The following is a 144179-nucleotide window of genomic DNA, read 5'->3' as shown; positions in this document are numbered from 1 at the left end:
GATTTTGAGGAACAGCTAGCCAAAAACTCAAAAAGAAATAACAGGATGTTTTTTAAGTACATTAGAAGCAGGAAACCTGCTAAAAAGCCTGTGGGTCCCCTAGATGATCGAGCTATAAAAGGAGCAATCAAGGACGATAAAGCCATTGCGGAGAAACTAAATGATTTCTTTGCTTCAGTCTTCACGGCTGAGGACGTTGGGGAGATTCCTGAATCTGCACTGTCCTTTGCAGGTGATGAATCTGAGGAACTGTCCCGGATTGAAGTGTCATTAGAGGAGGTTTTGGAACAAATAGAAAAACTTAATGTTAACAAATCTCCGGGACCGGATGGCATTCATCCAAGGGTTCTAAAAGAACTTAAATGGGAAATTGCTGAGCTATTATCTGTGGTTTGTAACCTATCCTTTAAATCGGCTTCCGTACCTAATGACTGGAAGGTAGCCAATGTGACACCAATATTTAAAAAGGGCTCTAGAGGCGATCCTGGCAATTACAGACCGGTAAGTCTAACTTCAGTACTGGGCAAATTAGTTGAAACAATAGTAAAGAATAAAATTGTGAAGCATGTAGAAGAACATAATTTGTTGGACAAAAGTCAACATGGTTTCTGTAAAGGGAAATCCTATCTTACTAATCTATTAGAGTTCTTTGAAGGGGTTAACAAACATGCAGACAAGGGGGATCCAGTAGATATAGTATACTTGGATTTTCAGAAAGCCTTTGACAAGGTCCCTCACCAAAGGCTCTTGTGTAAATTACATGGCCATGGGATAAGAGGGAAGGTCCTTTCTTGGATTGAGAACTGGTTAAAAGACAGGAAACAAAGGGTAGGAATAAATGGTAAATTTTCAGATTGGAGAGGGGTAACTAGTGGTGTACCCCAAGGGTCAGTCCTGGGACCAAGCCTTTTCAACTTATTCATAAATGATCTGGAGAAAGGGGTAAGCAGTGTGGTAGTAAAGTTTGCAGATGATACCAAACTGTTTAGGATAGTCAAGACAGAAGCAGACTGTGAGGGACTCCAAGAAGATCTCACCAAACTGAGTGATTGGGCAACAAAATAGCAAATGAAATTTAATGTGGATAAGTGTAAAGTAATGCACATTGGGAAAAATAACCCCAACTATACGTACAGTATGATGGGGGCTAATCTGGCTACGACAAATCAGGAAAGAGATCTTGGCATTATCGTGGACAGTTCTCTGAAAACTTCCACACAGAGTGCAGCGGCGGTCAAAAAGGCAAATAGGATGCTAGGAATTATTAGGAAAGGGATAGAAAATAAGACCCAGAATATCTTACTGCCCCTGTATAAAACTATGGTACGCCCACATCTTGAATACTGTGTACAGATGTGGTCTCCTCACCTCAAAAAAGATATTTTGGCCTTGGAAAGGGTTCAGAAAAGGGAAACTAAAATGATTAGGGGTTTGGAACAGGTCCCATATGAGGAGAGGCTAAAGAGACTGGGACTACTCAGTTTAGAAAAGAGGAGACTGAGGAGGGATATGGTAGAGGTCTACAAAATCATGAGTGGTGTGGAGAGGGCTGATAAAGAAAAGTTATTTATTAGTTCCCAATATAGAAGAACTAGAGGACACCAAATGAAATTAATGGGTAGCAGGTTTAAAACTAATAAAAGGAAGTTCTTCTTCACACAGCGTGTTGTCAACCTGTGGAACTCCTTGCCAGAGGAGGCTGTGAAGGCTAGGACTATAACAGAGTTTAAAGAGAAGCTGGATAAATTCATGGAGGTTAGGTCCATAAAAGGCTATTAGCCAGGGGATAAAATGGTGTCTTTGGCCTCTGTCAGAGGCTGGAGAGGGATGGCAGGAGACAAATCGCTTGATCATTGTCTTCGGTCCACCCTCTCTGGGGCACCTGGTGCTGGCCACTGTCGGTAGACAGGATACTGGGCTAGATGGACCTTTGGTCTGACCCAGTATGGCCGTTCTTATGTTCTTATGTTCTTAATAAATTTTGCTACATTGACCAAGGCATGTGTGGATGTGCGACACCAGTAGAAACACATGCTGCCAGCTGTGGTGCTCTGCTAATCAGTTAGGAGGCACCTGAATCTCTCCTGCACTCAGCTTACAGGGAAGACTTAATGGCACACCTCCGTGTGGCTCACGTGGAGCTTGGTTCAACACTGGTTAGATGCCCATTCCTGCATCGCTCACCCCATTGGCTAAATCTCACCATTTTGGACTCCAGGCAGCCTTCTTCGGGACTTCCCTGCTCCCTCCTCATGACCTAGCTCTCTCACCAGATCACAATAGCCCTCTCCTTCTAGGGCAGGAGTGGGCAATAATTTTTGACCAGGGGCCACTTTAGATATTTTTGAAGTGGCTCTGGGTCACCCTGGAAGGGGCGGGGCCTCAGGCACAAGGGGCTGGGCCAGGACACTTCCCTGATTCCCCACCTACAGACCCTGATTAGTCTGGGGTGGGAGAGCACGTGAAGTCTTTGCCTCCGCCCTCCTCCAGAGGGAACCACCAGCTGTTGTGAACAGCTGGTGGTTCCCTATAGGTGCCCATGCCCCTGGCGGTGGGAGGAGACTCCATGCATTGTCCACCTGCCCTCAGGTCGGTCATGGCCTGGGAGAGGGGGAGCACATGAAATATCTTGCTCCTTGCCCCCACCCTGCAAGGGAGCACCACGCTTAGAGTCAACCACCAGCTGAGTATGCAAAGTATGCTCCCTGCTCTCCAGCACACAGTGCTTAGAGTCAACTGCCAGGGTTGACGCTAAGCCCCACACGCTCCCCTGTCCGTAGGCCCTGATTGGCCTTGGAGAGAAGGAGCAGCAGGACCTCCACAGGCCGGATCAACCCGCTTGGTGGGCTGGATCCAGCCCATGAAGGCCCTTTTGGCCACCCTTGTTCTAGGCTCTATTAAAGGATCTCGGGATGAGTTGTCCTCTGTCCATGGGCTGTGCTACTAGCCTAGTGGCTTGTAGGGAAACTCAGGCCCACCCTCTGCTCCAGGTTCCAGCCCAGGGACCCCAAGCACCATAATCACAGTCTGCTTACTCTCGGAGCTGGTTGCTATTTTCCTGAGTGCTAGCTTACTCCCTCTTTCTTTCCCCTAGGTCCGTGGTCACCAATCAGTTGATCGTGATCAATTGGTTGATCATGGAGGCATGGCCAGTCAATCGTGAGGCAGTTTTCCCAGTCCCCCGTTGGCCCACTCCCACCCCCAATAAGGAGCTGGTGCTACAGCCTCCTGCAAAAATAGAGCTAGTCCCGGCTTCCTGCAGTGTGAGGGGGAAGTCCCATGGCTCTGCGCCAAATCTGGCTCCAGATCTGGCGCGGAGCCTCAGGACTCCCCCCCCCCCCCCCCCCCCCCCCCCCCCCACCTCCGCCACGCCATAGGAAGGAAGGCAGGCAGCACAGGGAAAGCACATGTACATCCCCTGCCGACAACAGCACGCATGCTTTCTTGTCTTCCCTTCCTTTCCCATGCTCCGGGAGGTGGAGATAGTTAAGATGGAGATGCAGGATCCAGAGTGGCTGGATTTCCTAAAGGAGCCACGCGTGCACGTCTTCCAGCGCTGCCTGTAGATCCTGCCCCAGAGATCCTCACCCCTGGAGAGCTCCAGATAGTGGCTGATCTATTCCTGCCCACTCTCCCCCTGGCCAGACCCCCACTAGCACCCGGGCCACAAGCCAGATACCCACCAGCACCTTGCTCCTGCCCCCTCCCTCCTGACCAGACACCTACCCCTATCTTGCTTCTGTACCCTACTTTCCACCATGATTCTGCAGCCCCAACCATATCCCATTCACTAGCTGCCCTGTCCCGCATACTGAATTCCTCATTTTTGGCCCCACCTCAGAGCATACAGGGGCCCAAAAATCCACTAACCCTGGAACCCCAGAAGAGTTCATCTAAACAGAGGCCTTGAACCTCAGTCCTACCTATCCTTCCCCCACCGTGGGGCTGGAGTGCCAGGGGAGTGAGGTGTCTCTCATGGGGCCACATCAGTGAGGGTTGGGGGTTTTTGGATGGGTTGTTTTTTTGTAGCTCACTTGTGTGGTCCCCGATTGATTTTTTTTTTTTTGTGGATCAGTGGCCCCTGACCCAAAACAGGTTCCCGCACCTCCCATAAATAAAGACAATTCTGCAATGTTTTGTGTTGGACATAATATTTTATTTAAAAATGAAGCCTGGACAACAAGCCCCCAATCGGGGCCAAGCCCACATCTGGCCACAGCATCATAACACTCCTGCACACCGCACACACCCAAAACCTGAGCCTATCATATACCTGAACCCCCTGCCCTGAGTCCCTCACATCCCCAAACTCCTGCACCACCCACATCTGCACCCTTGTGCCACAACACTCCTGCACCATCCACACACTGCAAACTGGTGCCCTGAACCCATCATACACCCAAACCTCCTGCCCCGAGCCCCTCATATACCCAACCCAAACTCCTGTACCCACACATCCACAAGCCTGCAGATTGCTCCAGCACCCCAACCCTCCACCTGACCCCAACATTGTCCATCTTGGAGCCCTCTCCCTGATCCTGCATCCCCTTCTCCACCTCCTCCTGCACATAAATTCCTTCCCAGAGCTTGCACCTCTCACCCCTTCCCACACCCAAATCCCTCATTCCCACCCCAGAGCCTGCACCTCCTGTCTCAACCCAGTGAGAGTGAGAAAGAGCTGGGGAGAGAGGAAGGGAAGGGGGAGTGCTGGGCATCAAGGAAAAGGTGGGAACTTGGGGAAGGGATGGGGTAGATCTTGGCTTGCCCTGACATTTAAAAGGTGATCTTGAGTATAAAAAGGTTGGAGACCACTAGTCTAGCTGGACTGGGAGCCTATATATTTGTACTCCAACATTGCTTAGCAATTGGACTCCTGCTGACGTTAATGCAAATTTCAGGGGTTTATTGCAAAACAGATTGGCCCTTTACCATGAATTACAATATGTCACCACCACTGAAAAGCAGCCACATTTGGGGGAGAATGCAGCAGGTGTATAACAGTATAGTGACCACAAAACATATTTCTCTAGGAAGTGATGAATTCCTTAGCCAGTTGAAAATACAGGAAGAAGCTGGAGACAAGGCAAAATAGAATTAACCAAATTATATCATTTACACAAAGCAAGTTAGTTCCCACTACCGCTTTGGTCTTCGAGGCTAGGACAGATGCCACACTGACCCAGGGAGTAAGAGACTAGAACCAGACATCAACTCCAGTTATCCTGCTCTCCTGTACAGATGTCTCTGAGGGGTAGCCGTGATGGTCTGTATCTGTAAATACGAGGAATCCTGTGCCACCTTACAAACTAACTGATTTATTAGGGAATTCGTGGGTAAAACCACATCATCAGATGAATTGGGAGTGGAGTTTACAGAGGCATAGAGGGTTATTTCAGTAGGAGCTTGGTTGCTTTCAGGTTGGTTTAGCGTTGTGATTCATAATTTTGTTCACTAGATGTCTCATTTCCCAACTTAATAAAGGTGCATTTGATCGTTGCCAAACTATCAGGCAGGCTATGGGTGTCTGTGACGGGGTGGAGCAACCCCGCCACTCGAGCGAGGCAGACGGGGCCGCCGCGGAGCCGGCAATCAGTGCGGCAGGCCCAAGCGGGGGCGGAGGGACACGTCATCACGCGGCGCCGGGGCGCGCCAGTGATGACGTCGGGAGAGCGACGCCAGGGACGGCAAGGGGAGGGGGGATAAAAGGAGCCGGGGAGGCCAGGGGAAGGGGGGTGGCACCGGTGGGACGGGCGGAACCGGCAGGGCCAGCGGACCCGACTGGGCCAGGAGAACCGGAGCCAGCGGCGGTGGGGCAGGAGCCAGCGGCGGCGGGGCAGGAGCCAGCGGCGGCGGAGCAGGAGCCAGCGGCGGCGGGGCTAGGAGCGCCAGCGGCAGCGGGGGTGAGACCTGCGGCAGCCGAGCCAGCCGGAGCAGGGGCCCAGGCGAGGGAGGAGCGAGCCACGGGAGCCGGGCGAGGAGGCAGCCAAGGCAGCGGGGAGCCCGCAGAGACCAGCGGGTATCCAAAACAGTGAGGGTCGGCGGAGTGGAGCAAGACCCAGGGCGGGCTGTGTAACTCGAGAGCAGGGGCGTTTTGGGGTACCGACCCCCCCTGCTACCACTGAGAGGGCACCCCTCAGTGTCAGGGCCCTGGGTCGGGGTCCGGAGAGAGGGCGGGCCCGGACCCCCCACTCCGCCCGGTGATCCAGAGTCAAGGGGTATCTTGAGCGCGGCCTAGGGGCCAACAGGAGAGGCGGCGGCCCGGACGGGCGGCCTCGTGACAGTGTCATAGAATCATAGAACACTAGAACTGGAAGGGACCTCGAGAAGACATCAAGTCCAGTCCTCTGCCCTCACGGCAGGACCAGTATTGTCAATTCGCTTGCACGTTTCAGGAAGGGGAGAAGCTAAGATCCACCTAACCACCAGGATTTGGGGAGATGTCTCAGGGCTGCCTCAAATCACTGGATATTTGCTGCCGTATTTAGTGGATGTGGCTAGTGCTGTAACCCTGAAAACGGCATTGGACACCAGGCGACAGTGGGCCAGATCCTCAGCTGATGTAGATCAGCTTAGCACCTTTGAAGAAATGGTCCAGAGAGTCTGTTCAGGCTGCAAGAGGGTAGGTGCTCAGTTCTGAAGCCCCGCCACAGCCTGTATTTGTTTCACTTCAGGGATAGACTATTCCTCATTAAAAAAAATAATTCTGGGGAGGTTTTGCCAAGAGGCGACTTTCAGTCGTGATGGCTGTAGACAGAGTTCATCCAAGTGATGGGTGTTTTGTGCCGCATTCACTGGCAGGTATTCCACCCCCCTCACTCTGTCCCCAATTTATAGTGAAGAGGAGAGTGCACAGGGAGAGGACACCAAACAGTTGGTGAGTAGGAGGGCTCAGTTGGCACCAGCCACAGAGAGAATTTGCAGGTAGGGAGCTAATGTTCAGCAGCAGCAACTCGTTCCAACACAAAGGATGGGTAGGGCGAGATTATGAGCAGACGCCATCCATGTCTGTTTTGAGCCACCATCTGAATGTTGCTCGTGTGAATGCACTGTTATCTCACCGTCTCCTTGGCCATTTAGAGCCTCTCCCTCCATGCACTCTTCCGCAGAGAACAGCGTTAGGCAGTCAGTATTCTAGTGACATGGCCAAAACACTGTAATTGGCATGTTCTGATGATAGTAGGTTCTTTCAGTCATCTATCAATGTTGTCCTTTCCTAATCTGTGCAGCCTTGTTGCCCCTAGGATACAAGTGCAGGCACCTCCGTTCAAATGTTTGCAGCTTTTGCTCCTGATGTTGTGTCGGTACCCACATTTCCCGACCGTCAAGTAATGTGGGGGCAATGAGCGTTGTATAGAATCTGGTTTTAGCTGTCATTGATGCTGCTTTAAGGCTTCAAATGCTTCTGTTCAGGTACTCAAACTTTCTGCTGGCCGAAGCTATCTGCCTGTCAGTGGCATCTTCGTGGCAGTTGTTGTATGTTATGGTGGAACCTAAGTAGCAGAACCGGACTACTTGTTTGGGGTCTGCATCACTAGTTATTGGTTATTATTGGTCTGGGCTTGTGGTCATTCATTTTTGTCTGTTGTGCTCAGGTTGTATCCCCCCATAGTGGATGATATCATAACAATAACCTAAGTCAAGGTAATTGGTAATTTGTCCCAATATCCTGCAGCCTCCACCAATGTGATTAAGGGAGTTGAAAAAGATCTTGCTAAAGATAAATCAAGACATATTGGAGTGAGTACACATCCTTGATGACTCCACTTTGCACTTCAAACCTCTCTCAGATCACAACTGACTCATACCACACATCAAGCTATGCTATCTGCTCTGCAATATTGGAATCAACTTGCTGCTAAAATAGTACCACTTGAGCATCTTCCACAAAGTCTCTCTGTTAATGGAGCCAAATGCCATCTTAAAATCAACACAGACACAACACAGAATTGTGGAGGTCTGTCTCTAGGATTTGATGAGAAACACATGTCAAGGCTGTTCCCCACTCTGGCACAATGAATGCAGAAGTGGGGGCCCACGAGAGCACTCCAAAATCTTACCTCTGTAGGCTCTAGTATAAAAACTTCCCCCCAAAATCCTAATACCCAGATTTTGGGGAATCCGCTGCCACCCCCAATTCCAAGAAAACCAGGGAAGAGATCACTTGAGAAATCTCCCTAAGGTAAAACTCTTCCCCTGCCCCAACCTCCGTTTTGCTTTGAGTTGGAAAAAACAGGGGGTATTCACAGAGAACAATGGACTCTGCCTTTGTAACTAGGCGCTGAGTCCTAAGGACACAACAATTAACCAATCCTGGTTAATTAGAAAAGAAAACAATCCTTTATTATAAAAAAAAAAAAAAAAAAACAACTACAGCTGCAAGCATAGTAAAGTGGCTAGATAGGAAGAGCCACCAATAGATATAGATACTCAGGGAAACCCCCAGGGCTAAAACTTAGGGTACATATACACAGCAAAGTTATTTCGAAATAACAGCCATTATTTTGAAATAGCAGTTGGCTTGTGTAGATGCTAGGAAAGTTATTTCGAAATTAATTTGAAATAGTGCAGGGCTTATTTCGAAATTGGTAAACCTCATTCCACTAGGAATAGCACCAATTTCAAAACTGCTATTTCAAAATAAGCGCTGTGTAGACAATTATTTCTAAATAGGGGGCCTCCAGCCCTTCCCAGGGTGCCCTGCTGGCCACCCTTGCCACAAGGTAACTTCTGACCTGATGCCCTGCTGGAACCAGTTCCAGCTGGCCTAAAATGTGATTCAGCGTCCAATCAGTGTGGATGCGCTATTTCAAAATAGCAAAAACCTATTTCAAAATGCATTTTGTGTGTAGACGTGTTATTTCAAAATAAGATATTTTGAAATTACTATTTTGAAATTAGATATTTCGAAATAACGCTGTAGTGTAGACATACCCTTAGTTACAAAGATAAAAACCACAGTTAACACTCAGACATTATTTCCAAATCCCCAAACAAGGAAAACAACAAATCCTGATGAACTATCTAAACTTTTCCCTACTTACAACTTGTAAGAAGTCTGTTCTTGGAGAGAGAAATGTCTCTCATCTCACTCAGTCTTGGAAGAAACTGCTCTGCCTCTCAAACAAAGAAGAGAGAGATAAAACCCCTCTTTTCCAGTTTGAAATTCCTACCTGCAATGTTATTGGCTCACCACCCGATAGCTGGCTAACTACAGGGTTAATTCCTTAGTCACCAGGTGCTGGTCAGCACTCCTGATTCTGACACCATATATCTGATTTATGGTGGAATATCCAGGTCTAAAGCCAGCTTGTGACCAGAAAGATTCCTCTGCTCTACTTTGAATTCAGCCAAGAACCAGTCTACAAAATAGGCAGCTAGGAATGTTCATCAGATTTATCAGGTAGTCCTCAAGAGTTGCCATGATCTGCCAGGTCACCTTGCTTGAAGAGTGGTATAATAACAGAGGGTATGTCTACACTACCCTCCTAGTTCGAACTAGGAGGGTAATGTAGGCATACCGCACTTGCAAATGAAGCCCGGGATTTGAATTTCCTGGGCTTCATTTGCATAGGCCGGGCGCCGCCATTTTTAAATCCCGGCTTGTTCGAACCCCGTGCCGCGCGGCTACACGCAGCACAGACTAGGTAGTTCGGACTAGGCTTCCTAGTCCGAACTACCATTACTCCTCGTGGAATTCAAATCCTGGGCTTCATTTGCAAGTGCGGTATGCCTACATTACCCTCCTAGTTCGAACTAGGAGGGTAGTGTAGACATACCCTGAGTTCTGGCAGATTTCAGGAACTTTGTCCTTTGTCCAAATGAGGTTAAATAGTTTGAGACATTTCAGCTGGCGTGTCATCTGGGCCAACCACCCTGTTGTTTTTCAAGGATTTCTGGTTTCAATTACTTTGTTGCCTTTGCAGATAATAGGCTCAAAGACAACTGGGTCCACTTGATGATTCAGATCTAATAGCTGATACGAATATTCTTTCCATCTTTCAGTCTTTCTCCTGGAGAGTTCCCCAGAGTGCTGTGTCGCTGGCTGGTGACAGGGGTTAGGTTCTAAGCTAGTACAGGCAGTACCCAACTTACGTGGATCCGACTTACGTTGGATTCCTACATACGAACAGGGCTTTTCTCGCCGCGAGGACGCGGGCGGTGGGACTGCCCACATGCGCAGCTGTCACGCTGCCCGCATCCTCCGCGGTGAGAAAAGCTGCTCCGCGTCTCCCTGGTCTAGTGCGCCCCGCCCCCCCAGCAGACGAGGCTTTTCTCGCAGTGGAGGACACAGGCAGTCCCACCGCCCGCATCCTCCACGGTGAGAAAACCCGCTCCGCGTCTCCCTGGTCTACCACACCGAGACCGACCGACACACCCACCCCGCGCGCCTCCTCCAGCCTCCCCTCCCTCGCAGCAGAGAGGCCCGGGTGGTGGTGGGGCGCCAGGGGCCCTCTGGGCAGCACCCCGCTCGCCTCCCTCCCTCCTTCCTCCCTTCCCAGCAGCCTCCGCCAGCCCCTGAGCTCATCTGCATGCGGGCTCCGCCCCCTCTCTCCCTCGCTTACCCGGGCTGCTGGCTGGCTGGCTCACCCGCTCGCTCCAACCAGCCTCGCCTCGCCTGCAGAAGCGGCTAGTCTAGTGTTCAACGGGGCTCGTCAACTGCTCCCTGACAGCCCCACTCGCAGGTCCGACGCCCCGCCCTGCAGGCAGGAGTGGCAGGTGTGAATGGGGCTCCTCAACAGCTCTCTGGCAAGGCCGACGCCCCGCAGACTGCTTGCCCGCAGTCTTTCTGCCTCTGCCTCTGCTTTTCCATGCACTCACTCCCTTTCTTGATTTAAAAAAAAATAAACATAACATTAAAATGAAAAAAAAAGCGGTGGCTTGCCAACGCTGCCTTTGAAAAAACCTCCCCCAGGAGACACAAACCTAGAGCCACCTCCTTTCTGGGCCTTCTCTGTATCCAGATCCAAATCTGGGACAACAGCACTGCTCTCTGCGAACACAGGCTGTGGGACTCCTTCCTCAGACAAAGGAAGAAACTCTTCCCCACACACCGACAGACAACCAGAGACAGTTTCTCCCTCGTCCCAATACCCCTGGCTAATTTCAGGCACACAGGTAGACACTGAGACAGCTTCCTTTACTGACCCACTGCTACTTCCACCAGCCAAATTGCCAGCTTGCACACACTGTACTTCTTCACACAACTCACTTTCAGCTTGTGCAGGTTCAATTTCACAAACCTCACCAGCCAACAACTCCTCAACTAAAACTTCACTCTGGCCAGCCACTCCAGACTGCCCCAGAGAAACATTTCCCTGACTTCTGGGCCCTTCCTGCCCTGTTTCCGATTCCAGCCTCACCTTTGAGGCATCAGACGGGCCCTTGGGCCCCACACTCACAGGCTCACTGCCCCCCTGCACAGACACAGAGCTATCTGCCACAGGCACCCATTTAGAGACACTTTCCCCTTGGTTACAGTAAGACTGACCAGCCTCAGAGATCTTCTCAGAGTCACCTGCACCCCCTTCACAGCCCCCATACATGCTTTGGGGCTGGGTTACAACCTTAGCTGGATTAAAACCATTTGCCATGTTATAGTCACACCACATACCCACAGGGTTATACATTGAACTTTCAGGAGGGTACAGTCTCTGTTGTTCCATTAGTCTCTTAAGCTGAAGTTCAAGTCTAGCATTTTCCTCCTTGGCTAGGGCCATCTTCTCTGCATGCTCTGCCATTTCCTTCAACTTATGTCTGGCCGTCTCTGCCCGTCTCTCAGCATACTCTGCTTTTCTCTTTTCAAGTTCCCAATCCATCTCCTGCTTTCTCTTAGCAATTTCTTCATCTGCCTTCCGCCTTCTTTCAGCAGCTTCCTTGGCTCTCTTCTGCTCCCTTTCAGACACATCTCTGGCTAGTAACAACACATGCAGATTTAGTTTAGAGGCCCTCTTCCTAAAGGCAATGCCTCTCCCCAAGCACAAATCCTTCAGAGCCTCTCTACTTAGGCTCTCATACTGGTGCTGACTCATTTCAGCTGCCCTTTACCCAACCGCACTCTCAGTACCACAAATCAAATTTAGACAGCGTGGGGTCCTGATCCCAAAGCTCAATTGACCAAGATCTGTGGATCCTGCTGACTACGCCACTGTGACGGACTGGGCCGTGTCTGGGCACAGCTGAGGGCATCCGCTCAGGGCAAATTACTCAAATCCGGGGCTCCTTACAGCCCCCAGACTGGTGACCTCTCCAAACAGGCCACAAACCAGTCTCACAGAGCGGTTCAGCTGCCTAACTGAAGCCTCACGAGCAAAACCCCTCTGACACCCCAGCAATATCCGTGCCCCAGATGGCCCCGGGCCTCATACACAGGTGGGGGGGTCCTAGCACCCAATCCCACCTACCCCGAACAAGTTCTGTCCGGTTCCAAAAAACCAGCCACAGATCCCTGGTCAATTTACCCTTTGGACGGTACCCACAAATCACGCTGGGCCAATCCTTTAGCATTTAACATCTAAAGGTTTATTATTATAATAAAGAAAAGCATGAGAGTAAGGTTGTTAAAGAATAGTACATTACATGCATCGAATCTCCCAGTCCTCGATGCAGGCTCTAGCAGAGATGTTACAGCTGCTGGTTTAAAAGTCTTTGTTGCACACCCTAGAATCAGGATGGGTTCACAGGTCTTTCCAGCTCTTCGATCCCTGCATTGCTGCCTCTGGGATGAAATGCTGAGCTGAGAACAAGATGGAGACCACTGCATGGCCTATTTATCCCTCCTTCCTCGTCTCTTCTTGGCTATCGCAGGTCACCTGGTCCCCGGCTTATTCCTATGTTCACTGCTGGTAGTGTTTAGGTATGAGTCACCACTCATTCTTTAGGTGTGTCCTTGGCCCATTGAGTGCCATTGTCCAACAGGGCCTTGATGATTAGCATGTCCATAGGCCGGGCTCTGCCCACTGCTCAACCACATGCAGGGAAATACTCACTATCCATACAAGTACATGCTTATAATTGCACACACAGACATTATATAAACAGCGTAAATAGGATTAGCAGACAGTGAGCTTCTATTCAACACCCCGCATGGGCCCCCTTTATACCATTTTCTGGGGCCAACACCCCCACCTATGGGTGCAGCAGCAATCTGGCTGCTCCCCTCAAAATCCAGTAACGTGACACCCGGCCTGCTGGCTAGCCCGCCCACCCACCTGCTCGCTCAGAAGGAGCTAGTCTAGTGTTCAATGGGGCTCGTCAACTGCTCCCTGACAGCCCCGCTCGCAGGTCCGACGCCCCGCCATGCCACGCCCCACCCCGCAGGCAGGAGCGGCAGGTGTGAATGGGGCTCGTCAACAGCTCGCTGGCAAGGCCGACGCCCCGCAGATTGCTTGCCCGCACTCTTTCTGCCTCTGCCTCTGCCCTTCCGAGCACTCACTCCCTTTCTTGATTTAAAAAAGAAAACATAAAATTAAAATTAAAAAAGCGGTGGCTTGCCAACGCTGCCTTTGAAAAAACCTCCCCCAGCAGACCAGGGAGACACGGAGCAAAGCCGCAGCGAGAAAAGCCGCTCCGCTTCTGCCTGGTCTGCTGAGCCCCCGCCCACGGAGCCCCCTTCGCGGTCTGGTGGTGGCGGGGAGACAACAGACCAGGGAGATGCGGAGCAATGCCGCGGCAACGGCGATGGTAACGGAGAAGGAAAGAAGCCTACCCTGAAGCCGGGACAGACCGACTATATACTACACTCCATCCCAGCCAAAAGGCTGAGAAACGGGGCCGGGCCGGGGCCGGGGCCTCCCTCCCCTCCCCTGGAAAAAGGCCTACCTTGCCTCACCTCACGGTGCACACAGACGTCCCCTCCCCCTCCCAAGACGTCCCACAGCGCGGGGGAATAGAAATTTTCTAAGTCCCGCCCGCTCGCTCACCGCCCGCCGCCCTCTCCTCGCTCACGGCGACCGCACCGAGACCAACCGACTCACCCACCCCACGCACCTCCTCCGGCTTCCCCTCCCTCGCAGCAGGCGCCAGCCCCCGGGCTCATCTGCATGCGGGCTCCGCCCCCTCGCCCTCTCGCTTACCCGGCCTTCTGGTTGGCTGGATCGCCCACCCACCTGCCCACTCCGACCAGCTCCGCCTCGCCTCGCCTCGCCTGCATAAGCAGTTAGGCTAGTGTTCAATGGGGCTGGTCAACTGTTCCCTGACAGCCCCGCTTGCAGGTCCGACTCCGCGCCCCAACCCGCAGGCAGAAGCGGCAGGTGTGAATGGGGCTCTTCAACATCTCGGTGGCAAGGCCGACGCCCCGCAGACTGCTTGCCCGCAGTCTTTCTGCCTCTGCCTCTGCCTCTGCCTCTGCCTCTGCCTCTGCTCTTCCGTGCACTCACTCCCTTTCTTGATTTAAAAAAAATAAACATAAAATTAAAACGAAAAAAAGCGGCGGCTTGCCAATGCTGCCTTTGAAAAAACCTCCCCCAGCAGACCAGGGAGAAGAGGAGCAGCTTTTCTACACTCCATGCCAGCCAAAAGTCTAAGAAACGGGAACGGGAAAAGGGCCGGGACCGGTGCCGGTGCCGGGGCCGGGACCGGGGCCTCCCTACCCTCCCCTGGAAAAAGGCCTACCTTGCCTCACCTCACGGCGCACACAGACGTACTCTCCCCCTCCCAAGATGTCCCCCAGCGCGGGGGAATAGAAATTTTCTTAAATCAACAGCTGCTCTCTCCTTTTTGCTACACTGGATCCTCCACTATCGGCTGTGCATCTGCTCCACTGGACATGGACCTGGACCTGGACCTGGACCTGGACCTTCCTGCTGCCTTTGGACCTGCCCCTGCCTCCTGTTCCTGGGACCTGCTCTGGACCTGCTCCTGCCCCCTGCTTCTGGGTCCTGCTCCTTCCTCCTGAGACCTGCTCCGGACCTGCTCCTGCAACCTGCTCCAGCCTCCTGGAACCCGCCCCTACCTCCTACCTTTTCTCCGCGTCTGCCTGGTCTTCTGGCCCTCTGCCCCCCCCCCCCCGGTCCACTGCCCCCCCAGCAGACCAGAGAGACGCGGAGCAAAGCCACGGGGAGCAAAGCCACTCCGCGTCTCCCTGGTCCGCTGGGGAGAACCCCCATTGGACCAGGGAGACGCGGAGCGGCTTTTCTCGCCGCGGCCTTGCTCCGCCTCTCCCTGGTCCCCTGGGGGAGGTTTTTTCAAAGGCAGTGTTGGCAAGCCGCCACTTTTTTCATTTTAATTTTCTGTTTATTTTTTTTTTTAATCAAGAAATTGAGTCAGGGCTCGGAAGAGCAGAGGCAGAGGCAGAAAGACTGCAGGGAGAGGGGGCGGAGCCCGCATACAGATGAGCCCGGGGGCTGGCGGAGGCTGTCGGGAAGGGAGGAAGGAAGGCGGCCCACCACCACCCAGAGGGCCCCCGGCGCCCCACCACCACCCGGGCCTCCCTGCTGCGAGGGAGGGGAAGCCAGAGGAGGCTTTGGGGGGAACTGGCCCAGTCAGCCGGCCGAGCCTGTGTGGGCGCCGTGTTCCTCTTGGCAGGCAGCGGGGCCCACGCTCAGCCCTGGGGGCCCGTGCGGAGTCCTGCCTGCAGGTGTGCTTCCTGGAGATGGAGCTTTCCCCGCACAGCCCTCCCGTGGTGGAGACAGGCTGCTATCCCCATTTGATAGGAAATGAGTCCTGGAGAAACAAAGGGGCTGGAAAGTCAGGGCGTTGCGTCCTGGGCGGTCCTCCACCTGTGAAATGGAAATGTCTTGCTTACCAAAGATAGTCCCTCAGTAACAGCTGGCAATGGGGTGGGGGATGGGACAGTCTGATCAAATTAGATCAAAATTCAGTGTCTCCACAATGAAAGGATAGATGCTCTGTTTCCCATTCTGGAAATACGTGGTCACTAAGGGTACGTCTACACAGCAGCGTTATTCCGGAATAACGGCTACGCTCCAAGTCTTTATTTCGAAATACTGTCGAGCCGGAGGATTTCTTACTCCGACTCCTGCAATCCTCATTTTACGAGGAGGAAGGGAAGTCGAAGGAAGAGTGTCCTTCCTTTGACCACTTGCTGTGTAGACAATTCCAAAAGCCAAATTAAGCTATTTCGACTGAAGTTGTGTAGCTTAATTCGACTTCAGCCCTGCTGTGTAGACGTACCCCAAACCGCTTTTCTCTCCATTGCAGGCTCCCCTTCTTGAACCATTAATCAGTGACATGCTCCGTGCTGTGTATGTGCCACACAGCCTCCCATATGTGTTTCCGAGTGCTTTCGTCTTTCCTCACTCGGTACCTGCACAAGAATCAGCACAGGGCTGTTCATTTCTAATACACTGATAGTTTCTCCTTCTTTGTTTCAGCTGCGTTGGAGATGGGGATTCCTTTGCCTGATCTTCTCAACCTGAAGTGGGAGAATGGTCTCGTTGGGACCACTCAAGTAAGGGTTTGCTCATTCCCACATTGTTTTCCGGGAGAGTTTCAGGGTGCTCTCTTTTCTGGATTCTCACTTGCTCAGACTTTGCAGTCACATGTTGCTAGACCCTGCCAGCCTCTGCCTGAATTTTCCAGAGGAGCCTCAAATCAGCCTCTGAATTTGTGCCTACATTTTTCTTCTATGTGTGTTTTGTAGCCCTTTGTTAACTCAACTGCTGCAATGTAGACAATTGAGTGATAGATTTTGTGTATTCACAATTAGTGCGGGTGCAAAATATGGTAGGAAATTAGAGGCCACTTCTGAAAGTGTTGGCCTGGTAAAACTTTACAGATACCACTGCTTTATTGAAAAAAAAATGCCTTCTCGCCACAGCCTGGCTGGAGCATAGAGCTAAGTGTTCACAGTGGAATCAATTTCACACTTGCCAAATCTTCACATCTAAGAGATGGTTTGTAACTTCCCCTCCTGTTCCAGCCATGCTGTTGCCTGAAAGGAGACCGCCAGTCATATGATCCAGGCAGTAGCTTTGTGAAGTGGAAACGTTAAACGTTTGCTATAGATTGGATTTGAACCTCCGATTTCCACTTGGGATCAAAGCTAAGGTCATTAACCCCATGTTCTATGGACAGGTAATGTAGCTCCTATTAACTATTGCTCTTTCTTTACATGGCCTCTCTAGTGTAACTGAGAGACGTTGGTGAAAATTCCAGTGAGAAAACGGAATTCTCTTGCCCGTGTGTCTTTTTCTTTCTGGTAGAATTCATTCGTGGTTAAGGTGCAGGCGTAAAGCCTCCTGCGATGGGCGAGCGTTTGGGACCGCCCGCCCCGTGCCGGGAGGAAGGGGAGACTTCACGACCGAAGACACCGGCCCTTTCTTACTTTTGCTCTCTGTGACTTTTTGAGTCAAGGCTCTGGTGATAGACCCAAAACGTTGTGCTGCTTCTGATCACTGAATCCAGTTGTAGGAGAGACTCCGCTGGATTGAAATTGCTGCTCAAGTGGTTGCGAAGACTTGGGATTTTCTAAGCGTCAAGCGTGTTTGGAGCCGAGAGCCCTGCATGGTGCGCGCGGGTGCTTTCTGCGTTTCTTGTGCCGTTGTCATTAAACGCTTCGTTGCCTCAGCATTCCTGGCATGGTGTGGCTCCCCCTTTGCTGTAAGACACGGGGTGTCAGAAAACGCTTCTGCTCCCCTCACAGCAAATCCAGAAATGTGCCTCTGACAATACACTTCAGGCGTCGGATGGGAAATGGCAGCCATCACTGAGAGTCCCCTACGTGGCTGGCTACAAAAGGTCGCATTTCTGAAGCTCCGCACAATACACAAGCCACCCCAGAGGCAGGCCTATGATGGGTCGTTCCCCCCACCTCCATCCACGAACTCAGCCAGCTCTGTGCCTTCGCGCTTGTTAACGCGACCGGGGAGTTTATTTCCAGTGTTTTAATCCCTCCCCAAATGCGGCAGTGCCTGCGCTCCCTCCAGACAGCCCGAACCCCTTCTCCAAAAGGGGGTGTGGGGCAGGGCTGTAACAAGGGTGAGGCGAGTGAGGCACTTGCCTCAGGCGTAGAGCTGAGGGGGCGCAGAACAGACCGTGACTGCGCTGCCTTCGCTCATGCCTCATCAGCACCCTTGTCCGCACCGAGGACGGTCTTGCCTCAGCTGCCAAATTAGCTAGTTAGGACTCTGGTATGGGGTGAGGGAGGGTTTAAAATTCACCTCAGAGGCCTGCCTTTCCCAGCCTTCGGTGTATCCCCTACCCCTGAGCCAGCCTTCCTGTGCCCTGGGGTACTAGCCCCAATTTGGCCTGGTGATCAGGTACAGCTCTGTACAGTGGGGGTCTCTCAGTGGGGGGAAGGGGGTCCAATTAGTGCAATGACCAGCCCCCACAGCCCTGTCACAACACCTTTGCCCACCCAGCAGGCAACGCCCTACGTGTCCATGCATCAGTCACACATGCCACGGCATCCTTGGGAAGGTTTCAGTCCCCACCCCACCGGCTCTAGGTAATGCTCCGTCTTTCCAATGCTTGTCCCCTTTCAGCTCCTATGGTGCAGGGGCTACCCCCATGCCCCTGGAGTGGAGCCTTTCCACTCATGTGGCCCTCTTGTTGTCAGGTCTATGCACCTCAGTGAGCCTTATCCCCATTTTACAGACAGGGAGCTTAGGCAGAGAGTGCATCCTGTGATTTACTCAAGGACACAGGGAGTCTGGGGTGAATCAGGAATCGAACACGGGTCTCTTGAGCGTTCATCAAGTGCTATTGCCAACTAGACCAGCCTTCCTCGCTGGGGCCTCTCTCCTGCATTGGAACAGCTGAGCAAGGGAATGGGGGGGGGGTTCCTTGCTCACCCCATGCCCGGCTGAGCAGGCCCCCTTTGCTGCATCCTCCCCACCCACCCCTGGGGAGCGGGGCCCAACGTGCCAGAAACGGCTGAGGAGTTCCACCGCCAACGGCCAGATTTTCGAGGTCCCCGTTGACTTCCAGGGGGAACCGCACATGCCTCGCACCTCCGAAACGTCAGCCATTGACCAATTAGGAACGGTCCCTTGAATCACTCCCTGGTGACCTGGACGCTTTGTTCCTTGGGCCTCAGGTCGCTGCGTTGCTATGGTGATCTCTCCGTGGCTGTTCACACGGGCCAGGTTCAGATCAGCATCTGGGTTGGTGGAGTCGCTCCACATATACGGGGGGTGCCCCCGTCCCTCGGGCATGTCCTGCCCAGTACATTGAGCCAAGCCCTATTCAAACATCCCTCTCACACGCCGGGTGCCACGGGCCCTGCTGAATGTGCAAACTGTCCACGCTCTTACAGGGAGCTGCTGGGGAGATACCAGGCTGGCCCCTCAGCTGCCGCACATCAACACAGAGCCACTGAAATCAATGGCGACACCCTGACGTCCACCAGGCAATGCTTCGGCGAGCACAACTACTTTGCAAAGTCCAGCCGTGGTACCTCGCGTGTGGCTTCTGCCCAACCCAGGCCATGGCCGTGGCAAGCTACACTAGGTACCCAAGGAAGGGCTCTTTGGAGATGTGCAGAAGTAGGCCGGCGCCTCAGCTAGGGCGTATGGCCTAGTGCTGCTGGTGTGTCTCACGCGCAGGCCAATTTACGCCAGCAGAGGAGTCGGCCCGAAATCATTCCTGTCTGTGTTGCCATGGAGACCACTAAAACGGGGAGGGAGGGGTGTCAGTGCAAAGTGCGGTCAGGCCGATGTTCTGTCGGGTTTCGGAGGAGAACGGCCCATTTACTAACCCTGAGGGGATGGATGAAGCATCTCTGAAAGCAGCAGGGCTGCAGTATCTCCCCCCCCCCACCCGAATGGTTGGGTCTCTGGACCATATGTTGGACTAGCGGCCACTGCCACCATGTTTCCTTCCACAGCGAGTCAGGCATGTGCACAACCATCCTTCTGTGTCATCCCTGAACCTGTCTGGCTCCCTTCCCGCCTGTGCCGGGCAAAACCCAGTCACACCAACGGGTATGGGGAAGCCACACCAGCAAAAGGAGCCCTAGCAACTCTGAAGTGAATTAGGAACAACCATTCTGGCAAGTCATTTTCTCTCTGCTTGCCCAGTGCTGGCTGGCAATTTGCACGTACTATCGCCTGCTTTGCACACGCAACGGTGGCAGTCGTGTGCGTAAATTCAGAGCCCCCGGTGAACCTCAATTTGGAAAATCTGCCTGGGATTCACACACATAGTCTGAAAGCGGCCCGGAGTGGAGCAGTGAAGAGACGGGTGCCCTAGGGGAAGATGGCACATTTTAAAAAATGTTTGCTCTTGTAACCACATTTCCCAGAGCTGCACGTACTGGCAGCCCATGAAAACAGTTATTAGAGGCAAAAGCCTCAGCTATGGGCCTGGCTATGCTGATCTGACGGCCGGATAGCTTTGTTTGGAAACGTGTTTCCCCGTGTTGCGCGATGCACCTGCACGCTAACAAAAGGCTTCATCTCAGCAGGTAGCAACTGTTCAGGTGGATGAGGACAAAAGCACCATTCTGAGTGGATGGCAGCGTAAGCTGGGAGCTGAGACTCGGTGCCAGTTTCTGAGTGGGTAGGAGCTGCCTGTAGAAAAGGCTTTGGTTCTATCAGTGACCCGATGGAGGCTGCGGAAACTGCAGATAAGCTTCAGGAAACACGTCTCAGGTTGAAAGTTTAAGAACATAAACCTCCCTCAGAGCTTTCCCTGAGCCCATCCTGCCCCCCCACCCCCCGGCCGCGGGAGGGCCCCGGGCAGCCTGCAGACGCTGTGGTTCTGCACATCAGAGCTGGCTTTCAGCCGTGTGCTGCTGGGCTCGTCATGGGCAGGTTACCGGGGGACTTAGCGTCTTGTGTGGGGGCCATTTCGTTTGGTTCTCTGACATGGCCTGTGCAGAACAGACAAGACAGGAGCGAAAAGCAGCTGCCGGAGCCGTTTGCATGAGGGGACGGTTTGCATGAGCTGCTTTGGGCGCTCAGGGTGTGTCTACATGGCAATTGGGCTTCCGCATCGGGCCCATGCCAGCTGCCTCAGGCTCGCGGGGCTTGGGCTGAGTTGTCGAACTGCAGGATGGCTATTCTGGGACCCTCACACCTTGTAATGTGCGAGGTCCTGGGGTCTAGCCCATGCCCAGTGTCTACAGCACAGGGAAACAGCCCCTCAGCCCGACTGCACCTACAACTACAGTGTAGACACACCTTGAGAGCACGTTAGCTCTGATCTGGCTCTGCCGTTCTCGCTGAGCCCCTGAAATCCACATGGGAAAAATCGAATGTGCAGTTGCTGCTGCAATTCACGGAGGGGTTACGAGTGCGGTTTGGGATGACGGGATGTTTCATTCAACTTGGTGTCTTAGCAGCCAGCCCACAGGCCAGGCGCGGATCGTCAGAGAGGGGAATAAATGTAAAGACATAAACAATTGCCGCAGCTGCACCCAAGCGTGGGGTATGCGCACACATGGCGCCGTCTATGGGGCAGTCACAAAAGCAAGGCGCCGAAATCTACATTTTGGGTCCGATTGTTCCAAGGAGCTGCCAACACGCAGCATCTATGAGAGTCAGGCCGCGCCTCTATGGCTGCAAATACGGCATGAGCCAGGGTCTTGCTCTCCGCCGTCACAGCGGAACGATTTGGCCCCTCGGGAGCACTAAGCTGAGCCAGGTGAGTCGCCTGCAGCACAGATCACAGTGACAAGCGTGCGTTTGCATGCCCAAGGGCTGGCCGGCCGAGCGGTCCGTAACCCTTTTCTGGGCTATGCACATGAGCAAGAGGATGGGGCTGGCGGGAACAGGAAACCAGTCCTATTCGGAACTGACCCTGTGTGCTTGGAGAAGCCCTTGGAATGCTGCGTAGCCACACTGGCTGATTAATCCGGGGTGTATCCGATACCTCTTGCTCAACAGCTCTCCCTGATTTACAAACAATTATTTATATTGGAATATGTCAAAACCACAAACATCCTATTTAGACTCAAGCCCTGATCCCAGCGTTTACCGTGTAGGCCCCGTTCCCACAGCAGCGTTTTGCTATATAAGACCTGCCTTTGCTTTATTTTCAAACACATTGGACTGGGTGCACAAGCTGCTTTGGGCAGCGACTGACCCTCGGGCGGACCACGAGCTGAGCAAATCAAGAACAGCGCCTTTCCCACTCAGGATAAAGTCAGGTAAAGAAAGAAGTGAGCCCGGCGCAGGGTGCTTTTCGTGTGTGGCTAGCGCGGTTGTGACGATTTCATTGTTCTCGTGGTCCCTGCAACACGGCGGTGAAGAACGACTGTTATTGAGCTTCCAATGTCTTGGGTAATCCTGGTATGTGTGCCTTATTTGGGTAAAAAAACAAACATCAGAAAACGACGGTTACGGCTATCGTCCCATTGAGGTGAATGAGATTTGGATCAGGTCCAATCAGATGAGACATCAGCCCCTTTATTCCTTTCTCTTTTCCAGCTCACGGGGAGGATGTATTTATTTCTCACTTTCCTGTCCTCAGTTTCCTTGGGACTCCTTGTTCTCGTCACAGCGCAGCTCCCCAGAAGCCTCCCCAGGAATTGAAATTGGGGGGATGTCCGACTATACAAGGGGGGTGTCAGGGCCAATGAGGGGTGAGACTGTGAGGGTGAAGGTGGGTTGTATGGAACCATAGTTCACAAAACTGGGGGGGTGTTGGAGAAATTCAGGGGGGTATACACCCCCATGCGGGGTGGAGGGTAGGGAAATCCTTGCAGCTCTCCCTCTTCCCCTTTTACAGTGTGGCATGGTGCTAACCAGAAATGTTCTCAGCAGGGAGCAGACGCCAAGATGCTGAGGGGTCAGGCCGTCGGCCTCGTCTGTGACCTGCTCACGCTCGTGCTCAGCCAGCTCCCCCACAATGCTGTCCTCAGGGTTCGTGGAACCCGGGTGACCGATGGTAAGTCAGCTCCCCGTTATCAGCGGGGTACAGATGGAAATGGCCATTGCCAGGGCGCTGAAGCCACTGTGCGGACGAGTAGCACGTGGCCTGTTAGAGTGGGGAAAATGCCTGGCCAGGGAAAACCACGAGGCTAGCGGGGCAGGGAATCCGTGCAAAAACGAGACGTGAGTTCAGCAGACAGATATGTCAGAAAAGCTTCGTGCCTGCACCCTGACTCATGTGCTGTTGGCAGGACAGCACCAGTCAGGCATTTTATTCCGCTTCCCCAAGCAGTAGGCAAATCGCCTGCTCTGCTTCCCCAGAGGGGCCTGGCTGCCCCTCCCCGGAGCGTGGAAAGGTCCCAAATTCCCTTTGCTGGCAGGGCGAAGACAGCGGCTAGGAATTCAAATGTGTCAGAGCCATGGCTAGCACGACGCTTCTGGGATCTACTCACAAGTTAGGGCGAAGTTTCCCTCCTGGGATTCTCCCCGGGCTTGAGCGCAGGGGAGTTTCGGTGGCCTGACGTCCCCCTTGTCAGAATGAAGTCGCCGGAAGGAACAAGGGGAAGCCAGCGTGCCCCCTGCGGAATGCTCACCACGTGCCGTGTTTCCAGCTGTCACAGGCTCACTGACACGAGGCAATGCCTTCCGGCACGAACTCGGAGGCGCACCGCCCAGCGATGGAGGAGGAGACCTGCCCAGTGCAGGTCTCCTTGGTGGCGGTGACGGTGGCGGTGGCGGTGGTGGTCTCCTTCGGGGTGGAAGTGGTGACACGCATGGCGGAGGCCCGATACGTGGTGCTGGTGGAGACATCCCGGTGGCTCAAAGGCGTCTCCCCAGAGACACTGCTGGAGGATTGCTTGGGAATGGGGGCCTGCTTGGGGGCATTACCGGGGGGTTACTTGGTGGAGGTGATGGAGGTGGGCTGCTCAATGGGATCACCGGTGGTTTGCTCGGTGGGGGTGGACTGCTTGGCGGGATTACAGGGGGCTTGCGTGGTGGCGGTGGAGGTAGCGCACATGCCGGAGGCCTGATAAACGGTGCTGCTGGAGGCCTACCCGTGGCTGCTGGAGGGACACTCCCCGGTGGTGCTGCGGGAGGATTGCTCAGGGATGGAGGCCTGCTCGGTGTCCTTGGAGGAGGAGGCCTGCTCGGTGTCCTTGGGGAAGGAGGTCTGCTCAGCACAGTCCAGGGGCTCACAGGGTAAGGACCACATCGCTGCACAGTCACGGGCGGGAAAGGAGTCGGCTCCGGAGCAGGAGGGAAAATCCGGGAGGTCCGTAGTTAAAACCTCATTGGCTTAGAAACCTGCCTGTCCGGGTGGTGAAACACTGGAATAAATTGCCCAGGGGGGTTATGGAATCCCCATCCCTGGAGATATTTCAGAGCTGGCTGGAGAGACGCCTGTCAGAGAGGATCTGGACTGTGCTTGGCCCTGCCGTGAGGGCAGGGGTCTGGACTCGAGGGCCCTTCCGGTTCTAATGTGCTATGATTCTGCTGCTTCTGGAAGCTCCCAAAATCCAGCAGGAACGTCATGTGCCCAGGGTAGCGTCTGGAATGGCATTTCATGGCTTCGGTGATCCTGCCCTGCCGAAAGCAGGCAGCAGAGAAATACGCCCAGAAATACGCTGCAGTGAACTAGGGGGGATAATATTCATCCCCTTGTCTGCCAGGTTCCTGCGGTAGGGGCGTGCCTGTTGGGAACCAGGGGTGCAGAGAATTTGGTCCCTTAAAGCTCTGTCTCTGTCTCTGTCGGGAGTCACATTCCCTCGGGAGAGGCATGTTTAACTGATCGGGGTTACCTGGTTTTGCTCTGCCCTGGAGGCATCACTGACAACCGAGTGTAAGCATTTGAAGAGCCTGGTTTTAGAGGGTGCACCAGCGGAACCCGGAGCCACGTGTCTTGAAATGGTGTTGCCTCCGGTGCCAGGCTCTGAGCAGAAGGGCCGCGGGTTCCGTGTGCCTGCGCCGGTGCTCAGCCGTGTCTCCAGACTCACCCCGCCCCGGGAGTCACTCGTTCACGGTCACTCTTTGCACCCCGCAGGTTGAGGATTGTGGAGCTAACCCTCCCCAAAGTATCCGTGCGGCTCCTGCCCGGGGTTGGACTCCGCCTGGACTAGTACACCCGCGTGGTGCTCAACGGGAAGAGGTGAGTCGGATGCGCGTGGGACCACCAGTAAAACCGTCCCTCCCGCTGGGCGTGGCCGGGGGGCAAGGCTCCTGGGGAAAGCCTCGGCTTCCAGGGAAGCAAAATGTGAGTCCCTGAATAACACGAGGAGCTCGGAGTCTCACTCGGTAATGGGCAACCTGCGGCTCACTGGGGTTCCCTCTGCACCCCCCTGTCTGCTCCCTTCCCCATGTGTCTCTTACGCACGGGGCACCCAAGCCCCACACTTCCTGCGCCTCCCCTCCCTCCCAGAGTATGAACAGCCACAAGCACAGCTCTGGAAGCGGGTGAGGAGCAGGGACGGAGCACAACTCAGGGGATTTGTGGCTCCACCGAACAGGTGATTGCTAACAGGGAGTTTTGAGAGGGAGTTCTCCAGGTGAAGGAGAAGCAGATACAGGACTCTTGAGGGAAGTGTGTGTTGTTATTGGGGCTTTCTTACTGTGTGCAGAGCTTGTGTTGGTTTGGTGTGTGGTGGTGTTGGGTGTTTTTTTTTTTTTTTTTCCTTTCCCTGTTTGAGTGAGGCTTTAGAGGGGGAGTTCTCCAGGTAGAGGAGAAGTAGATACAGGAGTCTTGAGGGAAGTGGGTGTTGTGCTTGGGGCTTTCTTGCTGTATGCTGAGCTTGTGTTTGTGAGTGAGGGTTGGTGTTTGTTTGTTTGTTTGTTTGTTTGTTTGTTTGTTTATTTTCCCCTGTGTTTGAGAGTGAGGCTTTTTTTTTCTGCTCCCCCCTCCCCTTGATTGGCTGTGATTGGCAGGTGGAAACTGTTGGCTTCTAATTAAAGTTTGAATTCTAGAAGCCTCTGCTGATTGGCTGAGCCTTGGTAGGGGGATGGGGCTTTATAAGGCAGTGGGCAAGCTTGCGAACAGGTGATTGCTAACAGGGAGTTTTGAGAGGGAGTTTGGAAGGGGAGAGGGAAGGGCGGGAGGTTCTTTTGCCTTTCTTTTTAAATCCCTTTTCCAGGACAGCAGTGATGGTTGGTGATGGGTCTGCTGTTGTTACCTGCACAGCGTGTGCCATGTTTGTCTTCCTCCCGGAAGAAAGAACGGATTTCATCTGCACCAAGTGCAAGCTGGTCGACATTTTGGAAGAGAAAATTAGAGGACTGGAGGCCCAAGTGTCGACCCTACGCTTGATCAGAGAGGATGAAGACTTCCTCTATAGAAGGCAGCATTTAATCCTTCAAGCACGGCAGGCAGAAGAGCCAGAGAGGGCAGTACGCGACCAAGAAGAGAACTGGCAGCATGTAACTTCTAGAAGGGGGAAAAGGCCAGCACAGGAATCCCCCGATGCTATAGAGGTAAGCAATCGCTTTCAAGCTCTCTCCACAGGCTCTGCAGTGCTGAAAGCTCTGGAAGGAACCTCACAAGGAAGAAACCAGAAGGGAACACCATCTACTGGAAGGCATCGGATGCGTAGTCCTACGGATGGGGGTTCCACGGCCACCACGCCCAGAAGGAAACAACGGATGGTGGTGGTCGGGGACTCCCTTCTAAGAGGGACTGAGCCATCCCTCTGTTGTCCGGACTTGGAATCTCGAGAGGTGTGCTGCTTACTGGGAGCTCGCCTTCGGGATGTCACTGAGAGGCTTACCAAGCTGATCAAACCTTCGGATCACTACCCCTTCCTGCTTCTCCACGTGGGAACTAATGATATGGCCAAGAATGATCTTGAGCGTGTTACTGCAGATTATGTAGCGCTAGGAAGAAGGATCCAAGACTTTGGAGCGCAAGTGGTATTCTCCCCATCCTCCCTGTTGAAGGGAAAGGACTGGGCAGGGATCGTCGAATTGAGGACGTAAATGTGTGGTTGCGCAGATGGTGTCGCAGAGAGGGCTTTGGTTTCTTCGACCACGGGACTCTGTTCCGGGCGCAAGGATTGTTAGGAAGAGATGGGATCCACCTAACGAAGAGAGGAAGGAGCATCTTCGCAGGCAGGCTTGTAAATCTAGTGAGGAGGGCTTTAAACTAGGTTCGTCGGGGGACAGTGACCAAAACCCTGAGGGGAGTGGGAAAGTCCGATACCAGGAAGAAATGCAGAGAGGAAGGGGCAAGAAAGGAGGACCCATGTTTTGAATGGAGAAGATAGGACGATCAACTGGTTACCTGAAGTGTTTGTACACTAATGCGAGAAGCCTGGGCAACAAACAGGAAGAACTTGAGACCCTGGCCCAGACCAAGAAATATGATTTAATTGGGATAACAGACTTGGTGGGATGACTCGCATGACTGGAACGCTGTCATGGAAGGGTATAGACTGTTCAGGAAGAACAGGCAGGGGAGAAAAGGAGAAGGAGTTGCACTATATGTAAGAGAGCACTACGATTGCTCTGAACTCCAGTATAAAGAGGGAGAAAAACCTGTTGAGAGTCTATGGGTTAAGTTTAAAGGAGCAAACAACAGCAGTGATGTTGTGGTTGGTGTTTGCTACAGGCCACCGAATCAGGTGGATGAGTTAGATGAGGCTTTCTTCAGACAATTAAGCGAAGCTTCCAGATTGCAGGCCCTGGTTCTCGTGGGGGACTTTAATCACCCTGACATCTGCTGGGAAACCAATACGGCTGTACACAGGCAATCAAGGAAGTTTTTGGAGAATGTTGGGGATAACTTCTTGGCACAGGTGCTGAAGGATCCGACCAGGGGCCGTGCTCAGCTTGACCTTCTGCTCACAAACAGGGAGGAACTAATAGGGGAAGTGGAGGTGGGTGACAACCTGGAAAGCAGTGATCATGAAACGGTAGATTTCAGGATCCTGACCAAAGGAAGAGAAAAGAGTAGTATAATACACACCTTGGACTTCAAAAAAGCAGATTTTGACTCCCTCCGAGATCTGATGGGCAGAATCCCCTGGGATGTTAACATGAAAGGAAAAGGAGTCCAGGACAGCTGGCAGTATTTTAAAGAAGCCTTATTGAAGGTACAGAAAAAAACCATCCTGACGCGTAGCAAGAGAGGCAAACATGGTAGGAGACCGGACTGGCTTACAGGGGAAATCCATGGTGAACTTAAGCACAAAAAGGAAGCTTACAAAGAGTGGAAACTTGGACAAATGACCTGGGAGGAGTTTAAAGGTATAGCTCGACAATGCCGGGGGGTTATCAGGAAGGCGAAAGCGCAAATGGAATTGTGACTGGCTAAGGATGTGAAGGATAACAAGAGACGTTTCTACAGGCATGTTAACAAGAAGGTGATCAGAGAGGGTGTGCGGCCCCTAATGGATGAAGGAGGTAATCTAGTGACAGATGATGTGGGGAAAGCTGAAGTACTCAATGCTTTCTTTGCCTCTGTATTCACGGACAAGGTCGGCTCCTGGACTTCTGCGCCAAGTGACGCAAGATGGGATGAAGATGGACAGCCCATGGTGGGGAAAGAACAGGTTAGGAACTATTTAGAAAAGCATAAATCCATGGGTCCGGTGTATCCGAGGGTACTGAGGGAGTTGGCAAATGTCATTGTGGAGCCTTTGGCTATTATCTTTGAAAAGTCGTGGAGATCGGGAGAAATCCTGGATGACTGGGAAAAGGCAAATGTAGTGCCCATCTTCAAAAAAGGGAAGAAGGACGATCCAGGGAACAATAGGTCGGTCAGTCTTACCTCGGTTCCTGGAAAAATCATGGAAGGGATCCTTAAGGAATCCATATTGAGGCACTTGGATGAGAGGAAAGTGATTAGGAATAGTCAGCATGGATTCACAAAGGGCAAGTCATGCCTGACCAATCTGATTAGCTTCTATAATGAGGTAACTGGCTCAGTGGACATGGGAAAGTCAGTGGATGTGATATACCTTGACTTTAGCAAGGCTTTTGATACGGTCTCCCACAATATTCTTGCCAGCAAGTTAAGGTATTGTGGATTAGACGGTAAGACGGTAAGATGGATAGAAAGATGGCTAGAAGGCTGGGCTTAGCGGGTAGTGATCAATGGCTCGATGTCAGGAAGGCGGTCGGTTTCTAGCGGAGTGCCCCAAGGTTCGGTTCTAGGACCGGTTTTGTTCAATATCTTTATTAATGATCTGCATGAGGGGATGGATTGCACCCTCAGCAAGTTTGCGGATGACACTAAGCTGGGGGGGGAGGTAGATATGCTTAAGGGCGCAGAGAGGGTACAGAATGACTTAGACAAATTGGAGGATTGGGCCACAAGAAATCTGATGAGGTTCAACAAGGACAAGTGTAAAGTCCTGCACTTGGGACGGAAGAATCCCAAGCATTGTTACAAGCTGGGGACCAACCGGTTAAGTAGTAGTTCTGCAGAAAAGGACCTGGGGGTTACAGTGGATGAGAAGTTAGATATGAGTCAACAGTGTGCCCTTGTAGCCAGGAAGGCTAATGGCATATTAGGTTGCATTAAGAGGAGCATTGCCAGCAGATCCAGAGATGTCATTATTCCCCTTTATTCAGCTTTGGTGAGGCCGCATCTGGAGTATTGTGTCCAGTTCTGGGCCCCCCACTACAAAAAGGATGTGGACGCATTGGAGAGGGTCCAGTGGAGGGCAACCAAAATGATTAGGGGGCTGGAGCATATGACATATGAGGAGAGGCTGAGGGACTTGGGTCTGTTTAGTCTGCAGAAGCGAAGAGTGAGGGGGGATTTGATAGCAGCCTTCAACTTCCTGCAGGGAGGATCCAAAGAGGATGGAGAGAGGCTGTTCTCAGTAGTGACAGATGGCAGAACAAGGAGCAATGGTCTCAAGTTGTGGTGGGAGAGGTCCAGGTTGGATATTAGGAACAACTATTTCACTAGGAGGGTAGTGAAACACTGGAATGGGTTCCCTAGGGAGGTGGTGGAGTCTCCATCCCTAGAGGTGTTTAAGTCTCGGCTTGACAAAGCCCTGGCCGGGTTGATTTAGTTGGAATTGGTCCTGCCTAGAGCAGGGGGCTGGACTTGATGACCTTCTGAGGTCTCTTCCAGTTCTATGATTCTATGATTCTATGCTGGGAGGAGGGGGAGGCGTAGAAAATGCAGGGCCCTGGTGCCCCTGTGCACGAGAGGCATGGGGGAAAGGGAGGCACATAGGGCAGCTGTGGGGGGGAACAAGCTGCTGCACCCCACTGAGACCAAGGAGGGTCACTCCTGCGTCCCATTCGCTGTTCTTGGTCACCCATCGCGGGTCTCACTCCGGGGAAGTGACGCAGAAGCCAAGGGACGATATACTGGCATTAGAAAAGGTTCGGAGAGGGGCAACTAAGATGAGGGGTTTGGAACAGGTCCCATATGAGGAGAGATTAAAGAGACGGGGACTGTTCAGCTTGGAAAAGAGGAGACTGAGGGGGGATAGGATAGAGGTCTATAAAATCATGAGTGGTGTGGAAAAAGTGACTAAGAAAAAGTTATTGACTTGTTCCCGTAATATAAGAACTAGGGGCCACCAAATGAAATTAATGGGTAGCAGTTTTAAAACAAATAAAAGGAAGTTCTTCTTCACACAGCGCACAGTCAACCTGTGGAACTCCTTGCCTGAGGAGATTGTGAAGGCTAGGACTATAAGGGTATGTCTACACTACAAAGTTAATTCGAACTAACGGATGTTAGTTCGAATTAACTTTCATAGGCGCTACACTAGCGCTCCGCTAGTTCGAACTTAATTCGAACTAGCGGAGTGCTTAGTTTGAACTAGGTAAACCCCATTCTACGAGGACTAAGCCTAGTTTGAACTTACTAGTTCGAATTAAGGGGTGTGTAGCCCCTTAATTCGAACTAGTGGGAGGCTAGCCCTCCCCAGGTTTCCCTGGTGGCCACTCTGGCCAACACCAGGGAAACTCTATTACCCCCCTCCCAGCCCTGGACGCCTTAAAGGGGCACGGGCTGGCTACGATGCCCGTTCCAGGTGCAAGCCTGCCAGCACCCAGCTAGCAGACCCTGCCCCTGGCACGGCTCGAGCCAGCCACCCAATGCCCCCCAGCCCTCCCCTCTTCCTGGGACCAGGCTGGCGGCTCCCGGGAGGTTGCCCGGGACCGCAAGAGGCGGGCACCCGCCTAGGTTAGTGCGGACATAGTGGACCTCGTCCACGACCTCCGCACTAGACACAGGAAAGCGGAAGTCTAGGGCAGTTGGCCACCCAGGAGCAGGTGTGCATGAAAATCAAGGTGGTCCACTGAGACCCCCGACCCTGAGTCCTGAGCTTACAATGGCCGTACTGGATCAGACCAAAGGTCCATCTAGCCCAGTAGCCTGTCTGCCGACAGCGGCCAACCCTAGGAACCCTGGAGGGGATGGACCGGAGACAGTGACCAAGCCATTTGTCTCGTGCCATCCCTCTCCAGCCTTCCACAAACTTTGGGCAGGGACACCACTCCTACCCCCTGGCTAATACCACTCCATGGACCCAGCCTCCATCACTTTATCTCACTTCTCTTTAAACTCTGTTCTAGTTCTAGCCTTCACAGCCTCCTGCAGCAAGGAGTTCCACAGGTTGACTCTGCTTTGTGAAGAACAACTTTCTGTTACTAGTTTGAAGCCTGCTACCCATTCCTTTCCTTTGGTGTCCTCTAGTCCTTCCATTATGGGAACTAATGAAGAACTTTTCTTTATGCACCCTCTCCACCCCACTCATGCTTTCATAGACTTCTATCCTATCCCCCCTCAGTCTCCTCTTTTCTAAGCTGAGAAGTCCCAGTCTCTTTAGCCTCTCTTCATATGGGACCTGTTCCAAACCTCTGATCATTTTAGTTGCCCTCCCCTCTCCTACCCTCTCTCTTCCCCTCTCCTACCTCCTTTTCCCAGTCTTCCCGAGTTTTGTTCAGTAAAGAGAGATTCTATTTTTGAGCACACGTTTTCTTTATTTTGTACATCAGGAAGGGGGGCTAGGGAAGGGTAAGTGGAAGGAGGTGAGGGAGGAATGGGGTACGAGCCCCCGATGGGGAGGACTGGGCTGGCTCTGTGGGCTTTTGGGATGGAACCTCTCCTGCAGCCCCCCGATTACCCTCTCTCCCCAGATGGCAGCCTGCGGCAAGTGCAGCCGGTCTGATGGCCGAGTGCTGTGATGTGCCCAGTGTGGGTACTCCGGGCACTCCAAGCCAGGACTGCTTTGCAAGCGGGGCACCCCTGAGAACTGTCTGTCCGGGGTGGGGGTCAGGTCCCTTTAAGCACAGCCCTCGGCTAGCCTGAGGCAGCAGCTCCATGTTCTAAGTCCTCCTCTGATGCCCTGCCGGCACTGCTTCCAGCCATCCTTAAGCCCGGTTCAGGGTCCACTTAATGTGGACATGCTAGTTCGAATTAGCAAAACACTAATTCGAACTAGTTTTTTAGTCTAGATCCATTAGTTCAAATTAGTTTAGTTCGAATTAACTAATTCAAACTAGGTTAGTTCGAATTAATGTTGTAGTGTAGACATACCCTAACACTCTGCTGCTACTGCACGGATGTCCATGTCTGTTGCTCTAGCTCAGGGTTGAGATCTATTGAAAGGGAAGACTGTGTGCCCTGTGGCTAAACACAGAATCACTCCCTGGGGCCATCAATCCAGTCGCTGTTACCAAACACAACATCCATGCAGTTCTGAGTGCCCTTAAGCATGTGCCATGGCTGCCAGCACCAGGGGAGGTTTAAGTAAATCCTCAGAAACACCAAAAGGGCATTATTTTCAACTGCCTTCCTCCTGAGCTGCAATCTGCAAACTGTGTATTGTGAATTCTTCCCCACCACTGCATTTGTGGATGCAAAGAAAATTTCCCCGGTTATTCAGGGGAACCCCACACCACTCAGCTAAATAACAATAATAATATACTGAAATTAATACATTAATCCTTTGCCTTTCTATACCGCCCAGAGGAAGCTGGTGGCATATGGAACCAGGGAGGCAAACCCAATGTTGTGTCATTAATTTCTCTGGATTTGAGATCCTTCTTTTCTGCTCCTGTTTTTATTTTCTTACTCCCTGACTGGCACAATCCTGCATGAATTGGAGCAGGATATGCCCAGCCTGATTTCTCTGTACTGGCCGCTTCTAATGTCCCCTTTCATGAACATCTTGTGAGGGGTCCATCATGCTGGTATTTTGCTGTCTTAGGGTTAGTGCATGGCTCACACACTGTGTTTATCAGGATCACCACCTCAAAACTTTTCTCACTTATGCACTAATCCTTCATAAGTACAGCATGTGAGATCCTGGCAGAGGCCCACTCCAGGAAGCAATTTGCAGGACTGGAGCCTTAGTATCTTAAGCTGAACCTGCGCTAACAATTTTCAGATCTCCTTAGGATTGCCAGGAGTCCAGTTTTCTACCACACAGTCCAGTATTTGCGCCCTCTGTCTGGTAGAAAAATTCAGAAAATACTGGACATGTGCAATGTCCAGTATTTTCTGAATTTCTGGCTGGACACCGGATGGAAGCCTGGTGGGGGCGGGGGAGTGACTGGAAGGCAGGGCCACGATTGGCACTGGGAGCCCTGTGGTCGTGTGCAAAAGCAGAGCGGGGCGGGGTGGGAGCAGTGGCTGGGAGCCACTCCCCCCACCCGGCTTCTGCACACAACCAGAGGCTCCCAGCGCCAATCGCGGCCCTGCCTCCTGCCCCACTTCCTCCCGACCAGCCTCGCGGCCCCCGACACGCTCCCCCTGCCAGCCCTGCCGCCTGTCCCCCTTCCTCCCGGCCAGCCTCGCGGCCCCCGACACTCTCCCCCTGCCAGCCTTGCCGCCTGTCCCCCTTCCTCCCGGCCAGCCTCGCGGCCCCCGACACTCCCGCCCCACCAATCCTGCCTCTTGCCCCCTTCCTTCTGGCTAGCCCCACCCCTCTCCCAGCTGGTCCCTCCCTCCCCCACCCACAATCAAGTGTGTCCGGTATTTTGGGGGAGGTCTACCTGGTAACCCTACTTGCAGCTCCACTGGGCACATGAACCAACACAAGCAGCAGGTGTTTTTATCACCATGCTGCCAACATCAAGGGTTAAAAAAAGCCCCACAAACGTGGGTGGCCCCAAAATCCAGGACATTGGCTTAAGAAGAATGAAAGGTAAAGAAATCACACAGCTGGGTTCTCTTTAGTTGCGTTCTGGGGTTTGAGCCTATAGAGCAGGGGCGGGGAACCCAAGGTCCAGGGGCCGGATACGGCCTCTGCTTGCTTGGATCCAGCCTCCAAGGCTCAGGTCCCCCCAGCAGTGGGGAGCCCATATTGGTGCTCCAGCCCTCCCCTCCACACCATCCCACCATGGGGCTGGAGCATACAAAATCTACTAGCCTGGGCCCCCCAGGGTCTGGTGCAGAAGGGGATATGGGGTGTGTCTTTCTTCTCAGTCATGGGCCACGTCAGTGAGGGTTTGTTTTTTTGTTTTTGTTTGCTTCTCATTTGTGTGTGGCCCCCAACTGATTTTTCTGTGGGTCAGCGGCACCTGACCCAAAAAAGGTTCCCCACCCGTACTTCACAGGTCACATTTTTCAGCTTTCCTCTGCAACCAAGAAAAAAAAAGGAAGAAGAAGAAGAAGCTGAGTGTCACAATTCAAGGAGCTTGAAGAAAAACACCCCTTATCTTGAGACTGGAAAGAAAGTCATAAGAGTCAGCAACCTGCCAAGAGCTGCAGCCCAACCCCCAAAATGCTCCTGCCCATATGCAACTCCAGTCATGGCTCTGTTCACACGAGTCTTGCTCGGCACGTGAGTGTTGGCCGCATGGAGCCTGAGCATGGTCACCTGTTGTTTGTGAAGAGGAGCACTGTCTTTTTTCTAAGTGGGAGATTGTAACAGCACAACTGGTGGGCAACTCAGGAACAGGGCTTACCCCCTGAGATTACTACTCACTTAGGTTTTCTTTATTGACTAGATTGCATGTTGAACTGCATGGCACTTTAAATTTTACTTATGCTCAGAGTGAAGGCTGCCAGAAATAGAATCCAGGTCTCCTCAGTCCCAGATCAGTGCTCGGTCCAATTGGTCACAGTGACATAAACAGTCTTAAAAACATAAGAACAGACATACTGGGTCAGACCAACAGTCCATCTAGCCCAGTATCCTGTCTGCTGACAGTGGCCAATACCAGATATCCCAGAGGGAGGGAACACAACAGATAATCCTCAGGTGATCCCTCCCCTGTCACACACCTCCAGACAAACAGAGGCTAGGGACACCATTCCTACCCATCCTGGCTAATAGCCATAGATGGACCTAACCTCCATGAATCTATCCAGCTCTTTTTTGAACCCTGTTAAAGTCCTAGCCTTCACCACATCCTCTGGCAAGGAGTTCCACAGGTTGACTGTGCACTGAGTGATGAAAAACTTCCTTTTGTTTGTTTTAAACCTGCTGCTTATTAATTTCATTTGGTGACCCCCTAGTTCTTATATTATAAATAACTTTTCCGTATTTACTTTTTCCACACCAGACATGATTTTATAGACCTCTATCATATCCCCCCTTAGCCTCCTCTTTTCTAAGCTGAAAAGTCCCAGTCTTTTTAATCTCTCTTCATATGGGACACGTTCCAAACCCCTAATCATTTTGTTGCCCTTTCCTGAACCTTTTCCAGTGCTTCTTGTCCCTCTATCCCTAAGTTGTATTAACCTCCACCTGTATGAAAAGCAGCTCCCATTATGGATTCACCTTGGTAACAGGCTGTCCTGTCAGCACAGAGGATGGGTTGTTTTTCTATTCCTCACCTTTGCCTTCAGCTTCTTGGAGGAGGTCTGGTTGTATAAGAGGCATCTGGAATGAACAGCAAGGTGAGAGGCAGAAGGGGGTGGTGTGCAGCACTAACGTGAGGCAGTGAGCGGAGAGTGCTGGGGTCAGGCTTGTAGCCTGCAGCTGTAATCACAAGTGGGTAGGGCCCTTGAAGCACAGAAATGCACAGAGGTTTCTGACTCAGAGGTTTAGATCATTCAAACAAACTGTGGTGGGAAGAGGGCATCAGAGATGCATATTTAATAAGAGGAACTTTTCTTCCCCTCCTATTCTCCTTCCTCCTACATGGTACTCAATGCTGTACTTCCCTGTAACAAAGTAACCAATGTTCCCCTTCTTCCATCCCAACTCCCCCTCAATTCCAGCCCTTGGCCAGCAGCAGTTTTATGAATGAACCCTGCCCCCGCTGTACACTGGGACAAGGTCCCAGAGATCTGGTGTTGCTAATTTCTGCAACGCAGAAGGATCCTTTTATTCTTAAACTGCAGCTAAATGAAGTTTTGGGGTCAGATTCTGCGCTGCAGCTGAGAAGGTTCATAATTCATAGATTCCAGTAGGATCATTTCATCTGACCTCAGTATCAACACTGCACTGAGCAGCTCTGAGGACTGAGGGGGGCACATGCTGTGGTCTGGGCAGCACTCAAGGCTTGTTGCCCCGGACTTGCCCCTTCTGTCTAAGGCTTTGCCCCTTCTATCTAAGGCCTTGCCCCTTCCAGGAGCACAGAGCCAGGGTCCCCATACACTTTGCCCAGGGGCCCAATGCAGCTATCGGCTCTCCTGAATATCCCCCTCTTACATGTCCCAGCGTCCTGTACATACCTCTGTGATGGGGACTGCACGTAGGAGGATGGCACAGCATTGTTCAGCCAGCCCTATTCGAGAGGGAGGGGCAGGAGAGACCCTTACGGTGTATCTAGACTACAGGGTTTTGTCAACAAAAGTGGACTTTTGTCAACAAAACTATACTTGCATCTACACTGCCGCTGAGTTCTGTCAACATAACATCGACAGAACTCAGCAGTTTTGTCGATAGCTGTAAACCTCATTCTATGAGGAATAACATCTTTTGTCGACAGAGTTCTGTCGACAGAAGGCATTATTGCATCTACACTGTCCTTTGCATCTACACTGTCATGTCGACAAAGCGGCTTGCTTTGTCGACAGAACTGGATGTAGTCTAGACGCTCTTTGTCGACAGAATCTTTGTCGATAGTATCTGTCAACAAAACTGCTGTCAACAAAAGCCTGTAGTCTAGATGTACCCTTACATAAGGAATGTATCCTAAGGACCATTTATACCCCGTTTACTCCACTAAAGGGCTATAAAGGGGAAGTAGTAGGGGACAGAATCAGGCCTTTCATTTGTCTCTCTTCCTCATCCTCTGTCACTAAATCATAAGAAGCATTCACCCTAACATTCTAGAACAGCTGGTATTTCCTGGCTGGGCTCTAGGTCACCTTAGTAGGGAATATTTCCATGAACTTTTTTCACAGAGAAATGTCAATATAGTGAAACTGAAACTGTTCATGCAACAGTCATTTTGACAAATCTCCCAGTTCAAACAAAAGTTGGAAACAACTGTTTTGAAACCATTGAAACAACCTGTTTCCATATTTTCAAATAGGAATGTTTTGTTGTTTAAAGTTAAAATGACTTGTTTCAAAATGTAGTACATTTAGACTAAATTTTAAGCAAAAAAAATGTAGTGGAGAATGACATGTTTAAAAATTAAACAATATTTTTTACCTCAAATGAGTTTTGATTTGGTATTTTTTTGTTTTTGTTTGGCATTTGTGGTCGGTGAATTCTTTTTTAAATTTCAAATTTTCATCACAATTAAGGACAGAAAATTTTTCAATGTCTTAAATTTTTTCACAGGGTGGGAAAACTGTTACCTGCCCAGATCTCTTGTTATAGTTCACCTTGGCTAGCATACACTGATTATAGTTGCTAAATGACTTCAGGTCTAATAACTAGGGCTATGTCTAGACTGCAAACCTCTTTCGAAAAAGAGCGTCTAGACTTCAAGCGGAACTTTCAAAAAAGCAAGCCGCTTTTTCGAAAGGCAGTCTGGATGCTCTCTTTGGAAAAACCCCTGTTTGCATTCAAGAACGCCTTTTTTCGAAAGAGCACTTTCGAAAAAAGGCGTTCTTCCTCGTAAAATGAGGTTTACCACCGTCGAAAGAAAAGCCGCGTTCTTTCGATTTAATTTTGAAAGAACGCGGCTGCAGTCTAGACGCAGGTGACTTTTTTTAGGAAAAAGGCTACTTTTTCCAAAAAAACCCTGAGTCTGGACACAGCCTAGGTGAGCACAAACAATAAAAGTCACATGCAGATTTCAAACACCCGAAAGTTTTGTGTGTTTGGAGTTGGGGTTTCGGTTCAGTCCATTGTAGTGATGGAGATTCAAATCAGGGTGGGTTTTGATTTAGACCATCCCAAATGTAGGGTATGGAAAACTGCCTCTTCAGTTCTAGCCAGTCCTTAATTAACTGTTTGCTTTCACCTGCCAATTATTTTCTGATGAGTTCTCCTTTGGGGCTGAAATTTTCCTGCTTTGGCCTTTAATGGTAGGGTGAATTTTTCTGGAAAGTTTAAAGGAAAACCCCCTCAGTTATTTTTGCGTTGTGCAGATAAGAAAAAAAATTAACCTGAAGACTTGAAGGATTCCAGTAACAATAATCATCACAACTTCATTATTGTAAAAGTGCCTCTCAAAGCATGTGGGGTGCACTGCTCAACACAATATTTAAAAACTAATAAAAATAGGTCCTCCACATCATTAACATTTATTCAGCCCTTGATAGTCTGAAAGCTCTGTGTATACATTAACACCATGGCTACGTCTACACTGGCCACAATTTCCGGAAAAGGGATGCAAATCAGGTAAGTCAGGATAGGGAAATCCGCAGGGGATTTAAATATCCCCCGCGAATTTAAATAAACATGTCCGCCGCTTTTTTTCCGGCTTGGGGAAAAGCCGGGAAAAAAGCATCTAGACTGGTGTGATCCTCCGGAATAAAGCCCTTAGTGTGTTAGGTTCTAGATAAATATCTAGGATGAAGTCCTGGTTCCATTTTATGTCAATGGCAAAACTCCTCTTAATTTCACTCTCAGCCCTCTGTAGATGTTGTTCCTCTTTTCCAAGCTGGTTATTTTAATCCAGTTAGTACAGCTAGAAGACCTTCTGCCTGCCTTGTTCTGATCTGTCTCTGGCTTATTAAGAGGAGCCTGCTAGATGCCAAAGGTCTGAGTCAAAGCTCAAAGGAATCAGTGGGAGGCTTTCTGCTTATTTCAATTGGATCTGGCGCTATACAGTAGTATGCCCGCAGGCTACATCTCAACTACAGCTATGATAGACCTAAAGGTGATGATCAAAAATGAACACACTTGACCATGCTTCCTGGTCCTGCTTTTGTTTGCTCAGTGATCAATTAATAGAAATGTAGCGGCTTTCCATACTTCAGGTTGCTGCTTTGTTTTCCTGTGATGTTAGATGAGGAAAATAGAGACAAAGGTGCGCAGAGGCTCCAATCCAGCAGGAAGAGCCTTGCATGTAAGCTCCCATATCTGGGTGGAGCCCCATTAAAGTCACTGGTTCTCTGGGATTGGGCACAGGGATCCACTTGCACCGAATGCTGCAGGATTGAGGCAATGTTTATGTAAAAGATAAATATAGACTTTAAGGTCAGAAGGGACCATTATGATCATCTAGTCTGACCCCCTGCACAGTGCAGGCCACAGAATCTCACCCACCCCTCCTAGAATAATCCTCTCACCTATATCTCAGATATTGAAGCCTTCAAATACTTTGAAGACCCCAAGATGCAGAGAATCCTCCAGCTGTGATCTGTACCCCATGCTACAGAGGAAGGCAAAAAACCTCCAGGGCCTCTGCCAACCTACCCTGGAGGAAAATTCCTTCCCGACCCCAAATATGGCGATCAGCTAAACCCTGAGCATGTGGGCAAGACTCATCAGCCAGACACCCAGAAAGTTCTCTATAGTAACTCCTATCATCAACTCCAATATACTCAGTGGTGTTGTATAACAACTTGGATTAATTTATATTTATTCTATGCTCATCATTGTCTCTGAACTCTTTGCAGAAGGGACTTGTTTTTTCATTCTGTGTCTTTACAGCTCCTAACACAAGGGGGCCCCGGCCCAGGACAGGGGTTCTTAGGGCCCACTGCAATACAAATAGCAAGTAATAATTTTACATATGGAATTTCCTTTGTCACTTTTCATGCCATATCACTGTAGCCAACTGTCACAGTTGTATCACAAGTCTTGGGAGAAAGTTGCACCAGCTTTCCAGTAAAGGTTAGGGTTGCCAGGTGTCTGGTATTGATTCAGACAGTCCGGTATTTTCACCTCGAGTCTGGTAAAAAAAAAAAACAGAAAATACCGGAATGTCTGAATCAATACCATACACCCAAAATGTCCGGCATTTTCTGATTTTTTGCCGGGTAAGAAGCAAAAATCCTGGGTGCTTACTGGGTTCTGCAGGGGAGCTGTCCGGCCCAGAGCAGGGAGACAAGATGGTGGGTGGCTGCCAGCAGCCTGTTAAGGCCAAAAATCCTCAAAAGCATTTGTCAGCCGATGGTCAGGGCAGTGAGTGGTGTGTGTGTGTGTGTGTGTGTGTTATACACCCAAGACTTCAACTGCTGAGACCGGGGTCCCTTTGCAGCGGGCAACCTGGAGGAGGTTGACGGGCGCCCCAACAAGTTTACAGGGAGAGCTTATTACACCTCAGATTTTTACTGCTAGGATACACGATCCCTTCGCAGCGGGCAGCCTGGGGAGGCTGAGAGATGCCCCAACGGATCTGCCCCCTGGAAGTGACACGATCCAACACTCAAGCTCTCTCTATATCTGTCCCTTATGACTGGCTGAAGTTCTTTTAAATTGTGCTTGGTTCTGTTACAGCAACTGAAGGAGTCAGGTTAAAGTTTAAACAGTTACTATTTTATTGTTACAGGGTAAACTTAGCTGTTAAATGCTACTGCTGTGTTACAGATAACACAGCCACTACAAAAGACAGGACAGAAATTAAACTAATAAGTCACTTACAGGTACCATGAAACCCTTTTGGTTCTCTGAGCTCTTATTAATGCATGCAAAATAGACACATAGGTATATATTCTCACCCCTGCATTCCAGACTTAGCTTGGTCAGCGCCTTCTCTCAATCCCTCGGGAAGAATTAGGGCGAGGTTGGGCGTCCCACAGACCTCGGGAGACAATCAATACTTGCCAGCAGGTGTAGATGATTGGAGCTCAAATGGGGTGGGCTACTAAACCCCTCTTTATACCCCTTGGGTCACTTAGGCTTCTTCCTGGTCTCAAGTGGCCAATTAGGAAAAATGGCTTTGAATGCCAAGTTTCCCACGAAGGGTGCAAAGCATAATTCACACCTGGGACAATGGGCACCTCTGGTATGTGATGGGCGAAGATTCCTCTCCTGGGACAGTGCAGGCGTGTCAATTACTGGTACTAGCCATCAGGGCGACGGGAGGCCCCGTCGTCAGCTAGCCCATTTACTGTCTGGTTTCTGTTTATGGTAGAGTCAGGGACAGGCAGCAAACCTGCGTTCCCAGGGCATCAAAGGCTGACTGCCTTTCTCTTGCTCTCTGCGGGGCGGGGGGAACAAGATGGGGTTCATGTCTGGCTACAGCATTTCTTAAAGGGTTCGCGCTGGGTTTTTTTATTTTATTTTTTTGCTTAACAACTCTTGGGGTCCTTTTCTTTATTCTCAACAACTTTGGTCTCCCCCTTTTTTCTTTCTCAACAGAATTTTTTCCCCGGTGTTTTTGTTTGTTTGTTTTGGTTTTGTTTGGGGTTTTTTTTTGGGGGGGGGGTAATTTTGATTAAACCATCTGGCAACCCTAGTAAAGATGGGATTTTGAAACTGACCTAAACTGCTACAAGAACTTTCGCAGACATTGTTAATTAAATTTAAGCCAAGCATCATAAGTCAGTTAGGAATTCACTGAAACTAAACTGTATTAAGAGTGTACAAACAGGAAATTATACTGTTTTAATCAAAGTGATTTAAACAACAATTAAAATTAAATCAGTGCAACTGTGTTAGGCCTTGTCTACATTAAGGGTATGGCTACACTGTGGGGGGGGGGTTGAAAGAAGGTATGCAAATTGCGCTCACATTTGCATATCTTCTTCCTATTCTTTTTCTGGAAAAGGATTTTCTGATATTTGGCCCATTTACACGGGGCCAAATGTCGGAAAAAAACCCTCTTTCGGAAGCCCTTGTAAACCTTATTTTATGAGGAATAAGGGGACTTCAGAAAGGGCGTTTTTTTTCCAACATTTAGCCCCATGTAGAGGGGCCAAATATCTGAAAAGCCTCTTCTGGCAAAGGAATCAGAAGAAGATATGCAAATGCGAGAGCAATTTGCATACCTTTTTCCAAAAAAAACCCCACAGTGTAGACATACCGTAAGTGTCATTCCCTCATGTTTGCAAAAAATAAAAAAAGATGTAAAACATTAGTCTTAAAAATTCTATAAAAATTCTATAACCAAAAGGATAATAAGTTTAAGTTTTTAAATCTCATTTGGGGACCTAACTTACCTAACATATTCTGGAAGAAATACTCCAAAATAGTTTATTTCAAAATAGCACATCTACACTATAGGGAAGCCTCAAAATTAGTCTGAAGCAGACTTCCCTAATGTGGACACGCTACCTCAATTTAGAGCCCCAGGAGGCACTGGAAAGTAATTACTTTGAATGGGCCCAGGGAGGAGCTATTTCAAAATAGCAGCAGTGGAATGTCCATACTACTGCTATTCCGAAATAGCTATTTTGGAAGAGGCATTATTCCTCGTGGAATGAGGTTTACAGAAGTCAGAATAAGCCGTCAGTTATTTCGAAATTATTTTGAAATAACGGAATTGCTGTGTGGAAGCTCGTATTGTTATTTCGGCTTAATAGCCATTATTCCGAAATAATGGTGCTGTGTAGATGCACCCTTGGTGAGCCTCTGGGGCAGAGGATTATGGGGAAAATTTTCCAGTGATCACATGACTTTCAATGAGACTTAGGCTCCTAAGTGCCTAAACCACTTTCAAAAATAGATCAGTAAAGAACGCCCCATTTATTATATTTAAAACTCTCATGGTTTTATGTCAGTCTCCTGACAAAATGGGGTTTCTGAGGTGGGCAGTATTTTTTTTCTATTTCTTTAACTTTTGTACATTACTTTCTCTTTGGAAAACAAATCAAGGTTAATCGGTTTCACATGTTTATAATCCGTTTCACTTTTGGGATTTAAAATTCTGTGTACAGGCAGTCCCCGGGTTACGTACAAGATAGGGACTGTAGGTTTGTTCTTAATTTGAATCTGTATGTTGAATCTGTATGTAAGTCGGAACTTGCGTCAGCCGCTGCTGAAACTGATCAGTTTCAACCGCGGCTGAATCTGGATGCCAGTTCTGACTTACATACAGATTCAACTTAAGAAACCCAGGCGTCCCCAAGTCAGCTGCTGCTGAAACTGATCAGTGGCTGATTCCAGGAAGCCTGGGGCAGAGCAACTCTGCCTCGGGCTTCCTATAGTCAGCCGCTGGTCAGTTTCAGCAGCGGCTGACTTGGGGACGCCTGGGGCAGAGCAGCTGGGGTGCTGCCGGGTTGGTCCGGAGCGGCGCTGCGGGACCAACCCGGCAGCCCCCAGCTGCTCTACCCCAGGGGTAGGCAAGAAAAGCCTGGTCTGCTGGGGGGGGGGGCACTAGCTGCACCCCCCCCCCCCCCAGCAGACCAGGGAGACAGGGGTGGCGGGACCGCCCAAGTCCTCCACGGCTTTGCTCCGTCTCCCTGGTCTGCTGACCTGGGAGACGCGGAGCAAAGCTGCAGAGCACGCGGGCAGCGGGACAGTCCAGGCGCGCCCCGGCTGTCCCACTGCTGGTGTGCTCCGAGGCTTTGCTCCCCATCTCCCTGGTCTGCTGGTCAGACCAGGGAGATGGGGAGCAAAGCCGCAGAGCACGCCCGCAGCGGGACAGCCCGGGCGCGCTTGAGCTGTCCCCCTGCGGGCGTGCTCCGCGGCTTTGCTCCTGTCCCTCTGGTCTGCTGGGGGGGTCCAGCAAAGCCACTGGACCCCCCAGCAGACCAGGGACACCCGAGCAAAGCCGCCGCTCGGGTGTCCCTGGTCTGCTGGGGGGGGTCCAGCGGCTTTGCTGGACCCCCCCAGCAGACCAGGGACACCAGGAGAAGCTTTTCTCAGCCCAGAGGACACGGGTGGCAACCCGCCGCCCGTGAGCTCCGGGGCGAGAAAAGCCCCGTTCGTAAGTCGGATCCGCGTAAGTCGGGGACTGCCTGTAGTAATATTTGGGGCACAAGCTCTGCTGGGGAACATTTATATCCCAACTAAAATGGTTTTCATTGGATTTTAACAATTGATGGAAATGCTTACTTCTATTCATTTGCGGTTTTGTAAAGTTATCTCCTTTAATAAAAAATATAAATACTGGGCCTGAATCAACCTGACAACGGCCTATTAAATGCTCTGATGGGATTTTTTTAAAGGCTTCCTGTAAATATTACTATCATTGAATTTTGGCAGAATCATTACCCTTTTACTAATAATGGGCAGGATCAGTTTTTAAGAACATAAGAATGGCCATACTGGGTCAGATCAAAGGTCCATGTAGAGGAGGGCGAGCTGGGAGGTTGCCTGGGGCTGCCATTTTCAAGGGGCCGCCGACAGAGCCCACTCAGCGACTTTCCCCAGCAGTTGCCCAGGGTCGCCAATTGGTTAGGACCATCCCTGACTTCGGCCAATGCCAGGTGCCCCAGAGGGAATGAACAGGACAGGGAATCCTCAAGCGATCCATGCCCTGTTGCCCATTCCCAGCTTCTGTCAAACAAAGGCTTGGCACACCATCCCTACCCATCCTGACTGATAGTCCTACCCTCCAGGAATTTATCTAGGACCATCCCATACTGTGGAGGGTAAGCTCACAAATACTACTAGCGTGTCCTGAAAAATCTTTTGGAACTGGCACTACATTGTCCTGTTTGGACACTACATTTCAACATGGCAACGTCATGACTAAGCCAGTAGTCCCAGGCCTCAGCTCTGACCTTGGTGTAGGATTCAAGAAAGGGGTAAAAAGATGGCATCTACCTCTTGAAGTCATTTGATACCAGAGGCTGCCATGGGCTTGTTTGGCTCTGTACCCATCTGCAATGACCCCAAGGGGAGCCATGCTCCCTTCTTCAAGACCCCCCTTGATATGCCTGGAGCAGGGGTGGAAATAGTCTGCAGAGCTAGTTGTGGCACCTAAGACTTGCTCCTTACCAGTGGTATCAGTGGACCAATTAGCTCCTTTGCCCCAAGGGTGCATTATTAAGGGCCATAGTATCAACTTGGTTGTGGCCCATTAAGTCACGAGGCCACTGTGGGACAATGCAAACATTGTGACTCTATTGACAAGTCTCTCCTGCAGAATTAATGGTGGCAACCCAGTAAACAGGCCTTTACATTAATTTACTCTGATGCCCATTTCATCCCAGAAGTCAGATAGGAACATTCTGTTAATGCCAGTGGCTCTCCAGCCACACACACTTCATAAGTAACAGCATTTCCTAGGGCTCTGACAGTGACCGACAGGATTCCCTCTATTTTTTTTCCATCCATGGGTGGAATAAATGTTGATATGTGCACTGAGGCATGTGCAGATTTGCACTTGTGATGAATGGGGTCTCCCACCTTCTGCACTCAAAGTGCCAGAATGGGGAACAGCCTTGACAGCACCCCCAGTAAAAACACATGCTGCCGGCTGTGGATGCCGTGGGCACTCTGCCAATCAGCTGGGCAGCACCTGAGTCTCTTCTGTGCAGCCACCCAAGTGCTCAGCTTACAGGGAACACTGATGACCAGCGTGTGCATCATGTGATCAGGGTGAGTTACATCAGGTGTAAAACTGGAGTCAGGAATCAGACCCAGGGTTTTAAACCTGACAATGGGTCTGACGCTCTCTCTGGTTCTTGCCTCGCCCTCCTCAGCTACTATCTGAGCACTACAAAAACTTGTAATGGTTTATATTCACAACTGCCGTGGGAGGTAGAGGAGTGCTAAATGAGGAATTGCTGCATTGTGTCTCAAACCTTGTCCAGACGTTTTACAGACTGAGCTGCAACTGTTGTGGGTGTTGGGATGTTTTTTCTGCCTATTGTAGATGCAGTTATGCAGCGTAAAAGTGCATATGCCGATGTATCTTAAGTTATACTGATATAAACACTTTTATTCCAGACTGTGTCTAAAGTAGGTAGTGTGGAGGTTTTTTGTTTGTTTTTTGTTATACTAGCATATTTAAAGTGACAAGATCTGAGTAACTTGCACAACTTGAAGTCTCTGGCAAAGCAAAGACATTGATTTAGCACAAGGACACTCCAGCTTCTGCCCTAATAACTGGACCAGTCTTCCACTGAACACCTGACTTCCCAGAGCAGTCTTTACTTATTGTGTGATCCCACTGAAGTCAATGTAACTGTTAAATAGGTCAAGAGGCACTCCCTGATTAAGGGCTGCAGGAATAGAGCTCTGTAGCCACTTGAAATGTGAATACCACTATATTCAATCAATTCACAGAACCCTGGCCAGTGAAGGACTGTTCCCTTCAGGTTAACTCCCTCCCTATTGGATGGATTGACCTACAGGCCAACCTGGACATATTTCAAAGCCACAACTTGAAGGAGGTCTTCAGTATGAGTCTGAACTCCATCCCGTTTCTCAAGGCCTGCACAGATTTGGCAGGCTGACCTCAAGATGTCACAACACGATGACAAACTATAAGAAACAGCCTGTAACTATTTTGGAAGGAGGCTCATAGTCACAGTTGACTATGGGAAAACCTGTGGGTAAACCAGCCTATCAAATTGCAGATGTTGTCTGTCTGATGTGAGGAGGCTCCAAAGAGCCAGGGCCGGCTTTAGGAAGTGTGGGGCCCAATTTGCGGAGGCGGGACCCGATTTGGGGGAATCGGGGGAATCGGCCTAAAGCCGGCCTTGCACAGGGCTAACAGGAAAAGCTGTTCTGTGGACAAAGCATAGGTCTGGAAGCTGGGCCAAATCCCCAGTGTAAAGAAGACCTGTGTCGCCCAATGGTAGTCAACTACTGCTGTAGTCACCTAGAGCAGGCAGACAAGACTGCTATAAACTGCCATTTGCATGGATTAGCATCTTCTATTTTCAAACTGGGGCAAATGACCTTAGTTGGAAAGTTTATCTGTTAAAGGCTTTGTACTGATGCAGCTGCATCAGTAGCTAAAATCCCAGCATAAACCTAGGTTCTATTTTCAGTTCTGACTTGCTGTGTGACCTTGACCAAGTTATTTAAAGCCACGTTTTTGAAAGTGCTCTCTTATTTGAGGTTTTTTTTCTTTTTTTTCTTTTTTGCAGGGAAGTGCCCAGATTGAGACACCTGGACCTACTTTTCAGAATGCTGAGCACCCACAATCCTCCTGGACTTCAGCTGGAGTTTGGCGTTTACAGCACTCTTGAAAATTAGGCCCAAGGTTTCTCACGTTGTGCACTTCAAAATAGAGGCACTCAGATGTACAGGTTTTACCTCCAAAAACTGGCACTCTCTGGTCTGGCAACATCTGTGGTCCAGCAGATGTTTATGAACCAGAGAGCCCAGAAGCCTCAGGACAGGAGTGCCAGCCCGGCTGGGGACAGCGCAGGACTGAGTTCAGAGCCCTGTGGCAGCTTCCAGCAGTCCGTGGCAGTGTGGGGTTAGGGCCCAAGTCCCACAGCAACGCAGAGTGGAGTCTCTTGGCAGCCCCTTAGAGCATGTAGCTGGGGCTCCACAGCACGCTCCTGGGAGCATGAGGTTGAAGTCAGAGCCCCACAGCAGCCTCCTGGAGCAAGGGGCAGGGACCAGGAGCCAGACCCTGTGCCTTCCAGGGAGCCAGCAGCAGCTGGGTGAGCAACCCAACCAGGTTGGGAGAGGGGGGATGAGGCAGGGTGCCTGCTGGGACAGCCTGCCAGCAGCAGGCAATAGGCTTGGGAGCCAGTGGCAGGAAACCCCCCCTTAGTCCAGGAAATCCTCTCATTCAGGACTGGTCAGGTCCCAATGGTTCTGGGACCATTAGTTTCTCTGATTTAGTTCTTCTAGGTTCAAAATAGGGATATTATGCCCTTCCACAGCATTTTCCACCTAAGGGGGAAATATTAGACATTGTACTTGGAAGGGACACTGTCCTTAAATAGAGGTACCAAATTTAGGCTTAGGAATTGATAAAAAAATTCATATAAAACCTAATGTAAAAAGAATCTTTAGATAAACATTTCCCTGCAGTGTTGTGAATGTCACAGCAATAGGTGTTACTGCATGAGAAACAGAATGTGAAATTGACTAGGGGGGAAAAAAAATGAAGTGAAACTGACTAACTCAATTTCAGCCATAAAGCGAGGGAACCATTCTAGGGACACTGATTCAATGAAATGGTTTCCTTGTATTTGTAACATTTCAGCATCGTAATGGAGCCATCTTGTTGCACCACATACATACCATGCAAGAGTAGTTTTTCCAGAGCATTCTGGGATCCCTGAAATGCCTATTTCATAATGCCCAGTACTGTACTACTGCTGATAGATAGCAGGACCTATGGTGTAGTTTCCAAATATGAGGCTCTGCACTGGGAGATGGAGTTAGGAAGAGTGGCTGTGTCAGCTCATGTTAGGGAGAATCATTTTTATAGGTTAGCAGTAAAGAGCTTGTGACTCAGAAGAGTTTGGATTTTAACCAGTAGAAGGCAGTGTTAATACACACGCATCACCCAGTTCATTACCAAACTACTGAATGTATTTCACAATGTGCAATGCATTTGAAGAGATTCATGACAAATAGCTGAAGATATAATTTTCCCCTCATAATATGATTTAAAAATGTTTGGTTTCATTCCTTTCCTGTTATGTATCCTCTTTCTTTCCATATAGACTCTTGACTCCAATAATAATGGCAACTATGACAGCAAATGCAAGCTTTCGTGTAATAAAGCAAGCCAATATCAGCTACTATTCCCTAACTAGTAATTACCCATGATTGCTCCAAACCTCTCCCTTCCCAGGTGCAACTCAGTAATTAAAACTAGCCTTTGGAAGTTCCAACTCACAATGACATCTGCTAGTTCTGCTGTATTTTGCTTCTGCCCCTACATATAAAACTGTGAATTATTGCAGTGATTTATCAAGGCGGAAAACAAGGAGTGCTTTTGAAAGCACTGTGCTCATTTAGTTTCAAAGCATAATAGGTATGGATATTTCTGAGCAGGTTATTCTAATAATGAATGATGGCAGTTATGTATGTGATTGTTCATCTTTTGTCCAACTCTTTTCTTCTGGTGACAAGCTCACAAGACTAGCTCTGATATGGAATCCAGGAAACCCTGTTAGGGATCTCTAAGCATTATTTTAATGGACGTTGGCAATAGGTACTTGCAGCTTTGACAAATCCAAGCATTCAAAAAATCATGGGTCAGACTCTCCCAGCCCCCTCAAAATTATAAGATTTAATTTTTAAACAAGAAATGCTGGGTTATTTCTCTTTGGCATCTGGTTTCTGTGCTTTTAAGATGCACTTACTTCTCCCTTACAAGCTTTTCACTACAACCACGAGGGTTGGAGCCTTACTTTTTCTTTTAAAACAAAGTTGAGATTCTCATGCAGTCTTTTGATTCTAGTAGCCCAGGCTTTAAGAAAATACACCCAGGCTGAGTCTAGACTGGCAAGTTTTTCCGCAAAAACAAGTGCTTTTGCGGAAAAACTTGCCAGCTGTCTACACTGGCCGCTTGAGTTTCCGCAAGAACACTGACGATCTCATGTAAGATTGTCAGTGTTTTTGAGGAAATGCTATGCTGCTCCCGTTCAGGCAAAAGCCCTCTTGCGCAAATGCTTTTGCACAAGAGGGCCAGTGTAGACAACGCGGTATTGTTTTGCGCAAAAAAGCCCCGATGGCGAAAATGGTGATCAGGGCTTTCTTGCGCAAAACCACATCTAGATTGGCAAGGATGCTTTTCCACAAAAAGTGCTTTTGTGGAAAAGCGTCCATGCCGATCTAGACGCTCTTTTCTGCAAATGCTTTTAACGGAAAAACTTTTCCATTAAAAGCATTTGCGGAAAATCATGCCAGTCTAGATGTAGCCCAAAAGTTCTGAGACTTACAGTATAATCAGGAAAGGAGGCAGTTTTATACATATGTATTGTCTCACACGCTTTTTTGCACTATGGAAGCAGGTCAAAGATCTGGATCTGTCGTTTTTTAAATCTAGATTGGATAGAACTTGAGTACTGTGTTCTATCTCATACAATAGATAGAACACAATACTTGTTGCTAAGGCTTTGCTAGAAGATAAACCTTGTCTCAGGCTCCTTTAAAACCTTTGTGTTGATCTTCTTGCAGTGGTGGTTTTTTGTTTTCTTTTTTAAACTTAAAAAACAACGAATAGTCTAGTCACTTTAAAGACTAACAAGACAACGTGAGTTTTGCCCACGAAAGCTCATGATACCATCTACATGTTTGGTTAGTCTTTAAGTTGCTACTAGACTATTCATTGTTTTTTATGTTTTTTGAGTTACAGACTAAGTTGGCTGTAACTAACCAACTTGACTAACCCTAACCCCCCCTCTGATTTTGAGGGGGAGGGTGTTTGTGTGAGAACATACCTTGGTGCTAGTTTGAGCGACATCACAGAATGCATTAGTTGGTGGTTGGTCCAGCAGTCACCAGCATCGATCATAGCACAAATAATACATACATCAATATGGTCCTGAGACTGGACGATGACATAATCAAGCAAGTGCCAGTGTCCCGATCGTGGGTATCACCAGGAGAACTTGAAAAAATTCTTCTGCCAGAACAGGGTGTTCATTATAACACCCTGTGTTCGTCTTGTTATAACGAACAATCTTAAATAAAGCATAACACAGCAGCAAGCAAAGACAAACAGCTGAAGTGGTGGGCTAGGCGTGATACAAACACTCAATTAGTCACAGTCCCTGTCCCAGAGAGTTTACAATCTAATTTATAAACTATGACTTTGAAAATGAGCAATTAAAATTACACTTGAACCCTTCCTGTGCCAGGGAATAGGCACATTGGGAGGGAAAGTTGTGGGATGGGAGATTCCCTGGGCTTCCTTAGGGGATGCAACCCTATATACTCTCATCCACTTCTTGCTATTGTCTCAGCCTGCTTGAAGGGCTCTAATATATTGTCCATCCTGATCTCCCAGCAGATGTGCACCCCTGTACTGGGAGCACCCAGCATCGCTCCAACAGCTGTTTGATCCCTGTTCTGTGTACTGGGGTCAGAGGCAGCTGAGGAGAGCTGTATAGGAAGCAGGTCAGAAAATAAAGCTGTGGCTGCTCTCCAGCTTTGATACCTTGCTCCTCTGCCCTTCTAGTGCAACCCTTTAGTTGTAGCTGACAGTCAGCAATTGGTGATGCTTGCAAAGAAAGGGGCGGGGCTTCAGATGCAAATAAAGCCTCCCTGCAGGAGAGTTTTTGCGCATGAGCGTTACGTGCGCCTTGGGACAGGCTTTCATCCTATCCGCCGTGGGAGGTCCGGAGCATTCCCTCCGAGGAGGCGTGGTCGGATATGCAAATCAAAGAGGGACTTCTTGACTAATGGGGCGGGACCGGATATGTAAATTTCCCGGCGTTCTGAAAGGAGGGAAAAGAGCAGAGTACGCAAATAGCTAACCGGCGTTTTTCGTAAATGGCAGAGAGGGGGGAAAAGGGGCGTGGCTCTCCATACAAATCTAACCTAGAGTTCTGAGAGCAGGGCGGAGGAGGCGTGGTCGAGCAATGCAAATACTGGAATTCACTCCTCTGTTCCACCTCCCCGTCCCAGCCCCTCCTCTGGGTTAAAAGCAGCGGCGCCTGCGCAGTGAGGGGAAATGAGGACTTAGTCTGTTACACAACTGGCTGCCGAGCTGAGTGAGGGGGTTGCAATCTCCCTTCGGCCACAGACTCCGCTGCTCCCAGGCGCCTCTGCTCCTGTGTAGGCCTCCCCACCAGCCGGCATGAGCGGGGACCAGCTGCACAACGACTCCCAGGTGAGGGACCCGTGCGCCCCCCTATGCCCCAGACATTTGGGGCCCTCCAGCCCCCCAATAATCCCTCAGGCAGTGGAGATGCCCCGGATCCCCCTTGTATCCTGTGGGGCCACGGGGTGCCCCGTCCTCCGTATCACCTTAGTGGGAGAACCCCTCCCCCACCGAGAGCTCTGGATCCCTTCTCCCCTTGGTTCCCCCTCCCCATTTGCCCTCGGACACTCAGGGTGGGATGCCTTGATCCCTGCCCTGGGGCACCTCCGGCCTCTCTGTGATTGGCGATTTCCCTATAAAGGGTCTGTAACTCCCCCCGCCCCGCATGAAAATCCCAGCCAAGCCACATAGTGGGGGAAGGGATTTTTTTTACCCTGTCTTCCCTTTAAAAGCGCGCTCCAGAGAGGGTGGGAAGCTTCCCCCTTTACATGGGGGGGGGGGGGAAGGGTGTCGGGTTGAAGGGAGACCCGGAGAATGGGTGCAGAAGCATGAGGGGGGGGGACTCGAAATAGGTGGGGGGAAGGTTGAAACTTTGGGGCGCTAGGGAGTCTGAATTTCGCCCCCTGCCCTTGGGATGGGGGATACGCGTCTCGATACCAATCGGGGGCTGCTGAGTCGATTTCCTCCTCCTTCGCCTAAAACTGTCCCTGGATCGGGCTCCTGCTGGTTTTGAAAATATCCGTATTCTGGTGTGTGTGTGGTTTTTTTTACTCGCTTCCCCTTGTCCTTACAGATCGAGGCGGATTTCCGAGCGAACGGTGAGTGTGTGCCCCCCACCCCCGTCTTTTGGGGGCGATTTACCCCACTTTGCCTCCGCTTTCGCTCCCCCCTTCTGTGTTCCTGAGGATGGTAAAGGACAGACATGGCGTCCCAGAGACTAAGTCCCGTCTCCTCGCTCACCGGCCCCATTGTTCCCATCGAGCTGCTAAATGCTCCCGCTTCCGAGGGGCTTAGGTCCTACCTGACCCCCTCTTCCCCTAGTGGGGGCAACGCAGGCCCCAGATCCGACCCCTCCGGGGTCCCTGGAGTCCCCTTTGGGCCCCGATTCCTCCCTAGAAAGTCGCCTTATCGACGGTCGGGACTTAGTCTCTGCGCCATTTTCTTTTTCTCTCTCCTCTCTCTTCTGTGTGTGTCTCTTTCTCTCCTTCTCCTCCTCCCCTGACTGCTGAGCAAGAGCCTCCTTCCGAGAAACACGGGAGAAATCGCCACTTCCCGACCCCCATACCCTCCCAGAGAGGGGGAAGGCAAAGTGTTTTTTTTTTTTTTTTTTTTTTTTAGGTTTAATAAATCACCAAGCTGCTTTTATTCAACCCTCTCCTGCTCAGTTTTGTTTCTTTCAGTCAATCCCTCTCATCCTCTAAAATGAAAGGTGGTTGCAACATGTTGCTCTTTAAAAGATTCTGCTGCATCCATTTTAAAATCAATCTTATTTCTTTCTGTGCTGTTTAATTGATTTAACTTTACCTTGTTAGGTAGAGAATTTTAATTGTGGTTTTTTTTAACATTTTTTTTTAAAAAGCAGTGTAAGCAATTCCAGAACAGTAGACAGCATCACTTCAGAAAGTTTGCAAGTTGGCTGTTCATTTTTGGGGAATAGGTTGTAGGAGCCCTGTAGGTGATTGCATTTTAGGAAGAGGATGATTACTAATTTTTACATACTGTTAGATGGCATATTGGTTTCATTTTTTTCCAGAGCTGGTGGGTGGTATACTTAAAGGTGGGGGGAGGGGTAGTTTACAGCTTGCTTCTGCATGCATATGTCACTGTCAAGCCACTGGCTTTATGTGAAGAACTCTGTCCCCTAAGCAATGGGGGTGGAAGGCTGGGGGAGGGGGGGGGGAGGATGATGTGCTTGTTACCTGGCCTGAAATATGTAAAAGTGTTTTGAGTTCACTCCACTTATTTATAAATGTGGTTTCATCTTGCCTCCCAGTCCCATTGCAAATACTGTTTTTTGAATACTACAATCTTGATGTTTGTAATCATTGCAGTAGCGTTCTGGACAATATGTTTGATGCCTACTTGCTTGGCTAAATGCTATAAAATATTTGTGAATATTTACATGTTATATTTGTGTATGCACATCATTGGTACTTGTGCATATCAATGCATTTTATAGATAATATATATGAATGTACATTTGTGTAACAGTAGTGTGTGTATATGTACAAATATACTATTTATAAACATTCTTTCCCCTACAAAATAATGCTAAGTAAATCATTATTTAAAGGGGGAAGGGAAGAGCCTTCTTTCCCTGGAACTGCAATAAGCATTTTTAGAATTCAGTATAAATTTGTCTATAAATATTTGTAACCTCTTTGTGCTGGAAATATTTGCTTAAAGGTTAGTTTTGCTAGTGGGAAAAAAACTTGCTGATTTTAGATGTGGAATAATTGACTCCTCCAGTCCTGCTTCCAGTGGACAGTCTTAACAGGGTTTTCCCCCCAGATATTAAGGCTAGCTGTACATTGTTTTTATTGTTCCCAATAAGGAGTGGTTTAGGAAAATAGACATTTAATACCTCTTTGACTTTGTGGGTTTTTCTTGTCTTTTCGCAACTGCTGATGGGATTCTAGTACACACATCTCAAGCAATATCTGGAGAATCAGATGTGCCTGAAATTCATCAGTCACATGAAGGTGTCATAGAACTCTTCCTCCCCATCTTGATTCCAAGTTTTCCTTTGACTATCATCATTGTCGTTTGTCTTAGGCAACAGAAAGGCAAAGTCCTCTTCTTTGCTCAGTGCTTCATTTGCTAGTCTTTTTTAAGGAGTAGTGCTGTTGATAGTTCATGTCCTTTCTGACCTTGCTACCAAAGCTGAACCTACTTTGGGACCCAGATGTCTCTCTTCACTAAAAGGTCCTTTCATTCTTGCTTCCACTGATCAGTAGGACCTCTCACTTCTGTCAGCCATTGTTATGTGGTGTTCTTCAATAGAGCAGTTTTAATTTTAGGCATGACTATGGGAGTCTAGGGTTTATATCCTTTTTGTCTGGATCCTAGTTGGTTGCAAGAATCAGATATACATTATTCTGAACACTTTAAAATTGATTTGTCCTTTAATGAGCTTGTATGGAGCCATCTAATACTGTTGTAAGGAGGCAGGGCTTGAATAGAAGCTTAGGGCCCCAACTGTTTACACTTAAGATTCTAAGGAAGTATTTAGCTCAGAAAATGTCAATGTAGGCATTGACTACTCAATCCACATAATATATCAGCATTAAGCAGAGATACAGTTGGGACAAAGAACTCTTTGTTATTCTATGGCAATTGTCAGTAGTACAGTAGCTACACACTTCTAATATTTTTTTATTAGGACAGGAAACTATACTATATGCCTATATTATTGTAATATAATCAATTCAGATGGCACAACCTAAGCAAGGTGGATGTGGATCCTCTAGTATGGGAGATACCTATGTCCCAGAAATTGGTGGTTCTATTTTTGTCACTGTCTTTTGGTAGGGGCTAAACTGATGAAGCTGAATGATGATCGCATCAAGGGGTTCTAAAATTGAGGTGAAGTGTAAAATGGAAGTGCTGACCATTTCAGGCCCCTAAATATCCATGCCCCTAACAAGTGTGTCCCGGACAAATCCTAACACTAGTAATTGCATTTTGTGTAACTACCCAACTTCTGCCTGTTAATTAGGATATGGTATTTTTTTCTTCACCCAAAGTGTCTTCTGTTGATACTGTGCCACTGAAGAATTAGCCATCTTTGATCCTAGGAATGAGTGAAGTGATTCCTGTCTGTATATGATTTTAATCTGACAGTTGTGTACATGGTGTGCTGTTTAAAACACCAACCTGAAGTGCATAGGTTATCTATAAATGGGATAATCGTGTCCTTCTTTGTAAAATGCTTTGAGATCTAAAGATGAGTAGTGCTATAAAAGAGCTAAACATCATTCTCAAGATCTGAATGCAGTGTAAAGATAATTCATTTCTAGTTTTTGAAATATCTTACAGTACATTTATGATCACTTTATGAAAATGGTACCTTCTTTCTCAAAAGCTGTGTACTCTGAATCATATCTCTCTATTTGAGCACAAAGGTATATGTTGTTGTTTTTTAGACTTATTAGCCTACAGAGACAGTCTAAGTATGTGAGCACTAGCTGGATTCATTTCTGGCTTTAAATTCAACAGCAACATTGTTAACAAAGTTCCAGTTGAAGAACCTCTTATTGCTAATGGGCTAGAAGCAACACATCTTGACTTTCAAGTCTCCTGTTGTGTTGGTAGAACATAAATTTTGTAAAAGGAACAAACTGGATGTGGAACTTCTAAGATGTTCAGGACACAGTATTTTATTTTTGCAGTATAAAGCCTGCCTCTTATTCTGTGTTCAAAACGTTTATTAAAATTTAATGGAGGTTTTGCATAACAATTGTTAATAAGATGTACTCCCTCTGAATTTCCCCTTTTGTTGATTTAACTAAATACCTTAAGATGGGATTTAAGTCCAACATCATTAGATTAATCAGTGAAATATTAACTGGTCTCCAACAAATTTTGATTGTCTGACTTTGTGGAAGCTGAACGTGCTTGAGTGAGAGGTGCTTCTTTTTAATAGCTAACTTTTAAAATGTCAAAAGTGTGGAAAAGCAAGCATCTTATCAGAAATTGGCAGTTTTGTAGTGCTGTCATGAGCATTAATATGACATCTTCAAGGCAGCTTTGTGTTGTGGCGGGAGCACTTGAAGAAGGGTGAGGCATGGAAAAGGGAAATTTAAATTAAATGGCATTGGAGCTGAGCAAATGCTTTGTGAATGATGGAAATTCAGAGGCTTCTTCATGTGTTCTTCCATCTTCCATGAAATGCACATTTCATTTAATCTGAAAAATGTCACTCAACAGAAAGGTAAATTTAACTTCTTTTTTTTTTTTTTTCTTAAATCTCTTCAAGTCTTGTGAATAACAAGCATGTTCAAATTAAATATACTCTAGTCTAAACTACACTGGGGAGTAATTGTGGCCGGTTAAGAGGAGTAGACTAACACTCAGGACTCCTGCTTGCTAAATCACTAGCAAAGCCAGGAGTAGAAAGTGACCTTTGCAAGTCACTTCATCTCTCTGCCTCTGTTTCTTCATTTGTAAATATGTAGGTGTTAACACTTACCTAGCTTAATCTTAACTTTAAGAATATGGAACAACTCCAAGATTCTCAAGGCCTTATAGGTATCCCATTGACTGACAATTGTAAGGTACTTCATCGTTATTTAAAAGAATAAGTTTGTACATGACTCTGCTTAGCTGAATGTCTTGCAAGTGTAGTTTTTTTGTTTTTTTGGTTGGCTGGCTTTTTTAAGAAGAGCAGAACTGCTTATGGAATTTAGTTCTATATATTCCTTAGCAATGCTACTGCAGGCACTATATAGCAGTAAATAAACCTTTAAAAACTAGTAAACTTGAAACCAGGTCTCATACTGGAGTTTGTCTTCCACTCACTGGAGTTAAATTTGCTTTGGTCCCCAAGACAGCATGATGTAGTCCACTGTGTTTTAATGTCAGATGTTCTGTATGGTGATCCAAAAGTCACAATTTTAATGGCATTTTAAAAATAAGTTGTCTTGCTTGTCGGCAGATGCTCTCCTCTCTTATTTAGGATAAAAAATGCACGTTCTGAGTCCTAAAAATGTAGTGCCATCACTTCCTAACAGGTGTCTTCACAATGCAGGCACTTATAAGGGCCACACGGATCTTCTATTCAATCTAGCAGCAGCTAGGGTTGCTTGCAACTCTTGAACTGCTCTTTTTATTATTTTTTTAAAAGCATTTTTAAATGTTTTTGTTTTCCACATCATTGGTTCTTAACACAGTTGCTTAGGATAGCATTGTTTGGCACTAATAACTAGCATAGCTTTATAAGGAATGCTGTAGCCTTTGTTACAAAATGAAACATAAATGTATCAAGCTGGTAGTTCACAGCATATGTCTCAAAAATATCAACTGCAAATTAAACTAGTGAAATGTAAATTTTTAAAACTTACTCCTGGTAACATTCTTTTAACCTCATTATGCAGAGTAAAACTGGTGTTTCATTAGAGAGGTTGAAATCTGTTAATTGTTCTGGTGTATAAGTGGGCAGCTTTTTGGCTAAAACTTGGTGCAAGTCTTGGAAGAGAAGAGATTAGCAGAAACATGTATTTCTCAATCGTGTTTCTATTATGTCCCAGCAAATCTCCCAAAACCATTAAAAGTCTGTGTCATGGACTAATGGGTCTGCAGACTTTTTGCTTTGATACAGTGTTAAAAGATTTATTTTTATCAATGGGGGAGACACTGTAAGGTAACTTATTGATCTACAGTATTGACCGCCCCCTTTTTTTATGTCCCAAAATAAACTCGTTGTGCAGCTGAGAAGTCTTTTATGCAAAATTTCAGGTCTGTGCATGACTTCACATTTGAAGTAGACACACAGTTTATCAGGGATTTATAACATACATTCTGATTTAACTTTAGCAAGCCAAACAGCACAACTGTGACTTCAATTATTTGTTGGGTAGGCCACTGAATTCCAACCTCCTACTGAGCTGCGCTGTTGCTGTCAGTAGAAATGGCAATCATATGTAATTATAGCAAGTACTTCACATCTCATTGACTCAACTCCTTCTGTCAGTGGCTTCACAGAATACTTGTTAAAGCATTACCTGCTGAAATAACACACACTTCTTGCATCAAGCCACTATTAATGAAAGAGATGTTGAGGCAGATCCTCAGCTGGTGTAAATTATCACTTCTCTGTTACTTGACTAATGGGGGTGGTCTGTGATGAGATATGGGTGTCTTCATTCTTTATGAAAGGGACAGTTTCAAATGGAGAAATATCAGCAAAGATTTGTTCTCAATATTTTGCAGGGTGGGATTATGTCTTGTCTTTCAATTCTGTTTGAGCTCGCTCTCCTCATTTAAAACTAGATATTCTTAATGACTTCATATCTAACAAGAAATATTTTTTGGCTTGAACTACCTTTGTTTTATAAGAACTAGCCCAGATTTTACAGAAAGTCTCACAATTCACAAGATGGGAATAGAATACTGTTCAGAGTTATGGCCTTATATATATTCTTAGCTACACTTTTTAAAGAACTTTATGCTGTTTCTTAGTTACCCAAATATGAAAGAGAATATTAATTTCATGTTTACAGCCTTCCTCTTCTGGAGTGTCCTTTTGATTAGATTAACAAAGCAAGCGGTACATAACAAATATGTCCAACTTTCCTTCTCCCCCACATCTCCTGTATGATTTATCAGTTATAACCTGTTCAGCAATGCCAGCATTCATTAGACTTCACAATGAATCCCCCCCTTCCGCCCATTAAGGTAATTTCAGGAGGTGTTTTCACTGTGTTCTTTCAATTTGACTAGCGAGTCAAAAGACGACAGCATTTTGGGTTTTATTGTAAAGTTGCTTTACAGCTAGAAGGACCAGAAAATGACAAATAAAAAGGTAGAATGTTAGTTCTGTCAACGACAATTAAATTTGTGACCGTAAATAGTATTAATGGTTTGCTGTTGTCCTTGGACTCTTACTGACTGTCTGCTCTAGGGAACTTTTAATAAAAAATAATTTACACTATCCATGCTTCTGGTATCTTCCAGCATTTATAGCTGTTAATTAAACTGCTGAAAAGCATGCTCAATTGATACAGTAGTAAAAAACCTCTTTTGGCCAGATCTAGGGAGACTGGCCTCTCTTATGGCTCCAACCACTGGTTCAACTAAACTAGTTGTAGCTCTGGTAAGAAAATTTTGTTTCAATTTCCAGGGTGTGACTAAGTCTATCATATCTAAAGCATTCCCAGTATAATGTTCATAAAACTCCCTGGGCTGGTGTAAATTCAAAATAATGCCTTTGACTGTAGCACAGTTCAGGTTTATGATACTTGGAGGTCAGACTCTGGTCTACACATTGTTCTTTGTGTGCATATATTTTTAAATAGCAAATAATTGCAACTGCTCCTATTCACTGGTAGGGTCATGTGTCCTTTAAGAGGTGACTTGCAAAAGGGGGAGAAAATTGTGATTGGGTCCTCTTGTTGCACTGTGATGTATAAAGAACGGCTGGAAGTCATTGATTGGCTTTGATGTGTGTGCATGCATGCTCATGTTCTTAAATGGAGAAATTCAGCTCTTTTTGGAACTACAGAGATACCACAGTGACTGAGAAACTTCAAATTGTGGCATCAGATCCAAAAGTGAATGTTGAGCAATTAAGAAGAGAAGGGAATTTAACCAAACTTTTTGTTTGTTTTTGCCAATACCTGCGAAACTGCAGTGACTAAAATTTGGGCTACAAATATTTTAAGCTGCCTTTTGAGTCGTCTATTGCTTATAACATTAATATAAAACAATTGTGTTAGCTCTAACAATAAACATCCTTCTTGGAGATCACCAAAACCAGTGGAAGCCAGACTGGACTCTCCTGATTACTGGCAAGGTGGCCGCAAGTGGCATTGGGGGAGCAGCCTTTTAGAACTTTATACACCAAAGAAGCAAAAAAGGACACAGTCCAAATTCTTTTTTCTTTGTAAACCCTGTTGCAGGTCACCTTTTAACAACTAATATTAGAGATGAAGGGGGGAAGACAAGATCTGGAATGAGGAAAGATGATCAGGGAAGGGACAGTCCTTAAATGAATAGCATTGCCACTGAGAGCTTACAGGTTTCTGTCAAAGACGTGGTGAGAATATTTTGCCATCATATTTCAACACTGATATTAACGTATTGCATTTCTTGTTATCCCCTGTCAAAGAGCAAGTTGCAGAACAACAGTACCCCTTCATGTTGTGTTTCAGCGGGGAGCTTCTTTTGGAGAAACTTTGATTTAATCTGTTGCTTAAATTTTGATGGCTTTTTCAGTTGAAAGCAGCCTCTATAGTGGTTCAGTTTGGCTGGAGAAAATTTAGCCTGCCCTGGCAACTGCTGTGAAGTTGGAAACAGCTAGTTTCCAACATGAAGGAATTACAAGGTCAGACAGTACTGAGTGCGCTTTACTTTTGCCGTTGGAAAGCTTTGGGGGAAACACAAACTGTTTGAAATACTTAAACTGATGGGATGAGGGCAGTGCAGGCTTGGATATGGGTAGGGAAGTAGTGAAGCCAGTGATTGTTGCTTGTTGTCATTGGGCTTCAGTATACAGCTCTTATTCATGAAAAACAAATCTGAGCATCTAGTTAAACTGTATAAATACTTTTTTGAAGTTGAAGGCAATAATCTATGGAAAACATGATAATTGCAGTGTAGAGAGGAATGCACCAAGACAATAGAAAGTTGTTGTATTAGACCTGTGGTGTCCAACACACTGGCCACGTGGCTATTTGGCTGCTTGAGTGTGGTTAGTTCACTACAGTAGTGGCCACTATAGTGGCTGCTGCTTCAGAACTGGTTGGACAGCATGGTATTAAAGGGTTCCTTTCAGTCTTTTTGGGGGTCAATGATTGCTCCCCAAGCAGATCCTAGTCAGAATCGTTTTGGATTCCTGGTTATTTTTTGGTCATCCCAATCATAAACCCATTTGTGCATTCTCATAATCTGCTCCCATTATTGCTTGTGTGTGGTTTTGTATGCATGCTTTTTAAACTGTCATGTCTACTAGGGATGTTAGCATGTAGCTATTTAAATGATTAACTGATAAGCCTGGGTTTATCAGTTAATCCAGATGACTACATGTAGGGTCCCCATCCCCTGCTGCCTCCCATAGAGGCAGCATCACAGGGGCAGGAGAGAGCCAGTGCTCAGGGGGAGCCGGCTTAAAAGCTGGCTTCCCCATGAGCATTGGATTCTGCAGGGCTGCCTCCCCCTCACCGCCATGCTATTGCCTCAGGCCCCCTGCAGACAGGGGTGGCAGGCGGGAACCTGTCTCCTTGGGGAGTTGATTTTTAAACTGGCTCCCCTTGCAGACCAGCTTCACTTGCTAGCCTGGGCTGCTTCCTCTAATACAGAGGCAGCAATGTGGGATGGAAGAGGTCTCCCCAGCAGGGAGCACACTGGCTGTCGGCTCTGACCCCAGGGAGCATTTTAGTAACCGTGTAACCACTAAAAGTTGTTGAGTCCACACAATTGCTAAAATATGCTATCTAACATCCCTAATGTCTACATCAGTTTGATGTAAAAATGATATTCAGCCTTCTTGTCTCTGAGAACCGAAAGTAATATTTCAATGACTTGTTAATCTTCATGGTGCCCTCTGAAGGAGTGAATCTGCATTTTATCACAATCCATGTAGAGGCTGTGTTAAAGATAGGAGTTTTGTCATATGAATAATTTCATAAGTAGAGCAGTTCTGCTTTTAGCAAATTTCTTTAATATAGTAAATAAAGATCATTTTCTGCTTCAAGGAAGCCACAGTGTACACCCAACTCAACTAAATTCTGTTGCACATCCTGGTCATAACATCTCCTAGAGTCAGATTTCAAGGCCAGAAGGATCATCTAGCTCACACATCAGTCCTCTCAAAAGATATTCTGCATAGTCAGGGTTTATTAGTTAAGTGTGTGTGTTATGTCTTGACAGCTGCAATGTTTAGTGTTGTTTAAAACATGTCAATGTTTAAAGAGTACCTAAAATTTCAGGAAAAACCTAGGGATGTTTTTCAACATAGATATAGTTCTACAGCTCTTATTTTCTGTACTACTTTTCCCTTACTTTAACGTGTTTATATAGAAATAGGATCTCTGTCTCTAGCAAGCACAATACACAGCAGTAGGGGGTGAAGTATTTAAAGTCCTAATCCTTGATTTGCAGCATTTTATAAACTTCCACAGCAATGATTTGGGAATTTCATCAGTGGAGGATTATTCAGTTTGCAGTAGGGAATGAACCATAGGAGTAAATTAATTCTTAGGCCTCATCTACAATGTGAATAAAGCTGTGTATTACACCAGTTACTCTAAAGGTGTCTAAGACCCAGTCAGACTACTTGTATGGGCCCTGCTTGCTAGGCCACCAGGACTAACTATTTAAGACTTCCCAATGTACAGTATAGGAGAACTACTCCCTTTTCTGTAGATGTGGGACTTTTAACCTCTCACTTCCGTGCACATGTTCATAGTAAAGCAGGGGTGTCCAAACTTTTTTCAGAGAGGGCCAGATTTGATGAAGTGAACATGCGTGAGGGCCGACCATTTTGCCTGACATTCTTTGAACCATTAAAATTAAATGCAAATTAACTATTTTATGCAAAGTTTATTGCAAACGGCATACTTTTCATTTCGTCACATGGATGACAAATCTAAACAGGTGTTAAATCACTCTGCCTTTCATATCTGAAGGCCAGATGAAAAAAAAATCCAGGAAGCTGAAATATATGTCAGGAACATTGTAAAGTACATTACATATTATTGGTAATAAAGGTTGTCAACTTTTAAGTTCAAAAAATATGAATAGGAACATAACACCAAGTATACATGTTGTGTCCAAATATATTTATAACTGATTTAGACCAACTGACATTAACTGAGATTTTACAATGTATTCATCTCAATACATATGGATTCGTTGGGGGCCATAAAAGATAGATATTGCCAAATTACCTGGGGGGCCGTATTAAACCAGAACATGGGCCGCAATTGGCCCGCGGGCCGGACTTTGGACATGCCTGTAGTAAAGCAACACAAAGAAAAAGCTATATAATATTTTAATTTTTTCATTAGACATGAACTGTACATTAAAGTGACAGCTGCATGGTAAAAGTTAGCAAAATAATTAATGGGAATTACACAGTCCCTAAGTACATTATGGATAGCTTTTTATGTTTATTGGCATTTGTCACTTGCTGTGTTCAACAGCCCAATGCTGCTCCTGACATAGGAAAAGTGAAGTTGCTGAGCGGAGACTGTTTGGGGGCTGGTTTTGTCCCTGTCCTGCTACTTTTGTAGGTCTTAATTTAACAATCCCTTTTAAAATTCTGCTTTAATATATAATGTGGAGCTAAATTCTCTTCTTGTCCCCTTCTAAATACTGGCAGGGTTTATATTGAAGATTTCTTTCATAGACATGCATTCTTGGTTGGGCTTTATATTTCAATATTTGAATAAGGGCCAAACTAATTGTAACTGCTGTTCATCTTACTCTAAGACTACAGTTTCTGGTTTGATATATATTTAAGAGCTGGCCTAAATAACCTGCTGCAGGTGGAGATGAGACACCTCTTCAGTATACATTCCTGTTAGAGATGAGTGTGTGCTTTGATTTTTAGATAATTAAAGAAATAATTGAATAACGTTTTGGTCTTTTAATTGGAAGTGCAAGGAATCTGTGGACTTGAACTATTTTTGGTGTTGCATAATAAGTAGCAGCAGAAGGACTTTTTTGTATTTTTTCTTGTTTGCAAGCAGAATTGGAGGACACAAGTACACGTACTCTTGATTATTTGCAATAATCAAAAGCTGACACTGCATAAATACCAAGTAGAATGTAATAGAATATTAACCTGCTTGGGAGGTGGGATGGTTTAGAAGTTGTATGTTCAATTACGAAGTTGCTATTTGGGATTGTCTGAAGCTGATTCATGTCAGTTAAAGCTACTCTCATGTCAGATAAAACGACTCCCATTGAACGAAGAATAATAGCCTATTTGAAACAAGTCCTGTATCCTTAGTCCAAGTCCAGTTTGTGTGACACTGTTCAGATCACACCATGCCACCGTAGTTTATAGTAGTTGGCCTCTTGTAGACAATATTAGAGTATGTCTCTGCCTACATAGCAAGCAGAAACCAGAAGCAGTGAGTCTTTGAATCTGGGTCTACAGACTTGTACTCATGCTGCAGTTCTAACAATTAGCTGTATAGAGGCTTGGACCCTGAAGTCTAGGGAGGGGAGTGGGTCTCAGAGCCTGAACTAGCATCTATCCAACATACTTTCTACTGGTTCTGTTGCAGAGCCATAGCAAGTGAGAGTTGGATTCCATATTAGAGAGCTTAAGTGAAATAGTCAGGGTGGGCACGTTCCAGTTCCAGCTTGCCTGGGAAGATATGTTTACAGGTTAGACAGGTGCAGGCTCCTGGGAAACTGGAAGCATGAGCAATTTGGAGAAATCCATGTGACGCCACTATGATTCATTACAACATGAGCAGCGTACACAAAATGGAGGAATTGAGCAATACTAATGACCCATTCCAAGGTTTGTACGGCAGAGTTAACGACCACCAGATGGGGAGTAAAAAGCCACCTGCTCCTTTGCTGCAGACTCAACATTATCATTTTTAATAGCTTTAAAGATATCTCTTATTGGAGCATTTCCTTATTCACTTTAAACGTCTTACACATGAAACTGAATCGCTTTTTTACTAGTATTTCTCCTGTTAATATGCAGCTCTGTTGTAGGATTGTACATGAATGACTGTGCAAGCTGAGGGTAGCAGTTAAAATACTCAAGCATTTTGTTTCAGCAGCAGCAGAAGTGGGGGGCAAATCCTTTTCTAATATTTGCATATGCTCGGCAAACATCTCTAGAGCTAATAAGTCCATGTACTCTTGTGCATGTGCTGCAAGTGGTGAATTTTTTTTTTTTTTTAACAACTTCTCTAAGTGTTGCCCTTCCCTGGGCCAGCTAAGTGAGTCTCTCTTCAGCTGGTGGGAGACAGATACATTCAGAGTTGGGATGGCATTACTCCTCTGTGGATGGCACTTATTGGCTGTCATCTTTGAATTGGTTTGGTCCAGCCCAGGAAAGCAACCTCCCCAACTGTTTGTCTGGGATGATTTTGCTAACGAGAGCTGAGTTGCATGAAATTCTCATAATGCATGTATTCTTTTTCATAGAATTGTGGCATTGCAAAGGACCTTGAGGTCCTCTAATCCAGTCCCCTGCACTGATGGCAACACAAAGTAATAGCTAGACCATCCCTGTGAGATGTTTTTCCAACTTGCTTTTAAAAATCTCTAATGATGGAAGTTCCACAGCCTTCAGGATACTTAAGAAGCGTGCCCTAATGTCCAACCCAAGCCACCCTAGCTGCAATTTAAGCCCATTTGCTTTTTGTCCTATCCTCAGAGGTCAAAGAGAACAATTTCCCTCCCCTTTGTAATAACTTTTTATGTACTTATAAACTGTTATCGTGTGCCCTCTGAGTCATCTCTTCTTCTGACTTGTCTATCTTCCACCACCGCTCAGGAATCTCTTCAAAGGACATAGACGCACATCTTAGTCATATTCCCTGTTGCTTGTGCTGAGTGGCCTTTTATGAGGGACAGCTTGCTATGCTTTATCAAAATACATTCAAATTGGAGGTACCATCTTTTGCTTTTATAGCTACAGAAATGTTTTTAAAATATTCTAGTTATAAAAAAAATTAACTGGTGTCTGACTGTCTCAGGATGCAGATAACATACTTGCATATAGACACTAATCTTAAATGTACATGTTGGTTTATACGGTCTGTTTAATTCAGTGCCGAAGAAGAAACGTGCAAATGCAAATATAAAAAGTGCCAATTACTGAAATACTTGGGTATGTTAACTGTTTTTTACTGGAGGAGAGTGGCCAACAGGGGTGTGACTTAAATTGGCCCCTGTCTGTAGTTGCCATCTCTTGCTGGTGTGCAGAACTGGATCTACTATTGGGTTCTCTCCTTGCTCTGGATCCTGCTGTTGCAAACTGAAGCACTTGAATTTAGGTATGTAAAATCCTGGTTAATCAGTTAATTGGTTTAAATGTTAGGCTAGCCGAACATTTAACTGGTTAAGTGATTAACTGGGATCTCTCTGCTTCAGCCACAACCTGTGGGGCTCCCACACCCAGCCTTGTGTGGGGCAGGCTCCCAGCTCCCAGCCCCCATGTTGGGGCTGGCTCTGGCTCTGTCGCTGGTTCTCGGCTCTTATGCTAGGGTTGGAGTTGGCTCTGCCACTGGCTTCTGCATTGGGGCAGGGGCTGCTGTTGGCACTGGCTGCTGGGGCTGCAGCAGCCCTCCACCCATGGCAGGAATTGGAGGGGGTGTGCGACTATCATTTAACCATTCAAATCCCTACTTGAATTGCTATCTATCCATGTGTGGTTGAAGGCGGAGGTGACAGCTCTACCACCTCATCAGTTGTGCCTCCTATGTCCAATGTCTGTTGTTCCACTCATTTCCTTCATGTAGAATAGTAATAGAGATGTAGTTGTGTTAGTCTGATCTTGCTGAAACAAAAGAGAGGACTATGCAGCACTTTAAAGACTTACAAGATGGGTCTTGTTAGTCTTTAAAGTGCTGCATAGTCCTCTCTTTTGTTTCATTTCCGTGTGTGTGTGTGTGTGTGTGTGTGTGTGTGTGTGTGTTCTCCTCATGGGTTCCTATATATATATATATACATACACATCCTGAAGCGCAAACACTCAGAAACACTTATCTTTCTCATGAGCCAATCACATTTTTCTCAGCGCTGTCTTCACACTGAAACTGACCTGTTCAGAGCACGATGCCTTGGAGCATAAGACTGGCCATACTAAGTCAGGCCAGTGGTCCATCTAACCTAGTATCCTATTTTCCAGCAGTAGCTAGTATCAGATGATTCAGACAGAATTACTGAGAACTTCTTATCATATAGTCCCAGCTTCTGGCTGGCAGAGGTTTAGGGACACCCAGCTCTTAGCCATTGATGAGTCTCCTCCCTTTCCCGCCGCCCTCTCCTCCCCCCCCCCATTGATGATTTGGATGTCCCTAAACTTCTGACAGCCAGAAGCTGGGCTATATAAGTCCATAAATGGCTATCATCCATAAACTTCTATACATCTTTTTTTTAACCTAGTTATACTTGTGGCCTTTACAACCTCCTCTGGCAATGCAAACACAGGTTTACAGTGTGTTGTGTGAAGAAGTACTTGTTTGTTTTTAAATCTGTTGCCTATGAAATAACACTCTTTTGCTACACCAATCACAATTTTGTAGTCCTGTCATATACTTTCTTAGCTGTGTTAGTGTGTCAACATAGCCTTGTTGGTAAAAGTCGGCACGTGTGAATTCTTTTTGTCACCACTTTTGCTGACAAAATACTTCCACCCCCATCTAGCTCGTTTTATTTTGTTGTCAGGAGGCTGCCGACAAAGCAGCATTCACAAGTGCACTTGGCTTGTCATTTGGGGGAGGGAAAATTTAAGCACCTGTGAAGGACAAGAGTTTTGTCCAGCAAGTGTAGGCGTAATCTAAGTCATGTCTTTTCTAATCTTTAGCAGTCTCGGTCTTCTTCATTTCTCCTCCTATGGAAGCTGTTCCATATCCTCAATTATTTTTGTTCTTTTTCCTTCTGTATGTCGTATTCTAGGTAAGGGCATACCATGGATTTATGTAGTGGCATTTTTGTTCTTTCCTTCTCTGTATTTTTCTTCAATGGTGTGGTGGTTTGTTTTTTTTTTGGAGATGTGGCGATGAATGCTGTAAGTCAGTGGTTCCCAAACTTTTTGGCATCATGCCCCCTTTTTGATTTTTGAGAGAGCTCACACCTCCCTCTCCCCCCAATAGCAGCAAAAATTGTTAAGGACTAAAAAAAGGAACTGCCTGGGGCCAAAAAACAAAAATAGCAGCAAAACTTACAGGAGGGGGAGATTGGGGGGGGGGGGGTCTGGGTTGCCTCGCTCCCCCCCCCCCAGAATTTCTTCAAGCCCTCCCAGGGAGGCACCCCCCCCAATTTGGGGACCTATGCTATAAGTAGTAGTCAAGGTATGGGCACAGCATGGATTTATACAGTGATATTTTGATACTTTCTGTCTTCTGTATCTATCACTTTTTTCTGTTCTTATGTGATTGCTGCCGCACAAGGAGTAAATATTTAGCACTCAAAGTTCTTAGTCATCCTGGATAGTTAGAAACTAACTCTAAGAACTTTGAGTGCTAACAATTAATTTAGACCCATCAGTTTGTATGTATAATTGGATTATATTTTCCAGTGGCTTCAGTTTGCACTTAACAATAAATGTCATTTGCAGTTTTGTTGCCCAATAACTGATTTGTGAGTTTGGCTGAGTATCCATAGGATGGACAGTATCAGCAATGAATTCATCAGGTTTTGGATTTAGCCCATAGCTCATCTCTTTACTTTGGTAGAATGGCTAAGGATATTAATTCATTTACAAGATCTAGAGCAGTGTTTTTCAACCTTTTTTATAAAGTACCCTCTTAAAAAAATACCACCAGTATCTACAGTTTTCAGACACTCACAAAATTTCTACCATTGCAACACATTTGTTTAAACAACTTAATCGTAGCTGGGCAGGTGATTAAATTTTTGGGCATAAAAAGTACAAAAATAAGAAAGCACTGTAAACCTAACAAATTCAGTTTTCTCCAAATTTCAGTTGTGTTGACATACTCCTTCCCCCCCCCCCCCCACCTCCTTCCCCTCTCCGACCGGACTTCTCTCGAGTACCCCTGAGGGTACTCGTGCCACTGGTTGAGAAACACTGGTCTAGAGCTAATGTAGAGATCCAAATAGGGCTTGAATTTCACATTGCTTTTGAGAGAATAAATTAGCTGAACTTGTTCTTATAAAATGTTTTTTTTTGTCCTTGAGAAATTTATCTTTGTGTAACTGTGTTCAAGATGAAGAAATCCCATTCTTTGCTAAATTCAAGGCTAGTTTTATTCTTTTGGTTTTCCCTTTGTAAATGCAGTAAAACCTGTGCTATCTGGAACTTAAGCATCCGGAAAACTGTAGAAACTAGCAAATTTCTTATGCTGGAAAAAGCAAAAAAACAAACAAAAAAAACAGCCCTTTAAGTGCTCTTCAGACGAATGTGTAGCATGTACCTGGGAGAGGGGCGAACGGCAGCCGGAAGCAAGCATCTCCGCTCCCCCCCTTGGCTGCTGGCACCCCCGGCAGGCCAGCCCCCCTGCGGCTCCCAGCCCCCCTGCGGCAGGCTGCCCCCGCCATCTCTGCCACCCAGCTTCCACCCCCCCTCACCAGGCTGCATCTCTTCTGCTCCCCTCCCCCCCCCATTTGCAGGCCACATCCCAGTCCCTGCACAGCTCCCTTTCCCAAACCACAATTGTTAGGTTACTGGGATGCCCTAATCCCCATGTATGCCTGATAACACAGGTTTTACTATATAGAGTTTTCTTTATCTTGTTACACTTCTCTACACTGGATTCTAGAGGGCTAGAGGTATTCCAGTGCCCAAGAATCCATTGTTTTAAGCACAACCAAAGACAGCAAGCCCCAAGTTAAGCCTGTCCATATCAAATTTGAGGAGCTTTTTTAAGTTCCTCTAGATTTTTTTTTCCCTCTGATCCTGTGTTTTCAAGTCAAAGTACAGCTCAGGAATTTGAAAATGTCACATACCAGGAATCTGAAGACTGAGCGGTTAAAAAAAAATTGGGGAGGGGAAGGGAATCTGAAAAATCAAAAGATCACATTGAACAGTGCTGCTGCTATTGGAATTAATGCAATGGGATCTTCTAAATCATGGGTTCCCAAACTGGGGGGCATGAAGAAATTCCGGGGGGGGGGGCACGAGGCAACCCAACCCCCCCCCCCCCCCCCCCCCCACACACACACACACTAGCAAGTTGTGCTGCTATTTTTGTTTTTCGGCCCCGGTCAGTTCCCTTTTTTCCTCCAACAATTTTTGCTGCTATTGTGGGGACGGGGAAAGGTGAGGGTTTCTCAAAAATCAAAAAGGGGGCATGATGCCAAAAAGTTTGGGAACCACTGTTCTAAATCCCTTGGTCTGAATCTCAACTTGCGATGATTGTTCTGATTAATTGAAAAAAGTTGCTGAAAGCAGGTTGATGTTTCTAATAAACATCCATCTGGAAATTGTCAAACATTTCCTTGTTTTGTTTACTCTGAATCAGATGATATAGTGGGAGAAGGTATCAGGAAATGCAGTAAGCTTAGTTTATTGACGTTTCTGCATAGTTTCGGATTCAAAATTAATTTTGTGGTGTGTATATATAGCTCATTGACCGATATACCTTTAGGGAACTCCTAGCTGTCATGAATGCAGCGTTATTTAATATAAATACACTTTTTTTGTATTTAGTCTTGGTGTGTTAGTCTCTTTCTTTTTTTCCCCCCCCCCCCCTTAGGAAAGTGAGGAATTAATATTGTTTAGCTTTAGAAAACTGTCAGCGGCTATGTTTTCCCTTCATGAAAGTGCATTTTCATATCAAGATACCTATCTTGAGTTAAAAACCACCATTTTTTGTTCTGAAGACAAAAGCCTGCATTTCACCCTTGATTTGCCACTCCAGTCATTAATATTTCTCTTGAGCAGAGACAAGCTCAGATGCTGCAGAATTTGGTGCTGAAATACTATGGTGATAAGCATGCAATAAAAACTGGATGTCTAGTCTACATTAAGGATGTTAAGGACTAATTGACTATCGACTAGTCGATTTTCCCCTCACCTTGCTGCATCTATCAGATAGAGGCAGCAAAGGGGGGGAAGAAGGGGTACTTCTAAGCAGCAGTGCTGCACAGCTGAGCCAGGGATCAGCTGTGTGACGCTACTGCTTTGAAACTCCAAGGCAGCGTTTCAGAGAGGCAGCCGCCGCACAGCTGATCCGTGGCTCAGCTGTTCAGTGCTGCCCCTTTAAAATGCTGGAGCACTGTGGAGCCCGGGGTCAACTAGGGACTCCCCAGCTAACCCTGGGTTCCGAGATGCATTTCCCCAGAACCTGGGATCAGCTGTGCTGCTGCTGCCCCTTTAAAATGCTGCCTCAACGTTTCAAAGAGACAGAGCTGTGGAGCCTGGGGTCAGCTGAAGACTCCCCAGATGATTCGGGGCTCCATGCTGCATTTCAGCGGAACCCAGGATTAGCTGGGGAGTCCCCAGCTGACCCTGGGCTCTGCATGGCATACAGCACAGCATGGAGCCTGGGATCAATGGGGGACTCTTGAGTCCCCTGCTGACCCTGTGCTCCATGGCTTTGAAATGCACAAGAGCCCCCACTGGGGACTCTTGTACATTTCAAAGCAGGCACGCACGTGTGCAGCCCGAATCAGCTGGACTTCCCTCTGGCCCTGGGCTGCATGCGGAGTTCCGCATTCCTCCTTTGAAATGTATATCGACTAGTCCAAGTAGTCAGTTAACCGCAATTTAACATTCTTAGTCTGCATTAATTATGTGGTGTAGACAAATGTCCTTTAGAAATGAAGTTTAGCACACTGGACTCTCATTTTTGACCAAAGGGGGATGAACTGAAATCTTCAGAAGTCAAAAAGTTAGTGTTATGCTCTGTGCTGTCACACAGTCTCCTATTTGTCTCTTATTCAGGGAAAACTTTATCTATTCCACTGGGCGGCTTTAGGGATGGGATGTTAAGATAAAAGTTTCAAAGGAGTAGCCATGTTAGTCTATTTCAGCAAAAACAATGAGAAGGTCTGTGGCACTTTAAAGACTAACACATTTACTTGGGTATAAGCTTTTGTGGACTGGAACCCACTTTGTCAGATGCATAACAAAAGTGCTTAACAAAATTAATTTTTCACTTACTGATATTCTAAGAATGTATAAAAAATCCTTTTTATTGTACCTAAATCTCACAAATCACTCCTTCCTGGACCCCTAATATTTGATGTCTATTCCAAAACAATGATCTGAAATTAAGAAACAAGCAGTTACACTCCACCCATGTACTGGCTCCCACCTGCTGGCCTGCTCCCAGGGAGCCGGTGTGTGCTGGGAGCCCGCCTTAAGCCGGCGCCTGGGACATATGGACTCCTGCCTGCCACCCTGTGCTGCTGCTGCCCTTGATATAAAGATGTTAAGGAGTGGGTATGTGGCTAACTTTGTAGTCAATACAATTTGTATCGACTACATGATCAATTGTTAAGAGGAGGTGCTCTGCAGAGCCACAGTGGGGTAGGTCTGGGCACAAGCTGGGACCGTGGATCCTGGATCACTGTGGCTCTGCATTTTCAATGTAGTAAGAGCTGGGCGCCTATTACTATATTTAAAAGGTAGAGCCGCAGCAGTTCTAGACCCGCATGAGCCAGAACTGCTTAGTCCTGGCTCACACCAGGTCCAGCAGCCCCCCCCCCCCCCCCCCCGCCCCAACAGACTTTTTTCCCTGGTGTCTTTTTTTTTGGGGAGGGGGTGTTCAGTATTTTTGGTTAAACCATCTGGCAACCCTAATCAGGACACTACTTCCCACAGCTCCCATTGGCCGGGAACGGTAATCCCGTGCCAATGGGAGCTGCAAATGGCCAGACCTTCCAATGTACGGGTAAGTAAAGCGCTGGCAGCCAGCCAGGGGGATAACCCTGGAGAATTGCCTCCGTCTTATTGTCTGGCCCAGGGTTAGCAGCTCAAGTGTTGAGTATCCCCTGAAACAGCTAGTACAGGTGTTAAGCACCATCACATAAGTGAGAGGGGCTTTAATATGTGGCAATATGGGACTCTGGTTAGGGGCAGTAAGAACAAAAGAAGTCCTGAGTGAAATAGCTTGAGCACTTATTTCCATTACAGAGTTAACTCAGGTTTCGCTTTGTAGGGCTGTCTAGCTCTTCTGGAACAAATGTAAACAAACTTTGGCTCCAGTCAGATCAGCATGTGTGGATGGCTCCTCTTGTCTGGAGAGTGCCATTGATGTCAGCAGGTTTCTTCATGGATGCAGAGGTCTGCACTAGTAGATTTGGTTGCAGGATCCGAGTGCAAGCTTATATTTCTGGTAGAGAGCAGGATTGACCTGCAAAAAGAAATAAACTTGAATTTGTACTAAACCCATCCTGATCTTTTCACCTCAATTCATACTTCGATAATGCTCAGCAATGAAGCGATAAGCAATATCCAGTAGAACATCTCCTAGCACCTCTTGAACAAAGCATGTAGGAGACCAGTAATGTCTGAAGCTAAGTCATGCTTACCACAGCCCCTCTGCAGAGAGAGATTAAAAAATAATTACCAGCCCACTATAACCTCTTCACTGGGAATGCTGAAGATATTTCGGCCTGCAGGCTCCCCTATATACATCACTGGTGAAATCCTGACTAATGATTTTCCACTGACTACACTGCTCTGGATTTTACCCTGTGCTTCCTGGTTCCCCAGTGAAATTCTTGCTTGGAGGAGAGACTGTTCTGGATCAAGCCCAAGCAATCCAGATGTACCTGATGTATCCTTGTGTTGTGTTGGTAGGAATACAAGCATTACTTGAAGCGATGTTGAGACTCTGCTGCCAACATGGCTTAATGAAAGCGTTACAAACATCTTTTTAATGTGTTCAAAAATGTTAGCGATGTAAGATATTTGTGCTGTGCTGCCAGCAAGTGAAAATATTTTTCTAGTTTAATACAAACATTGTTACAGTGTAACTATTCTTGACAATACAGCAGTTTTTCTGTTGGCTGAAGTAGCGTTAAAACCAAAACTTTCTTCAGATTCTCAGCCAGTTTTGGAAATTAGACTGTATGCTAGGAACTGTGCTGTTTCGCGCTTTTCTAGAGATGTGGTGTGCAGACAGTTACATTACAATGGATAGAAACGGAAAACTCCTGGTAGGTTGAATTTCAGTCTCTGAAACAATAGGGTACAGTCAGTTCTGGCTGCTTCTTACTATGTTTATGCAGTACCAAATACTCAGTAGTCAATGAATAGTAATAGTCCCTGACATAGGTTGTCAGCTGACACTTCATTAAATCTTAGGTGTGTGGCCAAGAAGCAGTTCTCTTCATCTACTGACCGTTTAGTTGCACTTGACTTGCAAAAGTTTTGGGCAAGGGCTCCAGTTTAAAAAATAAAGGACTTAACCCTTTGGTTCCTGAATGACTAGGTAAACTGGGCCATTTTGCTTTTGAACATGATGAAGTAAGGGACACATTATCTCCTGTGGTTGGCTGATTACTCTGAAGTCTAAACACGGCTGTGATGTTGCAATAGCTTCTGCATAAGGAACACTACGAAAATTCTGCTCGTTAGTTTTCCAGAAGATGAGGAAGTGTTTGTAATTATTGCTTGTCATTCTTGCTATGAATGTAATTCCAAATGACTCCTGGCAGTGGCTTTCTATTCCTATTTGCATTTGTATCTTTCTCCCCCTTTCTGTGTTTGAGCTGTATGGAGAAGAATATCACTAGCATGTATTGGGATGTTTTGTCAATGTACGATGTAATAAAGGTTCTTTGCTAAAGCTTTGGCTTTATATTGAGGGCAAATTGCCAAGTCTGTCTGGTCCAATATTGTACTAGCTTGAAATTGAATAACTCTTTCATATTGTTCCACTAATCCCCCAAATTCTATTTTCCTTCAGAATTTAAACTAAAATTCCATTATGTGTGTGACCCTTTAGATCAGTGATTCCCAACTGCCAGTCTACGGACCAGTGCTGGGCTGCGAACTGCTGGCTGCTGGTCTACGGCATCTGCAGGAGCTGAAGCTGGCTGTTCATGGCGGCTCTGAGGCCTGGGGTACATATTTTGGCAGGCAGGCAACACGTTATCTGCATGTTCGTTATTTTCATAATGAATATGCAAATAAAATGACACCAGTCTGCCAAAAGTTTGTAAAAGAGTTTGCCGGTCCGCGGTATAAAAAAGGTTATTAACCACTGCTTGACCCTTGGTTTCTCAGTAGGTATGATTGGTTTTTGCTATGCTTGTTTGCTGCATTTAGCACTTCTGTGAGGGATATAACTTAAGGGGTGAGGCAGGAATTAAATATTCTGGAAAAGATCTGACATTGTGCATTTAAAAAGAAAATTGCCCCCAGAAAGCAAACCTTTAACTTCTGTTATATTCTAGTTGAGCGTGGTTGCTGTGGGTGGTTTTCTTAATACACCTTATTCTTGAGGTAACATTACTGTTCTTGTCCTGGGTTTCAACTGAGCAGAGAACTATGGAACTTACTTCTGCAGGATTTTACAAATAAAGCCAAAAAAGCATGCCTTCATTTTAGTTTTTCTCTTTCATGATGTACACACAGTACATACATACATACATACATACTTTCTCATATACAGATACACTGCACAGTCACTTAGATGCAAATAAACCCCAGCTGGGGAAAATAGCTAATCAAGATGTTTTTCCTATAGGCTCAAAAAGAAGGGAAAGAGTTCTTAAAATGAGTATTATAGGTTGAACCTCTCTAGTCAGGCACCCTCAGGAACTGACCGGTGCCAAACCAGTGAATTTGTGGAACCACTGGAGGTCAGGATTGTCTCGAGCATTACCGACACTTCCACTGCTTACTGGGCTCTTAGAGACATTTAGGGTGTGTCTAGACTACAGGGTTTTGTCAACAAAAGTGGACTTTTGTCGACAAAACTAAGCCTGCGTCTACACTACCACCAAGTTCTGTCGACATAACGTCGACAGAACTCAGCAGTTTTGTCGACGCTGGTAAACCTCATTTTACGAGGAATAATGCCTTTTGTCGACAGAGTTCTGTCGACAGAAGGCGTTATTGCATCTAAACTGTCCTTTGCGTCTACACTGCCATGTTGACAAAACTGAATGTAGTCTAGATGCTCTTTGTTGACAGAAGCTTTGTCGACAGTATCTGTCGACAAAACTTTTGTTGACAAAAGCCTGTAGTCTAGACGTACCCATAGGGGTAAACTAGAGCTAATTAATACAGAACACTGAGAGCCAGGACTGGTGACTATAAACAAACTTTGTGGGACCATGGGAAACTTGGCTATACCCATGATCAGGGCTTGACAAATAATACAATCTACTCGCTCTTGGTGAGTAGATTGTAACCCGGAAGAGCCAGGTTTGGGCGATCTGTGCATGCACAGAAGATCGCTGGACAGTGTGGCTGCCGAGCGGGGCTCGCCAAACCGCGGCGAGCCCTGCCCATGATAAGTGGACATCCAGCTAACTAAAATCGTGCCAGACTAGAGAGGTTCAACCTGCAGTGAGTGGTGTGAGGAGTGTGTGTGTAAGTTAGGGATGTTAGTAATCGAATGGAGTATCAACTACTCACTCTTTTTTTTCTCCCACCCCCACCATGACAGACAGCAAGCGGGGGAGGAACAGGAGCCAGCACTGTGGGGAGCTGTCTTAAAAGCTAGTTCCCCCCAGTACTGTCTCCACAGTGCCACCTGCTGCCTCTGTCAGAGTTGGGGAGGGGGATAGTGGAGGCTGCTGCAAAGCAGCCCCTGTCCACAGAGGTTCCAGTGGGGAGCTGCCCCCCACCCCCCTTCACAGACGGGTTGCTGCCACCAAGCAGCCCCTGTTCACAGGGACTGCTCCAGCAGCAGCTCCTGTGCGTCGCCAGCCCTGGCTGCTGCAAACAGATTGCTGGACTCAGTGCAAACTGGGTCTGAGCAGTTCTAGCTCGTGCTGGTCCAGAACACTGCATCTCTTCATTTTAAATGTAAGAGCCCGGTGGATCTTACTACATTTAAAATGCAGAGCCACTGCGCGGGTGGCTCTTGGAACTGGCACGACCCAGAACTGCTCAGCCCTGGTTCGAGCTAGAAGCTGGAGCTACCCCTGCTGCAGCTCTGCAGAGCGGTCCTTATCGACTGATCGTGTAGCCAATACAATTTGAATCAACTACATGATTAGCCAGATAACTACAATTTAACATCCTTAGTGTAAGGACTAACATATTGTGTGGTTTCTTATCATATAGACACATAGGAAGACGCTTTTCTGAAAAATCTCACTTGCTTCTCGCAATTTATAGCCATTTTATAGCCATTTTTTAGTTTGAACACCTCACAATTTTACTGTACCTCTGTTTACAATCACCATGTAAAGTAGTGAGGTATTTTTACCAATGGAGAACTGAAACACAGAGAAACTAAGTGACTTATCCAAGGTCACACAGAAAAGAAAGTCTGTGGTAGAGCAGGAACTTGAGCCCATATCTTCTAAGTCTTAGGCTAGTGACCTAACCACTTAGGTCATCCCTCCTTTCTATGGATTGGCTGCTCTCCCATTGCATTTTGCTTAAGATACCTGCCTCCTACCTGCTACAAAGTTGTTCAGGTTATTAAAACACCAACAGTAATGTAATGTAACTTCAGCCTTTGGCATCCTGGAGTCACATACAGGGTGAGTTAGTGATCGTTGTGGCTTCTTTATTTCTGGACATTTAACCCAATCCATGTTAAATGGTAGGCATGTCATGTTCTACAAGACGCAAATAAATCTTTGAGTAACCAGACTTAGTTTGCAGAGCGAATTGACTGTGAATAACTTTGCTTTAACCATTTTGTTGAACGCTTGTCAAATGCTTCAATTCTCCTCTTACAACCATGCTACTGATGAACAGCTGCCATCAGATGAGAGTTCTTATAGAATGAAGAGGATATCAATACTGCATGGTACATTCTCTTTTGCGCTTTAAGGTGCTGTATAAACACCCTTCATTTTTGGTGTTCACTTTATTTAAATTTTCCTGCCAACGTGTTAGTGATTATTACAAAAATTTAAACAGATGAGTGTAAAAAATTGACTTCACTGTTTTTTGTTAATATTGGGGAATGGAAGGATCGGGGTGGGGCGGGGAGCACCACACAGAGAAAAGTAAGCGTGCCTTTGACCCTACTTCCCTCTGGGGAAGGAAAGGAAACTTGGGAATACCACATTACTGAACCACTTTCTCTACTTTGAGAGAAGGTTGGGAAGCGGAGCCATCTCCTTATGCTGCCTCTTCCGCTTCTGGGCTCGCTTCAGAAGGAGTGATGGTTGCTTATTTACTTGGAGTGCCCAGGTTACTGAGCTGTTAACTCCTTCTGGAGTGGACAGCCAGTCTGGGAATTTTTTTTCCAAGCTCCCTCAATGACATACACATGTGCATGATTTTTTTTTATTGTTCACTACTAGGGATGTAACTGATTAGTTGACTGTCTGATAAGTATATGCTTATCAGTTGACTAGTGACTTGACTATTCACTTTCTTGTTGCCCCTTCTCTCCCCTCCTTCCCCCCATTGCTGCCTCTGTCAGAGAGAGGCGGCAAGGTGGGGAGCAGGAGCCAGTGCTGGGGAGAGCTGGTTTTAAAAACTGGTTCCAGTCTCTGGGGGGGGGAGGGAGGGTGGCAGGGGTGAGCAAGGAACTGGAGGTGCTTTCACCTTTGAAATGTAGCGAGAGCCCTGCTCTCGCTACATTTCAAAAGCAGAATAGCACAGGAGCAGGGGGTCAGCGGGGGACTCAAGCAGTCCCTCCCCCACCAGCCCTGTGCTTCCTGCTTTTGAAATGTACAGGAGGCTCTTATACATTTCAGAAGCAGGGAACACAGGGCGCTTATGCCTTTGAAATGTAGCAAGAGCTGGAGGCGCCCTTATCGACTAATTAAATTGATGTAAATTGCATTGACTATTCAATTAGTTGATTCATCTAAATTTAACATCCTTATTCGCTGTATTTCCTTACTTTACCAGACTGCATCAAATTTGCACTTAGGCTAATTTAGCATTGTAATGGATTGAGTTTTCTTAAAATAATTGATGCATTTGTATATTGCATTATCTAAAATTTGGGTGAAAATTGGTAAAACCCCAAACCCCCCACTTTTATAAAACTTGGAATTTTTTGGTAGAATGTTTCGTTGCCTGGTTCATGTTAACATAGTCCTATTTGGAAAAGGACTTGAAGTCAAACTAGGTAACCTTTTGTTGCAGCAGAGTCCACACAGGGTAATTAGAGGTCAACTCTTTAGTAAACTGCAATTCAGATCCTCATATAGTCTTTGCTGAAGTGCATTGTGTGCAAGACATTTGAGTCGCTGGTTTTAGCTCCACAGTCTACATTGCCCATTCCAGAGGGTGCAAAGAAAAGGGGGAGTGGAGAAGGCTAAAAGCAAAAATATATTGCAAGTAGATCTCTCCCTCATCAAGATTCCATTCATTTGTTCCTTTCTTCCCTCTTTGCTTAAAGCAGTGGTAGATATGCGGGGTGAGGCAGTGTTAAAATCTAGGAATAACAAAAAGTGCATTTCCTATGGATTCTTTCCTTTATTGAAAAGTGTCCTCAGGAACTGTCTCAAAATCCTGTGCCACAAAAGCACCTGGTGTTTGCCTTTATCTCGTTGCATCTGACCCTGTAATTAAGAGGGTCATGTTAGACTTAGGTGGATACGGGCCTTATCCTGCTTCTGTTACATTCCTTGTTAAAATCTGCCATGACTTCAGTGACAGCAAGATTCAGCTCCATGACTTACAGCCAATACATCTCACAGTTCATGACCCTTTTTCATGCGAGTCAGTACTGTGCATCACCTGCTGGGTCTGCTTAATAAACAGGAAATCTAAAGGCAGAAGATTCTTGGAGTCTGTGTTTCCAGACTGGAGAGTAGCAAGGGATTTAGACTGGAGATGTTAGATTTCCTTGTTGTCTCCACTTAAGAAAAAAATGTTGTGGGAGCACTGTCATGCTCATTAGTTTAGGAAGTTCCTATTTTGATTATCCTGCCAATCAACCTTGTTTATCCTGAAATTTTTATCACTGGTTGCTTCGTGTACTCTTCTATGTTAATGAGTCTAGAAAATGGATGATTTGAGTTTCAAAAGAAACATCAGTTGTTCTGATTTTTGAGGATTGTTAGCTCCTGCGTGGGATTTTCTGTATTCTCTTCTTACAGTTAATTCCAGTGTTTATTTTGACTTTTAATTATTGCACAGTGAAGTGGAAATCTTCCATCTTATGAGTCAGTGTAAGGAAAGGAGAAGTGAGGTATCTGTCCCAACCATCACTTGGGGTATAGCAGATCTCCGTTAACGCATCTGAACTGGAGAAGACCACAAATAAATGGGTCCAGATAGATCCATGTTATGTTATTTTTTTTTTTTTATTCAATGGCAAAGGAGTCTAAATCTCGCTCTTTAAAAAAAAGTTTCTTGTGGGATGACAGTGTAATCAGCCACCCTGCTTCCTCCCTCGCTATCTCTCTTTCCCCCTCCCCCCCATGGGGAGGCAGAAGTCACGTGTCCTCCCAACTCCGGGAGGAGGCTGGGAGCCAAGCACTCTCCATGCACCCCTAGCCCTGTCACATGTACCGTTGGCAAAGACACTGCACCCCAGCCCACTCACTCACCACCACCCCCAATCAGAGACCTTGCATCCCCAACCCCCTCACTCACCACCCTGCCAAGAGCCTGCATCTCCAGCCTGCTCCTGCCCCCTTCCCTTGGACAGACACCTTGCCCCCTGAGGGAGGAGGGTTGGTGAGCATAGCATAGCAAGTAGGGGACACATCCCCCTAGTGGGTTTTTAAAATAGTGTCTGCTCATTTCATTGAGGCCAGACTGTTCCTCCCTGATCCATGTATATGGACGTGATTTTTATAAAATGTGGGCTAGAGGTCATCTGGAGTAGTGCTCATTGTAGGGATACCTTGAACTCATGTGGTTAAGTATGACATCTCAGGCTGCCCATGAAAGAAAAAGCTTTTTAAGCATGTTGCGTCTCACTGAGAAAGTAGGAGCCTAGCAAATTTGTTTGAACAGCACAAAAACCATCTTCTTCCTTAGGACATCATAGTACTTGAAAATATAAAATCCCTTTTTTTCAGTCTAGTTTTTCCTTCTTATGGAGCAAACGTTCCCATCTGTTTCTAATACAGTAAAAATTGGCATGGTTCCCCACTTAAAATCCAGAGAACAATTCAGTCCCAGATGCTGTTTCCTTAATTATAATACTTCTGTGGTACCTTTCATTTGGGGATCTCAAACATTTTACAATGAGCTGCACCTTAGAACACCTCTCTAAGATAGGAATTATTGTGCCTATTCCACAACTGGGGAAATTAACGCACTGGGATCCTAAGTGACTTAACCAGAGTCCCATAGGAAGCTTATCTCAGTCCAGTTTGTTATCCACAAATCTATATTTCATCTTCTAGAAGTGCCATGTGGGTGTATCAATTCCTGTTATGCTTCCAATCACATGCGGAGATCTGGAAAACAACTTCATCTTCCACCTCCTTCTGGTGCTGCTGTTTTCTTCTGATTACCCTCTTCTCTGGCCTCACTCCTGCCTTTTGATCGACCTGTCCAGTCCATGATACCTGCATGCAATTCTGTTGTCACTTGTAAAATCATCTCCTTTCCCTCTAGAGCAGCAATCACTCTCATCTCTTCCCTTGTGTCATAATCCCACGTAATTGAAATCCAAAAACATGGTTCAGTCTTGTAAGTCCTTAAACTGCATGATCGTTCTTTGTGTTTCTATAGTATTTTTACCTGAAGAACTCCGTCTTAGAAATACCTCTCAAAATGCCTGCAAGTACAGAAGCATTATTGCCATTTTAAAGCTGGTTACACTGAAGTATGTAACGTTTTGGAGACTTCTTTGTGGTTGCAGAAAGACTCAAACAATTTGGAGTTCTAGATGCCACTACCCTTCTCTCTGCTACCCGTCTTACTTCCTCCTTATATGTCTGGTCTTCCCAAGATGCATGGTGGAGGGGACCCTTCTACTGCCTTTCTGCTCCTTCTCACTTTGTAGGAAGCCATTTAAATCTCTTCTTTGTAACATATACTTCTTAACCGTTAAAAGCAGCCAGAACCTCCCCAGAGTAAAATTTATAAATGGAGTTACAGTTAGATGGGTAGATAATCTCCCTTTGTAACCAAGTCACTTTGTTCACTGTAAAGGTCTTGAATAACTGCTAAATGTTATGGTCTAGGTTTTCTTTCTGATGGAATCTGTATATGTCTAACTTTCTGCTACAGTAAACCCTCGTAATCTGATGCCTATTATGGTAAAGTAGTTTTGTCTTTTTTCCCAGTGGTACAATGACTGTTACAAAAGGCTACACTGCCACAGTTCCTTGAGTTGTAACATGTATGTGGTGACGGTTTTCAGTGTAACCTCCTGGGATCCTTTCAGCAACTGAGCCAAAATCTATTTGCTTCAAGTCATTCTTAGAATAATGCTGTATGGTAGTGTTACCAGCCTTTTCTGCCTCTCCCTGATAATGAAAAATGGGATCGGGAGAAGACCAACAACTGCAAAAACCATTGTGAATCAAGAAGAATGCCTTACTCCAAGGGATCTGAAGGGAAGATGGATTTATCAAGTCTGTCCAGTTGGGAAATTTGTATATGAGCTATTTTGGAAAATATGTTTTCCCTGTGCTAATAAGTGCCAGAACTTAAAGGAACTGGAGTCTAAAACCAGTCCGATAACACATGCAAACAGTTGTGTACACTTCCAGGATGGATTGATTTAAATCAAGTTTTCCACTGATATTACATCCCATCAAACAATGGTGCAGATCTGATCACTAAAACATGTTAATTCACAACTCATAACAGCATTTTACCAAGAAGGCATATTTTGCGTACTTTTTTAGAAAACTTGATTTTATTCATGTAGTGAAAAGTACATAACACTCATTACGCCTGTCAAGCTTCAGGTGCAGCAGTAATAAATTAGGAATGGTAAGAACTAAATCATACACACAAACACAATAGCACTTATTTTATTAAATTAAATCTTACATGTTTCATGCTTGCAATTGCAGCAGTCTCCTGAATTGCTGGCTGACAAACTTTTTTTCTTTAATTTTTTAAATTGTATTAACTCTAACAGACAAGCCCTTGGAACACTGATGTTCAATGCCCTTGAAACTTTTACAACTAGTTCTCATCTTTCTCATTCCCATTGGAATCAGATTTGCATCAAAATAACAAGCTAACAAAAAAGGTGAGAGTGACTATGCTTAGAGTGCACTCAATTTTTAAGTAAGCCCCACTGAAAACAAATATAGGATGGGGTTCCTTTGGGAAAGCTGAGTTATGCTCTTACTAGAGCTTTCTGTAGTGTATACTTGGATGATAGATTCTAAACCTAATTAGTTAATTAAACAAGCCATAACGATTAGCTAAGCTAAACCTTTTTTCTAGCAACATTCAACATAGCAAACTGCTTGAGAATTTACTTATTAAATCACACTTGTACTAAAAGGCATAGAGAGAGTCTTAAAGAATGATGCGTTAGAGAGTTGATCCTCATTGTTCTTCAGACATAGAATGAGCTGGAAGAGACCTCACGAGGTCATCAAGTCCAGGCCCCTGCCCAAGGCAGGATCAATCCCAACTAAGAGAATATCCACATCTTGATCTGCACACTTTTCTCCCAATGAGCAGTTTTCCTTATGATGTTTCATTCTTGTAGCTAGGCCCCGCATCATCAGCTTGTACTGTTTACATGTGGCATGTCTTCCTGTTTTACCTAGGGAATGAATTTCTTCAGAATATTCCCAGAAGGTGGGGAGGGGGTGTGTGGTCTCTTACACCCAGAAGCTATGACAGGTTTTTTTTATGGCAAAAGTGTAGGGGAATATAGAAAGCTATATGTGTTGGCAGGGCTTGACAAATTATACAATTTGCTCGCCCATGGCAAGTAGATTGTAACCCGGAAGAGCCAGGTTCGGGCGATCTGCGCGGCTGGCGAGCAGGGCTCGCTGCGGTTCGGCGAGCCCTGTGTGTTGAACAATGTTTTCCCTTTCCCTTTCCAGTCTGCTCCAGTGTTTCTTTCTGTGCTGTCTCCACCCTTCCCTATATATTATCTCTGTCTTTAGACAATGTCTTAACTAACTGCTATACTTGGCCCAGGGCCACCACTACATAAAAGCGCCGAACGAAAACAATCCTATCCAGCTTGTGTCTGTGCACATGTCAGTCTGCTGACAGACAGAAATGGAAGACCAAGAACTTGAAAGAAGCAAGAGCTTGTGGTTAGGCTGGACAGACTAGAACAGTGTTTCTTAAACTGTGTTCCACCGAGGCAGTCGGAGGTGTGCCACGGAGAACAACAGAGTTCAAAATGGCTGCCCTTAACTTTTTGCTCAGTAACATTCCCCTGACTGTTTGTTTGTTTGTTTGTTTGTTTGTTTGTTTGTTTGTTTGTTTGTTTGTTTGTTTGTTTGTTTGTTTGTTTGTTTGTTTGAACAAACAAATTCTGGGTGTGCCTCATAAAAAAAATGTTGTTTGGTTTTCCTCAGTCTTAAAAAGTTTAAGAAACACTGGACTAGAACCATTAATTCATTGTTATGAGACTAAGTGTAGGTGTAGCACATTTTGACAAGATTACATTGTTATTTTTAAATGAGAAATTAAGTAATTTATTTAAACAAAAAAATCAGATTTAAATTAAATCTGATTTTAAAAAAATCATTTCCCTCCCATCCCCCACTCCTCCCCCCCCCCCCTTTCTGTGTACTTTCCTAAAGTTACCTCCAAGAAGTTGGATAGAGTAAGTGGAAATCATACCTAGAAATGAGTGGAATTCAGTTTCCATGGTCTTTCTGCCTACACTGGTTTCTGTGATGTGGGTACCTGAGCTGGGATGAGATGACTGAGCTCACTTTAAGCAAACCAACAAATAGCAATAAGCAATGATGCTGCTGGTCTGAAGCTGCATTGAGTTTATGACCATAAGCAAAAGGCTCCTTTATCCTGCTACTTCTGAGTAATCCCATCTCCAGTGCTCTAGCTTTTATAGCATGAATGAGTTTAAGAGATTTGATTTTGTCTTTTGATGGAATTAATACTTCAGTGAAATATTCATTGAGAACAAAGATTATTAAGGGGGGGCAGTTCCTATCCTAATCTAATTGTTTGTAGAGATCATTCATCAGCATTTATTTAATCTAACTGCAGGTGTGTAAATTCTGCCACTTAGTAAAAGACTATCTTCAGAATCAAGGCTACTTTGTGTGCCTCTCCTTCATCCAGTACCTCCAACATGAGTGTACTCCATCCTAATAATCCCTTTTTCCACCTCTGTAGGGAGATACTTGCCATCTCTGGGTGAGTTTGGCTAAAGATCTCTTGCCACTTTAATTGCTACAGAACAGCATCCTGCTTCCCCCTTGTTTCCATCTGCCAACTGATCTTAGTCACATGGCAGTATTCTGGTCTTCCCCTTTAAGCTCCCTCCCCTCCACTCTTAAGTATCAGGAAGTGACAAAGTGGGAGGGACTTAATGGTTCAGAGGTAGAATTAGTCCCACTGGCCAGAGACACCACTATTGTGCCTGAAAATCAGTCAGTCATGTCTTCACATCCAGCTGCAGACTAGCTCCCTAGGAAAGAGTTAAGGAGTTAGGACTATAGCTGCTTCTTTCTTTTTTTTCCTGTGTCCTGGGGTGGAAGATTTGGATGGTGTTATCTCTCTTTCAGTAAACTTTTATAATGAAATCCCATCTTCTTCGGAGTGTGTTCTGTGGTGTTTGCATCCATAATAGGGTCACAGAGTTAATTCTAAATTACACACAGAGCGTTCCTGTCTAAGCTTGACTCAGGTGTTTACTGGTTGTGGCCCTGCCAATAATTCCAGCAGGAGCTTGCCAAATAATAAATGTCAGTTTCAAATGGAAAGCTGATGCACTTGGTGGGAATGGAGTCCCACTGTGATGATAGAGAATAGTTCCTTCCCCCATTCCCTTGCCACTCAAAAAAATAAGTAACTGTGCTTCTGTCTGGGTAAAAGAATAATTTCAATAGCATAGCCACATACACCTATTTTCCCACTTTGAAATCAAGGGAACTAGCAGCCAGTTGATATAAACTGTTTGTCACTACATCCGTGTAAAAATCAAATGCAGTATAAAATGAGTGAGTTCCTGCAGTTTTATGTATAGCATTCTTGTGAGTTTGTCCATTTGCCAAAGGTAACCTGATGGTGGTTTGCGTCAGCCATTGGTTTAAGAATCCTGAGAAAAGTCCTGTGTAATAAAACCACAGCAGTCTGCAGATTGCTTGGGCTTCCAGTTAGCGACCAAATTGTAGAATTACAAAGATTGCCATGTAACAAGAAATCCCTGCTTGGCAGTCCTGAGTCTGTAAATGGACCTGCCTAGAATTCACTGAAAGATTGCAGTAAGGCGTTAGCATGCTGGGATTTTGGAATGCTCTGCTGCGTGTGTGGCTAAAAATTCTTACACGGTTAAAGCTGCAGCACTAAAATCCACAAATGCCCTGTCACTCTGGGCAACAAAAATGATTAGGGGGTTTGGAACTGGTCCCATATGAGGAGAGATTAAAAATACTGGGACTTTTTAGCTCAGAAAAGAGGAGGGGGGGAAATGATAAGTCTATAAAATCATGACTTGTGTGGAGAAAGTGAATAGGGAGAAATTATTTACTTGTTCCCATAACATAAGAACTAGGGGTCACCAAATGAAAGTAATAGGTAGCATGTAATAAAAACAGTGGATTAAATTGAACTTTTATTGACTTATTATTTTGTTAGTATTGTGCTAAAACTAAATGAATGGCTCAAAGATCCTTAGAACAAGTTTGGACAAAGAAAAGAATGAGGGTTGTCTAAAGCATAAGACTAGAGATGTGTCTATGCTACAAACTAAGTCAGCTTCCAATTAGGTTGACTTACAGCCTTCACGGTAATTACTGTGGTGACTCATGTCCATACTACCCTCCTTGGGTTGGTAATGCACATCCTCAGCAGGAGCGCTTCTGCTGACCTAAGATGGGCAGTTATGGGGAGCTGAGAGCCTGGTCTCTCAGCTCTGCTGGCAGCTTCCTGCTGGGATCCTGCCTGCACTACAGGTCCCAGACAGGTTAGCACTTTTCTCCCCTATCAATTCCTCTCCAGGAGCAAGAGGCAAACTGCCTGGGGCTTCCTGGACCCCCTACGCTTCCTCCCCACTGTGAGCCAGGCAGTTTTCTCAACTTCATGGCTCCAGGAGCCCTGACAAGGAGCCAACCTTCCCAGCTGGGAGTGCAGTGCAGCTCTCCATAGAAACACAAGGCAGCTGCCCAGCTTTCTTGTCAATTTTGTGGCTCTTGCTGTGAAATTGACAAGACAGTCAAAAGCCCATCTAAGTAAGGCAGTATCTACACAGATGCTGCATCACCCTAACTAAACTGACATAAACCCTATATCTCTCATGCAAGTGAAGCTATTACATAAGCGTAGCAGGATGCTTATATTGGTGGGAGCAAGGCAGGAACATAATTAAATGGACTTAAGTTGCTTAACTGTGTAGCATAGACAAAACTTAGGTTCTATGCAAAAGGCTTTCTATCTGATTATGAAAAAGTCACTACTCTGTTGTGCTTCAGTGGCCTCATGTTTAAGTATAATAGCTGCTTTAAGGGGAGTTGTAAAGAGTTCTGAGACCCTGGGACGCAGGGCACTGTGGAAATGCTGCTATTATCAAAACTCAAATGAAGTTACTAAACATTTTATTAGGTTTGGTGTTGTGGTCTGGTGTATTCCATCTATTCTGAATCAAAGCCAGCATAATTGCATTCTAGTTAACAAATAGATGTCTAGAAGAGAGCTACTTCACATGTTAGTGGAATTAAGAAGAATGCACCTAGAATGAGAGAGAGAGGGGTTTCTTGTGGATGCATTATGGGGTGCGGGTATGGGGGGAGGCTTCATGTGACCGTGAGTGTTAACCAATGAGCACAGGCATTTGCATCCCTAATTTGGACTAACCCCAATCTACATAGCATGGCTTCTGCCTGGGACCTACCGTATACATATCACAAAGAGTTATCAGAGGCAGCTTTATTGATTAATCTCTTCTTGAAGGCAGTTGCAAGATTTTTGGGGTGTTGGGGCTCTAAAAGAAGCTGTTTCCTACTGCAGAAAACTGAGAAAGTAAGTTCATAGCCTTCTATTGTGAGCTGCTTTTGCCTTATTCTGTGCCATTCAACCCACTCAACATGTGAATAGGGGTAATATACTGCAATTCCTTAAAGGCCTCTTCTCCAGTATTAAATACTGTTGGAGGTAGCATGGCCTAATTGTTAGATCCAGGAGACCAGACATGACAACGTTTGCAGAATTGTTGGTGCATAGACTCTATAAAGTGCAGCTGCTGCTAACTTGAGTTAATTTGTCCCAACACAGTGGCGTACTAAATTAATACCATAGGGCCTTTCAGTGCAGAGATTTTGTTCCTGTGTTGTTTTGTGATGGATACGTTAACAGCAAAATAAAAACAAAGCTGGATGAGGGAGCTCATGATTTGACACTGAGTTCACTCCTGATTTTATTTCTTAATTCCTTTCCTCTTCTGCTTACAGATTCTCACAAACACAAAGATAAACACAAAGACCGAGAACACCGTCATAAAGAGCACAAGAAAGACAAGGAAAAAGACCGGGAAAAGTCTAAGCACAGCAATAGGTGAGGAAAATTGACAGGTCACTGTTGCCAAAACCTTTGCTTACCCACAGTCAAGGCTTAATGAGTTAATATGGCAATTACAAATAGCAATACTGTGCATATTAAGTGTTTAAAAGCATGCTCACAAATAAGTGCATGCATTTCTAAATGTATAGCTTAATTCATGTCATCTTAAAAAGTGGAGATCTGTGTTAATGAAGATTAGTGTAATTAAAAATCCATTGAGGAAACTACTATTAACTGCCAAACTGTGGAAACTTTAGCTCAGCCCTGTTGCTACATTTGTGTTTTTATGGTACTGAGTATTCATTATTAACAATAATGTTAAATTATGCATATTAAACTATCAGAAATAGCAGATGCTTATGTGTTTTGCAAGCAAGTTAATATTTCTAACTTACTACTTGATCTTCTTGTAATTATTTTTATTAAATCAGATATTAGTATTCTGTAGTTTTGTTTATCTACTTTATAGTAAATATTATACTACTTAATCTTCCTGTGATTTTTAAAGATGTTTGCAAGCCAAATAGCTTACAGCACTTACCAGCTTAAACAGAAAAGATTGTAAAAGTCTTTGGACATTCTACTTCGTTCTCCTCATTGCTCATAATTGCACACACAGAAATTTGTGTTATTCTTCGCTTCCCATTTCTAAATATCTTTCACTTCATTTTAAAACCATAGAAAATAAGACGACGAATATCTTGCTGCCTGTATATAAAACTATAGTACGCCCACATCTTGAATACTGTGTACAGATGTGGTCTCCTCATCTCAAAAAAGATATTTTGGCATTAGAAAAGGTTCAGAAAAGAGCAACTAAAATGATTAGGGGTTTGGAACGGGACCCATATGAGGAGAGGCTAAAGAGACTGGGACTTTTCAGTTTAGAAAAGAGGAGACCGGGGGGTGAGGGGGGTATGATAGAGGTATATAAAATCATGAGTGGTGTGGAGAGGGTGAATAAAGAAAAGTTATTTATTATTCCCATAATATAAGAACTAGAGGACACCGAATGAAATTAATGGGTAGCAGGTTTAAAACTAATAAAAGAAAGTTGTTCTTCACACAGTCAACCTGTGGAACTTCTTGCCAGAGGAGGCTGTGAAGGCTAGGACTATAACAGAGTTTTAAAAAAAAGCTAGATAAATTCATGGAGGTTAGGTCCATAAAAGACTATTAACCAGGGGTTAAGGAATGCACCCCCTGGACTCTGTTTGTCAAAGACCGGAGAAGGATGGCAGAAAACAAATTGCTTGATCATTGTCTTCGGCCCACCTCCTCTGGGGCACCTGGTATTGGCCACTGTCAGCAGATAGGATACTGGGCTAGATGGACCTTTGGTCTGACCCAGTATGGCCATTCTTATGTGAAAGTGCTCGTATGCATTTTCATCCTTTTCAAAATGTGTCCCTAAAGGCCTGCTCTATCAGTCCATCATAACTGCAGACTGATATTTCTGGGATAATAACATTACTCGCACGTTAAGAACACTTCTGTAAGACTTTTTCTTGAGGAGCAATGGAAAAACACTTCACTCTACCCCTATCCACACTCAGTTGTGAGTAGCATAGCAGCTGGTCGCTCTGTCAAATAATATTTTTAAAGCAGATATGACTTATTCATGGGAACAACTGACTTTGGTATGCACACTGTTCTTTCCCAAATTTTCTTACTAGTATTCACCAGTTCAATTCCATAAATATATACTATGCCTATGTAAGGCCTGGATTAAATCCTCACTGTCTATAAAATGTGCTCAAAATATGGGGCAGCAATTTAGAAGAAGGGACAAAGATCAGTGGTAAGGAAAACTATTGAGGAAAGATTCATGGAAACAGTGGTATTGTGGGTGTTTTTTTGTTTTTTGTTTTTTTTTTAAGGCTATCTGAAAAAAGGTGCTTGGTGGATGAGAAGTGAGTAGACTTCCAAGTATATGCAGAAGTCATGAATATAATGGAAGGAGAAGAGGGAACTGAAAGGTCAGAGGACTGGGAGGACATTCAGAAGTAGAGAGAAACAAGAGCAGAGATGTAGAATTTCTTGGGTTAGGATGAGGAGTTACCTGAATAGATGAGTCAGCTGGGAAAGGGGATACAAGGAAGACAACAATAAGGTGCGAGCAGAAGATACAAAAACTCTTAGAAGTTTGAAATTTTTTATCCCGAAACAAATATTCATTGGTTTTGGAATTGTCATAATTTACCTAGAACTGTGGTTATTTAAATGATATTGACAGTGTTGGTGATTTTCTTTGTTTGATTTGGTGACTGGATGTAGACTGGCTAGGACTTACTTTAAGTACTTTCATTGTCACTCTTACAGTTTTGAAGGTATCTGGGGCAACAAGTAGCTTATGAAAATACTATTTTTAGAATTAATAGTTTGTTTTCAGACTGATTGGGGGGGGGGGGGGGATTATTCTCAGAAACTCATGAAGGAATGTCTTGCAAAATGGCCGCCACTTCCTATTTTAATACATGGGAGTAAAGCCAAACTGCCCGTAAGGAAGATGATAATCCTTCTGTTATCAGGATGTGGAGAAGAGCAGGTGTCCATTTCTGCCAAGGGAATCTTGTGACCTCAATCCTATTGAGAGTTCTGAAGCAAGACATTATGGCACAGGTTATTTCAAAATAATAACTCCTGAAATAACTATTTCAAAATAAGTTTATTCCTCTTCACAAGCAGGAGTTATTTCAAAATAACAAGACCCTTATTTGCAGGGCTTGACGAATGGCGGCGAAAGCCTCTTGCCAGCTCCGCACTGCACATGCGCAAGACCCGCATTGCGCATGCGCGCGCCACAAATAAATGGGGCGCCCGGCTGAAATCTGCTCGTCACGGGCGAGTAGATTCAATACTTTGTCGAGCCCTGCTTATTTGAAATAACTCCTTATTTCGAAACAAGCAGAGCATCCACACTACTAAGTCTGTTTTTTCAAAATAACTCCCCAGTGTAGACATGTCCTATTTGTCTGCCTCTGCTGAAGGAGAAACTTTACCTGTTAAGTATAACTGTGAAAAATAGCTATTGGTGCTTTGAAAAAATCAGGTTAGGTTAATGCATGAGATGTCAGTGAGTTTTAAGTATATAGGGAGTTTGAAAAGTGTTGCTCTTACGATCATTAGAGATAAAAAATGTCTGACACCTAGTGCTAAAATTAAAAATGGGTTCTTGAAAAAATTTAATTCATACTAACGGAATTGCTTAAGTTCTCAGAAAATCCATTCTGTGCTCAGCTAAGTGCTATAATCTTGTGCTGTACTTTTTATACATAAGAGGTGGAATATTTGCTTTAAGTGCAAAACTCAAGTCAGCCTTAACTATGAAGTTTCTTTTGGCATCTCCATAATATGTCATGCATTGCACATTAATGTATGCTTTTTCTCACCAAAAAAAGAGGACCGTGGCAGGGGAAAGACTAGTCTCCCCATTTGAAAAAGCACAATTTTATAACTGTGCAATTAAGAACAGTTCCCAGTTGCAGACCTGTGCTGTCCATGTCTGTGTGTAATAATTTGACAGCTCTATCATCTCTCTGAAACAAGGTTGTTTTGTAAACTTTTGTGGAGGACAAAAACATTCCCATGCACACAATAATTTCTATGTCTTGCCTTTCTGTGAGTGGGAGGTCATATCATGGCTCTGAGTTGCCAAGTGATAAGTGCTATAAAAATACCTAAAATAGATAATCATGATCTCATGTGGTAGAAGAGTATTGGCTTTGCATGCAGAACTCCTTAACTTCACTTTCTGGTTTCATCCTCTCCCACTCACTACATGACAGTTTTATATCTAACCACTCAAGTACAGATGTAGTAAACTGGGAAAAATAGCACTCCTATCTGTTTCAGTTTTTATTGTGTGTTTTTGCACCCTTTTAAAAATAAGTATAGCAAAACCTACTTAAGCAAATTCCATATAAAAAATAGACCTGAGTCAAAATATTGAGTAATACTCTTATTTTAAAATAAATAGTGGATAAAAGAATAATATAAACATTAAATATAGACTTCTTTGCTTGGAAAGGTAAAATGTAATGTACTAATCTATGGTGATTGATATTGGAAATTCCTGGTTTCAGTGTATCAAACAAAAAAGCTGGAGTAAAATAATGGGCCTTTTTGAATCAAGAGACTTTTACAGAGGGTGTTTTTTAAAAAAGAATCTTGAAGTCACGAGATTCTTTCATGTATCTTGTTTCTTTTTTATGCATGGAATGCAGGCTGTCAGTAAACTGAAGTCAGCAGAAAACTGGTACTGTGGTGTGTGGAGTGAAGAGGCCCCCACCTCCGCATTGGCAGTACTGATCCATATTGTCAGTGTGACAGGTGTCTGAGAGCTTCAGAAAAATCCTCCTACAGCTTGTATGTTCCCTCTAGTCACAAAATGTCTCTCTTTCTTATCTGTTGCATTTGAACAGATTTTGAGGGAGTAGTAGGGATGATAGGACCAGTTTCTTACTGGTGATTTCTTGATCTTGTTTTTGGCCAAAAAAAAAAAAAAAAAAAAAAAGTGGAGAGGGGGGAGATGTGAGAGAGCAGCTACTTGCAAGGTTTTTTTTTCCGTTATAGACCAAGACGGTTACCCTCTAAGACTTGTATTTCATGTGTTATTCCCCAAGTCATTTATCTAAGTTGCAGAGGGAAGGAGGAGAGGAAGGAAATCTGGTTGGTCATCTTTAAATGTAGAGGGGCATTTGAAAATTTCCTTGTGCTTGCTTGCTGCATGTGTGTGAATGGAGCAGGGGATGGGGGAAAAGAGTTGGCTTCATCTCTGTGTTCATATAATCTATCTTGGTCTACCATCTGATGGAAAAACTGACTTGTAATATTATTATTATTATTATTTTATTACTTTCTAATAGTGCCTCTAATATGCATACTATGTCCCAGCCCCAAAAAGCGCACACGCTCTCAAGATTTTATTTTCATCTGTCTCCAACTGATGTTTACAGCTCTGCCCTTCTGTTTTATTCCCACAGTACTGTGTTTGCTAAGGAACTGATCCATTTTCTGTGGGAATTGCTTAAAACCCCCTCCCCATTTAGTTCAGCAGGCATAGGATCAGTTTCTTGTGAATTTGTAGCTCAGCTGTACAATTTGTGCTCACACCGGTTTGCACCCAGTACTGCTGTATGGTGGCATTCTTTTAAAAATGTGAATGCAAAAGTGCCAGCCAGCTGACGACTTTGCTAGTATATATTGGTCTGAAAGTAATCATAGATTTCTAACAGTATCGCAGTCCATCAAGCAAGGTAACTTCAGTTCTAAACCTGTTGGTTTAGGATTTCTATAAAATAAGAGCTGCCTATTACTTAGGCTTCAGTTGACTTCTAACAAATACCCATTGTGACACCAAAGTGCTTGTTTGCAACTAATTCTCATGCTTAATAGAAAATTTCCAGCCGTGGTACAGCAAGCTAATCAGAGCTGAGCAAATGAGAGCGGGAAATAGAGATGCTTTAGATAAAGTATCTTTCCCTGCTTGTGATCTGAAGTTGGGATGGAAAAGGCATTTGAAGTGGAGGAAAAGGGTTGTTAATGTACACAAATGGCAACTGGAGAATGCAGTGTTAAAGTACTCAGAGCTGCTGTGGTTTGAAGAAGGAAGCTGCGTATATGCACATCTGCCATCCTTAGGAAACACTTTCCACTTCTGGCTTTCCATCTGATCAATGTATAAGCAGCTACTGCCAGGTGCACATTCTCCCCATCATCCCTAATTTAAAAAAAAAAAAAATCCTCCATCAGATTTTCCCCTTGGCAGCTCAATGAGCGTGTACTGCTGGAGATTTCAAGAAGACTAATTCCTTTTGTAGCTCTTCATTTCCATTGTTTTTCCGTGGCCTTCCCAAAACCCTCTGAGAAATTGTATTATACAAGCCTTCTAAAAAGAGAGATGGGAAACAGAGTTCCTGTACGCTGTGGGTCGCTGGCTGATGAGTGCCATTATGTGAGTGTTAAATTAATTGAACTTATTTCCTTTAAGATTCCTGACCAATTCCTGCTGCATTCCAATGTAACTTTGTAGCAGCAAGCGTATTATTATTTTAACAGGTCTATAATTTAATCAGTATTTATTTGGTCTAATCACAAATGTTGGGCCTGTATAACTTATCTATTTAGAGGGGTGAACTTTTTTACTGAAATAATTACTCTGATACAGCCTTGAGATGGTATAATGTATTCTTGAACAGGAAAGTGGGTATAAGACCTTGTACTTCATATTGATCCTTTTCAGTGGGTTTCATGGTCTGACTTTTGGGTTTTAATCTGACAAGCTTCATAGGGAAGGGTGCAACTGAAGTAACAAAAGCACAGGTACAGCGGGCTGTAAGGCAATAGAAAACATGTCAAAATCCTTTGGCTGCACCACATGACATCTTTATAGAAAGAGGGAGACATGCAGTGTATAAAGTCTGAAATGGCCAGAAAAAGATTCTCAGGTCTTCAAAATGTGATACATCAATCCTAATTGCAGCTTTAGGCATCCTTATGAGCAGTGCTCCTATGGAAGGCTGAGACCTATTCTTCAGGTTAAGGATGGTGCCTTGGAAGAGATACCATGTTGCCCTCTTCTGTTACAGTTACCAAACTTGAAGTGTTCCCCCTGCAGGTGTCCCTAAATACACCAGATCAGAGGTTCTCACTTCATTACACCACAACCTGGTCTACAGTACAGTTAAATGAAGATAATGTAATTCCAGCTGCCTGAATACTGTAGCTGGAATTGATGTAGCTCAACTTACCGTGGCGTCCTCACTGCGGGAGGTTGACAGGAGAAATTCTCCCGTTGACTTCCCTTACTCCTCTCGACCCAGTGGACTACCAGGATTGACGGGCATCATGAGCAGTCGATTTAGTGGGTCCTTATTGGATGTAGTAAATTGAACCCAGGGAGATGGATCTCCAAAGCATCGATCTCCAGGTAAATGAAGATAAGCTCTCATTCTGACAACAACGTTACTACATGACCCGGGGTGAGGAGAGGGGGCCAGCGCCCGAGCCCCACTGCCCTAGGTGGAGGAGGAGCGTGGGCTTCAGCCCTGGGTCCCAGCACGTCTAATGCTGTCCCTGGTGACCACATTAGAACTGCTGTTCCAACTGCACATATGTGCCAGGTCAAAGCTGGTCTGTTCGCTTGCTGAAGTGGGTACATTTGGGGAAGCTACGTGCTTCTTGGAAAAATGACTGTTGCCAGGATTACTGTCTCAAGTCTGCAACATCAGCATGTTCCCAAGCGACAGGCATCGCTCATTGGCACTGGCATAAGTCAGGCTCTTCCAGGTAGGTTGGATAGCATGAGCCTGCTTTTGCTATTCAGCGTATCCAATTTCAGACCTACATGTCTGTCTGTAAAATCAGAGCAGTGTTTTGGTGCCCAGCAAATGTGTAGGTGTGGCAAGCAATCTGTTTATGAATGGGAGAGAGAAATACATTTCCCTGTTTGCCTCAGAGCAAGTAGCAGATGGAATTTTATTTTTGGGGGGATGCTTTTGTTACAGTATAACAGGAGGAAACAGGAGGGAGGTGGGGGACCTCTCAGATTTCACCGTCTATATTACTGTTACTTTGACACAGGCTTTCCAGGCTAACATCCAGGACACTTAGGGCTTGTACAATCTTTGAGCCTTCTCTCTCCATGCTGCTTCACACTCTGATAGGCAGTGAAAGATGACTGAATATATTGGAAAGTGAGAATAAGTTACCTTGCCAAAAAGCAAAGGCACAAAGCATAGTCTTTGCCCTGCTGCAGACCTTGGGCAAAACAGAAGTGGAAGCCAGGGTGTCCATGCAGCACTTCTGAAAACAGGGTCTACAGTTCTGGAGTCTTGAGTTTGGCACCTAGAAGCAATATATACTCTTGAATATACTGCAATCCTTCGTCGCTTGTGAAATAGACACAATTTTATTTTCCTGTCTCACGGAATTGAATTCGCTGTTATTCGGAGTACATTGAGAATCAGAGGTGCAAACTGCTGTGAAAGCTGGTGTAATATTTGTATGAATTTTGTGAGCCATGCAGTTGCAGGTAGTATTTTAGAAACACACCCATTGCAAAATGCAGGGTGACAAAAATCTGCTAGTCAGAAAATTAAATCTAGGTTTAAGCTCTACTATGGGAGGTAAATAACTCTCACCTTTCTCTCCCGAGTGGCACATGCAAATGTCTCCTATATCCACAAGGCACCTGTTGTAATAGTTTTTATCTGTTTTCTCTGGGCTGTTCCTTATTCTTGTACTTTTACAATTATGAAACCGAGGCTCACGAACACAAATTTTCCCTCTAGGATATGCAGTTCTATTTCTCCTTCTGTCAAAAAAAGGGGGAGGGGGAGTGTCAGTGAATGTTCTCTTTTTCTCATTCAGTTGGTAAAGTCTCAGAGGGGTAGCCATGTTAATCTGTGTCTCAAAAAGCAAGAGTCCTGTGGCACCTTAAAGACAAACAGATTTATTTGGGCATAAGCTTTTGTGGGGTAAAAGCCACTTTATCAGATGCATGCATTATGTCAGTTGGTAAAGTGTATCTGACTCAATCCAACTCCTTAGCTTTAGGAAAGTCATTGGTCTCAGAAATTTGCCATTGTTGTAGTAATATTAATTTGCATAAAAATGCTTTGCCTGTCTTGTAATTGTTCCTTTTCGATATGGCTATCTGAATGTGACTAGTATTTTAATCTCCATAGATCAGATACATGTATAAAATATCCATCCAAACGTAACAGATCAAGATATTTAAGTCCATTTCCAAGCTTTTGTGAGATCAATATTAGATTCTTAGTAACACAGATTTGTATGTCAAAGGAACACAGCTTGTTAAAGCAATGGAAGAGGGACGCAGGTGTTGTCCTGAGTTTCAGGGGCACCAAGGGAGAGGATGGGGACAAGATACTTGTTTTGTTACCTCGGATACATTTCTCAGATTCAGTGTCACAGTAGCAGGCATCCAGTTGACTTCTCAAATCCAGTGTCAAGTTTTTGTATGTACTGCTGAACTGATCACACAGCTTAAACATGATCTGTAGTACGTGATCTTTAAATCTGTGCCAACAAACAATCCATGGTATGGCATGCCTATCTGTGGCACTCCAGAAATGCTTAATCTTGTTCAGTATGTAGGCCCTCTTGTACACTGTTCCACTAGTCTAAGCCTGTCACCGGAGAGTTAAATGAAGACTGACTTTTATCTGGAGACTTTTTATTAGGAGATGCTCGTATTAAATTAGTGAAATGACCACCTCCAGCCAATGTGAAATAAGCTTTATATTCTTACTGTTCTGGACCAGCAATAAGAGAGACTGCCCAATGAATCATAGAACACTAGAACTGGAAGGGACCTCAAGAGGTCATCGAGTCCAGTCCCCTGCCCTCGTGGCAGGACCAAGCACTGTCTAGAGTAGACCATCCCTGTTAGATGTCTAACCTGCTCTTAAATATCTCCAGAGGTGGAGATTCCACTACCTCCCTAGGCAATTTATTCCAGTGTTTAACCACCCTGACAGAAGTTTTTTTCCTAATGTCCAATCTAACTCCCCCACCACCTTGGCTGCAGTTTAAGCCCATTGCTTCTTGCCTTATCAGAGGCCAAGGAGAATAATTTTTCTCCCTCCTCCTTGTGACATCCTTTTAGATACTTGAAAACAGCTATCATGTCCGCTCTCAGTCTTTTCCTTTCTAATCTAAACAAGCCCAGTTCTTTCCATCTTCCCTCGCAGCTTCATGTTCTCTAGACCTTTAATCATTCTTATTGCTCTTCTCTGGACCGTCTCCAGTTTCTCCATCTTTCTTGAAATGTAGTGCCCAGAACTGGACACAATACTTCAATTGAGGCCTAATCAACGGAAAGTAGAGTGTAATTCTCATGTCTTGCTCACTCACAACACTCCTGTTAATGCGTCTGAGAATCATGTTTGCTTTTTTTGCAACAGTGTCGCACTGTTGACTCATATTTAGCTTGTGGTCCGCTATAACCCCTAGATCGCTTTCTGCCGTACTCCTTCCTAGACAGTCGCTTCCCATTCTGTAGGTGTGAAACAGATTGTTCCTTCCTAAGTGGAGCACTTTGCATTTGTCCTTATTACATTTCATCCTATTTACCTCAGACCATTTCTCCAGTTTGTCTGGAGAATGCACTGACAATTTTCCAGCACTCTGCACTGTACTGGGTGTGCAGTAGAGTCAAAATCCATTTAGATGTTGCTTGACATAAAGTGCCATCAGAACTGGAATCTTCCTCCTTAACTGCTTCGATTTTGGAGAGAGATGTAGATACTACATTATGGCATTTGGCGCATGGGCCTTTAGCTAGACCGTTAGCAAGTGCAACTCCTGTCCTGAGTAGGGTTGCCAGGTGTTTGGTTTTCTACTGGACAATCCGGTATTTGCACCGTCTTTCAGGTAGAAAAATTCAGAAAATACAGGACATGTGCAATGTCCAGAATTTTCTGAATTTCCGGCTGGGCGCCGGATGGAAGCCTGACAGGGGCGGAGGAGCAACTGGGAGGCGGGGCCACAATTGGCACTGGGAGCCCTGTGGTTGTGTGCAAAAGCCGGGCAGGGCGGGCGGCGGGACTCCCAGCCACTCCCCCCGCCCAGCTTCTGCATGCGACCAGAGGCTCCCAGCGCCATTTGCGACCCTGCCTCAGAACTGGGAGCCTCTGGTTGCGTGCAAAAGCCATGCGGGGGGAGTGGCTCCCAGCCCCTCCGCTGCCTGGCTTCTGCTCGCAACTAAAGGGAGTGTCTGCCGGGGGTGCGGCCCAAAGGGCTGTGGCCAGTGGCTGCACCCCACCCCCACCCCAGCCAGGTCTGCTTCCCATCCTCCTGTCCAGCCCCGCAGCCGCCCCCCTCCCCCCCCCCCCCCCACCAGCTCTGCTTCCCAGGAGCCTCCCCCTTCCTCCCAGCCAATCCCGTGGCCCCTGGACGGATGGACACACACACGGACACACACATGGACACACACACACACACACCCTGCCAGCTCTGCTTCCCGCCCCCCCCCCCCCCCTCTTCTTACCTCCACCCTCTTCCTCCCGTCTAGCCCCGCGACCCCCGGACACCTGCCCTCCCCCGCTCCCCCGCCGCAACTCTGCTTCCCGCCCCACCCACCTCCTGGCCAGTCCTGCCCCCCTCCTGGCCGGTTCTCCTCCTCTTTCCCCCTCCCTCCCTCGCCCTCCCCCTCCGATCAAGTGTGTCTGGGTTTGTTTGTTTTTTTGGCGGGGTCTACCTGGCAACGCTAGTCCTGAGGAGTTCAGAGGAGTGGTATGCATACAGGTATGATGAGGTTCAAGTAAGGTTTTTCTCTGCAATCCAACAAGTGTGAATAAATCTGTATTGTAACTTTAGTTGCCTCTTTCTTTATATCACACAACCTTTCTGGGTGATGAATAACACTGATTTCTTTCAGTAGTGTTTAGACTTGCAGACTATCTGGCACCATCCAAAGTATTTTTACTTGCAGTTGAGTGCTAAATGGCTGAAATAAGGAAGCGGCATACATTTTCATAAAGCTGTGTATTATTTATTGTATTGTTTGTATTATTGCAACACCCAAGAGCCCCAGGTGTTGTGGCCGAGGGCTGTCACTGGTTAGGCTCTGGGGTTTGTCTGATACATAGGTTGGGCCCAAGAAGTGATGGAAAATATTTCAGTAAGGACTAAGCAAGGATCTTTCTGAGTTAAACAGTGAAGGATAACCGGGTTAAAAGAGACATTATGGGAGTTAGAACTGGGCCTGCAAACTGTCAGGACAAACAAGGCAGTTCAGTTGGTGTTTCACCATCCCTAGCCTGAGCCTAGTCATTTCCTCCCGTTTCTGTCTTGCAGTGAACCATGGCTTTTTCCTTCGATCTTAATGGGACTGTGTACAGTCCTGTAAACAAGTATATCTGGATATGTCTACACTACCCTCCTAATTCGAACTAGGAGGGTAATGTAGGCATACCGCACTTGCAAATGAAGCCCGGGATTTGAATTTCCCGGGCTTCATTTGCATGAAGCCGGCCGGCGCCATTTTTAAATGCCGGCAGTTCGAACCCCGTGCCGCGCGGCTACACGCGGCACGGAGTAGCTAGTTCGGATTAGGAAGCCTAATCCGAACTAGCTACTCCGTGCCGCGTGTAGCCGCGCGGCACGGGGTTCGAACTGCCGGCATTTAAAAATGGCGCCGGCCGGCTTCATGCAAATGAAGCCCGGGAAATTCAAATCCCGGGCTTCATTTGCAAGTGCGGTATGCCTACATTACCCTCCTAGTTCGAATTAGGAGGGTAGTGTAGACATACCCTCTGAGACCTGTTCAACTAGAGTTGCTGCTTGGCTTCAAGAACAGTGTTGCTAATCTCTGCGTAGGCAACTCTTATGACTTTTTTTTTAAAAAACCTGAGTCTTGAGATGTTTGTGTTTCATAAAACTACAACTCTTGGGATCAAGTAACTATATGAGACTCTCGGCTTCTTCCCCCCCCCCCCCCTCCCCCCCTTAAATGGAAGCTTCTAGCCCTCATAATTGCAATGAAAAAACTTGAGAATGTGATCAGACTATATCCCATTGCAGGGGTGGACAGTAATTTTTGATGGGGGGGGGGGGGCACTCAAAAAATTTGGAAAGTGGTCAGGAGCCGCACTCTTCCATGATATTAATGGAGGAGGAGCAGGACCTGGGATGGAGGCTAGGTGCAGAAGGGAGCTTGGGGTGAGGGCCAGAGTGGGGAGTTTGGGTGAAGGAGACAGTTGTGACCTGGAGCACTGGACTGGAGTTCAGGGGATTGGCTTATGAGCTAGGGCTGGGAATTGGGGTGCAGGGGTTTGGGTTGTGAGCTAGGGCAGGAGAGGACTGTGATCTGGGGCAGGGGACTAGGGTGCTGGATCTAGGAGGAGGTGTAGGAGGGGGCAGAGGATTTGGAGTAGGGGGGCAGGAGTGGGGGGCAGAGGGTTGGGGAAGGGAGGGGCTGGGGTGCCAGAGGCAGGCTCTGGCCAGAAGACCACCAGCCAGCAGCCCGCTCTTGAATCAGCCTCCCTGACTGCTCCACTCCTGCACAGGCTGCAGCCATGTGATCTGTGAATAACTATCAGCTCCTAGTGCTTTGTGGCTGCCTGTTACTGAAACAGGCAGCTCCCATTGGCCAGTTTCTGGCCAGAAGCCAGCCAATAGGATTGTGCTGGGGGCAGGAGCAGCTCCTAAAGTTTTTCCCCCCTTCCCTTGGGGCTCAATTTTTAAAGTGAAACCGCCCTGCATCTGCGCTTCTGAGCAGCACGTGGGTGAGGCGAGACAAGCAGGGAGCCTGTCTGGGGCTCCCCACAAGGTTTGCAGCCTGGATCCGGCCCGCGGGGCCGTATTTTGCTGAGGCCTGTCCTACAGACTCAGAAACCAAAATGGGGAATTAAAATGAACCTTGATTTTTTTTTTAATTCCTTTTTAAATCCTGACTTTGCAGTCTCATTCATTATTTTTGGACACTTGATTGGTAATGCTGTGGCACTTGAGTCTAAGCAGCAATGAATTAATAGCATGTGCTTAAACTAGGCGCAGTAACATCTCTGTCCGTACGCTCCTGTCCTGACTTGTAATTGTTGTTTCAACCTGAGCTTCTCCAGAGCAGAGCACCAACCGGGCTGAGCTACTTAGTGGTTTTGAGAGGGGTTCAGTGAGGCCTTGTTAGAGCAAGCAGCTAGGAATTAGGGGCTGCTGAGCTTATTTGATTTAGTGTAATCTGAGTCATGTCTCCAACTTTTCTCTGCCTCAGTTTCTTCTTTGTTGATAGACGAATAATCACATCACCTACCAAATGTTTATAAAGTAAATTTAGCTCCCTGGATAAAAATGTAAAAACTACAGAACTTATATTACTTGCTATCTAAACAAATGTCCACAGAGGACTGGAATATGCCTATCAATATTGCTTCACTTGTGACCTTTCAGAATTTAATTGGAAACAGAGCAGTGAAGAGCCAAACCGGAGACTCAGCCTTGGTAAATGCATCATGTTGTGATTTTTTTCTCTGGCACTGACGGACGGATGCTGTTATCCTGATTTGAAACATTTAGCAGCTACAGTTTTACCCCATGTACATTCTTCCCCTTCTGAAGAAAGTAAATACTGTGCATCTGACTGTCTTCTTGTGTCTTCCTGCTATTGTGACTAATCCTTATTTCATCGGATTGTAAGTTTCATGCCTCAGGGGTTCATTAAGCACTGTAAGTTGTTCAAACCTCTTGAGGGCCCTTCATTGAACTGACTCTTCTATCTTGCAGTGAGCACAAAGATTCCTCGGAGAAAAAACATAAAGAGAAGGAGAAAACCAAACACAAAGATGGCAGCTCAGAGAAACACAAAGACAAACACAAAGATCGAGACAAGGAGAAACGAAAGGAAGAAAAGGTACATAGATCTTTCAATGCGTGTGGGAAAGAGGAAGTTCTTTAACTGGTGTACTACATGAAGACCACGTTCCTTCTGGTTTTTAGTTATCTGGTAGTGAGAACTAACCTCTGGGACTTAAAGCTCAATATCGCATAAGCCACAAACTCAGAGGGCACATCTACACAGTAGAGCTAAATCCAAATTAAGCTACGCAACTTGAGCTACCTCAATTGTATAGCTTAAGTCGAAATAGCTTGGCTTTAGGCACTGTCTGCACAGCAGGAAGTCGAAGGAAGAACTCTCTCCTTTCAACTTCGCTTACTCCTTGTTAAATGAGGGTTACAGGAGTAGGAGTAAGAAGTCCTCCAATTTGCTGTTATTTCAAAATAATGGCTTGCAGTGTAGACATGCTCTTTGTTATTCGGAAATAATGCTGCTGTGTAGACATAGACTAAGGGCCACATTCTCAATTGCTGTAAATGGACATAGTTCCACTGATAGCAGTGGAACTGTGCCTCCTTACACCAGCTAAGGATCTCGCTTTATATCTTTCCTATTGTAATTCCACTCTGAACTCCGTGTCCAGTTTAGATCCATAATAGTCAAAGATCAATTTAGATTAAGTTCATACAACAGCAGGATGCAGTTGCCTAGTATAAGATGTAGCAGATACTGTAGTGATAACTACGCTTCACCTCTGCCAACTGACACTAATGGAGGACCAGGACATAGCTGATAACAAAAATGTGGGCATCCTGGGTGTGCTCAATCAGTGCTGAAAGGGCAAAGTTGCAAGTAGTCATGCACGTATTTCCTGCTGAAGGGTCTCTCTCCCGTTTGGTTTGGAGGCTGAATTGACCTGTCACGATCTTATATTGACCTGTCACTTTTTCTTTCAGAGCAAATCGTCTGGTGAGGTTAAAATAAAGAAGGAAAAGGAAAATGGTTTTTCCAGGTAAGAGAGTGAGTCTTGGGTCTGTAATCTGATGCAGCAGCTTGTCATGATTTTGTTTGTTTCCTCCTTCTCTTTCTCTCTCTTCCCCCAATCCTCAGTGTTATGTCTCCTCCCATCTGGTTTGTGGCAGCAGAAGCACTGTTATTTCAGCAACCTCCCCCTCCCATAAAGATCCTCCCCTCTCAAGCAAATGGATGAACTTTTGGGTAATTGACTGGGATCCCAGAAATCAGTAATAGACCTGTTAGGGCATCTAGTCTATTCTGTGCATGCAGGAGTGTTGCCTACAGTGGATTCTTGAATGCTTTTGTCCAGTTATCTGGAAATGAGGTTGAACCATGGGCAGAATAAACTCCTATAAATGGTGTTATGTGGCTAGTAGAAGTCCTTGCATCAACTTTATAGTGGGATCTTAGCAAGCATTTGGCTCTCATTATGCATTTTGTCTTTTGGAGTTGGAGTTGATATTGCTAAACTAAAGCAAGACCAATGGACTAGAAGCCCTACTTTGTAAATTGCAGATAGGTCACTTATTAAAATTAAGCAACCAAAAAAAACCCAAGAAAATTTGTCACTTATTCTATTCTACACATTGACCTTCTAATCCTTAAAGAACCATCTAGACTCCATGAATATGGCTTCAATTCAGTTGCCACAAGATTTACCTGTAGTGCTGTTACTTTTGAATATTTAATGGAAGTACAATTTATTTTTTAACATCTGACAAACAAAGATTTCCTTGTTTACTCCTTATAAATCTAGTTCTCAGATCACACATCTGAGCCCAGTGACTTTGTATGTTTTTCAGTTCGGGGTGTGTGACCATCTGCTATGCATTAAAATAGATCTGCTGCTTTGGAAGCAGATTAGATCAAGGGCCGGGAAACACCCCCTCTCCCCTTTTGTGCATGTCTCTTTAGTTTTATTACTGAGAATTCATCCCCGTTTCACCTTGGTCTGAAGTGGAATTGTGGGAGGGAGAGTCATGAGAGGAGCCTGCCTGTGGTGTGGTCTAACTGATTAGAATCATGTGCTTACTTTGAATGTCCCTTGTACAGGGAGCTTTCAAATACTGCTGCTTGGAAACTGAATGTGCAGATTCTGCATTTAACCATTTTCTGACTTGGTAGAGGAAAGAGAAATGCCCCTCTCCAATCACCTTTTGAAACTACTATCTTGGAAGTATAAAAAGTAATAAGACAGTAAAAACTACCATAAGTACCTAATATGGGCCATGGTATCTGTTCCATCAGAAGGGGTTAATGTACTGCCTACAGAGTTTAGGGAAGCTCTTCACCTGAGGTTTTCAAAAGGAAGCTGGATAGCCATCTGTCATAGATGGCTTAGACCATTGGTCACCAACCAGTAGATCCTGATCTACTGGTAGATCTTGGAGCCTCTGACTGGTGATCTTAGCTTCCTGGCCAAGTCAGTCATCAAGCACTGGCAATTCAGTTGCCCCTCATCCACTGTCCTACTGCTCCTGCCCTCTGCCTTGGAGCTTCCCCGCCCCCCGGGAGCCTCCTGTTCTCTGTGCACCATATGGGAGGGAGAAGTGGGGATGCTGATTTCAGGGTGTCCCTCTCCCCACCCACTCCTGTACCTTCTCTCTCCACAGAGAGATGGAGATAGAGGGAGCTTGGCAATGCAATTCTGACTCACTCACTCTCTGTGTGTGTTTGTCATTCTCACAAACACACACTGTCCTTCCCTCTCATTTCCCGAGCCAACACACAGGTGGGTTGTTGTTACTCCTTTTACTGCTTGCAAAGTGGATTATTTTTTGTTTTTGACTGTTCTGTGCATTTCATAATTTTCATTTATCTTACGCTTATATTTAATTCTATGAGTAGTGAGTTCTAACATGCCTAACCTGTCATGGCTGGAGTCATTATCCCTGTGGTAATTGCTGCTCCTGGAGGTGGCTGGCATGTCCCTGCAGCCCCTGAGAGAGGCAGAACAGAGGGTCTCCGTATGCTGTCCATGCCTGCAGACACCACTTCTGCAGCTCTCATCGATCTGTAATGGGGAATCATAGCTAATAAAAGCTGAGGGCTCAGTGCCAGTAGATATGGGACAGCACCATGGAGCCATGCAGGCCCAGGGCAGGAGTACGCCTGCCTTAACTCCACTGCTCCACCACCTGGAAGCCATCTCAGTTAAATGGTGCCCAGCCAGAGCCTGCTTCCTGAACCCCTATCCCATCCCTACATCCAACCTCCTGCCCCAGACGTGAGTTCTCCCCCCTCCCCGGACCCAAACTCCTTCCCACAGCTTGCACCGTGAAACCCCTCCTGGACCCCAATCCCCCACCCTGGGCTAAGCCCCAGGCCCCTCCCACACACCAAACCCCTTGGCCCAAGACCAAAGCCTGAACCCCCTTTTCCAGCCTGGTGCAAGTGAGTGAGGATGGAGGAGGAAGGGGAATAGAGTGAGCAAGGTGAGGCCTTGGAGAAGGGTTGGAGATGGGGCGGGGCCTTGAAGGGGACAGGAAGGAAGTGGGGCAAGGGTATTTGTGCTTGAGGTGGATCTTACATTGCACTTAAATTGAAAAAGTGATCTTGTGGTTAAAAAGGTTGGAGACCCCTGGTTTAGACACCATAAATCCTGCCTCTTGGCAGGGGGTTCGAGTAGATCAGTGGTCCCCAACCTTTCGTGGCTGCTGCGCTTCTGGGGGCGGGGCTGCTCACGTGTCCGTGGCTGGCACTGCGCATGTGCTGCGCACCCGGGGCAGGGGCCGCCCATGTGCCACACACCTGGGGTTGGCACCACGCATGTGCCACATGCTGGTGGTGGGACCAGCCCAGATGTTTCGACGGCACACATAAATGCCCCGGCGGGTGCCATGTCGCCCGCGGGCACCACGTTGGGGACCACGAGTAAATGACTCTTGGCGTCCCTTCTAACACTATGACTTTAGTCAGACACATTGAGCATTGTCATGGTTTCACTAAACATGCATTTTAGGTCAGGTCTGCAGTAAAAAAGTAGGCTGACCCAGCTTTATTGCTGAGAGCTGTGAAAAGTCCATGTTTCTGAGCACTGTAGTTAATCTGACTTAAATTCTTCCATCAACCGAGCTGCCATCTCTCTGGGATGTGGATTATCTATGCTTAGCGGGGAACCCCTCCTGTCAGTATAGCTAGCCTAGTGTCCTTAGTGCACAACTTTACCTTGGCTGGGGGCACTTGGCCCTCCCACGCAAATGTAATTAGCTCAGCATAGGTTCCTACTGCAGCACTCTGGAACCTGGACATTATTCCCTCCTCATGCCTGTCCCCCAAGCCTTTTTTTCCCTGTTTCTCACTGTTGATAAGAGAATGCACTGATGTTGCATTGCCAAGCTCACTAGAGGTATGTCACCTTTTTAAAAAAAAAAAAAATCAAAACTACCGAAAATAAGATTTGGAGGATGTGGGGGGATATTACATCCTGGGCGGGGTAGATGTGTATTCAGGAACACTGTGGTTACTGTGTTTATTCAGATTGTACTGTCTGTCTCCAGTGTAATTTCCTCTTGTTGCCAAGTGCTTGGAGATCTTTCTATATTAAGTTTCCTTATATTAGGCAGACAACATTTTACTAATTAGTGATGATTATTGTAATAATAAAAAGCCAGAGAGCTTTAACTTCCAGGGAGAATAAATTGTACAGGGAAAATGAATACTTTTTTCTCCATGGTGATATTTAAGCTTGCAGAGACGTTTGAAAAATCTTGTTAGTTATAAGAAATGCCATAAAAATGGCTCCTTGCTAAAGCAGGTATCTGTTCTCTGTCTTGTGAGTTACATCTGCTAGCGCCACAGAAGCTATACAGCTGTGAAAGAGCAAACTGTCCTGTTCTGCCTCATCAACACAATTGCCAGCTAAATAAAGATTCCAGAATGTCTCTTTCTGGGGGTGATGTACAATGCAGACTGCTGCTTGATTTTCTCTTTTCCCATCCCGCCCAATAATGAAATCTGAGTGTTGACTTGGAAACTGAGTTAATTTGGTACAGAAATCCTTTGAGGGAATGTGAATAGGGAAGCTCAAGATGGTGCTCTTAGAGTTGCCTACCTGACCAGAATTGCATTTAGGGCATTTCAGAAATAGATTTCTGATTCCTTTTGCAGTGCATGTGTTTTATAAAGATACGTGAAATGCTATTTACAAAAGCAAAGGCTGAAAATTAGACACAAGTTAATTAAAAAGACAGTCTCTCTTTTAAAATCAGGTCTTAACATTATTCCTACTGCTACCATCATGAAACATTACGAAAATGTTATGCCTAATTTAATATACATGTTGTCTGTCTGGAAGCGGGAGGGGGGAGCAGGCACAGGTTAGTTTCTTGCAGCTTAGGTATTGAAAATAAAGTTACAGTAATTAGTTATTTCCTATCTAGATGAAATAAATGTAATGTTATGCTGCATGTTTGAAGCCTCAGAGTAATGTGGAATCCTAATCTTAACAACTAAGGGTGCGTCTAGACTGTGTTGCTATTTCGGGATACCAAATTATCCCAAAATAGCAATGCCGCATCTTTAAGTGTCCACTATTTCCCGAAATAGCAGGCATGCTAGTCCGGTGTCCCTGTAACCTTCTTTCCGTGAGGGTTAAGGGATTTGTTGGAATAGTGTCTTATTTTGAAATTTAGCACTCTGTAGACACTGCCAAATTTCGAATTAAGCTCTTTCAACTTAGACTCGGAGTAAGCTATGCAATTTGCATAGCTTATTCCAACAGAAGGGTGCTGTCTAGATGGACCCTAAAATATTGCCATATTCCTTGCACTGCTTTAGGCCTTTTTGATGGTGTCAGCAGTTGTGTGGGAAGTTGTGTACCCAGAGTGCATAAGGGGGGTAGCTTCCTTTACTGGTGCAGTGAAAGGAGAAATACAGAACTCTGCTCTCCAAGACCATCCAGCAGTGTCTCTTTACAGTTTTCTTTTTAAACCGAATAGGTTCAGTTTTCAAAAAACGATTGGACTCTGTGGGTTTTATTTAAACAATTTTCTGACTCTTTCCTTAGTCCACCGCGTATTAAAGATGAACCTGATGATGATGGCTATTATGCTTCTCCCAAGGAGGACTCCAAACCTCTAAAGAGACCTCGGGAAGATGATGAGTAAGTAGCGTGTACACTGCATCTGTGGTGGAAATAATGGTGTAGAGGGGCCTTGGGTTTTTCAGAATGAACAATTTGGATATGGGTCTGGGGACCTGGTTCCAGTTTATTTTTTATTGGAAAATATTTTGGTTTCTGAATGATCTAAGTGTATTTTTTTTTCTATTGTACCCATGTACCCTATTGGAAAAAGTATCCTACAATGTGCTCTGTGTGTAGAAGGAAAAGGTGCTGTTAGGCATTGCAGAGCTAGTGAATCTAAAATCAGAAGACAGAGGAAGGGGACATGGGCATTAAGAATGTAAAATGTAAATCTGAGCATGAGGGGCATAACTGCTCACTAAGTGGCTGCAGTAATGTGTGCTGTGTGGTGAAATGACTGCACAGGAGAAGAAAAAGCTTTGTCAGCTCAAATTTTGTCTGTGCTGCTTGGCATGGATTCTTCTTTTTAAAGGGTCTAAATATGTTATTAATTATCCCAGTGATTTGGTCTTTAAATCAAAAGCGAAACATACATATAAGACTTACAGACCATGTGAAATTGCACAGTAAAATGGGCTTTTTTTTGCAGAGCACAGCTGTATAATGTGAGTCATCTGAGTAAATCACTGCTGCTACTTATCACTACTAGTGAGTTAAGGAGCACAGTCATGTTTCCATACTCTGGCCATAACCACAGTCTAATTTTTCTTTTGTTGTTGCATAGTATTTGTCAGTTACCAAAAAGAGATGGATGTGACATTAAAAGTTTGTTCTGTAGAGTCAGCCACTGCTTTCTGCTTGATAAGTTTTCGTGACCTTCCAGTCCCGTGTCTGTCATGGAAGGATTATGAGGTCACTAACACTGGGCCATGGCATTGTTGAACTAACTGCCACACAAGAAGTGAGCTGACTGGAGTTATCTGACATACGGATTGTTAGCAGTCACAAGAAAAAATGAGTGAGATGGACTTTTTTTTCTCAAAAATCTCTTGTAAAGTGTTCCACTCTTTGCCTGGCATTCCTCTCACTGGGTGGCCAATAATGCCTGTTAATTGACTCCTTATCTTCAAAAACCCATGCACTTGGAGTTAGTAAGGTTTGCTGAACCTTTGCACAAACTAAGGATTGGTCACATCACTGTTTCAGATGTGCTTTGTATTTAAACAAACAGTCCTCTGTCTCTTTCCTTAGTCCTCTACATATTAAAGATGAATCCAAAAGCTTTTCAGATGTGTCAAGACCTCCCGGCTGCACAGTGTAGGGTAGAGCTTCTGAATCCATTTCAGCAAAAAAGTGCTCTTTTTATTTAGAAGAACGTAGTGGGGACCCCACTATGTTTGGAGGCTCGGGAGAATGAATATGTGAATTTGCATGTGGTAGCCGTCCTGCTTATGTAAGTGCACTTCAGAAAGCAAAGGGATGATTTGTGTCAACTGGTCCATCTCTTACAGTGACGAGTATAAACCCAAGAAAATCAAAACCGAAGACCTCAAGAAATCAAAAAAGAGGAAACAGGCCGAGGAGGAGGTAAATTTGAGAGCCCAAAGTTGTTATATCTTGTAGAACAATGAAAGTTAATGTGTTCTGTTTGTTAGCCCATAGGAATTTAAGGACTGTTTCTACCCTTGAAATAAACTGGTGATTATTTTAGGACTTATTCAAAAAGAAAACTTTCTGTGGCCATGTCTACACTGTGAGGGATTGTGCTGGCATAATGCCTTAGTGTGCATGCAGCCTACCGCAGGTCAGCAGGCTCCAATCCCTGACTGGGGCAGCATAGTTCCTGTCCCCAGCTCTGGTCTCTGGCTGTGGGCAATGAGCCCCAGTCCTGGTGTAACCCATACACCTAGTGTGGTTACTGAGCAATGCAAGTGGTACCTAGACTACAGCAACAGTTAAGAGCAAGAGACCTCTACAGCATGGGCTGGGAGCCAGCTGGCTTTTAGCTCAGAGGGTAGAGACTCCTATACTCTGCTTCAGAGATCCTAGGTTCAAATCCGCCTGGTGGTGGTTAATCTGGCACCAGACATCAGGCCCTCGTGCTGGCCACAAAACAATGAGGCTCTTCACTCACCTCCTTTGCCCGGGCCCCCCATTACCTCCTATGGTCTTGTCTGCATCCATCCATCCCCCATTGCCTTGGGTCTCTGCTGCCTCCCCCTTTGGCCCTCCCATCTAGGCCTTAATAGATCCTGGGACTTGCTGAGAAAAGTGCTATTAACGAACATGCAAACATCATTTTTCACAGCAGGCTTACTAGCTATCTGTGAAAAGTAATACTTGTATGTCTGTTACTATCACTTACCATTTTTCATAGCCTTCCATGTAACACTAAATGTGCTGTGATACTAACAAATGTACAAATAGCACTTTTCACAGCAAGTCCTAAGGCCCATTAAGACGTGGATGGAGGACTGAAGGGGGAGGCAGCATTATTTTTATTACAGAGCCTGCCAAAAAACTTTACCAATATAAATCACAATAATTTGGTTGGGTCTGTGCATATTTAATTGTTTTACCAAGGTATGGGCCAACTGGGCTACCGCCCGGGGCGCCCCATTGTAGGGGGCGCCACATGGGGCTGCCAGGCCGGGTGGGGGCGGGGCCACGCATGCACCGCACGCCCGGAGGTAAGGCCACGCATGCGCAGGGCGGGGGGAGCGCAGCACGCCCGGGGGCGGAGCAACATGTGTCACACTCCCAGGGCAGGGCCGCGCTCCCGGGGCCCGGGGTGTACACATGGCTCGGGCCGGCCCTGCCCTAATGCTCATTCAGTATTTTTGGGAAAAGTATCAGTACAGCCACCAGGGAGAGTTGGTGGCCGCACTATGAGGCCTCTAAAACATTTGTTGTGAGAACCCCTGGCCTAGAGTAACGTAAGGGGTTTTACCCTCACTGTAGGAGCTTCACCTCCCTGAGCAACTGTAGCTAGGTTGACAGAAATATTCTTCTGTTGACCTCACTTGTCTTCAGGGGATTATGATGGCATAGCAGTGGTGTCCCTGGGTATAGATTTTTCGCCCCCGTGAACACTGTAGCTAAGTTGACTTAAGTTTTAAGTGTAGATCAGATCTAACATTCCCAGACTAATCCATGTAGCATACCCTCCATCTTCTCAGATGCCTTTATCAATGGATAAAGGAGCTTTTATTAATTTTTGGTATTGGCAAAGGTGATGTGATGCATTTAAAGGTAAAGAAGTCAGTACATGGTTTAGCTGTAACAGTGTCAATGGAGTGTAAATGCAGCTGCTGAGTGCTTTTTAAAAGCCATTATAGATAGGCCCTTACACTGTGCCCTGGTTGGAAAGGAAATTGAAGCTCCTAAAATGACAAGAGATTACAGCTGCTTGCTGGGCTGGAACAGAGCTCCAGGGTCTCAATCTGCTGGCAGAGGAAGGCTGGTGAGAAATATACTTTTAGCAGTCCCAGTTGGCGTGCTGAGCTCTTAAGGCTCAGTCTGCACTGAAAAGCTGTACTGAAATTGCTGTACTTGCAAAAAGCCCTTAGTGTATATGGAACTCTACCAGAAGAAAAGTGCTTTTGCCAGTATGGCTTGTACTGATTTGGTGTGCAAAATAAAAAACACCAGCAGAATCATTCTTTATCCAATATCCATCCCTATGTAGCACTCGGACTTTTACCAGAACAAAAGTGTCTCAGAAGTTCATACCCCTATGATTTGCTTTACCTGCATATTTTCTAGTGTAGACCTAGTGTAAGAGCCTTTTTATTTTCTACGTACCTTGTTGACTAAATCATAGTTATAGTCTAGTAATCATTCTGCCTTTCCTACTCACGCTCTCTTTGTAGGACAGCAAAGCCAAGAAAACTAAGAGCAAAGATAAGAAGGCCCCTGAAGGAGACAACAAAAAGAAGAAGCAGAAGAAAGAGGAAGAGCAAAAGTGGAAATGGTAATATCTCTGTGATCAATTTACGTTTACCCTCCAATCCATTGTACTGTGCTCTGACTAGAGATTAAAGAAACAGGCATTATCTTTTACTGTTGTTGACACTCAAGGTTTGCATTCTGAATGTGTTGTTTCAATAACATTTTTTTAAATCTCATTTCAGAAAATTAATTCTTTGTTTTACAAAATTGGAAATTTGACTCTAAAATACTCATTTTTCAGCTTTTCTGAGCTGCCTTAAAATAACTCGTTTCCTTCCTATCCTGGAGCAAGTAATCCAGAAGATGCTGGGTCGATCCTCTGCTGGCTGTAAAACAGAGACTACCCATAGCGATCGGCCCTGGTGCTCCTGTGCTAAGAGCTCACCCATGGGGTTTCTGCTATCATGAGGCAATAAAAAAGCTCCTCTGTTTATTGGAGATTGAGTTTATGTGCAGGTATATTAATTGGAGACTAAGTACTGTGTCACTTCATCCTGGAGCTGAACTGTAGAGGGATACAGTTGAATAAATTTTGGCTTTCACCCCCTTTTATTACAGTCTGATCTCAGCTGCATCACATTGCCCCTTCACAAAATGAATCTTACCAAAAAGACACATGAATGAAAGCTGATCAAGGGAGACATTCTATTTGAGGGGTTTTTTTAAGCATTTTTAAGGTGTAATTTGTCCAATCTGGAAATTCAATTGGAATGGGAAGCATTTTTTTAACCTGTGCAGAATCCAAAAAATAGCATAACTAGAGTGACTGAAATTCAACTTTCACCGACTTTGTAGATCTATATTTTTAAATGTCAAATAAATTACCGTTTGAATTCTCCAGTTTGAATGCAAAAGGGAGAAAATTATCTGGCCCAGGACATGAAATGCACCTGTGTCACTCTCCCCTGAAGTATGTGTCCGTTCAATCACTCAGCAGATTAATTTTTCTTTAAAAGTTGCTGTGTACTGGCATCTCTAATTCAGTCCAGTGCTGGCCCCCAGAGTACTTGTAAGGTAATGAATATTCATGTATTTGAGGACTGGCCCTCATCACTTGCTACAGTTTAATACAGCTTGGCATCAAATTCAAATATTTTTCCGGACACCTATCATCTCTGCACTCTGTAAAGTTTTTGAGTGACTCAACTTGGGAACTTCTGTCCACCTCTTTTTATCTTGGGTTAGTCTGCTCTTTTAGTAGACCTGCTTGTTGGAAACCCCTCTTGGTACTCACCCTGCATTCTTCCTTGCTCAATTTCCCCCCCATTAAGCCTTGTATCACCCTAGAATAACTTGTCTTCCTTATAGAGTTTTCAGCCATCAAATATTTGACTCAAATTGTCATGGTTTCAAATGAAACCCTGCCCACCAAATGTCCTTGTATGTTTGGGTTTTACTCTTTTTAATGTCCTGGTGCTCTTCTTTGAATTTCCTCCTCATTTTCTGACCTCTTTCTGGGCTCTTGCTTTCATCTATTTCAGTTTTAATGTAAAGAATTGGTGATCAAGAAAAGATCATTTGTCCCAACAAGCCTCTCTCCCCCCCGGCTTTATCTCAAGCAAACCTTCCTGTTTTTGTCTCTGTATCCTAATATTTCATTACCCCCTCCCCCCCTTTCTTTCATACTTTCTTTTTTGGAAGACCACGGAACTTTCTCCTTGCCTGTCTTGGCAGCATAATTCCAGTTAGCTGTGCCAGAACTGTGCAAATTTTGCTGACTGCTGAGCAATACTGCATTTGAAAGTGCAAAACCCGGCAGTTAGTAAGAATGTTCTTCTGCTGGTGTTCACATAGTCCATCTGCAACTTTTTATAGCTCGTCTTTTCTGAAATGGGTTTCATCTCCTTGTGCAGCTCCAGCCTCATCTCTTCAAAAGATTTCCTGTTCCATGTCAGTCTGTTTTCTGAAGAGCTGAATTTGTGTTTTTTCTGTAGTGCTTGGTCCTGGTGATGATAGCAATGGGTAGAGCGTTGCGCAGATGAAAAATTTGTATCCGCGGCTACAAAAATGAGCTGCATACATCCACATTGACATCTATGGGTGTGGATACCCAAGGGTATAAAGTGGGTGTATGCAAATTTACAGGTCTCTGGATAAAATATTTCTGCCTGCATCCACAGCCGCAAAAATGGACTGCAGATATCCACATCCTGTGGATATAAAGCAGATATTTGCAGACTCTAGCAATGGTGTGACCATTTTCCAGCTGGGGAAACTGAGACACAGAGGTGAAATAACTTGTCCAGAGTCACTCAGTTGATTAGTGGCAGAGCTGCAAATAGAACGCAGTTTCCTGGGTTCCAGTCAAGTTGTTGTGTCCACTAGCTTAAAGAGCAATTTCTGTCCAGCCTAGTACATCCCTAATTGGAACATGAATTGAATAGTCTTGCTGCTGTCATTATTACACTCAGAGGGAGCCCAGTCTTTAAAGATGAGTTTGATTCTAGAGCATAGAATTGTGGTCTGAAGTTGTCTAGCCTGGAGTGGGCTATTGCATGGCACACCCACTAGGCAGGCAACTCAATTTCCAAACCAGAGGAGTCTGCCTACAAAACAATGACTCTAAACTCAACATCACACTTCAGACATACAGAATCTCTGCAAGGAAATGTCAGGAGGCGTGTTGGGGAGGGGCTAGTGAGGGAAACAAACGTTAAAAGGAACAGTAGCAAATCGATCCTGAAATACTGCACCAATAACAGCGGATGGTCTCCTGTCCTCTTCACCATCACTGCTCTCTGCCAAATAGTCACTATGCAGCAGTCAACCTTTTCTCTTTGCTGGAGTGGACTTTGGAGGGATGGAAACTTCAGGTTAGAAATCGCTGTTGTTCTTGCAATCTGGATCTATGTCTCCATTGCATTGCAGTACAGGCTACAGGGGGTGAGAAGTTCAGTTCTTACCAAAGTGCCTCACTGTAACTGCCCCAGGTGGAGACCACTGGCTAGAACTAAGAAGTATTTAATTTGCATGAACAGAGCCCAAAAGGGCGGAGTTGGTACTAACTAAAATGCACCTTTTTGGTTCGTGCCAGTAGCATACATGTGGCAGTAACAACATAGCACTTTTGTCTGTGCTGCAGTTCACACTTGCGTAGTCTAAACTGCAAAGTTGTGAAAGCAAACCTTTAGTTTGTTGGTGTCTTTACTCTGAGACGTGTCACAACTGAGCTTCTGTCTGCTCTGCTTGACACGGATTGTCTCACTGCATGCCTTTAAAAGAACGGATCAATCCAGGTACTTTGACCAAAAGCAATGCCCTCCTACCATAGCAGGGTGTGATGCCCCAGTTGATTCCTGGTCTCCTCTCTGGCTGCGGCTGTATTTCAGCATTGTCTACGTGTACTAGGTTAATAAGCACTTTGGCTGCTTTAGGGAGAAGCCCTATTATGTTTATATGGTACCTGTCTCTTGTACAGTGATCCTGTTATCTAATTAGGGCTGCAGTAACCAGCACTTGTGCACAGCATTTCCTGTGTTGCTACCAGTCTATGTAAGTCTTCTCCCAGCTGATGACTCAACACAGCGTGAAACTGGCTAGGAGGCTGGGTACACAGGAATCAGGAGCAGTACAGAGAAACCTGGCACTTTTTGTTCAGCAAGTTGGCTCGGTGATTAAGAGATCGAATGCCGTGACAGGATAATGGGGTCCCCCTGCTGCATAAATGCTTAGGTGAAATAGTCTATTTTCTCAGCAGGAGATCCTGCACCAGTGGTATGTAAACGATTACCTTATTGTCACAATAACAAAAGATCATTGCAGATGTATGGAAGGAGGGTGGGGTGGGGGTTTGAGCAAAGGACTAGTAAGTAGGGATGTAAGAGTTTAACTGGTTAACTGATAACCAGAATCAATAAGCATCAGCTTAACAGTTAAGCTCCCGCACGGCTGGGAGCTTATTTAACCATTGTAACCAATTGCATTTTAATCATTGCAGCTACTATTTTTTAGAAGTTTTTACATCTCTACCTGGAAGCCAGGACTTGGGGCTCTTCAGTTTGTTATTGGAGGTGTTATTGACCATTGCATGACCACAGGAAAAAAAAAATCTTGCCTCAGTTTCCCCAGCTGGAAAGAAATGCCTCATGATTGTTATGGGACCTAATTGATTCTTGCAATAAGTGCCAAAGGGTACCTTTGTCCTTATTTGTTTTTTTTTGCTTGCTTGGAGAATGTGTTCTTTTTATTATGCAAAAAGGGAAATGAGCTCTAGGTGGCAAAGTGGATTAATTTATTCTCCAAACACCCGAGTGTGCTTAGGTTGCAAGCGAGAATCAGGTTCTCTTTGTCATCTCTCTCATTAATGGGACATGTGTCCACATCAGAAAGTGATCACATAATTTGCGGCTGTTGTCCATCATTGTTCTGGAGAGATCTTGGACTAGAAGTAAGAGGAGGGCTTTGTAAAACTGACAGTTTGTGGTAAAGAAGCTTGAACTATACCTGGCAATCAGTCCCTGATTTTTCTTAAGGATGCATGCATGTATTTGTTTGGTGAAGAACATGATGGATTAGCCTCATCCCTGCTGCCGCTCAATTGACTATAACTGTGGCATAAGAGCAGTGTGAAATTTGGTGCAAAATGTAAATTTGCATCTAGAGACTGTTCAGCGTTTTTCAAAAAGATGGCAGTTGGTATTTTAGCTTTTCCTCATACTGCTTGTTGTGAACTCTGAAATGCAAAGCAGCGTTGCTTACTGTTTTTGTGTCACCCGGTCTATGTAGACTGACTGTAGAGCGAGTTTGTATCAGCTTGTTGGTCTCTTTTTAAAGGTGGGAAGAAGAGCGCTATCCTGAAGGCATTAAATGGAAATTCCTAGAGCACAAAGGCCCTGTGTTTGCTCCGCCATATGAACCTCTGCCTGAAAACGTGAAGTTTTACTTTGATGGTAAGGTTGTTAAGGTTTCACGCTTACTGGGTTAGAAGGTGGTGTTCTTAATAGTAGGTGAATGTTCTCTTGCGAAGTGGTGAGGTGGTGGTCCAGTCTAATTATTTCCTGAATAAGCAACTTCCAGAAATCATAAGAGGAATTCACTTTGTAGAAACAAGGAAACCTCTGGTAGACTCTGTTTGGATTGAATAAGGAGTTGTATTTATTCTCCCGTTATCACATGGGCACATATCACAGCTCATGTGATAATATTTTACACCATAAGTAACAATGGCTGACCTATGTAGCATGTAGTTGTAGTTCTGTTTCTTCATTGCTGGTCTTCATTGAGTTCCTAGTACATATGTTCTTACTGCTGTGATTTCCATTCCGTGCTTCCGATGAAGTGTTTTTCATCCACGAAAGCTGATGCCCAAATAAACCTGTTAGTCTTTAAGGTGCCACAGGACTCCTCGTTGTTTTTGCAGATACAGACTGACACGGCCACCCCTCCGAGACTATACAAAGAGGGTATTTTTGTGGTACAGTTAAATGAACAGCAATCCTGTTGGGTATCTTAATCTAGTGTGATGTATTCAATCATCTTTGACCTAAGTGAGCCTTGCCTTGCTATGATTTGTTGATGTAAATTCTTTAGCCTGGGCAGATAGTTCCCTCACTTAAATTTTTGCATGTGATCTCAAATTTGCATGCAGTGAATCAAGAGGGCCAGGTTTTCCTTTCCCAGTAGTTTACTAAACAGGTAACAGTAGCCATTCTGGCACTGACTTTTGTAAGGTAAGAGTCAGTGAAAAATAACCATGGTGCTGACTCTTCAATAAGCTAATGGGATTTAAAATATTCCTCACTATTAGCTGTTTTCATGAGATGCATGCAAAATATTTCCCAGCAAGCACTGGAGTATAATGTAATCTCAAGAATGAGATCTGGCACTAAAGAGGCAGAAAAGTAGACCTTGAATGTGCAGCTCTGATGCAGCCATTTCTTCTTCCTCGCTCTCAAAAGAGCTCCTTTTCACAGCAATTTTACTTAGAAGAAGGGCTCTATTGTCATCCTGCAACCCAACTTAAATACGACATCACCAGTCACTGAAAAGAACTTACTGTGACTCTATTTTGTATCTGATGAGTTGGGAACATTGGAATGGGTTCCCATGATACCTGAATCCCTAATTTCATTTGTTGGTGGGTTCACACATACAGGCAGTCCCCGGGTTACATACAAGATAGGGATTGTAGGTTTGTTCTTAAGTTGCATCTGTATGTAAGTCGGAACTGGCGTCCAGATTCAGCCGCTGCTGAAACTGACCAGCGGCTGACTACAGGAAGCCCGAGGCAGAGTTGCTGTGCCCTGGGCTTCCTGGAATCAGCCGCTGATCAGTTTCAACAGGCTGAATCTGGACGCCAGTTCCGACTTACATACAGATTCAACTTACGAACCCCAGACGTCCCCAAGTCAGCTGCTGCTGAAACTGATCAGCGGCTGATTCCAGGAAGCCGGGGCAGAGCAACTCTGCCTCGGGCTTCCTGTAGTCAGCCACTGGTCAGTTTCAGCAGCGGCTGACTTGGGGACGCCTGGGGCAGAGCAGCTGGGATGCTGCTGGGTTGCTCCAGTAGCGCCGCTCCTCGGCGCCATTGGACCAACCCAGCAGCACCCGAGCTGCTTTGCCCCAGGCATCCTGATTCAGCCGCTGCTGAAACTGACCAGTAGCGGATGAATCAGGACGCCTGGGGCAGAGCAGCTGGGGTGCTGCCGGGTTGGTCCAGTTAGCGCCCAGAACGGCGCTGCGCGACCAACCAGCAGCGCCCCAGCTGCTGTACCACAGGCGCCCGGAGAAAAGCCTGGTCTGCTGGCGGGGGGGAGGGGGGGCGCACTAGCTACGCCCCCGCTCTCCCCCAGCAGACCAGGGAGATGCGGGCGGCGGGATCGAGACACGCTGTGGTCCCGCCGCTCGGGTCCTCCGCGGCTTTGCTCCCCGTCTCCCTGGTCTGCTGGGGGGAGGCCCCCCCCAGCAGACCAGGGAGACGGGGAGCAAAGCCTCGGGGGACGGCAGCAGCGGGACAGCCGCGGCACGTCTGGGCTGTCCCGCTGCCCGCGTGCTCCGCGCCTTTGCTCCGCGTCTCCGCTCCACGTCTCCCTGGTCCCCCCCCAGCAGACCAGGGAGATGCGGAGCAGCTTTTCTCACCCCGGAGTATGCGGGCGGCGGGACCATGGCGCATCTGGGTGTCCCGCCACTCCTGTTCTCCGAGGTGAGAAAAGCCCCATTCGTAACTGCGGAGAAGTCGGATCCGCGTAACTTGGGGACTGTCTACTTACCTTCGTTTGGGAGGGAAGATGAGTGATTGGCACCACTTGTGTGCATTGGCAGAGGAGGTTTGCCACTTCTAGCCAGGAGCAAGCTGCTGATACATAAACAGGAAGTGGAGGTGTTACAAAACAGTGTGTGAGAGGAGACTAGGAAGGCTAAATGACTGTCTCCTAGCTTAATAAAGATGTCTGAGAAGCAGAAGCTGGAATTGAATAGAAGCCAATATAGCTCCCTTGACTCCTTCACTTTGTGCCCCAGCATTACTCTCAGCAGGGATATCTATGTATACTAATGGTAATGGAGTCTCTTGATCAGTGGTTGCTGTAGGGGTTGTTTTTCGTTCCTACTCTATATATCTTACATACCTATCTGACATCAGACTGGTGGGTGTTTTGATTTTTTTTTTTTTTTTTTTTAAGGGCTGTCAATTGACTTGCGTTAATGCCTGCGATTAAAGCAGGACAGGATTAACGCGTTAAAAAAAAAAACACGTTAATCGCAAGCGTTAATGCTGTGCTGCCCCTTTGAAGTGCCACTCCGGCGCTTCAAAGGGGCGACGCATTAGGAGCCGGGGATCAGCTGGGCACTCCAGCTGATTCCTGGTTCCGCTGTTGCCAGAGTGGCACTTCAAAGGGGCTTTGCAACGTGAAGCCAGGGATCAGCTGGTTCCCCAGCTGATGCCAGTCTCCTAATGCGCTGTCCCATTGAAATGCCACCACAGCATTTCAAAGGGGAGGTGCACATGATTAATCACGATTAAATTTTTTAATCGTGTGATTCATCACAATTAAATTTTTTAATCTCTTGACAACCCTAGTTTTTATATATAATTGGATTCCAGGGAAATTTCTTGATCACACTAGAGTTTAATGCAAGTCAAATTTTAGGCTTCAGTATTTGATGGTTCTTCTTTATTGTGTTTGCATCCCATACATAGTGTCAAGGGATACTAGTTTGTGGTGCCATATAGCACACTACACAAGGCCTCACTGAAACACAAGGACAAACCATACACTTCCATAGGGTAATTAATCTGGCTGTGTACTGTATGACCCCAGAGATCCCAATTTTCTGGAAGGGTTCCTGGATTTCTTGAAGCATCAAAGTGTAAAAAGCAGAAGGGTTTAAGGAATGAACATCTTGGGCTTACCTTTTTTTTAAATCTCTTATAGGTAAAGTTATGAAGCTGAGCCCCAAAGCAGAAGAAGTTGCTACTTTCTTTGCAAAAATGCTTGATCATGAGTACACTACAAAGGATATCTTCAGGAAAAACTTTTTTAAAGACTGGAGAAAGGTACAGACCCCTGGATTGGGAAGACAGCCGACACTGCCATTTTCTCCTGAGCACTAGAGAGAGAACAGGGGCTACTCTGACTTGGTGCACAAAATGCTAGTGTGAGAGAGCAAAGGGCTGCCTCATATTAGCACTGAAGATTTCTGTTTATGCTGTAGTTTTCCAGGAAGGGCCTCATGGTAAATATTTCTTAAAAGAAGGATCGACCTTTTGCTTGTGTGACATGGTAGGTATGGCTGAGCTGATCATTACATCTGGAAGAAAATTTATAATCATCACTGATAAAGTTGCAAATGAAACAAAAAGTAGCGAAATAATGATGAGGCCAGGGTCACTGATACAGAGCAATTAGGATTGGTTGGTAAACTAGGTGCAAGCAAACAGTTTGCATGTGAATACTGCGAAATATATCCATGTAGAAACAAAGAATGTAGGCCCTATGTACCGATGAGGGCTTCTATCCTGGAAAGCCATGACTCTGATAAAGATTGGGGTCGGGTCATGGTGGATAGTCAGCTGAACGTGAGCTCCCACTGTGATGCTGCGGCCAAAAGGCAATCCTGAGATGCATCGACAGGGAGATATCGAGCAGAGGCAGAGAGGTTATTTTACTTCTGTCAGTCACCGGTGTGTCTAGATCTGGAATCTTCTGCCCAGTTCTAGTGTCCACAATACAAGAAGGATGTTGATAAATTGGAGACGGTTCAGAAAAGAGCTAGGAGAATGATTAAAGGATTATAAAGTCTGCCACAGGTCGAAGGAGCTCAGTCTGTTTAGTTTACCAGAGAAGGTTAAGGGGTGACTTGATTATAATTTATAAGTACTAACATGTGGAACAAATATTTCCTAATGAGCCTTCTGGCTAGCAGAGACAGTTCTAACAGGAACCAGTGGCTGGAAGTTGTAGCTAGATAAATTCGGGCTGGGAATAAGGCGCACGTTTTTACCAGTGAGAGGAAGTAACCATTGGAACAACTTACCAAGAGTGTATTCTCCATCCCTGATGGTCTTAAATCAAGACTGAGTGTTTTTGTAAAAGCTCTGCCCTAGGATTTATTTAGAGAAGTCAGTGGCCTGCTATACAGGAGGTCAGAGTAGACAATCACAGCTGCCCATTCTGGTCTTGAAATTTTATAAATCTGCCCCACTGAAACTGTGGAAATGAAGAGCCATCACTACTTGCATATCAGAGGTTAACCTCTTTCTGAGTCTTGCAAAGCAAGAGCGTCACCACCTCAACCGATATAACCATGCAAAGAGATCAAGCATATTCAATCAGCTGGCCCTGATTTCTTAGGTGGCTTCTCCTTCCCCTGTACCTTCAACAGTTCTTGAATAGCTAAATTGTGTGAGAGGCTACTGTGTAATAGAATATGCCCTCATAATGCTTGCAAAGATGGGACACAGTCTTAATGTTCTGTGTCCCACAGACAATCTCTTCATCCTTTTCTCATTGGTCCTGGCTAAGTTGAGTACTTGAAGTTGGCAGCTCTTTGACTGACAGATGGCAGCTGTGTGTATTAGGAGCACTTGCCCTTTGATGCCTTCAAAGGACCGGGAGGGGCAATTAAATATCCTTATTCTAACTATAAGAAGGTTCAAGCTCTACTTTCATCCTCCCAGGAAATGACTTCAGAAGAAAAGAGCACCATCACCAGCCTCAGCAAGTGTGACTTCACCCAGATGAGCCAATATTTCAAAGCTCAGTCAGAAGCTAGGAAACAGATGTCCAAGGAAGAGAAACAGGTATTCTAGGGAATTGTAGACAACGTTTTTGGCCATTGGGGTGGCTTTTGATCAAAATTCTTTACTTGTTCCTCTGGCCATAGCATCTGTGTAGAGTCTGTCACTCCTCTCACATTGAAGAGGTTTGTTAGAACCTTTGCCACTCAGTGTGGGCAGACAGAAGTATTGTGCCTACACCGAAAAGTCTGTGTGTCTACTGATCTTACTGTGGTGATTGAGGGCACGTCTACGATAAGAAATAATTTTGAAAGAACTAAATTCCAAAATAACTCCTGAAATAACGTCTCCCCACCCTGGGGGAACCTTGAAATTAGTCTGAGGAAGGCTCCATTATTGTGGATGTATTACCTTGACTTAGAGCACTAGGGAGTAATTATTTCGAATGACTCTGGGGAGCAGTTATTTTGAAATAGCAGCAGTCGAGCATCCTCACTACCGCTATTTTGAAATAAGTGTTATTCCCCGAGGAAAGCAGGAGTACAGATTTCAAAATAACCAGCTTGTTATATCGAAATAACAAGCGTGATAAGGTGGAAGCGCCACTTATTATTTCAAAATAAGGGGGGTGATTTTGAAATAACTCCCTAGTGTAGACCAGGACTAAGAGGCCAGCAGCTTTTTCTCTAGGAACATCCCTGAGATTCTGTATAGCACTTATGTTCCTCTAACAGGTTTGCACAGGTTCTAGCTCGAGCAGTTTTGAGTAAGAAACCTCCGCCTATTGATGATACGACAGTTCTGTAGTGCCTTTGGTAATAAACTTATAGTCTAACAGTCCTAAGTGCTGGGCTTCAGAGCTCCTCTAATTGGAGCTGTGATGGTTTTCCAAATACAATTGAACCCCGTGGTGTCAGGATTCAAAGGCTCCCAATATGCAAGAGAGACTGATTCCGCTGGCTTTTAACCTTTTATTTAATAAATGAGGATTGACACATACCCCACCCTGCATAACTAATAGAGATGGGGCTTTTTATCTGCTTCTCGGTTGGTACAACTGCCTCTAAGGATTCGTTGATTTCATCATACCTTTCAACTTTGTGGTATTAGGTCTCAAAGTGAAAAGCTTTTTTTTTATTTATTTTTTTATTTTTTTAACAACATAATGATAAATGCAGTGGATCAAAAGCCCTTCATCTTGATGTCTGCGGCACTTGGGAAGAGGGCAATGGAGAGGCAGTTGGTTTGAGGAAATAGGACAGACCAGAGAAATGTAATGACAATTTTAAAAAATAGTACATGATACATATATAACATTTGGCTATTAATAAGAGTAAGATTTTGTCACGGATATTTTAAATACAAGTCGCAGCCAATAAAGAATAATTCACAGAAGCCTGTGACTTGCCTGACTTTTACTAAAATTATTCCTGAAAATATGGAGAGCTGTGGGGTCCCCACCCTGCTCTCAGTGGCTGAGCATCTACCGGGGTCTCAGATCAGAGGTCCAAGGTCTCAGCCATTGTGGACTGAAATCTTTAAGTCCATGACTTCGGCGACCTCTGTGACAAAATTGTAGCCTTAGCTATTCGTTCCTGACTTTTAATTCCTGTTTGTCTCACCATTTGAATTGCGTGTCCTGGGCAAGACTGCCATGTTCGTACAGCACCTACTACAGTGGGGCCCCAATCCTGATTGGGCTTGTAGGTACTACTGCAATACAGATACTAAATACATTTTGATGCTGAGCTACGCGTGTCTTTGGGTACACTGCAGTCTCCCTGCTTTAATGTCTTTCTAGAAAATCAAAGAAGAGAATGAGCGGTTACTAAAAGAATATGGCTTTTGTATCATGGATAATCACAAGGAAAGGATCGCCAACTTCAAGATTGAACCTCCAGGCCTCTTCAGAGGGCGTGGCAACCATCCCAAAATGGGCATGCTGAAGAGACGGATCATGCCAGAAGACATCATCATTAATTGCAGCAAGTGAGCATGGGATGCTTTGCACCTTGCTTTGCTTACTAGTTAGGATAACTTTTTTATCATATATATATAAATTGATGTAGCATCTAAGAATTTAAAAGTACCTGCAGTGAGTTTTAGTCATTTTAGGGGTGTTGAGGGTGAGAAATATGTAAAGAGAGGCTTGTACACAACTGATGGTTTCATTGTAAGCTCACACAGAGATCTCTGTCAACACACCTCCGTGTTGATCAACACCAGCATCTCTGCTGTTACAGTGCAGGACAGCTCCTATTAATTCTTGCTCCAAAGGGCACTTCTCATATCTGAATGTCCCACCTGACTTTTTCATGTGTCCTAAGAGGCAGCAGGCCATGTGAAGGGTCTGCAGCCTTCTCCATGTAGACTAGCGAAACTGCAAAAACATTCCCAAATCAAAGCAAAGAGCTTCCCAACAATGGTACATATCACAGTAACTAACAAAAAGGAACAATTTCATAAAACACTGAACATGGCTATGAATCTCTGACTTGCAGTTTGATTTAACTTCTATCCCGCTCCAAAAATGCATTTGCCCAGACCAGAATAGGGAGAGAGACTTGCTTAATATTTACATTTTACTCCTTGCTGGTCATCTGTATTTTGTCATCTAGGGTCTATTAACACCATTTGTTTCTTCTTGCTGCTTCTGTCACCTTGTGCAGGGATTCCAAAGTTCCCCCACCTCCTCCAGGTCACAAATGGAAAGAGGTCCGGCATGACAACAAAGTGACCTGGTTGGTGTCATGGACTGAAAACATCCAAGGATCTATTAAATACATTATGTTGAATCCCAGCTCTAGGATCAAGGTAATTGTTTTTCTGGGTGGTTGCTTGGCCATGTTAAATCTTAACTGGCTCTCTTTGGAGCATGGGAAGCAGGGGGGAAGTAGACACCTAGCGGTTAAGGCAGGAGGCAGTGAAGCAAGACTGACTTTTTTCTTAGTTGCTTGGCCTTCGTTTTCCCCCTCTGCCAAATAAGGGGTAATAACTATTCTGCAGGAGTATGGAAGTATCTGTGAAGGATGTTTGGATTTCTAAATGGAAGCCTTTTGTGGTGTTGAATAAGTTTAAAAGAAAGTTTATACCCCAAAACCAGTATTGATTGACCTTTTCCTGTTTTAAGTATTTGTCTCTTAAGTTTGGCCTGATCATGCAGTGAAGTCCTAACCACATGCTGGGCATCAAACTATTGAAAAAGCATAAATCCCAGCTATGTTAATTCACTGCAAGATGGAGGAAGAGGAGAACAACAAACCTCGCTGTGAGCTTGGATAACTAGTTATTGTCAAATCATGTAAAACAAATGATGAGCCTTGAAGGTACTCAACTTCCCTTTTTAGTAGGACAGGTTTTTGGGAAGGCCTTCTAAGCAGGAAAATTGTCTGTTTAAAAAAAAAAAAGGTCACCACGTTTACAGGATGGCTCCCCTGGAGCAAAAATAAGAGTCTTGTCCCATCCCACATGCAGGAGATCATTCCTGATGACCAACAGTGAGTGTGTCGTCACACGCATCTAATGTGCTATTCAAATTGCTTGAAAGTGAATTCACTCAGTTGTCTTTATGGCTTTATTGAGCGAGTCTCTGATTGTGAGGGGGCATCTCGGAGAAAATAGCAATCTCCTTAATAGAGGAAGGGAGCACCTTTGTACGTGGAGGGGTCTGGAAGACAGAGTTCCTCAGCTGACTGTTTTCTTACTTCTGTGGAGGCACTTGACGTCATGGCTACTGAACTGTGTGCAACTGCATGAATTCCCGGTGGTGTGCACATAGGCTTGAGCAGGAATGCTCTGCTTCTGCTGCTCATTTTCAGGTGTGTTAGCTTGCTCGTGACTGTCTCTGCAGGGCGAGAAGGACTGGCAGAAATACGAGACAGCTCGGAGGTTGAAGAAGTGTGTGGATAAAATACGGAATCAGTATCGAGAAGACTGGAAGTCCAAAGAGATGAAAGTGCGACAGAGAGCCGTGGCACTGTACTTCATTGATAAAGTAAGGGTTGATTTCTGGCAATTTTTTCTTCTTGCCTCATTATGAATAAAGATACAAAGTTGTTGGGCACCTGTGCCTAAGCCCAAATAAAACTGATAGAAATGCTTACACGCTGGACAGTGTAAATAAGGGAGTTGAAGGGTTTTGAGAGAAACTACTGGTTATTTTATTAGAAGTCGAGTCCTCAGAGTACCCGGAGGTCTCCTTCTGGACTGATTCTGGCCTCCCATTCCTCCCAATTAACTGGAAATCCAGATCAATAGACTGCCATACCAAACACGGCTATGCTGGGCAGTATTGTATCAGCCAAAAGCCACAATTAGGTTAACTCCACATCCCCGAGTTGGCTCAGTGGGAGCTCTGCAGGTGGGGGTAGGCCCTTAGCTTCCAGTAGTTTCCAACTCCTTCTGGAATGTTTTGCTTTTTATTACTACTTAGGTATGAACGTCACGACTCTCACATGAACTGTGATAATTGCTCTTGCCACACTTAAGAAAATTATAGTCAGTCACCATGTTTGTACAATTGTAGTATTTAAAGCTATGTCCCTAATAGTGATAGCACCGCTGTGTGGCTTCTGTGACCAGTTAATTATTCATTCTGATCAACATGGATTGCTTTAAATCACAGTAATTTTAGTCATGATTTAAATTAGCAAGCAGGAAACTGTATGTAAATAATTTCTTTTAATCTTGTTTTGAATGCATACTTCTTAGTTATTTTCCTAAAGGAAGGTTCATTCTCACTAGTAGATAATGTTAAAATATGTTTATTTCCCATTTATATATGGCTTCTAAATGGAATACTACTTTTGGCCAACCAAGAGGGTACATTATATCTATATATGTTTATTTAAGCAGTTGTATAGCATAATCTACACTTACATCGTTTGTTTTTTTTTGCCTTGACAATCCCTACTGGGGGCCTATCTGCATCTTTGAGCAATGAATTTCCACTTTATGATGTCTAAATATCTTTGAAAATCTGGCCCCATGTGAGATGGCAGTAATAGATTGTGTCATCTCCCACCTCTTCTCTCCCAAAAGTAACTAAGGGTATGTCTAGATTGCATTCCTCTTTCGAGAGAGGAATGCAAATGCAGAGGAATGAAATTGCAAACGAAGCGCGGATTTGAATTTTGCATACTTCATTTGCATAATCGCGTCCGGGCGCTATTTTGAAATACCCTATTTCGAAAAAAGAATCGCTGTCTAGACGCGGTTATTTTGAAAGAAAACCCTTCTTTCGAAATTACCCTTAAACTTCATTTTATAAGGAGTAAGGGTAATTTCGAAAGAAGGGTTTTCTTTCGTCTCGACAGCATCTCAACAGTGTTTTTTTTCGAAATAGGGTATTTTGAAATAGCGCCCAGACACGATTATGCAAATGAAGTGCAGGAAATTCAAATCTGTACTTCATGTGCAATTTCGTTCAGCTGCATTTGCATTCCTCTCTTGAAAGAGGAATGCAGTGTAGACATTCCCTAAGGCTCTAGGTTTTCTGCAGAAGAGAAGCTGAAAGTATTTACATTTGGAAAAACGTATATTTCTCATTTGCCCCACTGAAAGGCGGAAGAGTGACATTTAGAAAACTTGAGCTGTTCTCAGACATTAGCTGTTTTCCCTCTGGTGTTGCATACTAATTTAAAAAGTAACAACATTTAACTTATTAGAATTTAAAGATTCATTAATCTTTTTATTAAGTAATTTTAATTATATTAAACTAGAAGATTTACCTGGCATTGCTTGGATGCTTTGTCACCCCAAAAATATTTTCACTGGAGACCACCCAGGGTTACACTAGTATGGGTTTATTTCCACTAGGTAAAACTAAAGAGGAGAAAGCAGCCACCAAAGGTTTAAGCTAAAGAAGATAGAACTCTCTCGCACTCATGCAAGCAAGCAAGCACATACCCCTCCATTCATTCACTCATTCACACCCATTCATTCCTGCCCTCAGGTAACCACACACTTACACAGACATATGGGTTGCAGAAGGAGCCAAGGCATGTCTGCTCATCATGGCTGGGGAAGCTGGTCAGGAGGGACACTGAAGAGGAGCTTCTCAGGATCAGTGGAAGGAAAAAGAGAGTCTCACATCTGCTCCTTCTCTTTATATAGTCTGAATGGGTCCTGTGACTCATTTACCTTGTCATCAGGGAGCATGCCCAGACTTCCCTTCATCCAGCAGAGAGCATGCCCAGACTTCCCTTCATCCAGCAGAGAGCATGCCCAGACTTCCCTTTATCCAGCAGGGAGCATGCCCATACTGTGATAACTCATTGCCATGTGGTCCATTGTTCCAAGCCTTCTTCAAACACTCTCTCTCTCTCTCTCTCCATTCACCCAGGGGAGAATGCAGCTTAGGGAAAGTTACAAGCAGGGTGACTGAGAGTTACAAAGATTACAAAATTGCAGTTTACAGTAAGTTTGAGAGTTACGCAGATTACAAAGTTTGACAAAGATCGCAATGAGTTACAGTTTAAAACCTTAGACCTTACAGTTTGGTGTAGCTTCAGAAAATCAATTTATATAAATCTAGTGAGCTCAGGCAGAGGCTTTTTTTATGCAACATGCTTAACCCAATTTTTTTCCCTTCATTTAAATCAGTACCCAGGGGTAGTGCAGGGGTTCAAGGGTTCAGTATGCAATCCCTCTCTCACTGCAGGAGTTTGTGGCCAGGTGAGAAGCGCCTCTTCATGGTCGCTGCAGCTCCAGCAAACACAGCTGGGGGAGGGATACATGTTCCCTGGCTGTAGCAGGTCCAGGTTTGTCTGCACCCTGCATCTTTCCCCCCAACAGAAGTGAGGCAAACTTCACTTTACCCCTCAGTCCCTGACGAAGGGAAACTGCTTAGATGTTCCCATATGAATCATGGCAGAAGGAACTCACCCCCCCTACACACACTGCATCCCCCCCACCACCACCATGGGCGCCTGGGGATGGAAGGCTCAGGGCTCGGGGCACTTCTGGACTGGGGGGGAGAGGTAAAGAAAGGTCAGCCCCTTTCACCTGCCTGGTGATTGGGTCTCTTTTCTGTGTGGTTTTCTGAGAAGTAATCCCATTCCAGGAACATCTCATTCTCCTGGCACAACCAAACCCTGACCTTGTTTTAAGTTAGGATAAGAGGAAGCTGCCTACCGATTGATGGTCCTAGCTCTACGGCTATGTCTATACTATGAGTTTTCTGGGCAAAAAAATGTGCAAATGGACTCATTTGCATGAGTTGCAATCTCATTTGCATATTTTCTGCTGATCCATTTTTGCACTGGGTTTTTGTGCAAAAACAAGTAGTATGGACGTTTTCTTTTTGCGCAAAAACCCCTTTTCCCACAAGATCGGTGTATCTCCTTTTTGGAGGCATAAAGATCTAGCAGAAAAATGGTTTTTTGTTTTTTTCACAAAAAGAAAACGTTCGCACCACTTGTTTTTGCACACAAACCCCAGCGCAAAAACGGATCAGCAGAAAATATGCAAATGAGATCGCGACTCATGCAAAACTCATAGTGTAGACATAGCCTTAGTGTTTAGGAGGAGTTCTTGAACAAACAGATGAACTATCCCTCATATCTACCCCTCTGATACTATCCCTCATATGTAGCTGATTAGACTTTAACATAGGTAGTCATGTCAAATGTAATTTGGCTTATAAAAAAGTATATTAATGTAAATAAAAAAACATTTAAAAAATTCAGTTTTTATTTATCTTGATATTGATGTAATTTTTTTTATATCTTCTCATTGGCTCTAGGCATATATCTTCCATTGCACTTCATTGTGTCTCCATATTTTTATATTGTAGCGTCAATAACCTGAGTTTCATACCTAAGTTATTTCTTTTATCTTCTCTAAATATTCATGCTTCCCTTCTGTTCAAGGATCAGGCATGGGGTACCATGCCAAATCAGATACTCTGGTTTCTGGGCAGGACAAGTCTCCTTGGATGAACCCACAGTCAATAAATTATAATAGCAGTTTGAAATGCCAAACTTTTTATCTTGGTTCCATTTGCTCACCTCCCCTTCTCTTGCTTAATTTGTAGCTTGCCCTGAGAGCTGGTAACGAGAAGGAAGAAGGGGAGACAGCGGACACTGTGGGCTGCTGCTCTCTCCGTGTGGAACACATTAATTTGCACCCGGAGTTGGATGGCCAGGAATACATGGTTGAATTTGACTTCCTTGGTAAAGACTCCATCCGATACTACAACAAAGTCCCCGTTGAAAAGAGGGTGAGATGTTTCCCATTCGTGTCCCTGTGCAATATTACAAGGAGAGGAGGAACAGGCTGGTGGAAAGTCTCCAGAAGTGGCAATTCCTGTACGTCATGTGTTAGCGAAATGTGAAGGCAGAAAATAAATTAGCTTATCTTCTGATCTTCCTTTCTTGTGGAGTCGTAAGGCTGCCACCAGTGTGGCTCTGATGTGAAGTAATCATACTGGGGCTTTTAATGAGGTTTCTCCTTTTTCTAACATCTCTGTGCTCTGAGCGGGTGTCTGTTTCATCCATTCTAAACCCATGTGACCAGCAATGGTTATTTTAAAACCATGATGTGGGAGTGTTGCTAGTCTGTATTTTTTTTTCCTCTGTGGTAGACTTCTTAGAGATGCAGTCGTGTCCGCAACGTCCCCAGCAAAGCTAAACCAGCAGTGTGAAGGGCACAGGCTGGCCAGCACTGGGCTACATTGTTACTAGTGTAGCAATAAGTAAACTTGGAGTTATGCTCAAAGATCATGGAAATGTGCCGAGAGATTGTTTTTGTTGAAGCTTGTGTCTGAATGTTTGCCCTCAGTGAGCTAGGCCCTGCTCTCAGGTACTCTGGTATAAATCAATGGAGCAGCTTCTCTGAAGTATGTCTGACCTGAGAACTATTGTACAAAGTACATATCTGCTGACTGAGACCTTTCTGTCCCTTGCAATATTGATTTGCTTTGTTTATATTAAGTCCACCTGTTCTATCTCTGTAGTTACTTGGAAAGCTCCAAAAGAAACCTCCGTCCATTCAGTATAAGCAGAGACATTTTAAAAAGCCAAGAAGTTAACACTGTATTTATTCTTGTGTGAGAAGTAGGAATCTGGCCTGCTAACAATACATGTAGCGCAGTGTATAAAATACCGTGTCTGTAATGCTGTGATAGATTGAATGACACAGAGCAGTAAATGTTGACTGACTTTTTCACACTGCCATCATTATAGAAATGAGGAGACGGGAGAGTTAAGAAAGAAAAATCTATTATTTTGTTTTTAAATTCATTGGCATTAGTCCTTCTCTGGGTGTGTTCTTTAGGAGTTAACAGTGGGGGAATGGATTGAAATAAAAATCCCTGGGTATTTGGTGTCTTGTTTTCAAATTCTGTTGCTGAAAGCTTGGAAGTTGAGTTTTAAAGGGATTTCAGAGCTCTGTAGAGCAGAGAAACCTGATCTGTCTCCATACTCTAGGGCAGCGGTTCCCAACCACCGGTCTGCAAACCCCTGTCTGCTGGGCCGTGGCACTGCCAGGCCACACCCCAGCAGCAGAGGGAGTGGTCCACTGGGCAACCGCGTGTGTTGCGGCTGCCTTACTGGCTGCCTACTGGAGCAGCCTTACTGTGGCCCCAGCCTAGCTGGCGGGGCCATGTGATCGGCATCTGCAGTGCTCAGCTGGTGCCAAGTGCCACATGGAGCCCGGGCTGTGGTGCTCAACTGGGGCCAAGCGCCACACGGGGCCTGGCTGCTGCGGTGCTCAGGAGTCCAGTGCAGTGCAGGCTCCATGCAGCCCTCCCGCTACGCAGGGAAGTGCTCTGCACTCAGCTGGCAGCTGGGAGGCAGTGGCAGGCTAGGTGAGGGCGGCAGAGCAGGCACGGGGGCTCTGGGTGCAGAGCTAAGGCTGGAGGGCTCAGAGGTGGGGAGGGGCTGACACTGAGGGGCACTGTGACATCCAGGATGAGGAGCTGGCATGGGGGACTATGGGGGTGGGGCTAATAGTGAGGAAGCTGGGGGGGGGGACAGAGTGGGGACAGGACTAATATTGGGGCCCTAGGGGACTAGGGGACTCTGAGGATGGGAGGCTGGCACTGTGGGGATTGGGTGCAGTGAACTCAGGGGTCAGTGGCTGGCACTGAGAGATAGTGGAGGGGTAAGCAGCTCTAGGGGTTAGTGCTAGCTCTTGGGGCTGTGGCTTTTTATACTGTGAACTGGTAACATTGTATTTGCACGTTTGAATATTCATCGTTTGCATAATGAATATGCAAATATAATGTTGCTGGTCCGCTGAAAGTTTGTGAATGGGTTTCCGATATACTGGTCTCCGATATAAAAAAGCTTGGGAGCCAAGATTGTTCTTCTGTGTAAGTGCTTGTAGTGTAGTTGTGTAAAACCTCCAACACAACAAGGGTTGTCACATTGGCTTGGGCCTGAGATGGCAACCCTTTCTGATGGGAGGAGGATCAGAGTGCACATTGGGCAGGAAGGGGGCTATGCGAGTAACCTTGTTCTACCAGGGAAAAGTGCCAGCTTGGCTTTCTTCATCCAGGGCACGTAATAGCAAAGGCAGCAGCAGAGTCTCCCTGAGCCTTGTCCTAGAGGGATGGCCTCAGAGGCGGGATGGGCCGTGCGTTCTTTGGCTGTTCTGCTGCCCGAGAGGAGACATCGCACAAGCTCTAGTGATGACGTGGGATGTGGACACCTGTCCAGTAGGAATGTGACCCAGTTCTTCTCAGATGAGTCACCAGGAGCCTTCAGAAGGGAATAACCTTCAGGCACTGCTGAACTGGGCCCCCAGAAGCGAAAGGCTCTCTATCCCCTTACCCAACCTCAGGGCCGCCAAGTCGCCTCACTTTGCCTTGTGATGTATATTTTTCCCTTCTCCTTTCTATTAGGTTTTTAAGAATCTTCAGCTGTTCATGGAGAACAAGCAGCCTGAGGATGACCTTTTCGACAGACTTAATGTAAGCAACAGCACTGCTCCAGAGCCCCGCCCCGAACCCTAGCAATTCTTACTGTGCTGTTAGTCTAACATAGTGTGACAGCTCTGTTGCTTGGGCCCGTCAATAGCAAATTGCCCTGCCACAGGGGAGGCCTAGATTTCATCTGACTGTTTCCAGGGGGGCTGGCAGAGACTGGCACAGCAGCAATGACCATCTGTCTCCAGTAGGGATGTGCACATTTCAGTGATGAGTCTAAACCCTTAGCCTTTAAGCAGGTAGGGTTGCTCTGAGTAGGAGCTTGTTGCCTTGCAGTGGCAGCCTGAGCATGGGGAGGAGGCGTGGGATGGCTGAGGGTAGCTTGGCTGTCCACCACGCACACATTCAGATCCAGTTGAACCCTATGAAGGCAGCTTCAGAGGGTAGTGCTGAGGGTCCCTTCTCAGTGAGAGAGACTCACCCCCACAAACTGGGGCCAAAAGTGTAACTGAAGGAAGACTAATCACTTTGCCATTCGTTCAAGTGGTCATATCAGATGCTAGTTCCCCCTCCTCCCTAATCTCCGTCAATGCAGGTCTAAAGGCCAGTTCCATCCCAGCCCCTTGTTCACTTTGCCAATAGTTGTGGCTATTCCATGTTCCTTCTTTTTCCTATATTGGCCTAAGGAAGACAATGCAAGGTTCCAGGTATGGCTTGCATGTTCTGCTTGATTGGCTCATAGTATGTGCACCTAGAAATTCACAGCTAGCCCTCTGAGCCAATGGCAAGAATGTGAGTCCAGCAAGGGTACAAATGTTCAGAAGGATTCTAGTCCTAGTGCTGGAGAGACTGAAACCTTAAATTTTTTTTCTGCTCCCTTAGACCAGTATCTTAAATAAACATCTTCAAGACCTTATGGAAGGCCTGACAGCCAAGGTATTCCGTACTTACAATGCCTCCATCACGCAGCAGCAGCAGCTGAAGGAACTCACTACCCGTAAGTGCTACTGTCTACCTAGCCTCATTTGTGGTGGTGATTTATGTGGTGGTAATGCCATGGGGTGGATCCCTGCTGTGCCTGGCCAATGAGGCCTAAAACCCTAGGAAGAGGATGAACAAGTTACTTAGAATGAAACGTGACTTAGGATTTTCCACATAAATTCTGAAAGTTTGACCTCTCTTGAAGTGGTTAAGTTAGAGAGAGAGCGAGGGCTCTGGTCCCCCACAAGGCTGCATTATCCACTCCAGTGGCACAAGGCAACCTCAAAGAGGACTTTGCCGGCTTCCTAAGGATACCAGATGGCATAGGGTTGGCTATTCTAGACCTAGGCTACTCCCCTTGCAGCCCCCAACATAAGAGAGGTGGCTGAAGTGAGAGTTTGAGAGATTTGCAGCTGGTAGCCCGTCCGCAGCTGCCAGAACAGCCCTGTGACTCCTGGCTTGCACTGGGGATGGGCCACTGACCCCAGGATTGGGGTGATGCAGAGTTGGCCTACAGCCATCCTGCTGCACTGGTACCATCATCTCCAGGAGTGCTGTAGTCAGCAGATAGGTGTCCAGAACCTGCCCCCTCACTGTCTTGAGAGGTGTTTAGCTTAAGAAACTTAAAATTCGAGAAGTAACCATTTGAGGTGGTGAAAGGGGGAAGAGGGATTATGTCCTGGAAAACCCCTCCCTCTGTGCATCTGGGGCGTGCGGGCCAGCATTCCATCCAAATGCTGCACCCCACACAAATGAGCTAACTCACCTTCGAAAGCCAGGAAAGACTTTTTCCTACAGAAGGGCGCCTGGAAGCTCAGCACAGTTAAGGGTCAGGCCCAAGTTTGCATGCTACGAAGAATAGCCCTGGCTTACCCTACTTGGACTGATAGGTGTGCTGCCCTCTCCATTGTTGACTGTGCTTTGCTCTTCTCTGCTGAAATTACTCCAGACTGTGGTGCACAAAATGAAACATGGAATCTTTAACTTGGTGCCAGAATAAAATTAGGCTTTGGGATTTCAGTGCACTGCTGAGGCGTACTAGAATACTAACTTAGCCTCATTTAGTGCCTATGAATCAATAAAAGCTGTGGCACACATCCATGGCTGCTTGACCTCTGAGAGCTGTTTCACCTGCTTTTCAACTTTTTCAGCGGATGACAACATCCCCGCAAAGCTCCTTTCCTATAACCGTGCCAATAGAGCTGTTGCTATTCTTTGTAACCACCAGAGGGCGCCACCAAAGACCTTTGAGAAATCCATGATGAATCTACAAACCAAGGTAATTTTTTAGTCTCCTTTGGATTAAAGACAGAGCTGGAAACCACTTTATTCCCTTTGTTTTGAGTATATCATTTGCATCTAGCTATGGTGTATCAAACTGCACTGAAAGGGACTCTGCTTTCCATTGCCTCAGAGTGCTGGTGTGGCTGAGCCTGAAACCACTGTCTCGAAAGCCGAGTCGTCTGGTTTTTAAAAGACAATCTCAGACTGAAGCTCCACCTTGAAGACCAACCATCTCATACACACGCGCCCTTCTCCACATGAATAGAACAAAATCGGCCACTTCTCAGCTGACTTTCTGCCCCAGATCAATCAGGTGCCCGGGGCCTGAGCTGGCTTTCTAGGCCAGAAAAGTCCCTCGAACGTAGTTCTTTCAAGATGCTGTTTTCCCCTCAGCGGACTCTGATTGCACTCTGTGGACACTAGAGCTTAATTTAAAACCACAGGGCTTATCTCTGGCTTGTGGCCCTGAAAGGAAACCAGAGTTGTGTGTCTGCTCCCTTCCGAGTGGCCTGGGAGACCATTGTATCAATGCACTCTGTTCCTCTACCTCGACCTCTTCCTTTACAGATTTTCTGCTGAAGGCCATGAGGTCAAAATGTGGCTAGGTCTGTTTGCAGCATTACTTCCTTTAAAATAGCCTTCACCATAAGGTGTTCTGTGTTAGCACTGGGATGTTCTCTTGCTTCTGTAACACTTACCCTGACTTCCCCTTCCCCTGAATTTTACAATTGAATTGAGAGCTCTTACCTTGGGAGGTTTTAAAATAGCAGTTAAGTGCCGAGGACCTGAGAATCTTTAAACCTTACTAGATCCCAAGCTTAAGGCTGACTGTCTAGATCAGTGTTTCCCAATTTTATTTGGCCACAGAACTCTTTTGAACTCAAAAGAATTTTGCGGAACCCCTAATAACAGTCTAATATATGGAGCTGAAAAAGTAGACCACAAGTAAGTAAAGATAATATTAAACAAATGCTTAACAAGGTCATGAGATCAACATTTAGTTTAATTGCACAAATTTATAAACAAAAATCACATACTAATTATTACTATTATTATTATTTAAATCATAAAATGTTATTGTAATGGAACATTTCTCGCAGAACCCTTATTTTCACTTCACAGAACCCCAGGGTTCCGCAGAACACCATTTGGGAAACGCTGGTCTAGATTCAGTGTTTGCTATTTTTGGAAGGTTACAAGAGCATGGCATCCTTGTGCTTGTGGGCATAAACTGCTCACCAACTTGGGTCAGGAAATCTCCCTCCATGGGATTGTCTGGCACATTGAAATGCATTTTTATTGGGTTGCATCCAGCATACTTGGGAGAGGCTAGCTGACTAAATGGGCTGTTGGCCAGCTCTGCTTTGGCAAACCTTATTGTAGTTCCGCTCAGTTCCATTACTCAGATGCCAATTCCTGGGCAGTAACCGGAGGCTTTCCCCTACCCTATTGCCTTCCGCACGGAACTGCCCATTCCGATGCCTCAGGAGCCCCTCTCTGGGGGAGAGACGATCCCCCTGCACCATCCCCAAGCTGGCCTCTGTGTGCAGCACATTTGAAAGGAAATGTAATTAATGATGTAGAGTACGGATGTCAATGGATACTTGGGTAATGGATTAACCGATAAGTGATCGATTACCCAATAAGCAATTGCTCATTGGTTAACAATCCTGATTAATCACAACAGCCTCCAGTCCCCCTTCCCCCTGCATGTTCTCTGCATTTAAAACTCAGACCAGCAGGCTGGCTCAGTCCTAGCTTGCTAATCCAAGTTTTAAATGAAGAACGTGTAGAGGAGCCTCCTACTACCCTGCGCTATTACCTCTGTATCAGAGACCGCGCAGGGTGGCAGCAGCAGCCTCTGTCTGCAGGAGTCTAGAGTTCCCCATGGACAGAGGCTGCTCCTGCATCCCATGGAGCAGCCTCTGTCTGCAGCAAGCCCAGGCCTGCCGTAGACAGAGGCTGCCTGGGCCCCTGGTGAACAGGAGCTGCTGCCAGCCCTGTCCTGGGGGCCGAGTACAGAATTACTGTGTAACTGCTAAGAAACGTAGCAGTTACATGATTATTAAAATAAATTATATCTAACATCCCTAATGTGGAGTGACTCCATTTTCCAGTGTTCACCTGGAGGCATCTTGGATGGGCTTGATTGGCAGAGGGCAAGTGTATAGCAGATTAGGCACCTCGAAGGGATGCTAAGTCACTTTTGAAAGCATTGGCCCAGTGGTTGACAATTTAAAGTCTGCTCTGGGCTCATCCCCTACTCGGACATCCACTGCAGTGGTTGAATTCCAGGCCATTTGAGACAGATGGCTTTGTTCATAGGTTTGAGCAGTTCCCCTGGATAACCGCAAACTCCTGTTCTGTAGTAATGGGTGTGATTCCTAATTCCCTATTCTCTGGGGTTTTGCCTCTTCTAGATTGATGCCAAGAAGGACCAGTTAGCCGATGCCAGGAGAGAACTGAAAAGCGCCAAAGCAGATGCCAAGGTCCGGAGGGATGAAAAGTCTAAAAAGTAAGTCTCGCTTTGGAGTAGACAAGCTTGAAAGGTCTCATGTGGTAGCACAGTCGACAATGGGACTGTTACTGCAATAGCAGTGCTGCTTTAAATTGCACACACACAGCATCTACACATCCTCCTCTCCCAACTTATGGTCCTTAGTGAGGTTTTGTCGTGTTCTCCCTCCCTCCCCCGCCCCCGCCTACGCCTTCAGGCCTGCATTATTGAATGGCCGTTTCGCTGAGGCGCGCTGTGGAGTCTGTTGCTGTTTATGTGGTCAGTAGTGAGCTGCACGGAGCTCTGCTTTTTGCAACCTACTCTCCTCCAGTGCTTCCTTCAGCTCAGCATGTGACTGACAGTTTAGCAAGCTGGAAGCAAGTCTGAGAGGAGAGAGCAGAACATTCCTCGGTAACCCCAGGTCTGTCTTCAAAGAAAGCTGTGTGTGATGACTTGGCCAGACCCCTCTCTGGTCTGTTCCACCACATAGATCCTCCCCACTTACCTACCTACCTCTCCCTGGAAAAAAGTGAGCAATGTGCTTTCCAAGCATAGGCAGTGGATGGTATCTTAGCTTCTGCTCCAGTGGAGACTGCAAAGCAGCCTGGTGGGTGCTGAATTCAGAGACCAGATAGGAGTATACAGTTGTACTTAGACTTCCAAGAGGGCACTCTACAAACAGAATAGGAAAAGTGACCCCTTTCTGCTCAGACTTAATACAGTGGTCTTGTCCCATGCCACATCATGCAGGAGCGGCCTGCCTGGCTTTAGACTGGGGTTTCCCTTTTTTACAGGAATAGTAATGAACCAACACTAGAGTCCTGAACAAATTCCCACTTGGGTAACCACACTCAGTCTCTTTAAAACCTCATCAAAGAGCTGCCGCTGCTACCACATTCTCAGTTTTGTTACTGAACTGTTTCAAGTGTTGTCACCTTTCACCTTGGTGATGGCTGTCCCACGGTGCTGATTGGCATTGCTTGCCAAGCACTGGATCTGCAAGTTGCCGGAGTCCCTTTGACTCCCCGACAAAGGCCTAGCTCCTTTCCAAACAATTCCCTGACAGTTGCCTCCCACGCAGGACAGTGGAGAGCAAGAAGAAAGCCGTGCAGAGGATTGAGGAGCAGCTGATGAAGCTGGAGGTTCAGGCCACAGACAGAGAGGAGAACAAGCAAATTGCCTTGGGCACCTCCAAACTCAACTACCTGGATCCCAGGATCTCAGTTGCCTGGTAAGCACCGCTCTGGAGAAGATTCCCTAGCCTCTGGGCTAGGCCAACTGCCCCACAGTGGGGGGGAAACTTAGCACAGCTCTTGCTTGACCCTCCCTGAAATCTCAGCCTCCCTGAATCTCTCTTGTGTATTAGACTGAACTGAAGATTTTTTTCCTAAGAGCATCTTCCAGCAGGAAGGAATAGCAGTGTCTCTGGGACCAAAAGGGCAGCAATTGTTAAACGGCGGTGTCTTAATTTAGCATCAGTGGAGCTAGAGACAAGCGTACTAGGCAGGCGTCCTTCCCCTTCTTCTCCACTTTCCTAGCACATCTCTTTTCTTACCTGCAATTGCCCCGCCCTGCTTGTAGTTTCTGAGCTTTCTGAATCATGCCAGTTGTGCGTGGAAGTAACTTCTAACCTAGACGCTCTCAGCCTAATCTCTATCAGACGAAGTTGGGGATTCTGCACCACCAGTGGTGAATTTTAGCCTTTGTAAATTGCCTACGGAATTAGAAATCCCTAAGGCAAAGAGTTAGCAGATACCAAAAGGTTTCCTTTACTTTTTCATTGCATCCATACAGATAAGTGAAAAATATGTTTTGCAGCCTGAGTGATTCTTAGCAAAGACACACCTCTCCTGTGCTTGCCATTAGCCATCCTAATTAGCTTTGCTACTGGCAATTGCAGGATGGTGTGCAACTTGAATGCTAGCCTTGTGAATTCAATCCATCCAAAGTAGCCCCAGCGAGTGATTAAAACAGCTTGGCCTTGCCAGCCACAGCACTTGCCACATGGCATCAGAAAGGTGATGTGCACTAATGTCTGAAGCGTGACTGCTGATCAGAGATAGGGACACATGGGGCGTCCGCAACTCTGGATCTGGCATACTGGGCGATTCAAGGGCTATGCAAAGAAAGGTAAATGTGCAGCAGACAGGATAGGTGAGGTTGGGGGAAAAGGAGTTGCAGATTGTAAGGGGTTTAACACAAGGATTGTGTCGTCATGCCCTTGTGTCATGCCAGCCACTCAGTGGAGAGCTGGCCCTGATTCTCCTCTCTGCAAATATTAGGGAGAGGGACAACTAGCAGTAAGCTGAGTTGGCTAGGAATTGTGAATGAGGGTCGGCAAGGCTAGTGGGAGGATCAGGCTGGCAGGGAGGCAGCTTTGTGTGAGCTAATGAATAGTAGGGATGTAATAGGGACTGGACTCGATGACCTCTCCAGGTCCCTTCCAGTCCTAGTATTCTATGAATAGTGTATTTGGTTAAATGATTAATCGATGCTCATCAGTTAATGCTACCGGCTACAGGCTACACGCAGCCCCTCTTCTTCCTCTTCCTCCTCTGTGGCTTTGCAAGTAAATTTTTTAGTGGGCTGGCTTGAGCCGGGACTGAGCCAGCCTGCCTGCCCACCAGCTCCTAAAATGCTTTTTGTGCAGATACGCAGCAGGGGTAGCTACCGAGGCCCAGCACAAACTGGGACTAAGCCAGCAGCCTGCCTGCCTGCCAGCTTGAGAGCTACTTTCAATGTAAAGCCACTTATTGGGTAACCTTTGTAACTGACAAAAGATTTGTTGGCTACACGGTTACCGGAGTACACACAATTTAACATCCCTAATGGATAGAGGGGCACAGAGAGAAAGAGGAGAAGTGTTGCATTGGAGCAAAAAGGCTAATGATCCTCTGACGGGTGTGTTCCTATTGGAGAGCGTGTTTATATGCATGGGTGAGTAACTTCTGTCTCCTTCTCTCCTGCAGGTGTAAGAAGTGGGGGATTCCTGTAGAGAAGATTTATAACAAAACCCAACGAGAGAAATTTGCCTGGGCAATTGACATGGCAGATGAAGATTATGAGTTTTAACCTGTTTTTAATGAGTTGGATTTTATGGAAAAAGGGGTGGGGGGAAGCCTGGTTTTAGGGAGATTGATAAACTGTGAGCCTTACTTGTCCTAATTGTGGGGAGGGGGTAAGGAGGGGCAAGCAAGCATCCGACAAAGAAACCAACATCTTTGAGAAAAGATAACCCTGGAAATATTATAAAGGAGCTGAGCCAGTTGTCCTATGGACAACTTATATAAAAATGTTTCAGAGATCCAAATTCTAGCTGTATGGTTTTGGTTTTTTTTTGTTTTCTCTTGAGGCAGGGCAAGTGAATGGGAGATTTGTCAACCTTCCACCAGGCAAATTTACCATTACACTGAAAAGGTTGGGGAATCTTTAGCTACTGTATACATGATCCAATTATATTGGTGCGTTTTTACAGTTAGGGTTTTGCAATAACTTCTATATTTTAATAGAAAATGAACTCCTCAAACCCCTGCCCCTCCCTCTGCCCCATTTCAGGAATTTAACAAAATTTAAAAACCCAACGCACCTGACGCAGCTGTCACAATGGTCATGGAGGTACCTGCTGTTGTTTTTTCTCAGTTCTACTCAAAGCAATCGTGGCATTGGAACATAAATTTAATAAAAACCCAAAACAACCCACCGCATCTGTTCAAAGCAAAGCATGATGGGAATATGCTCCTGACTTGAGTGTTCTCTTTTAAATGTGAATTTTTATTTCTTTTAATTATTTTAAAATATTTAAATGTTTTTCTTCTTGATCTTAAAGATCGTGTAGGTTTTGAGGGGAGGGTGGGGAGGGATGGATGAGTGGGAGGGGAAGGATGAGTGTGGAATTTGAGGAGAAATGAAATCAGTGACAAACAATTTTCCCATCATCCTTTGTGCTGAGCACGCTGTATACATTTAAATTATACCCACCTTTTAGGTTTGGCAGGCTGTTTTCTTTGCTTTCCCCCCTTTTTCTAGCCCCCCCTCCCCTCTTTTACTTGAAAGATTTTATTGTGTAAAAAGTTTCACACAGGTCAATAAATTTCGAGGGAAATGAGCATTGGTCCAAAAAAAAAAAGGAAAAATAATCAAGATTTTAGGGCTTTTATTTTTTCTTTTGTAATTGTGTATAAAAATTTTAAAAAATAAAAAGCAGAACTTTAATGTGAAACCTTTTTTTTTGCTATAATCATTAGTTTTAGAGGCATTGTTAGCTTAGTGTGTGTGCGAAGACCATTTCCCACAGTCTTTCCTCAACAAGTATCTTCTATTTTTATCATGAATTCCCTTTTAATCAACTGTAGGTTATTTAAAATAAATTCCTACGATTTAACCGAACGTTGCCTTTTGTGTGTTCTTCCATCCAACTCTCCAGGGGGCCAACATCAGCCTCCAGCAGCGACAGCATCACAAATGGGGTGTGGCTTAGGTGTGACAAGGCAACTTACTATCCCTTCTCCTCGATTATGCAAGCTGCCATAACATGGTCTGTTGGACTGGACACCAGGAGAATAGAAGGGTAGTCCTAGATCTGCCACTGATCTGATGGGCACCTATACCTCTGACTTCCTGCCATTTGTCTGTCTCGATTGAGTGTTTCAGGACAGAAATGTTGTCATTGTATTTATACAGCACCTAGCACAATGGGCCAGTCGCCATAACACACAACACCTCACGCTGTAATGTCATTGCAGCTCGGTGGACTAGGCCTAGTTCTTCGGCTGGGTCAGTAGTTGGATATGGGAACATCAAAGAGAACCAGGGGTTCCAAAAAGTGCTTTTGGTGATTGTCGGTAGCACACCTCTCTCTGAAGCTGTAACCTGGTATGGCGCATGGGGCACTGGGTGACTGGCCCTGCCAGCTTTTTGATGAGGTCTGACATTGAGTTTCTGACTGAGTGCTCTAAGGATCCTGTGGAATTTTCTACCCCAGTTGAGGGGGTTTTGTCCTGACATTCTGCTCTCATGCTGCCTTTCCAAACTCTTCTTTGTGCCTGGTGTTGGCTGACTAGTCATCACTGGTCTCCAAGCTGTTGTGTAGTGTTTGCCAGGCGCTGTTCAACGGCTGCTTTTCATCCCAGTGCTGGTGGAATGCACACTGCCCTGGGGTCCAGAGTAGTGCCTACTCCTCCAAGCTTTCCACGCACTGAGCTGTAGTTGATGGGCGTTCATTGTACAAGGCAAGGCTGTCCTTTGGAGATCCGTGCTGAAGAAGGGGCTTGTCTCTTGTGTGGAGCTATGCAGAGGGACTGGAGCAGCTACGTGGGAGTGTTGGAAAGCACTGAGCTGTGGAATGAGGAATACAGCACACTGCAGGGCTTAGCAATGGCTCATGCAGCCAGGGGAGCTATCCACTGGTGGAGTGGAAGAGGAATACAGGCCAGGTGACAGGAGACTTCCATC

At 45.9% G+C, this 144179-nt stretch overlaps 1 protein-coding gene across 2 annotated transcripts; it reads left to right on the top strand.

Moving 5' to 3' along the window:
• Positions 1-51451: 51451 nt before the first annotated feature.
• TOP1 (DNA topoisomerase I) lies at positions 51452-143114 on the top strand. 2 transcript variants are annotated; one of them, XM_006121884.4, is made up of 21 exons: positions 51452-51629; positions 52354-52378; positions 88515-88617; positions 102874-103000; positions 103882-103937; positions 108951-109046; positions 110480-110555; positions 112841-112941; positions 117693-117808; positions 121292-121413; positions 123037-123159; positions 124898-125085; positions 125766-125910; positions 126947-127090; positions 131132-131317; positions 133943-134011; positions 134849-134963; positions 136099-136226; positions 138652-138746; positions 139810-139959; positions 141698-143114. In XM_006121884.4, the coding sequence occupies exons 1-21, from the start codon at positions 51597-51599 to the stop codon at positions 141798-141800; spliced, it is 2301 nt and encodes a 766-aa protein (XP_006121946.1). In that variant the 5' UTR covers positions 51452-51596; the 3' UTR covers positions 141801-143114. The 2 variants fall into 2 exon arrangements, with proteins under 2 accessions (XP_006121946.1, XP_075757442.1); XM_075901327.1 differs by lacking the exons at positions 51452-51629; positions 52354-52378; positions 88515-88617; positions 102874-103000; positions 117693-117808 and having other exon boundaries at positions 103886-103937.
• The last annotated feature ends 1065 nt before the right edge of the window (positions 143115-144179 follow it).

Source organism: Pelodiscus sinensis, chromosome 18 (assembly GCF_049634645.1).
Source record: "Pelodiscus sinensis isolate JC-2024 chromosome 18, ASM4963464v1, whole genome shotgun sequence".
NCBI classification, from domain to species: domain Eukaryota; kingdom Metazoa; phylum Chordata; order Testudines; family Trionychidae; genus Pelodiscus; species Pelodiscus sinensis.
The sequence above is the reverse complement of the archived record's forward strand: the minus strand, read 5'-3'. Positions and strand labels throughout refer to the sequence as shown.

Bases quoted from the DNA above. Each gene is read 5' to 3' on its own strand.
- TOP1 (XM_006121884.4), top strand. From the start codon at position 51,597: ATGAGCGGGGACCAGCTGCACAACGACTCCCAG. The intron at 125,911-126,946 runs GTAATTGTTTTT...CTGTCTCTGCAG, and splicing joins ATCCCAGCTCTAGGATCAAG to GGCGAGAAGGACTGGCAGAA. The intron at 139,960-141,697 runs GTAAGCACCGCT...TCTCTCCTGCAG, and splicing joins CCCAGGATCTCAGTTGCCTG to GTGTAAGAAGTGGGGGATTC.